The sequence below is a fragment of the Pleurodeles waltl genome, chromosome 8, assembly GCF_031143425.1.
Source record: "Pleurodeles waltl isolate 20211129_DDA chromosome 8, aPleWal1.hap1.20221129, whole genome shotgun sequence".
Classification (NCBI taxonomy): domain Eukaryota; kingdom Metazoa; phylum Chordata; class Amphibia; order Caudata; family Salamandridae; genus Pleurodeles; species Pleurodeles waltl.
The window spans coordinates 174,256,956-174,401,134 of record NC_090447.1 but is presented as its reverse complement, the minus strand read 5'-3'; positions in this window follow the sequence as shown (position 1 = coordinate 174,401,134).

Here is a 144,179-nt window from a genome sequence, read left to right as displayed (position 1 = left end):
CTGGCGTATTTGACCCAGCAGACACACCTCACATGATCTTATCAAGACTCATGACTCCATTACTTGGTGGAATGGGCCAGGTCCTGTTCAGAGAAGCACTGGTGTTTTATCAGCCAGGCAGTCACTGGCATCCATTTCTGGAAGTTGCCCTGGGTGCCTAAACCTCACAGACCTCCGGGGTGTATATTTCCCCCATTCTTAGAGCTACTACGGGTACCTGGGATGGGGTGTAGCTGCCAAAACAAATATCTACCTGCATCTGCCACCGAACCCTGATTTATGAGAACCCCGATTTTCACCAACAGTGGCAACAAGCCAACTGCAAAGGAATAGGAGACTTCTTTGACCGCGATAAGCTAATGGATTTTACCCAGATCCAGCTTAACTATGGCCACCCGCCAATCGCACATTGGCATATGTTACAATCTGCCACTGGGTTATACAATCGGCCATCCCTCCCCATGCTAGTCGACCCTTATTGTCCTTTGAAAAGTGGCTACTTACCCGACATACAGTTAATGCTTACTTTCCGACATTTATATTTATGATTTTCTCATGCTCCGCTGGCCCCCACCAAACTGGTGGCACACTAGTGTTGGGAAAAAGAATGCAAACAATCTTTTACTTCTAAAGAATGATCAGACAAACTGAGATGAGCCAATGCCTCAGCCCGCAGCACCTCAGGCAAGGAAACCCTCCTTAAGCTAGCACAATATTGGTTTTACTCACCCCAGCCCAAATGGCTCAGTGGAAGCGGGACAGGGATGCACATTGCTGGAGGGGCTGCAGAGAGGTGGGGACCCTGACACATCTACTTTGGCAGTGCCCTATGATGCAACAATAATGGGTTGAAGTCCTAGTTGCCATGGAGAAAATGTACAACACTGAACTCCCCAAGTTCCTGAGCTATATTCTGCTGGGTCTCCAGAACACTCTAACCTACCCTTTGAGGACCACAAGGGGAGCAGGCTATCACTCAAGCCCTATACACCACCAAACAAGTCATACTATTGTGCTGGGGCACCGCCAAAAATACCCACTCAGCTAGATTGGCTCTATAAAATCTGGGAACTTCTTGCCATGGAAAAAATGACAGTGGCCATAGGCCAACAGATGCTCCACTTTAATAAAACCTGGGGATCCTCTATTAATTTCAGGGAATTAACTTGCCCTGTGTACTTATGCAGACTTTGCCTTATGCACACAGACCACAATGTTGACAGAGACCACTTGGAATAGATTCCATATACACTGCTATGGTACAGCTTAGGTATAATGACTGCTTGACTTATTGGCTGCTGACTGAACTCTCTTGGTCCACCAACTTTCCCTCTCCTTTCATTAGTGTTTTCCTCCCCTCTTTCTACTGTTACCTTTCCTTTCCATACATCTCTCTCAACTGCTATTGTTCCTAGCCAGACAGTGGATGTAGGTGAGATGTTATTGCAATGTTCTCTTTTCAGAACCCAAGAAAACAGATTTTTTAAAAGATATTTTATTAGATTTTGCACAGCTAAACCAAACGTACCAACACAGCCAATAGAATCAGGAAATTTGAGTTCCAAATACAGATCAACAAAAGCAATTTGACACATCCACCCCTTCAATCTCCCTCCTCCTTCCCCACACACCCCTTCAATCATATTTGTAGACATCTTGATTAAGCCCCTAAATACCATTACCAACTGTGCTCTCCTACCCTCTTTAAATTCCCTGATTTCTCCATCCAGCAATGTGTGGATAGGATGGATTGGTTCTAGGTCTATATCCCGATAGTCAGCCAATCATTTCCAAATCTTTGGATGGTTTGGAGGGCAGCCCCTTGCCTTGAAAACATATATCTCCATCCCCATAGAGTGATCAATCCCCTTCCTCCACACTGTTAACAAAGGAGGGGCTACTGGATATGTCTTACTTAGCGACCGTGATGCCCAGATAGAGATTAAAATGGATTTAAATCTCAAAAGAACTTTCTACTTTTCTTTGTGAGTTGACCTTCATTAAATTCATGCAACAGTGAGCAACCACACCCATCACCTTTCGCTCAAGTATTATGGGGGTGTGTGATGTGTTTGAATTGTATCATCAGTACACTTCTAAGGTTCATATTGAGCTATACGAATACATAGACCTGGATAACTGATGCCCTTAAGTGTCTTATTAAAGTTATGTAAATGTTGCATAAATTGTTTGCAGCCATGGCTCACCCATCATGTTATCAAAGTCCTTAATTGGTGCCCTGCCATTGTCATTCAAGACATTAACCTGGTGTAAAACTAAATATTGTACTTAACATTAGCAGGACAGGTTGCTTAACCAGACTAATACTTTAGCCCACTGGTGAGTAAGGTATATCTAGTTTACCTGTCTTTCATTACAGAGTATGGGGTCTCGACTGCACCTGGTCAGTGCAATTGGGAGCTCAGAGCCTTTTTTTTGGGGGGATGACCCTTGGCGTCTGTGACATATGTGGTTAAACCTTTCAATCTCCATCAGAGATTAGCTTCACAACATGACAGTTACTTCCAGGACTGACAGAAACCTAGTGCGTTTGGTGAGACTTGCAAGGAAGGAGGTCCTAGTGCTGGTTCCCTCCTTCTACTTTAGTTTACACATTTGTCCTAATTATTTAACTCAGAACACATAGTAGTGTCTGGGCACAGAGAAGGCAGAAAATGAAGGCTTGTGCTATTTGGCATGAAACAAAAGGTCATCAACCATCCACATGTCAAATGAAGTGTATGTCACAATAAATGTCACAATAAATGTGGGTATTGATCAAGGAGGGGCAGACAGAACAATGTGATAATACCAAGAAAGGAAACTCCAGAAGCACAATCAGAGACCATGGTCACTAAAACCAGATATATTTTCTATAACTGTTGTTTCAGGGAGCAAAGATAATTAATTCTGCAAACTCATTTCACGTGCAAGCCTTCAGGTGGGCTTGTTTAGAATTTGCTGCTAATAAGATTGCAATTTCCGCAGCTTGACAAAACACTATTTGCCAATAATGTCTAGTCATGATGTAATGAAAGCATGCAGGATTTCAGGAGATTTTCTCCAAATCAATTAAGGATTTTCTTGAGTTCGATTCACAATGTTCCTAGTTTTAAATGTCTCCCACTTAGTTCTCCATTACAAATGTCAAAGTAATCCAGATTCTGCTATTACCTGGAGTTACCAGTTGAATCTAGTGTACTACTCCATGAGAAAACAGAATTCATGCAGTGCCACCCATCTATTTCATCAGATAAAACATGGTGAAGTCTCCAACTGGGTGTCAAGGTGAAATTGGAACATAACCAGGGAAATCTGGCCTGAAGTTCCCAATTCCCACTGTAGACCCCCATTCCTTCAGAGCACAACAAGGGTTCCATTTGTAGATGAGATCTGAGTCTGTGTTCCAGAATTAATGATGCCATGGTGTTCTTAGTTTTAGGCATGACATTTACAGTTTCTGTGTAACTGCAACACTTTTAATGATGGCCTTAGAAGTTTGCCAGACAATGGTGAATAATAGTTGTTAGACCTGTTAGCCTTAGGGTGCCCTTCCACCAAACATTTTGCCTTTCCACCTCCTGTATTGCTGAATTAATTCTTGTTGGCCTTATTACTCTGTGCACTTTACCACTGCTAACCAGAACTAAAGTGCTTGTATTCACTCCCTAAAACATGGAAAAATTGGCTTATACCCGTTCAGCATATTTAATTTACTTATAACTCCCTAGTAAAATGATCAACCATATACCCAGGACTGGTAAACTAAATGCTAATAGTGGGCTGCAGGATGTATTGCGCCACCCACTTAAGTGGCCCTGTTAAAACATGTCTCAGACCTGCAAGTGTAGCCAGTGTAATAAACCTTTTGGCAAGTCTAAAGCTCATTTTTTAATACACATACATTACCCACAGGGTAGGCCCTAAAAAGTCTACAAGTCCGGTTTCATTGTGTTTAAAATATTTTACATGTACTTTGAGAATATACATGTCCTGGGAAGTGAAAAGCTCACCAATTTGTTTTTCACTACTGTGAGGCATACCTTTATGTTAGAAATTGGCAAAGGCATACACTCTTGTCCAAGTAGGGACCACAATCCTAGTCAACCCAAATTATCCTGAGCTCACCCTCTAGTAGCTTGGCACAGAGCAGGCAGACTTAACTTAAAAGGCAATGTAAAGTATTTGTGGAATAATTCATATAGTAACAAAGTGAAAACACCACAAAAATACACCACACAAGTTTAGACAAATAGATAATATTTATCTGAATAAGATAAGGTTGAAACAATGGAAACCCAAGGTACACAAGCAGAGTTATGAATTTTTAAAGATTAATTCCCACTAAGGCCCATATTTATACTTTTTGAACGCTGCATTTGCGCCGCTTTTTTGACGCAAAAACGACGCAAACTTGCAAAATACAACTGTGTTTTGCAAGTTAGTGCCGCTTTTTTGTAAAAAAATGACAAAAGTGCGGCACTCAAAAAGTATAAATTTGGGCCTAAAGCTCTTAGAAACACAATAGCTCCAACTGGTGTTACCGCGGCATCGTTGACAGAGTTGTTCCCAATAATCCAACATCATAGATGCCTGTAACAGAGTCACATGGACCGCAAGGTACAGTAGCTTTTGAAAATGATCAAAACAAAGACGTTGCACAGAGTCGGAGAGGTAAGGTGTTGTTGGAGGCGGTGCAGCTTCAGTCCCTTACAGCATCATGGAGAGATGAGACTCCAGCTCCAAACTGCGAAGCAGATGGAGGCAAGGCGTCTGTTCCGTCCAGTTGCTGAGGGAGCTGGTGTGGCATTGGTGGTGATGCGTTGGTTCCTGGGGACCTGGTAAGGTTGATAGATCCAGTCAGTCAAGACATGATGTGCTGACTTCGTAGAGTTGCGATGAACCTGCGTGACGTCAGTGCTGTTGCGGCAACGTCGGACTTGCGTTGCAGGCCACGGTCATTGCGTACAGCGATGCACATGGAGCGGGAGCAGGCTGCGGTGTCAGTGCTGGCATCACTGAAGTCATTCCTGCGTCGCTTAAGTCAGAAAACTAGCTTAAAGCCAGTACATTCTAGAAATCTTTGCTCTCCCTGAGACTTCAGAACAGGAGACAAGCTCAATCCAAGCCCTTGGAGAGCACCTTTGGGGGAAGGCAGAGTCCTTCCAGCAAGGTCAGAGGCCAGCAGGGCAGCAGATCAACAAGCAGAGCAGCAGTCCTTCCCAGCAAGGCAGTCCAGATGAGTCCTTTGTGCAGCCAGTCAGTTCCTCTGACAGAGTGTTGGTGTAGATCCAGAAGTGTCTGATTCGGTGGGGTCAGACACCCAGTTTATTAACCTAAAATGCCTTTGAAGTGGGCAAAACTTCAAAGAGTGTTTTTGAAGTGCACAAGTTCCCCCTTCTGTCACAGTGTCCTTTCCTCGGGATCTGCACGTTGCTGAACAAAAGGCCCACCTTCCGGCGACACCAACTCAGAAAGCTATTATAGCACAGAGTTATGGTGAAGCCAGTCGGGGGGAAGGGGATAAGGGTAGGGAACAGCAGGGAGAGAGATCTGAAAAGAAAAGGTTAGAACAAATATGCACTTACTCATTCATAGAAATATAACTCATCAATAGACTTGACTAAATGCGTCTCCGATATCAGATGGAGACCCCTTTTAAAATGAGGGCAAAGCCCCTTCTTTGAATGATGGGACAAGAATAAACTACGACCTCAGAACCAAGAGATGGCAAGAGCTTTGGACTATGATCATACTCAGAATATCAATCCTGTAACATCTATGCATTCATAACATAAACCTTTGATCATGACCCAGAAAATCTCAAAGAATTAATATGCTTTTCACATATTATGCTTTCCAAAAAAACAATGAAAACTATGATTTGCCTAGCTCCAAAAATACTTTCACATTCACCACTATAAAGGCCGTAAAGTTTTTACTCATTGAACTTGAAGCGCTTTACTTATAATGCCAGGAAGCACTTTTACTTGTCTTGCCTGAAGCGTTATGCTAAGGGGGCTCTTTACTCATGTGGCCTGAATCACTTTGATTGTTGTGCCAAGAGCCTTTTACTCCTGTGGATTGAAGCGCTTTGATTGCCGTGCCAAGAATGCTTCACACCTGTGGACTGAAGCGCTTGAATTGCTGTGCCAAGAGCGCTTTACACCTGTGGACTGAAGCGCTTGAATTGCAGTGCCAAGAGCGCTTTAGACCTGTGGACTGAAGTGCTTGATTTGCCGTGCCAAGAGCACTTTACATCTGTGGACTGAAGCGCTTGAATTGCCGTGCCAAGAGTGCTTTATATTTGTGGACGGAATCACTTCAATTGCCATGCCAGGAGCGCTTTACACCTGTGGACTGAAGCGCTTGAATTGTCGTGCCAAGAGCGCTTTACATCTGTGGATTGAAGCGCTTGAATTGCTGTGTCAAGTGCGCTTTACCTCTGTGGACTGAAGCGCTTGTACCAAGAGCGCTTTACCTCTGTGGACTGAAGCGCTTGAATTGCCGTGCCTAGAGCACTTTACATCTGTGAACTGAAGCACTTGAATTGTCGTGCAAAGAGCACTTTACACCTGTGCTCTGAAATGCCCTTGATCGTCGCGCCAAGGCCGCTGTGCTCTGGAAACTGAAAACGCTTTGTTCGTTGTGCTAAGGGGCGCTTTACTTCTGGAAGTAATGACTTCCTCCAAAATTGGATTCATCAAGGCCTTACCGCTATGAGTACTACCTACTCATTTTTGAATTCACCATGGAAACAAGGATACTTCGATTGGATGTCACTCTGCCATGCAGGAACTCTGCTCTTCTTCAGAGAACCCCAAACGAGGTCTGACTGCATCGAAGTGTTCAAAATAGTGATCAACGTGCTTGGGTGTGGCTGGGGTTTATAGGCCTGCCACACCCCAATATGGCTGCTGCCTCTAAAAACATGGGAATTGTAGTCCTTTCATGGAATAGCACTGATAAGTGCATCTTGTCCACCAATGTCCTGAACCTGCAGCTCTATGAGCTTTGCCACAGGGCAGACGACGCTGATGGCCACCTTTTGAACAAGAGGGGATGACAAGTGGTGCGCATAAAGTGCTGCAGTGCCGCACAGCGGATTTTTGGGTGGGACCTGGACCACGCATGGCCTTATTCCTGACACCTTCAGACCAGTCCTATCTGCCAGGATCCCTGTGGGGCATTACCAATACTGTGAGTGAGGGTGGGCCACTGGACTTTGAAGTGTAAGAGAGTGCCCCTTAGCCCTTCCTAAGGGAGGCCCATTCAGTATGCAGATGAATGCAGATGTGACTGAGGTGGTCATTCTGACTTTGGCGGTCTTTACCAAAGACCGCTGTGTAAGCGGCTGCCGAAAGACTGCCAGTGATGGCGGTCTGAAGACCACCGCATTACGAGTCACCAACACAACACTGACTAAAATTCACCCAGAAAATTACACCGTCAGCTGAAACAATGGCATGAGGGAGGAGTCTGCGTCACCAGCACCGCCACAGCGAGAACATCCCACCCGCCAAATAAACACAGCGCTATTCCATTGGTGGTCTGAACTGCTGCGGAAAAAAATGCACCTCTACCAGAACACTGCACCACATTGGACAATACCATAACCCCACACCTGATACACATGCACACACCTGGCCACAGAACTACAAAACACAGCCCCACACATACCCAGAACCCTTTGCACCCAGAAACTTTGTGAGAGCAAGGCAAGAGCACACTGAAAGAAGGCACTGCACCTAGATATCACAGGCACCATAACACTGAACACGCATCACACAACCCACCACTGCACACAAACACCACAAACTACACGCACATCCCATTACCCTAACTCACACCAACAACCAGCAAACCCAGCATCCCTGCACAACACACACACCCCAACTACAACCTAACCACCATGGCACCACAAAAAATTCCCAGATTCACAGACGAGGAGCTGAGGGTAATGGTCAACGAAATCGTCAGAGTGGAGCTGCAACTGTTTGGAGCACTGGTCCAGCAGACATCCATTGCCCGGGAAAACGACTTCTGGCAGAGGATAGTCATCAGGGTGAACGCTGTGGGGAACCATCCACGCACAAGGGAGGACATTAGTAAGACGTGGAATGACCTACGCGGGGAAAGCATGGGTCATCGCTTCCAGGCACCAAATCGTGGTCATGAGGACTGGGGGTGGGCCCCCACTGCCTCCCCCAGAATTATCAACGTGGGAGGAGAAGGTCTTGGCCATCCTATACCCAGAAGGGCTGGGGGGAATACCTAGTGGACTGGACACTGGTAAGTCAACTACACACTCCTGCCAGCATGTACCCATGCACAGCATGTACCCCAACCACCCTATTGCCCCCTAATATTACCCTAACATGCACAAACCCACCATGGACCCAATGCCCACCCTTGCATGCCACAGCTCCCTACTGACACCATTCCCTCTAAGGCCCACCTAGTGCATGGATACCCCACACTGCAGCAAGTACTACAACTATCACAATGCCAAACTCCCTAAACTTGCATCAATGCTACAACCACTTCACAACTTCAGTACATGGCAATGACAGTAGCAAGACAAATATAAGCTATTCCCCAAAATAGGACCTTCGCAACATTCCACTGATGGAATCACGATCAGTGGTCTATAAACTGTCAATGCCATTGCTGCCCTGCAAATCCAGTCAATGATGACATACAACCATATGTATCACTTCTATAATACCATCATGTGACACAATACCTCTCATTCCACAGGTCTCCCGAGTACTGCCACACAGGAGAGGAGGCCAGAGACAAAAAAGCCCAGGCCTGAAAGCAGGTTCAATAGTGGACGAATCACCTGGATGTCTGGATATGGATGACGAACCTGGCCCATCAGTCATGAGTGGTCAGTCCACCACCAACATCAGCCTCGCCCTGCTCACAGCTGAAACAACCTCCACTGTGGCATCTATTGCACAGCAGAGCCCACCTTCCCAAACCTGTGTCCCAAGGTCACATCAATCATTAGTGTGCCCCACAGGACAGGGGCAGGAGTCAACGGTGCAAATCGAAGACAATGATGGTCCTGGTGTCAGTAGGAGAGGGCACACTAAACCAGGGGCACAGGCACAGGCACAGGCACAGGGTGCAAGCGACAGTGGGAGGGCAATCGTGGGCCAAGGGAGGAGGCAGGTACAAGACAGGACTGGCCAGGAGGCCGTCTCTAGAGTCCTGGGAGTGTACCAGCAATCCCAGGACAAGATAGCCCAGATATTCATCACCTTGCAGGACACCCAAAGGCTGCAGGGGAAATACCACCAGGAGGCCATGCAGCAGTGGCAGGCATTCAATGTCACCATGGTCTCCATATTAGGGGTGTTCAAGGAACTGAACAACATCCTGCGGACATCTTCCACTCAAAAGCAGGCCCCATCCAGTAACCAGTCAATACCACTGCCCTCAACATCAGCACCTGCTACTGGAATGGAGGCCCCACAGGCCACCAGCACCCCTACCCCTGCAGCTGAGGGACCCCCGTAAAAGAGGTCGGCCATCCAGGCATTCTGCAGGACCTGAGGCAAAGACCAATCCCCACCACCAGGAAGTGATCCATCTTTTGAACTGTCACCCTTGTGTGCCATGGTTACACCCTGTTGGCTGTCCAATAACAAGTTCCCATCATTCCAAGACCATTACTCCTCTCCTCTGGACTGTGATTTTAAACACTAAATAAACACCAATTATCACATGTCATGGTGCATGTCTCTTCATTGTATGTTATGGCAATTCTGTTTACAAGCAACAAATATATACACATGTCAACACAACAATAATGTCAAAGTGACACATGTAGTGGGATACTCCAGCAGGTGTGTAAGTACATCCATATTGTTGTAACATCCACTGTCAACAATGCCAACAGGCAATTCAGTAAGCAGATTGCCATCATAGATGTGACTTGAAGAAGGAAAATTAAATTGAATTAGGCACAATGTTGTAAGGTCTCAACAGCAGTTAAACAAAAACTCAGGATGACTGGCCAAGCAGCTATGATACCACATATGGAAGGGGCTGCTTTGCCACTCACACACATGTGTTGGACAGGAAAGATGTCACATGGGTAACATCCTCTACTGTCCACCTCCCTGAGAAGTCAGGAACAGGTGGTTGCCACACAGTAGCTGACAATGCAGCATGACATGCCTACACAGCAGGACAAGACTGATAAGTCCCCCTTACATTAACCCAAACAGGCAGACTGAGGACTCAAAACCTTTCGTACAACCATAAGCATGTTCCGTAATGGCACCAGCATTCCAGACATGTCATTAGCTGCAATGCATTTCTACTACCCCTCATGGTGAGTCAGCTAACTTTCAGGGCCGGAAAATAAGATGTTAGGCTGTAGTCCCCACACACACCTTGATGCATGCAAAATCTGGGTACAGACTGGCATTAACAATACATATTCCAAATGCAGATGACATACAAATCACACATACCTGTTCATCATTGAAAGTAGTGACGAATCAGGTCAGTCCAGTTGTCATGTGCCTCATCCTCATCTGCTTCCTCCTCAGCATCAGAGTCACCGGTCCCAAACACTGCTCCAGCATCAATGTCCCCCTTCTCCACCAGTGGGATGTGCCATTTGAGGGCCAGATTATAGAGCAAGCAGCATGCAACAAAGATCTTGTAGACTTTCCCTGGTCAGGATTGTAGGGCAACACTGGACACATGGATGCAACGAAATGTAGATTTTCCTAGTTTTAATGACGGAAAGTCTTAATTTTATTAAAGACATGGAGGCGAGTATTATGCGTTTCTTTTCTTGCTTTAATAAAACAGCAGCAAGTGAAGAAAACTACAAATCCCATGAGCGCAGAGAAAACCAGCCAATGGGAAACAAGTTGTAGTCCATATACAATAACCAATGAACATCAATGTATGGTATTATGACGTAACTGGACTGCGAACAGCCCTCTTTTCTTGCGCTTAAAATTCAGCTGGCACGAAATAAAGGGAAAATAGAAGCCAAAATGAGAACAGCCATAAGAAAAGAGAACTCGGAGCAAAATTTCATAAGTCCAGGAAACTGATGGTGGAGAGAAGCACACTGGTGATCCACCAAACAAAGAAGTGGATAAGGTGAGAGAGTAGACGTTGATGGAGCATCCACACCATGAGGCGATGACTTAGGTAGCAGGTTGAACAGACGATGTTGACACTAAAGGGATGGGAGAAGTAGAAACAAACAATAGTTACTACAATAAGGGTGGGATAATACTCACCTCCTTGTCTTTAATAAAATTAAGACTTTCCGTCATTATAACTAGGAAAATCTACATTTTATGACAAGACCAGAGGCTCCTATTATGCATGTTTAAAGCAAATTAATGACATTCGTAGAAACATTATCCACCGGTTTACAATAAAATACTCTAAATACATTGTCATTAGACCAATCTGCAGATCTAAGAATGTCCTCAAGACGGGAACCCGTCCAAAAGGCTTTGGATGCCATAGCACATCTGGAAGAGTGAGCTCCAAATTTGAAGGTGTCAATCCCGACCAAAGACATGATCCACTTAACCCAGCGGGCCAAAATAGCCTAAGACACAGGCTTGTAAGGTTTCCTGAAGGAAATAAGGGGTTGATGAGTTGAGGATGTTCTTAGATGAGCAGTCTTGTGCTCGTAAGCTTTTAAACATTGTGCTACACATAATTTGGGATGATCTGGAAAATATGGGTAAAAAACAGACTGTAAATTTGTTTTTGTTCTTCGAGACGCAGTAAATAACACACCAGAAGGAGTAAACTGTCTAGAGGAAATATCTAAAGCTTTGACATCAGAAAGGCGTTTAATAGAAATAAGACACAACAACATAGTGAGTTTGGCCGACAACATCTTCAGAGTAAGGGAAGAATTGTCGGGCCATGAGAGGAAAAAATTCAGAACTACATTAAAATCCCACAAAAATCTGTATTTAGGTAACGGTGGATTAGAAAACTTTACTCCCTTTAAAAGGCGGCAAATAAGCGGGTGTTCACCCACCGGCTTTCCATTGACGAACTGGTAATTAGAGGAGATGGCTGACCTGTACAAATTAATAGTACGAAAGGCTTTGCCCTTACTAGCCTCAGCGGCAAGAAAATTCACTATAAAAGTGACATCTGCTGAAAGGGAATCGATGTGTTTTCCCTAACACCAGCTATGCCATAAAGCCCAAGCTGACTTATAGGCTTTTCTTGTTCCAGGAGCCCAGGATTGTCTGATATATTCCGAAGCTTGTGACAAAATGAGAGGGAAATGTTGGGAATTCACATAATTTTCCATGCTGAAAGAGAAAGAAGGATGTCCAGAATGAGGTTGTGAGGACGTTGCAGAGGGTACAAAAGGAGGTCTGGCAAAGTAGGAATGAGAAAAGGAAAATCTATGGCTAGTTCTAGAAGAGTTGGAAACCAAATCTGGGATTCCCAGAATGGAGCAATAAGAATTAAAGTGGCTTTCTGACGGCGAACCTGAGCTAGCACCCTGCTGATCATAACAAAGGGGGGAAAAGTGTATGAAAGGGACTTGGACCAATCTTGAAGAAATGCATCGGAGGCCAGGGCCAAAGAATCCGGACGCCAACTGTAAAATTGAGGGAGTTACGAGTTGAGGCGAGACGCGAACAAATCGATCGTCAGGGGCCCCCATTTGTTCTGTAGAAAATAAAAAGATCGCGGGATGGAGCTTCCAATCGCTTGAGTCGTGGAGATGACGGGAGTGCCAATCAGCAATGGAGTTGAGAGTTCCCGGAAGATACTCTGCATGAACCAAAATTTGGTTTGCAAGGCAGAATTCCCAAAAGCTCTTTGCTAATTCTCCTAGAGCTTTGGATCTAGTACCCCCGAGATGGTTTATGTAGCAGAGCGCCTAAATATTGTCCATCCTTAGAAGGATAGCGCAACAGACCTTGTTGTTAGCGAGACTTCGGATTGCAAAGGAGCCTGCAAGCATCTCTAAACAATTGATATGCAATTTGGACTCCTCTAACGACCATGAACCTCCAGTCGAGATTGGACCACAACGAGCCCCCCAGCCGGTTAGGCTTGCATCTGACTCTAATACAAGATCTGGGGCTGATGGAAAGATAGTTCTTCCGTTCCAGGCATCTAAATAGTCTATCCACCATTGCAGTTCTGTACTGGAATCATGATCCAGAGGAATAGTGTCTGCATAAGAAAGCCCTTTGCGTAAATGTTGAATCTTTAAACGCTGAAGGGCCCGGTAATGCAAGGGACCTGGAGATATAGCCTGTATGGAAAAAGAAAGAAGACCGACGATGCAGGCGAGAGTTCTTAGGGAAATGGACGAATGACGTAATACTTGAAGAATCTCTGACTTTATAGATTTGATTTTTGCAGACGGGAGTATCAGGGTGGCCAAAACTGAATTTATTAGAAAACCTCAGAATTCTATACTTTGGGTAGGGAGAAGAAGAGATTTCTTATTGTTGATAATGAAACCCAAGTCTGATAGAAGAGCACAAGTTAGATTGAGGTGAGTTGTAAGTAATTGTGGTGATTGACTCATGAGGAGAATATCGTCCAGATAAATGAGAAGTCTTACACCCTGAGTCCTGAGGTGCGCCACCACTGGCTTCATGAGTTTGGTGAAACACCATGGAGCTGAAGAGAGACCGAAAGGTAGAGATGTAAAGTGAAAGAATTGGTTGAGCCATTGGAATTGGAGAAACTTCCTGTGTTCTGGGTGTATCGGGACGACCAAGTAAGCATCCTGCAAATCCAAACAAACCATCCAATCGTTCTGAAGCAGAGAGTCTCTGAGATGGAGGATGGTTTCAATCTTGAAATGGCGGTAAACAACAAACTGGTTGAAAAACTTGAGATTGATAACAGGTTGCATTTTCTTGTTCTTCTTTTGAACCAAGAAAATGGAGCTGGTGAAACCTGAAGGATCTGGATGAGTGAGAGCAATGGCTTGTTTCTGCAGAAGAGCCTGGACTTCCGGAGAAATAAGAGTGGACATATCAGTAGAGAAACGAGGAAGAGGAGGAGCAACGGTTTGCACTGGGATTGAGTAGAATTCTATCATATAGCCCTGAATGGTATTTAGAACCCAAGGATCTAAGGTGATTAAAAACCAATTCGCGAAAAATGACAAAGGCGACCGCCCACGGAGACATGAGAAAGGAAAGGATTTACCTGTCTGGTTGGCATTTCTGGCATTCCTGAAGCTTCTGGAGCGAAAACCTCTGGCCCTTTGCGGATAAAACTGTGGCCTGAATTCTTGGTATCCAGTGTTGTAGTTGCCACGGGAGCCTTGATTGTAGTAGGAGCGGCCGGCAAAGCGGCTCCTACCTCTGCCGGCCCTGGCAAAAACCCACTGGTTAAACATCTTCTTTAAAGACTGTTGAGCCTTGTCCAGCGAGGTAAAAGTGGCTACGTATTTGCCCAGTTCTTTAATAAAGTTGTCACCAAATAGAAACCCCTCTGTTTTTACCTGAGGTTGGATTGTGGCCAGGTGTACAAGTTTAGGGTCTAGTTTGAGTAGGATACCTTTGCACCTTCCTTGAGAAATAGCAGCGACAGCATTTCCCAGAAGGCAAACCGACCTCTGAACCCATAGGGAAAGTTCCCTAGGATCAATAAAAGACCCATCGATCCTGGCGGATTCAGCCATGTCAAATATACGGGTGAGAGGACCAATGATATCCAACAGTTTGTCCTGACAAGAGGACCAGGCTTTATCAATTCCTTTCCTAGGATCTTTGCCAAATTTGGTAAAGAATGTTAGGATGGGTTGGTGAATGATAGGAGTAGTGGAAGACTTATGCGCAAGAGATGGACGAGGACACTCTGATCTGAGATTGGCCCGTGTTTGTTTATCCAGTTGACAAAATAATTTGGCTGACACATAATCCCCCACATGAGCGGCTGGACACCATTCAGTCGAATTGGGGTGTAAAATAAAGGACGGATCAAACATAGGCAAACCTTCGCAATCCAGAAGCAGTTTGGGGGTGAATGCCTCAGAGGAGGAGAGTTTAGGCTTCTTGGAGATAGGAGAATCAATCAATCAATCAATCATTACATTTATAAAGCGCACTATGTACCCGTCAGGGTTTCGAGGTGCTGGGGGGGGGTGGGTAAGCTGTTAGCGGTCGAAAAGCCAGGTCTTGAGGAGTCTCCTGAAGGTGAGGAGGTCCTGGGTCTGATGTAGTGAGGTGGGGAGAGAGTTCCAGGTCTTGGCGGCGAGGAAGGAGAAGGATCTGCCGCCGGAGGTCTTGCGCTGGATCCTGGGGACGATGGCGAGGGCGAGATTGGCAGAGCGGAGTTGACGAGTGGGGGCGTAAAAGTTGAGTCTGGAGTTGAGGTAGGTAGGTCCGGTGTTGTGTAGAGCCTTGTGAGCGTGGGTGAGGAGTTTAAAGGTGATCCTCTTGTCCACGGGGAGCCAGTGGAGGTCCTTCAGGTGAGGGGAGATGTGACATCGGCGGGGTATGTCGAGGATCAGGCGGGCGGATGCATTTTGGAGACGCTGGAGTCGTTTGATGTCTTTTGTTGGGATGCCTGTGTAGAGTGCGTTGCCGTAGTCAAGTCTGCTACTGACGAGGGCTTGGGTCACCGTCTTTCTGGTTCCTGTTGGGATCCACTTGAAAATTCTGCGGAGCATTCGAAGGGTGTTGAAGCAGGAAGAGGAGACGGCGCTGACCTGTTTGGACATGGTGAGGGCGGAGTCCAGGATGAAGCCGAGGTTTCTTGCATGGCTGGCTGGGGTGGGTGGGAGACCGAAGTCGGTGGGCCACCAGGAGTCGTTCCAGGCCGAAGGGGTGCGCCCGAGGATGAGGACTTCCGTCTTGTCGGAGTTGAGCTTCAGGCGGCTGTCGTTCATCCACTCGGCGATGGCTTTTAGTCCCTCGTGGAGGTTGGTTTTGGCGGTGAGTGGGTCTTTGGTCAGGGAGAGGACGAGCTGGGTGTCATTGGCGTAGGAGATGATGCTGAGGTGATGTTGGCGGGCCAGTTTAGCGAGGGGGGCCAGGTAGACGTTGAACAACGTAGGGCTGAGGGAGGAGCCTTGGGGGACGCCGCAGATGAGGTTGGTGGCTTTGGAGCGGAAAGGGGAGAGTCGTACTCTCTGGGTTCTGTCGGAGAGGAAGGATGAGATCCAGTTGAGGGCTTTATCTTGGATGCCGGCTTCATGGAGGCGGGTCAGTAGGGTGCGGTGGCAGACTGTGTCAAAAGCGGCAGATAGGTCGAGGAGGATGAGGGCCGAGGTTTCGCCGTTGTCCATTTGAGTTCTGATGTCATCTGTGGCGGCGAGGAGTGCAGTCTCGGTGCTGTGGTTTCGTCTGAAACCGGATTGAGAGGGGTCTAGGATGGAGTTGTCTTCGAGGAAGAGGGCGAGCTGGGTGTTGACGATCTTCTCGATGACTTTTGCTGGAAAAGGGAGGAGAGAGATCGGTCGGAAGTTTTTGAGGTCGTTGGGGTCAGCCTTGGGTTTCTTGAGAAGGGGTTGGATTTCTGCGTGTTTCCAGCTGTCTGGGAAGGTGGCGGAGTCGAAGGAGAGGTTGATGATCTTGCGGAGTTTGGGGGCGATGATGGCGTTGGCTTTGTTGAACACGTGATGTGGGCATGGGTCCGTGAGGGAGCCTGAGTGGATGGTGTTCATGGTTGTCATTGTTTCAGTGTCGTCCACGTGGGTCCAGGCGGTGAGACGGCAGGCGTCTGTGGAGATGTCAGGGGTGGGGTCTGGCGGCGGAGTGGTGTTGAAGCTGTCGTGGATGGTTGTGATTTTCTGGTGGAAGAAGGTGGAGAGGTCGTCGCAGAGTTTCTGGGAGGGCGGGATGTCGTTGGAGTTGGCGTTGGGGTTTGAGAGTTCCTTTACGATGCCGAAGAGTTCTTTGCAGTCGTAGGCGTTGTTGTTGATGCGTTCAGTGAAGTGGGCGCGCTTGGCGACTCGGATCCGTTGGTGGTGTTCACGGTTGGCATCTTTGAGGGAGGCGAGGTTGTCGGGTGTGCGCTCTGAGATACACTTCTTCTTGAGCTTCTGGCAGCGGCTTTTGGAGGCGGTCAGTTCGTCTGTGAACCAGGCTGGTTTTTTCTTTCCTTGGTTGGCGTTGGGTTTCTTGAGTGGGGCTAAGGTGTTGGCGCAGTCGAGGATCCATTGATGGAGGTTGATGGCGGCAGTGCTCGGGTCGGTTGAGTCGGGTGCTGGGTTTTTGACGAGGGTGCTGGTTAGTTGGTCTTGGGTGATTTTTCCCCAGCGGCGGTGAGGAGGTAGGGGGATGCGGTGGTGTTCGTTGATTTTCGTAATGGAAAAGTGGACGCAGTGATGGTCGGTCCAGTGGAGTTCGGAGGTGTGGCTGAAAGAGATGCGGTTGCTTGAGGTGAAGAGGGGGTCAAGAGTGTGTCCGGCGATGTGGGTGGGAGTGTTGACCAGTTGACGGAGTCCGAGGTTGAGGAGGTTGGAGGTCAGTGATGCGGTGTTGACGTCGTTGTTATTTTCCAGATGGTAGTTTAGATCTCCCAGGAGGATGTAGTCTGGGGAAGCGAGGACGTGGGTGCTCGCGAGGTCGGCGATGGTGTCGCTGAAGGGGGCTCTTGGTCCTGGAGGGCGGTATATGAGAGTTCCTCTGAGGGTCGTGTTGGGGTCCGTGTGGATCTGGAAGTGGAGGTGTTCGGCTGTCTTGAGGGTGTCGTCCGTGTGGGTGTGGATTTTGAGGGTAGATTTGTGGGCGATGGCTATTCCGCCGCCGATTCCGTTGGTTCGATCTCTTCTGGTGATTTTGTATCCCTCCGGTATGGCGATTGCGATGTCCGGGGCCGAGGAGTCGTTCCACCAGGTTTCGGTCAGGAAGGCCACGTCAGGGGCGGTGGTGTCGAGTAAGTCCCAGAGTTCGATGGCGTGTTTTCGTGTGGAGCGTGTGTTGATGAGGATGCAGTTCTGGTGGTTGGTGTTGGAAGTTATTGTTGTTGGCTTCGCCGTTCTGTCGCAGGAGAAGTTGCAGGTGCGGCAGGAGAAGGGTCCTTTTGTGTGCTTCGGGGTTGCAAGGAAGCACTCTGCGGAGGGGCCGGGGTTGAGTGCGCGGAGTTCGTTGATTGAGTAGCGGACGCAGGGGCTGCGGGGGGCGCGGGGACCAGGGGGGGTGGCGCTGGGCGCGGTCCAGGCGCGGACGGGCGCAGACGGGCTTGCCTCTGGCGCGCCTCTGGCACGCCCGCCGCGCGCGTCCGCTGCGCGGACGCGCAGAGCCAGCCATTAAGAAAGGAGGGGGGAGGGGGGAGGGAGGAGCAGCTGGGAGGCGGGAGGCAGGAGGGAGCGGCGAATGGGGGCGCGAGGGTGGCGGGGCCGCAGGGAGGCAGCGGCAGGGATCGGAGAGCAGGGGGAGCGCACAAGGGGCAAAAGGCACAAAAAACGAGCGAAATTAAAGGCAGTCACAATATGAAAACACACAGTATGAAATACAGTGATGGCACAGTACACGATCGGGGAAACAGCAATCAGAGGGGCACAACGGGGGCAGAAGCGCCGGAGGCGAGGCGCAGAAAAATGAGAAAAAGAACTTACGGGACGGCGGAAAGCGGCACACGGGTCAAGTGAAGCTAGTCAGAGCCCACTAGACCCCAGGGATGAGGCGCAGGAGGATGCCTGCGGGTGGAGGAGGGCCTCGAACACGCAAACAGCAGCGTGGTCGGGGGACAGAGGCAGGAGGCAGCAGGTTGGTGCTGCGGTCGTGGGGGGCGACAAAAGAACAAAAATCATCATGGTCAGATGGATCAGCATCTGAATCTGCATCAGGTACATCATCATCAGTGTCCGGTATGGAGGAAATTATTAAAGGAGACATAGGGGGCCATTATGACCCTGGCGGAAGGCGGAGAAGCGGCGGTAAGACCGCCAACAGGCTGGCGGTCTTTTTTTTTGTATTATGACCATGGCGGTTACCGCCATGGTCATCCGCCGCTTCTCCGTTCCGCCCGCCAGGGCGGAGACGACCGCTGGGCTGGAGACCTGGGTCTCCAGCTCAGCAGCCGTCACTATATCGCTGGCGGTATTTGGGCCCGGCTGACCGCCATGGATTTCATGCGGTTTGAAACCGCCATGAAATCCATGGCATTGAACACTATCAGTGCCAGGGAATTCCTTCCCTGACACTGATAGGGGTGTCCCCCACCCCCCCACACCCACCCTGACTCCTTCCCCTACCCCCCCCCCACCACCCCTGCCACCCCCCAAAGGTGAAAGGGCCCCCCTCCCCACCCTGACCCCCAACATAACATCACCCAAACACACACAACACGCACTCAGGCACCACCAACACACATACACGCACACACACCGACATACATGCCAACATCCACACACACAGTCAGACATGCACACCCACATTCAAACATACATGCACACATCCATACAGACATACCTACAGACATACACGCACTCATTCCCAAACACACAACACCTCTGCAAGCATACACGCACTCACCCACCCCCTCTACATACACACACGCACACCCCCATGCACGCACACAGCACACAACACCCCCCAGCCCCCTCCCCTCACGGACGATCGACTTACCTGGTCCGACGATCCTCCGGGAGGGGACGGGAGCCATGGGGGCTGCTCCGCCAACACCACACCGTCAACAGAACACCGCCACGGCGAATCACAGGACGTGATTCGCTGGGCGGTGTTCTGTTGCCGTGGCGGTGGAGCAACCTCCACTTCCCCGCCTCCCGCCTGTATGGCTGTTGGCGGCTCTCCGTCCGTAAAAGGACAGAGAGCTGCCAACGGTCATAATAGGCCGAACGGCAAACCGCCACCACTGGCGGTCTTCCGCACGGTGGTCCCTCGGCGGTCTTGGAAAAAGACCACAGAGGTCAAAATGACCCCCATAATGTGTTTCGTTTTTGCCTTGCGTTTTTGAGATGCAACTTCTGGAATTTTATTCTCCTTAGTTGGAGCCTTTTGAGGAACCACGTCCTCTGCCATGGGTGAGGGAACCTCACAAATCTTTAGCGCCAATTTTTGTATATTTTTTTACATGGGAGAAGGGCGCTGTCTGCATTCCCCTGCAGACTGGGCTGATAATGACTTGTTGAGCATTTTCAAAACTGAAGATTCCAGATTTTTGGATAATTTATTTATAGAACTATTCACAGCTTGCTGTACAGAGTTCTGTATAAACACATTTATGTCCTGTTTTATGGCAGAAACTTCCTCAGGATCAACCTGAAGCGAAGTGGAACTGCCAGACTCCATATTTACTATGAAAACTGATGGAACAAGGAAAATACAGTCAAAACCAGGGGTTCAAGGGATAACTGGTAAAGGAAAACGAGGAAACCAAGAAGCCCCACCCCCGGGGGTGAACAAAAAACATCCTACTGAGAGAAGGCAGAGAATAGAGGAGCTCGTCGGTCAATAGAGCGTGTCCGGTAAGTGTGAGGCTGGCAACACGCTGTTGAAACTTGAGGCAGACGCGAGGAAGACGGCAAACACCTCGCTCCTCAAGCGCGGGCCGAAAATAATGGCGCAACGCTTGAGGAACGGTTGAAACAAAGGAACATCGCAGCGCGCGCGAAGGGGAGCGTGCGAGAAGCGGGGAAAAGAACTGAATGTGACAATTTGCCATCTATGAAGGGAAACAAAGGGCAACAATAGTACAAAGCAGCGCGAGTAAACGCGATAAATTGCATAAATTAAAAACAACGTTTACATTGAAAAATATACAATAAACGAGGACTAATGAAGAACAATGACTTAACTGGCTGTGAGCAGCAAGAAAAGAGGGCTGTTCGCAGTCCAGTTATACCATACATTGATGTTCATTGGTTATTGTATATGGACTACAACTTGTTTTCCATTGGCTGGTTTTCTCTGCGCTCATGGGATTTGTAGTTTTCTTCACTTGCTGCTCTTTCATTAAAGCAAGAAAAGAAACGCATAATAGGAGCCTCCGGTCTTGTCATAAAATCTAGCTTTCAAGAGGCCGAAAGTACTCTCAATCACTGGCCTCAGGTGTCAGGAGCCAGGGCAGGTTGGGGAATCCAGAGTCACCTGTGTAGAAAAGGGGTCATGACAATAGGTAACAATGCTAAGCAGAGTGCAGATTGTGTAGGGAGGGGTACAAATGTCTGACATGTAGAGCTGTACACATACCTGTGAGCCAGGCCTTTTTCTCCCTGTAGCTGTGACATCAATGCAGGGACACTGCTGTTCCTCAGGACGTAGGAATCATGTACTAATCCTGGGAATTTTTCATTTACATGTGTTATGTACTCGTCTGCAAGACACACCACTTGTACATTAAGTGGATATGTACTCTTCCGGTTTCTGTAGACCTGTTCATTGGCCCTAAGAGGTACGAAAGCAATGTGAGTCCGATCAATGGCTCCTATTACATGTTGGACATTTGATATATGGTAGAAGGCTGCTTTGCCAGTGGCCAATTTTGTACGTTGTGGGAACCTGATGTACATGTGCACATGCTTGGGTAGGGAATCCAGCACGTCCTGCAACACCTTACTGAACTTGGGCTGCGACATCCCTGCAGCCTATTCCACAGTCACTTGAAAAGAGCCACTTGACCGAAAATGCAAAACTGACAACACCTGGACTGTTGCAGGGATGGCATGGGGATTTCTCAATGCCGGCAGGAGGTCTGCCTTCAACTGGGCGACCAGTTCCCGGATGCACAAACGGTTAAGTCGATGGGTCAGGATGATGTGGCGCTCTTCCATAGTTTCAAGATCTATGAGTGGCTGGTAAACTGATGCATTCCTCATCACTCCATTTTGGCGATATCTAGGTAGGGAGACAAACAACAATCTGGGAACATCTCACAATGTTGAGCACCAAATATGACATAATATGACAATCACAAATAATTGGTCATGTAAGATGGATGTCATATTGTGGGAAGACACCTTACTCCACACTCCATTCCCAACCAGACAATGCCACATAATCCCTGTGACAGTAGACGTGTACAAGACATGTAAACATACACCTTCCATGTGGTCCACCAAATGGAATGTCAATACCGACAAATGTATTGACAAGTGTGGTAATGTCACCTGACACTCACCACACATGTGATTATCCACAAAATGTTACCGAAATGAATACATTTGTGACGATATGCAGATTATGACACAGTGTGAATCCAGGACAGTCATGTAACATACTAAAATAGCATCTCCCTGTCCTGCATGCATTGAACAGATGGAAGTGACCTCATTCCGTCAGCAGGAGTCATCTTGGCAGAAGGCGTTCAGAACTGCCGTGCAACTCCTCATTGGATAACACTGACGTTCATGAGAAAGTGGGACCAATGACGATCACTGCTGGCTCTGACGGTCATGACCGCTGCGGTCGTAACCGCTATTTTGTATGGGCCAGCTCACATCTCTCCTGGCATTTGGGCAAGGAAGACCTCCATTTCGTGTGCTGCTGTGTCCTGATTCTTAGAGCAACAATGGCATGCACTGCAGGAGTAGGGCCCCAGCCTTCACGAGAGAGGAGCTAGAGAAACTGGTGCAAGGGGTCCTGCCCCTGTATGAGCAGTTGTACGGTGCTCCAGGGCAATAGGTCAGTACAACGTCCTTTGTCCTGCATTTCGGGTGGTGTTTGAGGATGACTGTGAGTGCACATTGACATGTAATGACTGATTTGGGGTTTTGCATGCACATGATGTGTGTGGTATATTAGCAGTGTGCATGGTCCGTGTATGTTGTGTGTCACCAAAGGTCGCAGCTGTATTGGTATCATTTACAACATGCCCCCCATTTTCGGAATGTTTCCCATGCAGGTCAGCGCCCACCAGAAAAAAAGGTTATGGAGAGCCATTGCCGAAGAAGTGCGGACCCTGGGTGTCCAGAGCCGACAGAGCACCCACTGCAGGAAGCGGTGGGAGGACCTGAGACGCTGGGCCCAGAAGACCACAAAGGCCCAGCTGGGGATGGCCTCCCAAAGTGGAAGGGGTGCCTGTTGGACCCTGATCCCCCCTAATGGCTTGCATACTGGCTGTGGCCTACCCACAGTTGGATAGGTGCTTGAGGGCAGCACAGCAGCCACAAGGGGGTTAGTACAGACTGTTAGGTGACTTCTGCATAGTTGTGTACTGTGACCCTCACTGGACTTGGGACTTACGTGGTCAGATGAGATTTAGGGAGTGTACATTCCTGGATGTCACACTAATCATGTAGGAGTTTGACATGTTAGCTATGTAGAGCCATGCAGGAACTGAAGGGGTGGTACTGTGACACACATTCAAATGTAAGTATGAGTCGCTCAAATGTTCTATTATGCCACTGGCTGCATCCTCTATCTCTGCTTGTACTATAGTAGTGCAAGGTGATCATATTGGCACTGTCTTTGGGTAATGACAGGTATGTTTTGTTACCATTGCAATTACTTCAATTGCAACATCAATGGACCTCTGTACCACAAGTACACCACACATTCCTGTCAGCTAGTTTGTGTGCACAGTTCCTCTGAGCTCAGATTTGTTTCATCCTGTAATGGATGATATGTGGTTGGGTATGTTCTTGGGTTGAATTGTTGGTCATTTAGCCAGTTGACAGGCATGTAGTAGTTTTTTATCAGGTGTAGAGGCTGCAGGGTTGAGGTGATCTCTGATAAGTTAGCGTATTGCTTGCATGGCTCTATTGTTACTGATTGCAAAATGGTCTCTTGTTTACCCGGCAGGGGCTAATTTATGTATTGTTTGTATGTGAAGTGGATGTGTGGGTTATCACCATTTCCTCCCTTTCTGTTTCTCACACCCTCCTTCTCTCTCCACCCATGTCTATGTGGGCATTAGCATCATTTGACGAAGGAGCAAGGGCACCGGCGAGTGGGACGCAGCAGCCCGCGGGACCCACGAGGCTGGCACCAGGGAAGCTTAGCAGACCAGTGGGACAGAGGATGAAGGGAGAACCACGGGGAGACTGGAGCAACCACCACATCAGATTCGGATTCCTCCTCGGATGGCGGCTCACTGGCGGACCCATATGGGACCCCCCCAGCACCATCCTTGTCCACTAACCTACTTACCAGCACCACCCTCCCTGTAGCTCCCCACCCAGTTGCCTGTGCCTGCTCACCCAGGAGGGTGGGCATCTCCTTCACCGCAGGTAACTCTGCCCCTGCCCCAGTCAGCCCTGCTGCCCTCAATGAGGAGGCTATTGACCTCATTAGGTCCATCTCTGTGGGGCAGACAACCATCGTGAATGACATCCAGGGACTGGCATCCCAGATGCAGCAGCCCAATGCGTTCCTGGAAGGCATTCACATTGCCTTCTCTGGCCTACAGAGATCATTTCAGGCTCTGGCCTCCTCATTGACAGCAGCCAGTGTCCCTTCATCTTCCGGTGCCCCCTCCAGCTACCTGTTCCCAATCCACAACCCCTCTCCCTACATCTGTCCAGGGCACACATACAGACCAGCATAAACTCACTACAACAGACAAGGTGCGCAAAGTCAATCATGTGACCGTCCCGTGTACCTAAAAAAGTCTTCCTTGCCACCCTTGACCTCTTCCCTACTCACCTCCCACCCTGTGTTACGCCGAAACATTGTGTCCCCCTGTCCCTCCTAGGCCCTGCCACCTCCCATTCCTTGGGTGCCCCCTTTGGTCTTTCCCCTGCTCCTTCACCCAGCAAAAAATCCACCCCTCCCAGAGCCAAAGTCGTCCCTCTCAAGCCCAAACCGAGACATGCCCCTTCCAAATCAATGCCACCTCCCCCAAGCCCCTGAGGGGCCTGCCTTCCCCATTGATGCCCCTATGCCGTGGAGGCCTATTTGCTGTCAGGAGTCAAGCTGGGGCCATGATATCTGGACAATGTGTCCGGCATTACCGGAAATTGAACTTGCCATTTGGCACATTTTGCATATAGTTTATTGTATTTTTTTATTTAAAATACATCTGCCCACATTGCTGTGCTTGGCAAGTTGAGATGCTCATCCTAGTTTCCTTCTACATGGTGGTGTGACATCTGTGCGCAATGGTGTGTGTGGTCTGTGTATGTGTTGTGCCTGTGTTGTTACATGCGCTGGGTAGATAGGTTGTTCCATGTGCATGTTAATATGTGTCTGACTGCTTGTTTGTGGGATTGTATGTGGTGTTGTGTGCGTCCGTGTGTACAATGCTGCATGCGTGGATTTCTTTGTATGTTGTTTGTACGTGACATGTCACCTGTGTCATTGTTTGGATGTGTGTTCATTGTTGTTGATTTTGTGTCTTTGCTACATACAGTTTATGGTGTGTGTGTGTGTACGTGGGGCGTTTCACAACATGCCTGTCTATGCCTGCATTGAGATGTTTGTGGTCTAGTTGTCATTGTGTGATTAGAGGTGTTGTATATGGATGTGATGACTGTGTTGGTGTGCGTTGTGCTGTATGTTTGGCACGTATCTGCTTGGCTTTGTGTGTGTATTGGGTACTTGGCTTTGAATGTATTTTGTGTGTGCCTGTGTGTGTGTGTGTAGATGTGTGTGCTGTTACGGTATGTTTGTATGCGTGTGTGTGTGTGTGGCCTTCGCTGTCTGTGCCGGGAATGTGTGTTATGTGTGGGTGTGTATCACTGACATTTCCTCCACTCTGTGCTAGGCGTACTTACGGTTGTCGTCTTTGGAAGACAAGCAGTTCGATTGCCATGGGGGCACGTCTCTGTGCCTGGAGGTGAGTGTCTCCTTTTGTACTTTCTGTTTCTGCCAGGATTTTTGTCACAGCCAGTCTGGCCCGGAAATCCTGGCGGTGTGGTAACTCGAAATGTGGTGGGCGGCACACAGGTTTCCACCAGCCTGAAGTTGCCTACCGCTGCCGGATGCTGCTCGTCAGCTTGGCAGTACTGGAGGTCATTTGTCTGTGTTGCATTGGGTTCACCACCTTACTCGTTATATGGCGGTTTGCACCACCACCCTGGCAGCGGTCCCAACACCGCCGCCGCCGGGCGGTCAGGTTACCCCCACACTCGGAATGACCACCTGAGTGTCCTGTGTTTCTGGATGTCTGGGTGGAATGCACAAGGGGAGCTGTGAACCAGCACATACCAGACATGGATTGGAGACAGGGCTGTAAGGTACAAATGGCAGTAAGTGCAGAGAATGCTCACTTTCTAAAAGAGGCATTTCTAAGACAGTAATATTAAATCCAACTTCACCAGTAAGTAGGATTTTCTATTACAATTCTGGCAATACAAAACGTGAAAGGGCTACTCCTTCCAGATCAGAACCACTTAAAAGTATATGAGGGCAGTCCTAATGCTACTCTCTGAGAGGAGCAGACCTCAGAGTAGTGGAAAACGAATTTATTAGTTTTTCACTACAAGGACATGTAAATCACATAGGTATATGTCCTGTCTTTTACCTACAAAGCACCCTACTCTATGGGTTACCTAGGGCCTACCTTAGGGTGGCATATATGTATAAAATGGAGACTTTAAGGCTTGGACAGTAGGTTTAAATGCTAAGTCGAGGGTCAGTGAAACTGCACACACAGGCCTTGCAATGGCAGGCCTGAGACATGGTAAAAGGGCTACTTATGTGGGTGGCACAATCAGTGCTGCAGACCCACTAATTTCATTTAATTTACAGGCCCTGGGTAGCTGTAGTGCACTTTATGAGAGACTTACAGGTAAATTAAAGATGCCAATTGGGTAGGAACCAATGTTGCCATGTTTAGGGGAGAAAGCACATGCACTTTAGCACTGGTCAGCCATGGTAAAGTGTGCAGAGTCCTAAAATCAGCAAAAACTGGGTCAGAAAAATGGGGGGAGGCAAGCAGAAGTTGGGGGATGACCACACTAAGGCTGTCAGGTCTAACACTCTCCCATAGGGTAACACTGCATTACATTTTTACATAATTGTTCGGGAACAGGTGGAAATATCATATTTGGTGTCTAGATAATTGTAATTTAGGATCCTCTTTAATGGTAAAGTCAGTTTTTAAGTCACAATTCTGAAAATGCCACTTTTAGAATGTTGGCATTTTCTTGTTCTGGTGCCTTTAGCCTATATCCTGGGTCAAATGAGTAGGTGTAGTTGGCAGTTGGCCTTTGTGCATTTCTCCCAGACAGTAACTCAAAGGAGGCTAAGATTTGGCAGGATGGGTTATCCTGATAGGATGGGAGTGGTGTGGCTGTGCACAGGCCCAGTTTCATTTCAAAGGAGCTGCCTAAGCACACACACAAAGGATTTCACACTAGCCTTTTGTCACCCCAGACATCTTGGGACCAGGGCAGGAAGGAAGGAAGTTCCTGTTGGGGGGGACTTCAGAAGTTTCTTCTACTGCAAATCTGACACCACGTATAAAATTATGACCTTCAGATCCACAATTCAGTACACTCTTTTACCCGTGGATACTAGAGGAGCAGGACTGTCCTGCTGCCAGATGGCTGCTCTGCTGCTTTCCCTGCTGTCTGAGAAGGAATACTGGACCTGCTCCCTTCATTCCAGGGAGAGTGACTCCAAGGGTCAGCTTGCTGACTTCCTGTTTTGAGCTGCAGGGACACAATAAGCTCCAGAGGCCTCCCTGCAACTGCCAAGCTGACCTGCTGAAACTGGGCCTGTTGCAACTGGACCTGCCTGAGCCCTCCTGGACTCTGCTAGATATGCCCTGGATCCCAAAAAGGCACTGCCCCAGGTCTTGGGCCCTGGGTTGCCCTGAGAGTGCACTCCTCTGAAGAAAACAAAAGGGATCCTGAAATTTTGGACACCTCATGAGCACAAGCGGACCCATTTGTACCAAGATCTCACCTCCAATGGTGACTGTTGATACGAAGCAGTGGTGGACCCAACTGTTCATACTAACTGCAGTCCTTCAGAACCACCACTTCGCTACAGATCCTCGATGAAGGACCTCACAGCCTAGTGCAGCGACTCCTTGGAATCACCACTGCATGATACATTCTCAACACCAGACCTCGCATCACAGCCCTGCACCTCCCTAAATCACCCCTGTGGGATGCATCCTCATCGCAGGAACTTTCATTGCAGACAGCAGCCCATTGGAATTGGTGCAACCTGATGTATCCTCCACACAAATTCTTGAAGAGTCCTGCAACCCAGATTTAAGGTACTTTGTTCAGCGGGCCGAACTGGGTTCCTGTGTCTGGCTGGAGCTCCATCATGTTTGGATTCAACCTGTGACTTTGTCCCGGTCAGGCGCAATCAGATAACCACTTATAAATTCATCATTAATAATATTTCATCAGTATAAGTAAAGCGTTTCATTTAAAACTGTAAAAGCTTTGTTATTGCATTACATTAGGTGTAGCTGGGAAGTGTATTTTTCTCATTTGCACATATTTTATATGTCATTTTTCTCTCTTCTCTGTTTATAACTGAAACTTGTCACAGTCTGCTGACTTCAGTTACAAGGGAACTAGAGCTCAAATATGCACTTTATCAGTGGTTGAGGCTTGAGTAGGGTTTCTTCCCCTCAACCGGAAACCCAACTTCCTACATTGAACCATAGCTAAAAAACTGTTTTTGAATGGCAGCCTCATTGTTTTCTTTACGCAGTGCATGACCTATGTTGTGGTTTGTACAATTAAGGAAATCAAAAAGTAATGACTATGATACTTTATGTAACTCTGACGCTGTTCCCTCCCACTGGGTGAAGAGGTTCAGAAACAGATGCTGCCCTTCGAAAGGGTGTGCTTTTAATAGGCAGCAGCATGCAATAATAAATAAATACCTGAGTTATGCATTTTGGTCACTCACTATTTCCACACCTACCTATGCCTAAATGGAGGCGTTGGTACAAGCATTGCTTCAAAGCTGGATTGGAAATAGTGGAGCCACTGCTCGAAATTGTTAATGCTTTTCTAATCAAATACCTCAGGTAATTTTTTGAAAAATAGAGTGCTTGCTCATTGTGGTGTTTTGAATGTAATAGTTAATACATGCTTGATGTTCCAAACTAATATATCCCTGAATGACCTTAACTGAAAACATGGGCTCATTTAATTAACTATTTTCATTGGGATTTTCAAACATGAACATGAACTATAAACATCATTACTTTCTTTCTCTTCCCTGTCCTATTTTGGATTTGCAGATGTAACACTTTGTAATGCTGGAGGTATTTGCTTTTCTACTACAAGATCCGGAATCTTTTTTTCTGCAATTCAAATCAATGATGCAACTGTCTCACCAAAGCCCATAATGATACAGAATTGAATTTTTGTTAGTAGTTTTGTTTTTCATGTAACATGGGCCTTGTATAGCACATACAGTACTGTAAACTGATGTTCTTCTAGGTGTCAGGGAGCGCTCAGGAAGTGGATGGATGTTCATGATTCATGTGAGCATGACTAAAACTGTTCAGTTGAGAGCAAAAGTAGTGCCAGTCACTGTGTGGTTTAGGTGTTCTTCCTACATGCTCATCCAATTATTGGCCTGTGTGCAGAGCACTGAGAGCCATGGTCATATATGTGCCAACTGCAACTATGACTATATGGTAAAATGTGGGAAGGAATTACACAGTTCTGAAATATTGAAAGTGCCAGAGGAAAAAAAACATTTAAGTGGGTGGGATTAACCCCTACCAAATCCTTTTTTATAAGAAACGTTTTGCTCTCTGCAGTCTCCATACAAGCATTGGGCGGTGCCAGTAATGGAAATGGGCAGTGCCAAGGGAGAAGGCAGCAGCCTCCTGAGAAAAATAATGGGCACCTGCATTTTGTTTTTTAACTACTGGAAGTAGTTGAAGCTTACTCCTGGACTTCAGAAAGATCTAAGTGCCACAATGTCACACCTGCTCACAGAACAATATTTGTGAAACGGGTCCCATGTCTCTGCATATAACAAAGCTGGGCCACTGGAATGGAAGGAAGGGAATAATCATTTGGACAGCAGAAGGTGAAGCGAGGAAATATTAGAGAATAAAGTAGAGGGGTTAAGAAGAGGTGCAGGAAAGGGAAAAGGAGAGAATGCGTAGTAGCCAGTAGCGTAACAAAGGCCCTTGGAGCCCCTGCAGCGCAGGGGGGCCCGGGCATCACGGCCCCCCTCAGCACATAATACTGTGCACAGGCGGCAGGTCCTTGACTTAGTCTGGGGTGGGAGGGGGCCCCCTCCAGATGCTATGCAGGTGGGCCCCCTCAAGTTTCCTTACACCACTGGTAGTAGCAAAGTATTACTATCCACACGCTTCCCCAAATTACACATTGATACAAGAATAATCCTCTCTTGCTTACCACCTGTTAGCTGTACACCTCTAAAGAAGCAACCATATGCCAGTTTCTCTTAATGAGGTGTCAAACAGCATACTTTAATTTCTGATTCCGTCCATCTGTGAATTATAGATGACAGACTTCTGCAACGCGCACATTGTTTATTTTCCGAAGAAAATTATTCTTTTTGTAATTTATTGGGTTTGAATGACGACTGCTGTTACTTACATCCTTCGCTTTAATGTCCTGACATTTAGAAAGTAGACACCTGCAATGCACCCAAGGTCGCGCGATTCTGTTATCTGAGTGGGTGATTTAAAGTCGCTGGTCAGAGTTCACGGTCTAGCTTCTATTTGGCAGTAAATTCACTTTATCACTATTTCTCGAATGGTGCAGCCATTTAGAAATGTGATATCTTCACCAAGGGGAGTTCAGGTTGCTGCTGGTGGCAGTGGTGATCATATACATTCACCTCGAATTTAAATCTGGCCTTTTCCACGGTGCAGCTCAGTTTTTGAGCTGCATACATGCTCCTTTTCTACACGTCGAAAGCAGCAGAGCAGACGTCATTCTACATCGCCCCCTGCAAAACACTGCTGCTACAATTGAAAAAGTGCACTGACAGAATGAACCTCAATTTAGTTGGGTTGAGATTTACCACTGTGTGTGACCCACACCGAAACCTGTTCTTCAATAAATGTCACAATCAGTCCGTGTTATTGAAACGATGACGATTCCTCGAATATGCTTACTTTATATACTTAAGGTAGTCTCAGGCATGATTTCTAAGGGCAAAATACTCAAAGTCTATCCGACTGTCCGCAGATCTTCAAAAAACCCGGACAAGCAGCACTCTGAGGATAAACAGCCCTCCATCAACAGCTGACTTCAACATACATTGAAAGCACAGGATCAACTACACCCCTCACATCCTTCTTCAAAGGAGTTCACTTCAGAATAAATGTACAAACAGAAGGCACAGCATTGCAAATGTTAGGGGCACCAACTTTAAGCAAGACAGTGGGGGCGTTTACTGATGGGCAGAAATGGGACACCCACCATTGATAGAGCGGAACGTGGTAACAAATTTACCTACGTTTGAACGCTCTTTAGGCCGATGAATCTTTTGACTAAGTGGGAACTCTCTGTACTCTTAATCGATCAATCACATCAAATCAATAATCAATAACGAACATAAGCAACACCTTGAACAACATAACACTTAACTATTAATCCAGAATACATTTCGGCGAACCCTGACCTTTCAGTCAGGAATAACCACACCAGTTTATTGCAAAGTTAGTGAATTTATTTCCCTATATTAACAAAGCTAGCACAATGTAAATGTGTCTCAACACCAAATGATAAACATAAATGAACATTAATAGCTGTCCATATCGTCGAAACAAGTGTAATCTATGTAGCATTTGAATCACAAGGCATTCGATAATGGCAATGCAAAGCACTAATACGATAATCTGTAATGAACTAATTGCGTACATTTAGTCAGCACAACAAGATCTCAAATTGCATCGTGCAACATATGGAATCCTCGTCTAACCTCAAATTAGCATTGGCATGTGGGACTTCATGCAAAAACAATTTGGCAACATTAATTTAGAAAACTCCTAACTAGGGCTCTTACCAAAATCAGCAGTTGGTTACCTAAAAGGAACACAATGCAATTTTACAATTTCCTTTCATATTTACCAATTACGATCAGCATACAAGGAAGTCTTCGTCTCACAGGTACCGTTCTTCAGTCATCATGGGTACCGTTTCTCGATCAGCATGGGACGGGACAAAGGGGCAGGGGTGGACGGGGCAAATGCCTAACGGCGGCAAGGTAAAACTATTACTTCATGCAAAGGAATCAAATCAAAGTTACAGTCTCTAGGGCAAGAATCATTAAAGTCTCTTTCTCTCGATTAGAGAAAGCATCAAAGTCTCTCAAAATGGCGTCGCAGCAAAGTGGGCCATAATAGCTACGAAGTCAAAATGTTCGTAATCGCGGGTAAATGGCTAAAGGCTAAAGGCTACCTTCTTCTCGTGCACCCGATTTTTATAGACAACAGTTCAGGTCCAGTAGGGTCTCCATTGGAGGGTTCATAGGTTAGCTTCAAATTGACCAATCAAACACGACAGTTCTCAAGCTTTTACTTAAGCATACATTATCCTTGGAGATGGGTACGCAGATCGCAACATTGTCTCCTAATTAGCTTACTCTCAGAGCCTCCATTGTCCGCACCTGCAAGTCGACCTTGAATTAAAGAAAAAATATGCCAGGCTGGCACCAACTTTAAGATAAGCATGTGAACAGTTTCTGTGGAAAAGTACAGCTTCAAGCAAAAATACACGTTTAATAGCACAGTGGAAAAATACGAGCATCTAAACCGTGAGACCAGGCAACTAGGCCAAAGCCTCCGCTAAAGTAATGCTAAGCTAAAGCATTTCAAACAAGCAAATCGTAGCACACGTTTATGATTATGTCGGATTAGTGCAATTCTAATTCACCACGTTATATAAAGCACGCATATAAATGATGGCAAACTACTCTAAGGGCACATTTTTGTCCCCGTACAATCTTTATTCATTCGGTTAATATCACACATGATTATTTCAGCACTACGTTTAAGCGTTAATAAATCAAAACCTTCATTTTCTGCTTCATCAATCCCTCCTCTGATGACTACTAGTCATCACACAAATCTTGCCCACAAATTTTATTCCATTAAAATTCTGTCAGTTCCCTCTTCCTTTTAATTCCCCTAGTTTGCGCTTTGTATTCTTCTGCCATTCTTTTCATAATTTTCTCTTCTTTTCTTCTTTTAATTCTTTCCATGATCATTATTATTCCCCTTTTTATTCCCCAAATTCCAAATACACAAATTATTACTATTAATATTCCTTCTATTATTTTCAATAATATTCCATTCCATATTCCCCCAATCCAATGTCCCACTGAAGCTATTCCCTTTCCAACCTTCTCCCACACTCCTGGTTCTTTCAGTTCTTTCAAATCTGCACTTTCTTTTGTTAGATTAGCAAGCATAGTTTTAATCTTCACACTATTATCAGGTATATAGGTGCAACAGTGACGTGCACCAATCATTTTGCAAACGCCTCCATCCTTTGCTAAAAGAATGTCTAAAGCAAGCCTATTTTGAAGAGTCATAGCTCTTTCCGCTGCAAGCTCAGCATCTATCAGGATTATAGCACCTGAAAACTTTGTCAACATGTTATCCACTATAGTAGACAACTTTCGTATCTTGATGGAATTCAACACAACTCCCAATGAAGGAATCATGGCTCCAAATATATCACCTACCACAGCAGCTGCGGTCTCTCTCTTCTGGATACTATGAGATCCAGATGTCTTTTGAATCATCGATACGTCATCCAGTTGATAAACCTTTGGGAACACTATACCCAAATAACATCTCCCCCACCATCCTTTGGGAAGACGATAATAAGCATTATGCCCACAAATGTAATATACACCTGGAATGACAGGGTCAAGTCCGTCCATCATGAATGTCCATTTGGCCTTAAAAATAAACGTATGTTTGCATTCACTCGCTCCTACAAAAATGTTGTCATAATAAGATTCACCTCGATATATACAAAATTTCCCTACATGCCAAGCGTCTAAAGCTATTTTCCCTTGTGTCTTTATAGCAGCAAAATCATAATTATCTACTGAAGTCCTCTTATGTAACTCTTTTTCTAATTTCGCTTTCATTTGAGCCCTTCTATCATCTGTGCGATCTAAAAAGCTTATTTCTACAGCAGAGACTGAGCAAGTAAGGTTTTCCCTATGAGCATGAGCCGTTTCAAAAGGTTGCATTGGCTCGAAAAAGTCCCTCATAATTTTGTAATCCCAATATCTTGCAGTTTCGCTTAGCTGCGCTATTATAGGAACATAAGCAAAGGTAACATCATAATTCGAGTAAAAATACTGTATGTTAGTTTGACCATAAAACCTAGACATTACTATACGACACGTAATCCCATATGTAAGGGGCATGTGGTGATAAGTTATCCCTTCTTTTACTGATGTCGGTATCTGTGTACACACATAACAATCCTTCGCATCCATAGTCTCAACATACTCCGTTAGCAAGCGATAGAAAACGTTATACGAAAGCTCTTTCTTATCGTGCAAGAGCCTCTCATCCATTGCTAATCTTTTCAATGGTGTTAGTTCAGTGACAGTAACAGGAGCAATAGTAGAAGCAATAATAGTCTCATTCTCACCCTTTCCATGCATTTCAAACACAATTGCCATTATTATTATTACACATGTAATTACCAAGCCTATACACACATATTTACAAAATTTCTTTCTATTGTTTGGCGTCATGATCTGTATAGAATCAGAGAGCTAGAAGCACTTATAAATGAAACTATTTAGCAACTCAGTTGCAAAGCTGAACAAGCGCAATGTTCACACCGTCTTCTTCAAAAGGCCAGTCACTTATCGGTTAGCAGCATTTGTCTCAATTCGGCAATAACTCAGTCTTTATCAGTTTAGCAAATGTCTCATCCGGTTTGACAATGTCTCAGCTGGTTGTTTCTTTCACGTTATATTGTAGCAAGCAATATCATTTACTCTTTCAATCGACAGAGTCTATGAAACTTTTCTTTTCTATTGGTATCTCTTCTTCTTCTTCGTTCTCGATGCTTAGAGATACAAACTCATCAGTCCAATCATCATTGACTGCATATGCCCATTCAGGACCGGAATACCTCCTGTTCGGTATCCTTTTCCTTTTCAATTTAGCTTCCCTTTTCGATTCTGCTTCGCTGGTACTTTCCTCTTTTGTCAAGTCTTTTTCCTCACTTGACGATTGATCCACAACAGTCACTTCCTTTCTTTTCTCTTTCACTTTCGGCCTTCCTCCTTCGTTCAAACTTTCTTTACCCTTTTCTTTTATTGGTGAGATACTTAGTCTTCTCTTTGCACCGTGTCCATTTGATGGACCTGCAGTCTTTTCTGTAGAGGCTTGAACTCTTTCGTTCTGTTCTACCTCGTTCTTTCCTTCTGGGGAATCAATCACGTTCTCTTTTTCTTTTTCTGTATCGTCTGCTTCTGGGAAAGCCCTCCTCTGACCAGGCTCTCCTGCTTTTTCACTTTTCTCGAGCCCTTCGTCACCGTTATTTTCTTCAGGCTCTGTATCACTTTCAGCTGCTTCAGGCTCCTTGTCACCTTCAGCTGCTTCAGGCTTTTTGCTACCCTCAGCTGCTTCAGGTTCTTTGTCACCTGCAGCTTCTTCGTCACTGTCTGAACTTTCTCCTTGGTCTCCCCCAAGTGAGTTGGTGTCTTCGTTGTCGAAGAATATCTCTTTTTCTCCTGCTTCTGTCTGTTCGCTTTCAGTTTGCTTCTGTTCTGTCTCAGCACTCGGCACTGCTTTATCAGACACTGGTACTTTCAGCGCTTCAACTTCCTCATCTGTGGGACACAACACCTTCTTTGTGTGACTGGCGTGAATCCAGTTGGGAACCCCCGCACACTTCACAGCGGTAGTTGTCGTCAGGATCACTTGGAAAGGGCCTTTCCAACGGGGTTCCAGACACGACTTTCTCACGTGCTTCTTTACCACGACCCAGTCACCTGCTTTCAGTGCGTGTCCTGGACCTTGGATCGGTGGCAAGGTGGTCGCTTCCACCTGGTGAGAGAAAGAGCGAACCACGTCAGCCAGTCCTTTGCAGTAGTCTAACACCATATCATCTGTAATATTCAAAAGCATGTTTGCGGGAACTGCAGGAAGTCTCATAGCTCTGCCCATGAGAATTTCATGCGGAGACAATCCAGTCTTTCTATCGGGAGTGTTTCTCATTGACATTAGCACTAAGGGCAATGCGTCAGGCCATTTCAAATTTGTCGATGCACATATTTTTGCCATTCTCGATTTCAGCGTACCATTCATCTGCTCCACCAGTCCTGATGCTTCAGGGCGATAGCTACAGTGCACCTTTTGCTCAATGTTCAGTGCTTCGCAAAGTAACTTCATTACCTCGTTATTGAAGTGACTTCCCCTATCTGATTCTAAAGAGATCGGGAATCCGAAACGTGGTATCAACTCCCTCAGCAATAGCTTGGCAACTGTAAGGCTGTCGTTTCTACGTGTGGGGTATGCCTCAATCCAGTGACTAAAAATGCACACAATCACCAACACATATTTCAGACCCCCATGCACAGGCATCTCAATGAAGTCCATCTGCATGCGGCTAAAAGGACCGCTTGCCCTACCAATGTGACTCGCACTCACAACTGTTCCCTTTCCTGGGTTCATCTGCTGGCAAGTGACACATCGATGGCAAACTGCTTCCGCAGCTTGGCGAAATCTGGGGTTAAACCAATCAGTTTTGAACAATCTTATCATGGCATCTCTCCCTAGGTGAGCTTGCCCATGATAGAACCGCGCAAGCTGTGATAAGAGACTATTTGGCAAAACAAATTTTCCCTCATGTGAAACCCATAACTCATCTTGTCTCTTTATACACTGTGATTTAATCCAGGAATCTCTTTCATCCTCCCTGACATTGTTCTGTAGTGCTTTCAGTTCCTCTATTGTATCTACAACCTTCAAGGCAAATGCTTCAGCTGGTTCGAGTTCTGGCTCGTTTATCGTATTCCAATCATCCCTTAGTAATATACAGTTCAAGGCACAAAATCTTGCGACTTGATCCGCATATGCATTTCCCAGAGACACATAGTCCTGTCCTTTCGTGTGAGCACTGCACTTTACCACTGCAACTTCGGCTGGCACTTGAATGGCATGTAACAATTCCCTTATTCTTTCCCCGTTTTTCACTGGGGACCCTGAAGAAGTCAGGAAACCTCTCTGTGACCATAGTTGTCCAAAGTCATGCACAATCCCAAACCCGTATTGACTATCAGTGTAAATGGTGACTTTCATCAATGCAGACAGTTGACATGCTCTGGTAAGGGCAACAAGTTCTGCTACTTGGGCAGAATAGACTCCTTGAAGCCATCCCGCTTCCAAGACCCCTGTTACAGTACATACAGCATATCCTGCTTTCAAAATCCCCATCCCATCTCTTAGACATGAACCATCAACAAAAAGAATTTGGTCATTTACATCAAGCTTAGTATCCTTGATGTCCGGTCGGGGTTTTGTGCAAAATTCAGTCACCTGAAGGCAGTCATGCTCGACGTCTTCAGCGTTCTCAATTTCAGCATTTTCTCCAGGAAGCAAGGTAGCTGGATTCAACGTAGTGCACCTTTTCAGCTGCACATTCGGTGAGCCCAGAATTATCGTTTCATACCTCGTGAGTCTTGCTCCAGTCATATGTTGCGTTCGGGAGCGGGTCAAAAGTATCTCGACTGAGTGAGGGACCATGACTGTTACTGGGTGTCCCATCACTATTCCTTCACTCTGAGTGAGGCTGATACCAACTGCTGCTACGGCGCGCAAACACCCTGGGAGTGCTGCTGCAACCGGATCCAAAGTAGCTGAAAAATACGCTACTGGTCTGTTCACGCCACCATGGGCTTGTGTCAAGACAGACAAAGAACATGCATCACGTTCATGGCAGAACAATGTGAAAGGCTTCGTATAGTCAGGCATACCTAAAGCTGGAACCCTGCACATGCATTCTTTCAGTTCAACAAAAGCATCCATCTCGTCTCCTTTCAGCTCAATTTCATCCAAAGCATCCTTTTGGGTCAATTTCAGTAGGGGCTTCGCTAGAGACGAAAAGTTGGGGATCCACTGGCGACAATATCCCACCATTCCCAAAAACTTCCTCACCTCCTTCCTTGTCTTTGGTGGACTCATCTGAAGTATGCTTGTGACTCTTTCCTTCATTATTCTCCGTGACCCTTTCTCTATTTGGTGACCCAAATATTTCACTTTCTTCTGACAGAACTGTAATTTGGAAGGAGACACCTTATGTCCATTCCTTCCCAAATGATTCAACAGAGCAATGGTATCGGCTGTGCAGTTGCTTTCTGTCTTTGATGCAACCAGTAGGTCATCAATGTACTGTACTAGGGTTGACTCGAATGCCAATTCTAATGCTTCCAGGTCTTTCTTTAGAATCTGATTGAAGATTGACGGTGACTCAGAGAACCCTTGAGGAATTCGACACAAACTATAAACTCTGTCTAGGAATTTGAAACAAAAGAGGAATTGGCTGTCCTCATGAAGAGGCACAGAAAAGAATGCTTGTGACAAATCGATGACTGAGAACCATTCAGCATCGCAAGGAACTTGAAACATTATCACAGCTGGATTCGGTACGACAGGGCAGCACTTTATTATGATGTCATTTATTTTCCTCAAATCCTGTATGAGTCGGACCTTTCCACTTCCTTTATCAGTCCCATTATTGGTGAGTTACATGGACTGCTTAGCACTTCTTTCAGTACCCCCTGCTTTACAAATTCGTCAATGAGTTGGGCAACTTTCATGAGGGTGTCTTGTGGCATATGGTATTGTGGGGTCTGGGGAAAGATCGCATTGGGTTTTACCATCACTTTTACTGGTTCCACTCCTTTCATCAATCCCACCTCTTTCCCTGTCATGTCCCACACTTCCTTTCCGACTGTTCCCCGTAATTCTGCTGGGATATCTTCTTCAGTTATCATCGGGAAGAGACAAATCAGAGGATACTCTTCGTCGACTGTTTCCATCTCATCCCCCTCTACACTGTCCTCTTCTTCCCCATCATTGCTCGTTTCTATTGTTATTCCTTCGTTTGAACACATTATTGAACAACCCAATTTACACAGTAGGTCTCTTCCTAACAGTGCTATCGGGCTTGAGTCACACACCACAAACTGATGTACCCCTTGATAGTTACCAATGTTGACTGGAACCGGATCTGTAATTGGGTTCGTCAGGTGTCTGTTTGCTACTCCCACCACTTGAACTGTCCTCCCTGAGAGAGGCAAATTTGGAACTTCACTGCTCTTAACTGTTGAACGTGTGGCTCCCGTGTCAACCAAGAATGAAACACGATGACCCATTACTCTTCCCTCTACGTACGGACCCCTTTGATCAACTTCCAAGGATGCTGCAAGCACACAGTCTCCTTCTTCCCCTGAACTTTCACTCTCCCATACGTTGTTTATTCCACTCTCACTGTGTAAGGGGAACTGTTGTACGGTGCCATTTGTACTCATTACCTGACCCGTTACCTGCGGAGGAACCATCACTTGCTGCTGACTCATTGGTGCCAAGGGTATTTGCATTTGCTGATTAGGTACCATAGGTAACTGCTGTTGCATCGGCTGCATTTGCGTCATCTGCATACGAGGCATCTGCATCTGCTGCGGCTGCATAGGTTGCAATCCCTGCAATTGATTTACAGTCTGAAAATTTGGGTTTGGACCTCTCATTTTTGGTCCTCTCATTGTCTGAAATGCATTGACATCATTGTTTTGCTGACCAACACCTATACCTGCACCTGTACCTGCACCTACACCTGCACCATCCTGCGCCACCATCGGGCACTTGCGTTTCCAATGACCTACAATTCCGCACACGTGACACGGCATCACCTTCTTCATTGCCTGCACACCCGTCACAACAGTGTTCAAATCCGGACCATTATTCACAAAACCTCCTCTGCCTCTGCCTCTGGCCTGTGGCTGAAACGCCATGTTTCCCTGCAATTGCAACTGCTGTTGCGGTACCTGCTGTTGGAACCCTTGCATCCCTTGCAAACCTTGCAGACCTTGCAAACCTTGGAGACCTGTTTGAGCTGCCTTAAGCTGCATCATCATCACCTTCTCTTTCAGCCTTTTCTGTTTTACCTCAATTTCGTCGCTACAGTATTTCGCATAAGTCAAGACTTCGTCAATCGGTTTCGATTGCCAACAGATCAAATGCGACTTTATCATTTGGCTTATCTCTGGCCTCAGCCCTTCCACAAATCTGAAGACAAAGTGGAGCATGTCCTTCGCCTCAATTGTTTCCGTGCCACTGTAATTCTTGAACGCCTTCAACAATCTCTCATAGTAACTATGAATCGATTCTTTAGTCTCTTGGGCAGTTCGGTCAATCTTTTGCCAGTCCACGTTTTTCGCGGGTACCTTTGTTTTCAAATGCTCAATCACCTTGTAGTACAAGCTCATCACCATAGGTGATGGTGCGCCCGTTTCCCTGTGTCTCTCCGGTTCACTGGTCGGCCAACCTTCAGCTCTTTTGCAATCCTCCCACAAATCTGCCGGAACCACAATCTCAAACAGAGTATTCAGGTCTTCCCAGAGACATTTTGCAAGTTTCACAAACCTATCAGTCTGCTGGTACCATTCAATTGGTTTCTCTCTTAGTTTGGGAAAATCGTCCGTAAAGGACTGAATGTCGCTTCTGTGCCATGGTACATGTACTAATTTTCCTCCTGCTGTCTCCCTCATTGGTAGCATTGTTACTGTATCACTACTCTGTGGTCTTTTCTCATTGTGCTCTGTAGCACTGTCCCTCCTCTTGTCCTTCCTCTTTACCCACCTGCTTTCCCATTTGTCTAAGCACCTCCACACTTGTGCACTCTGCAGCAATTCTCTAAGGTGTGTCTTCATACCTGCTGACCTCATGTGTTCAAAATCTGTGGTCCCAAAATCTAACCTGTAGCTCCTGCTCAAGTGCTTCGTCTTGTCTATGTCAACCCCGTTTCTGTCAGCTGCTTCCTGCAAGCCCTTATGTATCTTGTTCACTTCCTTCGTAATCCTGGGACATAGATACCTCAGCTCTTCTTCTGTGTAGGACTCTAACCTGTTCACACCCATAGTCCCTTCCACCAATTCTTGTGCTTCCATATTCAACCTGACCCTATTCATATAGTCTTCTCCTTTCCCACTAGCTGGACTTTGTGTGGAATTCAGACTGTTGAACCACTGTGTCAGCTGTTGCGCATTCACCCCCATCAGGGTAGCGTTTACATCGACTGCCATCGATGGCTGCGGCAGTTTTTCAGTGTTCGATGTGAGAGGTATTATCAGTGGGGGGCTCGACCTCACCAGTGTTGACTGAGCACATACGGGACTAAACTCCATCAAGGATCCAGACCCAGTTGGCTGAGCCGGTATCGGAGTTATCCCTGGAGTGTTTTCTATGCACCTTCTTTCTGTCCCATTCTGCAGCATTGATCCCTGACTGTTCAGACCCGAACTAGGCTGACTATACAGAGGTACCACTGGACCTACAGTAATGGGTAACGATATCGCGTCTGGGTTCTGTCCGTTCCCCATGTTCTGTGGCATGTTCATTCCCACACCATGGGTCATCATTGCTGGCATGCCCATCTGGCTCCCCGTCATTTGAACGTGTGCGTTTCCTCCCTGCATCTGCTTTTGAGGCATCATAAACTGAGTTGAGTCAGCTTGTGCCATTGTTGGGTTGTAACCATTCTGTACTCCCCTTACTGTTGGATCTAGAATCATTCCTGCACTGTTGTCACTGTTGTAGTACCCTGGCATCTGCGGCTGATAATTTTCTGCTGGTTTCAACACGGGCACATCTGGATATATTCTCCTAACCTGTGGTATCTGCGGGGTGAGCAGCAGACTCGGGTCCTTAGATCCCGATGATGCTCCTGAACTCTGTGTTTCACTGTTCTGTACCGGTGCCGGAGGGGCAGAACTGGTACTTGGACCTTGTCCATTCTCTGCATAAGGCGGTGGACGGTCGTTCAGCAATTGCATTATCAACTCCTCATCCTCTAACTCCTCTTCTCTTCTCAACTTTTCCTCGTCCTCTCTATCCTTAGAACACTTTCTGTCTGTCTTACAGGTAGCTTTCTTCCCTGTCTCTTCTCCTTCCTTAGTAATTGCTGGGAACAATTTTATCCCTTGCAATACATCTGACCTCCACACCTTCTGTGCATTATCCCACCTAGCATCCGCTAGTGTCTTTTCTACCTTCCTCATTCTGGTCTCGAACTTCTTTTGCTGTTGCTGTCTGGCCATTAGTTCCCAAATTGCTAGAGCCTCAAACTGTGCTGGCCTTGGAGGCACCTTCATGTCGTACATCGTGAATCTCAAATTTTCTAAAATCTTTATATTGAATGTCCCGTATATCGGAAACGCTACGCTCCCATGTTTCTCTGTCAACTTGTGCCACTGCTTTAGCCAAAGGCACGGAGCTACCCCCTTTTCTTCCATCACAATGTAAGCTGGTGTACCCTCGGGCGGCGTCTCCTCTCCTACGTTCGCTTTAATGTAAGACTCCCCCTTCATTGCGCTCCTAAATGCTTTAAGGAATTTCATTTTCTCGTCTTCTATTTTCACAAAGTTTATAACCAATATTTGACTTCAATTCCACAAAACTTTAACCAATAGGTAACTTTAATTGCACAAATTTGTAATCAATAGGTGACTTTAATTCCCGGAATACTCTTCACCTGCCTTTCCCCTTCCAATCGAGTCCCACGGACTGCGTCCAATCCGTGCGCGACCCTTCTCTGCAACCAACCTATCCCAGCGCGGCTCTTAGTGACGTCACACTCACACACACTGCGGCTGACAAAGCCTCGCGGCTAGTCTTCCTTCACTCACCCCTTTTCGTAACAACTTCTGCATATATTGCGAGCTACCAAAAAATAAAACAGATCTGTCGGTTTACTACAGGAAGGGTAACACAGTCGCTTTAGGACCTTAGGGACTTTTCACCAACCGTGGCCACTATTCGATCTCTTTCATCAGCCTCGGCCGCTATTCGGTCTTTCTCAGTCCCCACATTCGCAAGCAAATCTGACCCGCAGACCTACTCTCAACTTGTCAATGATCTGTTCTAGTGCACTTAGAATCTTGTCAAAGCCCGAAGTCGAAGTTTCTTTCACTCCCTAACACACGTACCCAACTTGTTGACCACGCCCGATCAACCTACTAAACCGCCCAGACCACAACATGGATCAACATACTCCGGAGTCTCTTGACCTCGCAGGGCCCGTCTCAACAACAACAACCACGTGGACCTTTTTATGCACGAAGCGCCACACGCACATGAAGTTCGACGACTTCCCTACTCTCACACTCGGAGCCGCACCTCCGCTATCTCTGTGAAGTTCGACGACTTCTCTACTTCTACACTCGGAGTCGCACCTCCGCTATCCTTAAAAGAAAACCCTCGCAACCTTTTCACACACCCTGCGGCATTAAGCTGTGCAAGCGCAAAACCCTAACTTCACTCATACCATCACTAGTACCGCCAGCGCTGATTCCACACCTCCGTTCTTTCCATTCGCAAGCTCCGAGATCCCGGGAAAGTCGCGGTGGACCTAGCCCATCATCATTTTGTCAATCGTTTTATCCAAGAAAAATCTAATTCAACCTTTCGAATGGGGTCTCAAAATGCGTAACCGTTAATTCGACACCATGTACTTTAGGAGTACAGGGTCCCAAAAGACGAAACCATCCTCTGCTACCATCTACTGATAGAGCGGAACGTGGTAACAAATTTACCTACGTTTGATCGCTCTTTAGGCCGATGAATCTTTTGACTAAGTGGGAACTCTCTGTACTCTTAATCGATCAATCACATCAAATCAATAATCAATAACGAACATAAGCAACACCTTGAACAACATAACACTTAACTATTAATCCAGAATACATTTCGGCGAACCCTGACCTTTCAGTCAGGAATAACCACACCAGTTTATTGCAAAGTTAGTGAATTTATTTCCATATATTAACAAAGCTAGCACAATGTAAATGTGTCTCAACACCAAATGATAAACATAAATGAACATTAATAGCTGTCCATATAGTCGAAACAAGTGTAATCTATGTAGCATTTGAATCACAAGGCATTCGATAATGGCAATGCAAAGCACTAATACGATAATCTGTAATGAACTAATTGCGTACATTTAGTCAGCACAACAAGATCTCAAATTGCATCGTGCAACATATGGAATCCTCGTCTAACCTCAAATTAGCATTGGCATGTGGGACTTCATGCAAAAACAATTTGGCAACATTAATTTAGAAAACTCCTAACTAGGGCTCTTACCAAAATCAGCAGTTGGTTACCTAAAAGGAACACAATGCAATTTTACAATTTCCTTTCATATTTACCAATTACGATCAGCATACAAGGAAGTCTTCGTCTCACAGGTACCGTTCTTCAGTCATCATGGGTACCGTTTCTCGATCAGCATGGGACGGGACAAAGGGGCAGGGGTGGACGGGGCAAATGCCTCACGGCGGCAAGGTAAAACTATTACTTCATGCAAAGGAATCAAATCAAAGTTACAGTCTCTAGGGCAAGAATCATTAAAGTCTCTTTCTCTCGATTAGAGAAAGCATCAAAGTCTCTCAAAATGGCGTCGCAGCAAAGTGGGCCATAATAGCTACGAAGTCAAAATGTTCGTAATCGCGGGTAAATGGCTAAAGGCTAAAGGCTACCTTCTTTTCGTGCACCCGATTTTTATAGACAACAGTTCAGGTCCAGTAGGGTCTCCATTGGAGGGTTCATAGGTTAGCTTCAAATTGACCAATCAAACACGACAGTTCTCAAGCTTTTACTTAAGCATACATTATCCTTGGAGATGGGTACGCAGATCGCAACATTGTCTCCTAATTAGCTTACTCTCAGAGCCTCCATTGTCCGCACCTGCAAGTCGACCTTGAATTAAAGAGAAAATATGCCAGGCTGGCACCAACTTTAAGATAAGCATGTGAACAGTTTCTGTGGAAAAGTACAGCTTCAAGCAAAAATACACGTTTAATAGCACAGTGGAAAAATACGAGCATCTAAACCGTGAGACCAGGCAACTAGGCCAAAGCCTCCGCTAAAGTAATGCTAAGCTAAAGCATTTCAAACAAGCAAATCGTAGCACACGTTTATGATTATGTCGGATTAGTGCAATTCTAATTCACCACGTTATATAAAGCACGCATATAAATGATGGCAAACTACTCTAAGGGCACATTTTTGTCCCCGTACAATCTTTATTAATTCGGTTAATATCACACATGATTATTTCAGCACTACGTTTAAGCGTTAATAAATCAAAACCTTCATTTTCTGCTTCATCACCATTAATGGAAAATCTCACTGTTTCCTCATCTCATTTAGATTTGGGGAACTGCTTTATCTTAAACAGCAGAGCTCCAGGTGACTCTTTTGTAGTAAATGACCTGCCAATGTCCCATCCACCACAATACTACCAGCTTGACTCTATCAGAAGGCCAATCGTGACTGGCCTGTCAGCATTGACATTTCCGGCCCAGGTCTGCCATGCCAAGTATGACAATGACAGTCACGAAATAATGTGAAATGTCACAAATGCACTAAGTGAAAACACTCTGGGTCCGATTCACACACTCTGTAATAATTAGGAAGGACTGCAGTAGTAATACTTTTGTACTACATAATGCAATTCAGAAACCTGCAGGTGGAAAACTCCACCTCCGCCTTGCCTATCTTTGCTATGGGGGATTGCCACACATTTAAGTTTACTACTTAATAGTAAATGTGGGAGGGACTGGTAGAGGGTTGGAAAATGCGGATTACTTACTACAAAATAGGAGGGGTTTAGGAATAGGTAAAGTGGGATTCTGCACTTTAATACAGCACCCATCAATATAAAAGTAAGACCATTATTAATCATAAACTACACTTGTAAGGTTATTGCAGCCCAAAAGGCCACAAAACAGTCATAAATATACTCCAGCAGAGCTTTGGAGTAAGTCTAACACCATACATGGCCACTCATAGGTACTGCAACACACTCCCAGAGAAAACATGGAGGTAGGGCTTAAAATGACAACGCATAGGAATTATTGTTAAGATAATTGCATTAATTGACTTTTACAATAAATATCAATATAATATCAATATAATTATAGTACAAAAACATTGTCTAATTTTAAAAAATCGTAATTAAATTCATAAAACAAAATTTTAATACAAATTCTAAAGTCTTTTTTAATATTTAAAAGCAAAACAACTTACTTAAATACAATAACTATATATTTATGAAATCCTAAAGAATTGGATCTTTAATAATTTAGATTAGAAAATAACATTTATATATTAAATGAATAGTTTATTAACTTCTGTAATGTACATTTAAATTGATGCGATAAAGTGCTGTAGCATCTTATTTTATATTATTTTTGTAATATTTTTAAATTTAATTTACGTATTTATTTTACATTAAAATATTTATTTTTTTATAATAATTATTACACTTTTTCCTTATAATTTAATATAGGGAGATCTCCACTCAGATGATAAAGATATCTGCCTACAAGTGAAAGGTTAATGCTAATAAGTGTACATTATCATATTAAGTCTTAGATGCCACCCCCAAGTTTCAGGGAGACATTGAAGTCTATACTTAGGTTTGAATTTGCAGTCAGATCAGGTGAATAGCCAAAAAGTGTAGATTTAAACTTAGGTGCAAAAGTAAATTTAAATGTGAGTAAATGTATATGTGTAATTTTCCATTTGCTAATAGGGCCCAACGAGTGTTAAGGGCATGTTTTTTTTTGCTTTTTGCTTTTCCACCACTAGCCCTAAGTGGGGGTTTGTCATCAGAAAAAAATTGTGACTGGGTCACCATGTCATGAAGACAGACGCCACTGTCACTTAAATTTTCAATAAATTGCGCTTGCTGGCTCAGCATGTTCAGAAAAAAAGTCCCTGCAAGCGTGATGGAGAAGTCTAAATTTGGCAGGTGGCAGCTGCAGTGTGGAGCAAGGGGGGGTTCTGGCAACTTACTGGTTTGGCAGCCGATCCACCAAAGTGACTCACTTTGTGTTGAGTTTACAAACTCCTCTTTAACTTCAAACTGCCTTTATGTAATTATAATCTCATCAGCATTTGTTTCGAACATTTAAAAAAAAATGTAAATGCTCCTCGTTGATTATTTGCATTCCTTCAGAATCTGCTGGTCCTTTTTATTCTTTTGTCCTGTTACCTGTATGTAGAGTTGCCAGACCACACCAGATTTATTAGGTGGTTGTACAATGTAGCATCATCAGACCAGCACAATTATGTAAATTGTAGAGTGACCCGTTCACTCTTTCCAAATATCAGCACAAAGGTGCTGCTGCACTGATGCAATTTTCGTAATAAGGGAATGTTGGTTCAAAATCGAAGTGGAGCTGGTGTAATTGATGCATTTCAGCCACAAGTCAATAGAACTTCAGGGGCCCCGTCTAAGAACTGCCATTCCTGGGGTACTCTGCTAGATTTGCATATCAGAATGCTAGGGAAAGCTAAGCCTTTTGTCCAGTGCCTGATGTGCTGTTCTGGTGCGAGCCAAGAGCTGAATGCAATGAGTTAAAGTTCACTTCTTGAGGAAGAAATAGGTTTCAACTATGCACTACATTACACATAGAAGTGAATACAGGGCTAAACGCCTGCAATGGGCATCACATCTTGGTCTTAGCATTCTAAATCACATTATGATGGAAATCTGGCCCTTGTCTCTCAGAGGCATGTTTGTAAGGGCCATCTAGGCGAGGCTACAGCGCTCCCCTGGACTTCTGTCCGATTCTTTCAATCCCAGCAGCCTTTACATGAACAGTGGAAATTGACAGCACGCATTTAAAAAATATATAATATTTATTTATCGAATTGTCCTTATGTGGCTCTGAAAGTGACATTTTGGTTACTTCAAAACTTGTGATGAGGAATGCAGAAATGTAATCAAACGAGATGATAGTAAAAAGAAAAGGTGATGTAAGAGAACGACATGTTCAAAGAGGTAATGTTTGCAAATAATTGATATTATGTGAGCTTAACCCCTGAAAGGTGGATCCATTGAGAGTTTGAAGACTTCTGTGTTCTGGAGTTTCTTCGAAAGCGAGTTGTGTTTGTATATCAAGGTAACGGTTTCTTGCCGGTGTGTAGTGTGTAGTGGGGAGCTGAATAGTTCATGCATGTTGGGACTTTTCCCCAGAAGGCCTTATAAATCATGCAATATTCTTTAAATTAGTCCTGTTTTTTGTCTGGTAGTCAGTAAAGCACTTTCAGTGCAGGTTTGCTGTGGCCCCTTTTACAAACGTGAAGGGACATTCTGCATGCCTGGTTTTGTCCTTGTAATGTCTAAGGACATTTTAAAAATGATTTGGGGAGCCCAAATGATGTTATAATAATCTTGATGAGACATGACAAAAGTTTGTGTCATTTTCAGTCGATAGTTAGGGTGACTCGTCGGGTGACTGACTGTTATGAATCAAAGAGTATCCACAGGTTTCTGGTTTTGAGGGTGTTTGAAGGGGTTCTCAAGGCACGGATCAGCCAAAGGGAAATGTGACTGGTTCACTTTCTCTCATTATGATGATCACGTTCGTGCAAAGAAAGGTCACGGTCATCTAAATGAGGATATGATCCAGGCAAGTGGTAATGCTGCTGGTGGTGTTTGGATTGTTGTTTGAGTGGACGTGGATTTCCATGTCATCTGTGCACATTTAAAAATAGATCTGGCACTGTTCTGGAAGCTGAGGCAGGTGTTATACCTAGATGCTGTGCAAGAGGCAAGACATATGATCACTGAGTGACACCTCAGGGACCAGATATGTGGATGGTTCCACTGATCTAATTTAGATTTTATAGCTGTGGTTAAAGTGGTAGTATTGAATTGAGGATACAGCAGAACCCATTATTCCTGTCCAATTGTCTTATCTGTTTAGCAGTATTGTCGTTAGAGAGGTGGTTTAGTTCCACATATTCTTGAAGTCTATTTGTCACCCTCTTTTAAAGGGTCTTTCTGAGGACGGGGACTTCCCTTAATTTATGGGTCTGCATTTGGCTTGTTTAGAAATGAAATAGTGCAAGTTTGTTCCAGGGGATCTGACAAAAGAGGGACAATAGAGCCTTAAACGTCTGAGAGTCACAATGTGTGCATTTTCACTCCCAAGCACAATTGATAATTGCAATGCACTTTTGTACATCGAGAATTGTCCCTTTCATTTGCAAAGGCAGTTGCAGTGTGCAGCAGTGCCTAGTAAATTCAGAGCCTGTTCATACCTATGGCTCTATGCTTCCAACACTGGACATTCCCTTAATGAATTGATGTTTTCTGAGAAGTTTAATCTTTCCTTTCTTCAATTTAGCCAAATTGCCAAACACACATGATAACACCAGTTTTAAATGTAAAGCCCATGACTGGTAGCATGGACCTGCCCACAAAAAGAGATCTGCCAGACTGCCACCCCGACATACAAGGAAAATTCCTGTGTCGGAGAGGACACACTTTTTGATCGCCACGGAATGAGACGATCACAGATAGATGGAAGGATGGAAACAATCAGTCGTTTAGTCATGAAAACACGTGAAAATTGCATTTTTCCATGAGGCACATTAGTACGAGACATCACCCATTTGTCTTCTTACTAGTTTTCTATGGTTCTACCTCTTAGTTCATCCATTTCTCTTTCTCTCCATCAATAATAAACCCACCAAGGAAATGCAACTGCACTTCTTTCTTTACAGAGAGGTATTTAAGCATGAAAAGGGCATTTTTCTTTAAAATGAGGTACAAGTGCAAATACAAGTGCCTTCTGGCAGGATTTATTATGGCATAGCACCAATGTTTCCATTATGAGCTCTTTCAAAGATAAATAGCTCTCTAAAATCACAGTGGGCCGGCACTTGGTATATCATGTGTCAGTTCAGAAGACCGTTTCTTAAATAAAGTGAGTTAAAATCTCTTTAGAATTGTTTTTTCACAGAGCGAAAAGGAAATATGTCCGTCTTTACGGGGGCACTTTTTATCAAGTCGTTCAGAAATTACTCTTTGGGAATGTATAATATAAACATCACTTGCTATTTGGCAAAAAAAAGAAAACACAACACCAGAGAAAAGCGCAGTGTAATACACAGTGTCGTGTTAAGACCTAAACAACGTGTAGTTCAGTCACGTGCAGCATGCCACCAAGGCTCTCATTATGAGTGTCTCAGGGGTTACAGGCCCAGTCAGGATAACAGCGTCTGTAGGTGTGCTGAGTTGTGATTTTTTACTTGGAAATTTCTCCTGCTCAAGGTAGGCAAAGGTCAGTCGATAAACCTCATTGAAATAGCAAAAGAACATGCAGAAATTAGTGTAGGAACAAGGTACCCTTGTGCTATTCCCAATTATATTGTACTCAGTATTAATCCCCCATTCTAGAACTATAGATGTTGGTATCAGTTATCCTGAGGATGGGTGGTGCCGGCTGACTTCCTGTCCATGTAAAGGACATGGATACCAGGGTGTAGGTTACTTAACTGGCCTCAAGCACGTGCACTTGGGTTCTTTTATTAGCAGGGTCACTTGACCAGTGAAGCCTGTGTTGGATGGGTGTGGGGTGGGTATAAGAGACAGCCCTCAAGGAGTGACTGTGTAGCAAAACACTAAACTGTGTACAGCAGGACACTACATTCCTCCCAAACTTTATTGAAAAAAAAAAAACAAGTCCAACCTGTAAAAGAAAACAAAATAACTAAACACCACCATCAGTTTCTCAAACTCCAGAGACAGGCTGCAGGATTGCAGTGGACAGGTGCAGCTGGGAGCACCCTGAAATCTCCGCACGAGTCCATGATTTATCAGGTGCTGCTGAGCATGAACACTGTGTGGGTGAAGTCCAGATTCGATGACAGCCAGATGGTTGGTTCAGTGTCCACTCACACACTGTGTCTCAGTCCTGCGGGCGCTCGTGGTGAGGCTGTTGGTGTAAACAGTTCAACTTGTTCCAACTTGGTGCATTAGGAGCGTTGGTGCAGTCCACTGCAAAGATAGTTTGTGTGCTAGAAATGGGGTCTTTGGTTGACAGTCAGGTTGCCCCCGTCCGAGCAAGGACCCTCACTTTAGTCAGGGTAAAGGAGAAACACACTTGGTTAACCTCTGCTCACCACCTTGGTAGCTTGGTACAAGCAGAGAGGCTTAACCCAGAGGCAATGTGTAAAGTATTTATGCAAAAACACACAATAATACAGAGAAACACTACAAAATGGACACCACACAGGTTTCGAAAAATAGGAAAATAGGATAAAAATCCACAATTCACAATAAAAAATATGACCTGAGCAATTAAAAACACAAAAAATAGTGCCTGGAGGCACAAATCCTACATTCTCTTTTAAAACGGCATTTCGACGGAATCGTCTCCCACAATGCGATGCCACTGGCACTTTTTACAGAGTCACAAGGACCACCAGGTACAGTACCTTAGCAAAACGTGTGGAAAACAGGCCAGTCCATGGAGACAGGGAGACAGGCGTCTCTGGATCCGATGCAGCATCGGTTCCGGTGATGGGGGACGAAGGAGTGGAAGCGTCACGAAGCAGCATCAGGTCCTTGCTGCAGAGCGGTGGAGGTGTGGCAGCATCGGTTGCGAGGAGTCAATCCCTTGGCACCTCTGGCAAAGTTGATGTCCAGGGACATCACAATGCCGAAGGGCGACCTCATGGGGTCATGATCACGTCACAAGCTCTGAGACGGAGTCGGGTGTCACGAACGTTGGGGGTATGACACTCCAATTTGCGAGTTCGTGTAGATGTCAGCAGCTGCAGAGACGTTGGGCCTATGTTGATGGTGTGTTCTTGGCACCTTTGCAAGGTCCACAGATCCAGGTATAGGCAGCGCCACGGGCTTTGTGCAGCGGTGTCCTTAGCGAAGTTGCACGAAGTTGCCCAGTGTTGTTTCACAGGATTTCACCAGAAATTCACTTCCAGCGGCCCAGGAACTGGCATGTCACCCTCTGGCTAGCTAGAGCCCACAGCATGCAGACTCAGAGACTGGTTGGTGAGCCTTTTGCTGTCCCCGAGGCTTCAAAACCAGGAGGGAAGTTCAGTCCAAGCCCTCTCAAGCAGGAATGCACAACAAAGTCCAGTCTTTGTCCCCTTTCACAGGCAGAAGCAGCAACTGCAGGATAGCCCAACAAAGCACAGTCACAGGCAGGGACAGCTATTCTCCTTCAGCTCTTCTGCTGGCAGAGGTTCCTCTTGAATCTTTAAAGTAATCTAAAGTCTTGGGTTTTGGGTCCAATACTTATATCCGTTACTGCCTTTGAAGTTGCCCAACTTCAAAGAACAGTCTCTGTTTACATGATTCTGCCTTGCCCAGGCCTCACTCCAGACACACACCAGGGTGTTGGACACTGAACTGTGTGAGGGCAGGCAAAGCCCTTCCAGGTGTAGGTAACCATTCCTCCCTCCACTCCAGCCCAGATGGCCAATAAGGATATGCAGGCTGCACCCCAGCTCCCTTTGTGTCACTGTCTAGTGGAGATGCACAAACAGCTCAACTGTCAGTCTGACCCAGACAAGAAATTCATAAACAGGCAGAGGCACAGAAAGGTTTAAGCAAGAAAACGGCCACTTTCTAAAAGTGGCATTTTCAAACTAACAATCTAAAAAAACAACTTTACTAAATGATGTGTTTTTAAATTGTGAGCTCAGAGACCCCACACTCCACATTTCTATCTGTTCTCAAAGGGAAACTGCACGGTAAGGGTATTTAAAGGCAGCCCCCATGTTAACCTTGAGAGATAGACAGGGCTTGCAACAGTGAAAAGCAAATTTGGCAGTATTTCACTGTTAGGACATGTAAAAACATACCAGTGCATGGTCCCCCTTTAAAATACACTGCACCCTGCCCTTGGGGCTACCTAGGGCCTACCTTAGGGGTGCCTTACGTGTGTAAAAAGGGATGGTTTAGGCACTTGCCAGGTCGAATTGGCAGTTTAGAATTGCACACACTGCAATGGCATGTCTGAGCCATGTTTACGGGGCTACTCATGTGGGTTTCACAATCTGTGCTGCAGGCCTACTAGTAGCATTTGATTTAGAGGCCCTAGGCACCTCTAGTGCACTTTTCTAGGGACTTACTAGCAAATCAAATATACCAATTATGGAAAAGCCAATTACACATTCAATTTCACACAGGGAGCACTTGCACTTTAGCACTGGTCAGCAGTGGTAAAGTACCCAGAGTAACAAAAACAGCAAAAACAGAGTTCAGCACACAGCAACAACCTGGGAAGTAGAGGCAAAAAGTCAGGGGAGACCACACCAGGGATGCCAGGTCTAACTTGTGTTCCCCCAGCTGAAAGTGGAGAGAACTACCCATTGCCCTGGGAGTTCTCTTGACTAAGGTGGAAGAATATAGACAGGCTATCAGCACTGGCGTGTTCTGTGCCAGGACGGTATTCCACCATAAAGTCCATCCCCTGTAGGGAAATGGATCACCGTAACAGTTTTGGTTTCTCACCCCTCATCTGCATTACCCATCTGAGGGGCCTGTGGTCGGTCTGAACCCAGAAGTGAGTCCCAAACAAGTAGGGTCTTAGTTTCTTCAGTGCCCAGACCACAGCAAAAGCTTTAAGCTCAATTGCACTCCACCTACGTTCCCAGGGAAGTAACCTCTTACTGATGAAGGTCCCAGGTTGATCTAGGCCCTCTTCATTTAGCTGTGATAACACTGCTCCTACACCATGCTCTGAAGCATCAGTCTGCACGACAAATTCTTGAGAGAAGTCAGGTGCCATCAACACTGTGCCGTGGACATGGCTGCCATCAGGGCATCAAAAGCTGTCTGGCAAGACTTAGCCCGATCACTTTCCTTGGTTGTTTCTTGGAAGTTAACTCTGTTAAGGGAGCAACAATGGTGCCATACCTCTTAACAAACCTGCTATAGTAACCTGTGAGACCTAAAAAGGCTCTCTCCGCAGTCTGGGTCTTGGGAGGCTTCCAAGCCAGAACTGTGTCAATCTTGGGCTGTAGGGGTGCCACCTGGCCACTCCCGACCTGGTGTCCAAAGTACACCACAAACCCTGCCCTATTTGGCACTTGCTTACCTTAATAGTGAGGGCTTCCTTCTGCAGGGCCTCCAACACTTTGTAGAGGTGCTAGTGTTAGTGCTAGTGCTGCAAGTGTTCCTCCCAACTTGAGCTGAACAAAGCATTGTCATCCAAGTAGGCTGCACTGAAATCCTCCTCCAATCCAGCCAACACCTGGTTAACCAGCCTCTTAAAGGTGGCAGGGGCATTTTTCATCCCAAAGGACATCACCCTAAACTGGTAGTGCCCTTCTGGGGTAGAAAATGCAGTCCGCTCCTTAGCCCCCTCAGTCAGAGCAATCTGCCAATATCCAGAGATCAGATCAAAAGTACTTAGATATTTGGTAGCTCCTAACCGATCAATGAGCTCATCAGCTTGGGGGATGGGGTGCGGGTCAGTCTTTGTGAACGCATTGAGTCCCCAGTAATCCACACAGAACCTGAGTTCTGGAGTGGCACCAGGAGCAGCAGCTTTTGGGGCCAAGACCACAGGGCTGACCCAAGGGCTACTGGAAAACTCAATAACCCCAAAAGCTAACATTTCAGCTACCTCATCCTTAATGCTGACTCTAACCTTATCAGTCACCCTGTAAATTTTATGTTTCACAGTGGACTGTCCGCAGTATCCACATCATGTGTGCACAAGTGCGTGGCCCCTGGGATCAAGAAAAAGAGTGAGGCAAACTGTCCCAACACTTGTCAACAGTCCCTCTGTTGTTCTAGAGTCAGTGAGGGGGAGAGGTTCACACACTCCACTGAACCATCTTTCTCCTTGGCAGACAGGAGGTCAGGAAGAGGCTCACTCCTTGCCTTGCTGCTTTGGGTGAGATCACGGGGCACTGCAGGCTGGATAGAATACTTGGATGCTGCCTGCCATGTGGGCGCTGTGGGAATTCTTCTCTTTTCCCTGTGCTGGTGGCAGGTAGGTGAACTGCCAGACAGAGAGAGGTATACTGCACTCTGTAAGAAGTCGCCAGGGCCAGGTGAGTCATGAAAAGGTGCCCGACAGGTGGTGTGGCAACTACTCTTAATGTGCTTCGCTGGTGTTGCTGGCCACACTGGCGCTGGAGATATTAGTGCGAGAGGTCAGTCAGAGTAATGCAGCCTTGCGTTGTGCTCTTCTCTCTTGTTGGCAGGGTGACACAGTTAATCTGTTATCAGCTTATTTACAGGCCTCACTGGGGTTTTAACATATGCTGCACTCACTTTGTTGAGAATGCGCTCCCCCTTTCTTTTCTCATCAGGATGGATGGAGGCAGCTGGGGCAACTTGCTGGTGCCTCTACATTAGGGGTATGAGATGGAGTAGGTTCCATCAGTCCTTGATGAACCAAGGTGTATCGGACATTGGCACCCTGCCGATCGCACTGCTCTTGTTTTCTTATGCTGCGTGTTGATTCCTACTGTCTCACTGCAGGCGGACCACAGTGGTTGCAGTGAGGTGTTGGAGATGGACAGTTTCCGCTCTCTCATCCTTCTGATGAGCTGCGAGGCTGCATAACGGGGGGGTCAGGCCCCTCATTGCCAATGTAAATTTGTGGGCCCAAGGCCCTCATGCTATGTAAATAAAGGACACGGACCCTAGGATGTTGCTTACTTAGCTTGCCTCAAACATGTACACTCAAACTCTTTTATTAGCAGTGTTGGATGCGTGTGGCTTGGGTATAAGGTACAGACCTCAAGGAGTGGCTGTGCAGCAAAACACTAGACTGTGTCCAGCAGGACACTACAGTCCATTCGTCTAAGGCTCCCATGAGTTAAATTCGAGCCAGGATTGGATGCAATAATGTCCAGATTCACTGCCAACAGAGTTATTGACCTTGCTATTTCTCTGCCTTGCATATTACCTACACTTAGGCTTGGGAGCCCTGCAGCAGGCAAATCTAAATAGTAAGTAAGCCAGAGCTGCCGGCTTGGGAACTGGGAAACCAGGTTCAAGTCTGGCCACTGCACAATATACTGTGATTCTGGGTCAATCACTTTTTTTCCCTTTGTCTACAAATTTGTAATGTCATATGATGCTCAAGTAAAGCGCTTCAATGTCCTTGGCACTGTAAAAAAAAATTCAACTGTATACATTAACAAAGGTGGCAAAATGACCTTAGATGTGACTTATGTGAGAGGAAAAAAATGAAGCAGTTATATAATGGACAGTGAGCTAGTATTTTGTGTGGATGTCAATATTGTCTTGAAAGTTAAGACCATGAAAACTGGCAGATTGCCTTTGTTATTTTAAGTGTGGTTTTTGGAAGCCATGTCACAGAAAGAGCCAGGATGTGAACATATTACTGAACACAGTTTTTTCTCTGCATGGTCATGGAGACGGCATATACTCTACACTCCATCGTGACAGTCTGATCACCATCCATACACCTAAACACCCTCTCTCTGGCCGATCTATGGCCACAAGGGGAAAACAGTCGGGAACAAACATTGAAGTAAAATAAATGTTTAACACAACAGAGAGCCTCCACTTTGCAGAAAAAAATAGGAAACCTCAAGGGTTGTAAGAATAGGAATGATAGGACTTTTCCTAAAGAACCTCTCTCCAGGAACGGACTATGTCAACGCTGAATTTTTACTTATAACTAGTCATATATTCTGAATGTTGAATTTGCATAGAAAATGAATTAATATAGAAAATGACACACAACTTAGGAAATGTGCCTACTTGAGTGTCCGTCAGTAATCAAGAAGTGTCCTTATTAATTGCTTATTAATATGGAATGAGTTGCTCATGTTTAGGTTAATATAGTAGTATGTTATATTAATGATTAAGCATTGTGTATTTAACTTTATTAATCGTAGGCCTTAAGTTAACGAGGTCTTAGGCCTAGTTGCACAGCCTCATGTTAAGCTGCACTGTTTAGATAATTCACATGAAATGGCTGTTTAGAAAAATGAATACTTTTTTTATTCCACTGCGTTGACCAAACACTACTAAATGCTTTCTTTCCCATGAGAACTGCTTGCAAGAATATGCTGTATTAGCTATGATACGTTGTAGAGTTTAGTGTGTGTGGAAGCATTGTTCCCAGGAACTAACAATGGGAAACACCTGGAACAATGACTCCTAAACCACAAAGTCATGGAAAACGAAAGCGAAACAACGGTTTCATTTTCCACAACTTCCTGGTTTTCGTGCCTTATCTACACATGTGTGAACTACGTACATGCGTGGTTAAAGCACAGAAGAAGGGAGTTGATGCATTGAAGGAGGAGGTAAGATGGGCTGGGACTGGGGCTGCTTTTTTGGGGGTGGGGTGGGGGGCTCGGAGTGATTAGGGTTTGGGGGGGTCAGGGTTTAGGTTTTAGGTCTGGGTTGGGGTGCTTAGGTTTTAGGGGTAGGGGTGGGGACTCAGGGCATTTTTAGTTTTTGGGGGTGAGGTGGGGGGCTCTGGGTGATTAGGGTTTAGGGGGAAGGGGAGGTCAGGGTTTAGGTTTTAGGGGTGGGTTGGGTTGGGGTGCTTAGGTTTTAGGGGCGGGGTGGGGACTCAGGGTATTTTTAGTTTTTCGGGTGGGGGGCTTGAGGTGATTAGGGTTTGGGGGGGTCAGGGTTTAGGTTTAAGGGGTGGGTTAGGGCGCTGGGGTGCTTTAGGTTTTAGGGGAGGGGATTGAGGTTGTGGTAATTTTGGGGGTGGAGGGTCACTGTAATTTTTAGGGGTGGGGGGCTAGGGGGAAAGCATGCTGGAACCGTGCATGCTGATCATTAATGCCTTTACCAGGAATGCCTTTACAACGAAAAATCATTGCAAAGGCATTCGTGGTAAAAGCATTAGTGATACCAACGATTTTGTTGTTCTGAACTTGTTGTTGAGCCATGGGTGCTTGAAGCACTTGTGGTTTGACATATAACCACTAACAATGGATGCACTGACTGGAGGACAGAAAGATACAAAATTGTTGCCTGACGAGTCCGACGATGGGAACAGAAGAAGAGGAGCCAATCATCAACATGTGAAAGACAATTTAGTTATATCTTAGATTTAAAATTCTGCTTTCATTGGACTAAACGTAAACGTACGATTCTTTGACCAATGGCAACATGTTCTGGATGATTTTAACTTAGCCTGACTGCACTGAGAAGAGAGAGGCTTTTTCCCACTTTGATATCCTCCTGAGAGGAGCTTGTTTATTCGGTCTGAGGAGTTGAACATGTCCTGAGGACTTTAATTTCTATCTTTAACTTTATTACTTAGACAGATGCTGAATGTTGATGCTTAGTCTTTGCTTTTGTAAATGGTTCGGATAGTTAGAGTCCCCTGTTCTGAACCATTTCTTTTCATAGTCAGATGCTGATGCTGACCGAACAGATGTCCAATTGACGAAGACAGTCGCAACTTACTAATCCATACCGAGGAGAGGTAGTAGCCAAATAGTATTGTTGGTGTAATTTGTCTTTTGTTCTAAGGTACCAACTGCTAATTTTGAGAGAGCCATAGCTAGATGTTTTCAAAATCTGTGTTGACTAAATTGTTTTGTATGAAACCCAAACATGCTGTTCTAATCAGAAGGTTAGCTAGGAGACTCACAGGAGTTGTTTGCTAATTAACAGCAGTTGATGTCATTTCATTGCTGAATCTAAATGTATGCTATTTCTATTGTGCAGTTAGTTGTACTGTAACTCTAGAATGTGTAACCATACAAGCTTTGATTAAATTGAGATTCTTTAGGAGATTTGGTCAACCAGTATTGTTTCTGTGTGAGTATCATCTGATTTTGAGATTAAGTTACATGATATTAGCATTGTGAATATAGGAAAATAAACATTCCAACTTTTACATAAGGGTGTGGTTATTCATGGCCAAAGGGGTCCTGGTGCGTGGAAATTATAGACTCCCAAGATTATTGATTCTATTGATTGATATTGTAATTGATTAGTGTTGAAATTGAGTCTTATGGTGGGATTTTCTCTAAGCGCAGTTGAAAGGTCCATCGAACCTCTAACACGTCCCCTTATAAATCAAAGATAAGAATGCTACATAATGTCAGTTGCGCTAACGACTATCACCTTCCTGGTCACTGGAGCAACAACTGCCCCCCCTTAGGATACGAGTTCACCTACGAGATGGGAGGATGACCAAGATTAACATTCGGAATGAATAAAGCTTTTGTAACTTCGTAACTATTCCCCTAGGAATTGAACCTAATTGGAAGTGAAAAACCCTTATGATGATCACTCAAGCACTTTCTAAAGAGAATGAACATGAAAAAACATCTTACTTCAAAGATATAGTGTGAGGTTTTTTTAAGTAAGCTGTAATTTACATTTCCTTGCAGTTCTTAAATGAAGTTCACATATGCAAAGTCTAGTCTTGTTTGCACTGCACTGCAAGATAAGGGTGCTTTAAGTTGTATCACTCAGTTCAGTTCATAATCTTTATTCAGCTATACCAAAAGTAAGCCATAAACGCTCATAAAAGTATACAATAACACAATAAGACATAAAACAGTGAGCTCATAAAAGTTGGAAATAAAGGAAATTTAAGAAGTTAAAATACAACTGATGCGTAAAACAAAATTTAGAGTATAATAAGACTTTTTGTGGCATGATAACTTTTAGAATATAGTTTGCCACCCTGTGACATACATTCGGAGAGTCTAAGGTTAATAGGAGTTTCAATGCTTCCTGATGAGTTCTTATATTAAGTACATGGAAAAGTGGTTTAAGATAGATGACTCTAATGTGTTCATAGAATTTGCAGAATCGGACGAAGTGCAGGGTGCTTTGTTTGCTAACTGCATCACAGGGGTATCTGTCTGACTCTAAAGGGCAATGCCTAGTATGGGCAAATGCTACTAAGTGGTGAGCTATACCCAGTCTAAGTCTGGTTAACATGAACCTGTGCTGCATGTTAGTGACCATGGAAAGATGGCCAAATCTAATTACATCCAAAGAGAATGAAAAGTAAGAACCAACAATGGTTTTAGTAGATTCAGTTAGCTTCCTTGCATCCGCCTTAAATTTCATAAAAGTGTCCTTGATAGATTTATTTGAAAATTACAGCATGGACTCTGGATTATGTTTTACAGATATGTTAAAAACAGATTTAAAGGAGGATTCAATAAAAGCTATCCAAGATATACAAATGGCATTATCCAGTTTCATACAGTCTAGTATAAGATCTTTAGTAAAACCAGTGGCTTCCTTAGACCATATACTATGCCATAAAAGCAGGGGTCTCACGTGTAGCACATCTTCCAAATATTGTAAACCCATTTCTTGGTGCGTAATCCAATTAGAGGCTGATGTGGGTAGACATAACATATGTTTTAGGAAACAATGCTCTTCTAATTCTAGGAGAGCACTTTTGGTATGGCCCCACACTTCAGCACCATACTCAACCGTAGAGTCAACTCTGGCCCTGTAAATATCCAACATGGTGCCTATGGGGCGACTCTCTAGTTTGCGAGCAAATTTGAATATAGCATTTGATTTTTTCTAAGTTTGATCCTACCCGAGCAAACCAGCTGGTCCCACTTACCCTTGCTAGAGAATAATACCCCCAGGTAGTTAAAACAGTTACCTGTACTAATCTCCATATTCTGATAGTAAAAGCTTCTACATTTCTTTACCTTCTTGCCACAAGCCATAGTAAATGTTTTGGATTTATTGATTATCTTATCCTTAGATGAAATAAATTGTTCAAATCCACACATTAACATTTGGAGCCCCATGGGTGTTCTAGAGATCAGGACAACATTGTCTGCATAAAGTAGGGCAGGTACCGGGCGACCGTCCACATACAGGGGATCGGCCTGTATACCCTGCAAATATTTATCTACCCCATTAATTTATAGGGAAAACAGTAACGGGGCAAGGACGCAACCTTAGTGGATACCTCTACCTATCTTGAAAAGCGTGGTGCATTCTTCAAGTTGGCTGAATCAGACTTTGCATGTCAAATCGCTACACAGGTCAGCCAAGAAGTTGATGATATACCTGGGGGCGCCTATCTCAATTAGGATGGACCATAAAAGAACATGTTTAACTAGGTCTAAAGCACTACTGAGGTATGCAAAGCATAAATATAGAGCAACTTTCTTTGCCTCAGTATATTTTCCTACAATTAGGTCTAGGTCAACACATTGCTCTATGGTTCCTAGGCTTTTCCTAAAACCAAACTGAACCGGTGATAAGATGTTATTTTCTATGACCCAGTCATTTAATGTGAGAAACTGGGGCTGATTGCAGAGGCCCCCTAACTTTTTGCCCCCATTTTCCACTTTATGCTGGTGTTTTCCTGACTCTGATGGTGCCCTGGGTACTGCTAACCAGTCCCAGGGCCTGTGCTCTGTGTAAAATGGATATGCAAATTAGGCTAATTATAATTGGCTAAGTTAACCTACCTATAAGTCCCTAGTATATGGTAGGGCATGTAGGTTTAGGGACCACAGCATAGGTGGTGCACACCTAGGTGCATTGCTGAGGTGCCCAGTGTCATTTTAAAAGCAAGCCTGCCTTGCTGGCTGCTTTTAAATTAAAGTTATATGCAAATTCGACTTTGGAATTAAAGGTACTTCCAAAGTCTTAAACTACCTTATTTTTACATATAAGTCACCCCTAAGGTGTGCCCTATGTGCCCCTAGGGCTGGGTGCCATGTAACTATAAGCAGGGACTTTATAAAAATAGATTTATAAGCCCTGGTGAGGTAAAAACAGCCAAATTCGTTTTTCCCTCATTGAAGTAAATGGCCTTCATAGGCTAGAATGGGCAGACTTTATTTTAAATTTTAAAGTCTCCTTAAATGTTACATACCAAGAATTTGGTATCAAATTGATTGTTATAATAAATCCCACAACTTCCAGTTGTTGGATTTAATATAACTAGTGCAGGTAAAAAGTTTAGACTTTACCTAAAAAGTTGCCAATTTCAGCTCTGCATTGTTTTTGCTGCTGTGCTCTGATTGGCCAGCCTGCAGCAGCTTCTGCCAGGCTACTTAAATGAGGTGTGAAGTGGCCTGACTTTACACAAAGGAATGTGCTTGGGGGAGAGAATCTCCCCTCAGCAGATGGGGAAGCAGGAAGGGGGAGGGCTGCCAAACTGGTCTTCAAAGGCAGAGAAGGACATCTGGAGCACCCAGCAACACCCCCACATCCTGCAACCCCAGACAGCTAGGTGCCCCCTTGATTAGATTAGGAGAGGGCAGGAGAGAGGTGTGTTTATGATTTTTAGCCACACCAGTGGGTGGGCTCAGCCAGATCTCTCCTCCAAAAATCAGATTCATCCATTTTGGATTTTTAGAGACTATTGCCTTCTGGGATGGATTTTTGCCACACTTCCCAGGAAGTGGTCATCACAGGGGGACGACCCTGTCCCTGATTGGAGGACCAGGGCCCCCCTGCTTTTCACCCAGGAGCAAGGATAAAACTGGCAGACCTGCACCCACGCCTCAGATCCCCACCAAATTTCAAGAAGAAAGAACTACAAGGAGAAGAAGGACTGCCCTGCTGGACCCCTGGCCTGCACCTGGACCCTGCACTCAGAAAGACTGCACCAGCTGCACACTTGGGCTTCACCACAAGAAGGACTTTGCCTGGCTTCCACTGGTTCAAGGAGGGACTCCCTGTTTGCTACAGGTGAAAAATTGCTAACCAGAGTCCCCTGCACCAACTCCTGAAAAAGTGACCAGCTGACCACTGTCCAGTGGCCAAAAAGGAGTTTGCGCCAGGTGCATTCTGGGAGTTGAAGTCCGCACTTCCCAAGGACCATCACAGAACTTCTGGACCCTTGGGGTGAGCTGTGGACCCCAAAAGAACCTTAAAAGAACATCTGGGTGAAGCCCCAGAAGTTTGGAAAAGATTGGAGAAATTTTGGAAAAAAGCTCCATAAAGTGACCGACCCGACGTGGAAATTCTAGCCGGCTTGCCTCAACCGCGACCCGGCCTGACTTCGTGGTTCGTCCCGGTAAAGAAAAACATCCGAAAAAAAGACTAAGTCCGAACGTAAAAAGTTGACCGGGACCTTCCAGCCATCGTATCCGAGAAGGGCTCCACGGACGTCGGATCAAGATCCAGGTTTACCCCGGTCGAAGGATTTTCATCTCGAAAAAACGACTAAGTCCGAAGGTAGAAATCACCACCGAGGAAACCGACTTCGCGTATCCGGACAAGGGCTCCAGGAGGTCGGATCCAACTGGCAGGTTCGTCCCGGTGAAGAAAAACTTCAAAATAAAGACTAAGACAGAAGGTAACTTTTTAACCGAGGCTTCCCGCGACTTGTAGCCGAGCAGGGCTCCATCGCGGTCGGCCTGAAAGTTTGACTTTGCCCCGGTCCTGGTGCAACCAGATGACCCGATTGGCGCTTTTCGTTTCTGAGCGCTAGAAAATAATAATACTTTAAAAATTCATATCTCCGGTTCCCCTGAACCGATTTTAATCGTTTTTGTGTCATTTTAAAGATAAAAATATAAGCTATTTTTATAAATTGGTTTTGGATTTTTAAACTGTTTCCTGTGTTTTATTTAATTACTGTTTTGTGATATTTGAATGCTTTACACTTTGTCTCCTAAGTTAAGCCTTGACGCTCGATGCTAAGCTACCAAGGGTAGAGCTGGGATTAATTTACTGAGACTTAACTGTACTTTTGTGGAGGTTTGTGGCTTGTTGCTAGGTGTAGGTACCTACCTGCCCTATCAATAACCCATTTTCCAGCATAATTGGAAGCAGCGACGGGATCCTGTACTTGTGTTCAATATCACGTTACAGTTTTAGGTAAAACAAATTAAAAATCCTTTAAATTGTCCTAGTGCAAAAATTGTTTTTAATTTTTAAATTTGGATTAATTTCAATTATTGAATTTTTGTAATTTTTCTAAATTATTGTTTCCAATTTTTGCAAAAAGTTTTTGTGACACAAAACTAGGGAACCATGGAGCTTGATCTGGCTAGCCTACCCACACTGACAGTAGTCCAGCTTAGGGGGTTGTGTACTGAAAGAGGGTTGCCTGCAACCACAGACCTCAGGAAGCAAATCCTGATCACATCCCTGACAGCATGGGCTGAGGCCCAAGAGGTAGAGTCAGAAGAAGCTCCAGAGGAGGGAGAAAGAAGGGAGGATGCTAGCTCTAACCACTCAGGGGAGGGAAGGCATCTGAGCCCAAGTGAGGATGAGGAAGAACGGTTCTCAGTAAATACAGTCACTAGGGGCAGACCCAAAGCTAGTGGTAGGAAGAGGGTCCTTTCAGGAGGAGAGAACCCATCCATCAGGGAAAGAGAGCTGGAAGCCCAGCTAGCCTACATAGCTTTGGAAGCAGAGAAGCTGGCCCTAGAGAAGAAAAAGTGGGCATACAAAGAAAAAAGAGATGGAAGCAGCGATAAAGAAGCTGAGCTGTCCATGGGTGGGGGAGTTTGCCCCAGATTACCCAAGGGGGTAGTTCCTGCTTATATAGAGGGGGATGACATAGATAAGTGGCTAGGGGCCTTTGAGAGGGCACTCCAAATGAGAAGGGTTAAGCCTCAATACTGGGGTTCCCTTTTGTGGGAGTTGGTCCCCAACTCAGGGAGGGATAGGCTTCTGACCTTAAGGGGGGAGGAGGCAGATTCATACCCTAGTATGAAGAGGTGCTTAGTCAAGAAGTTTGGTCTGACCCCAGAGCAATATAGAATGAAGTTCAGGGACACCCAGAAGGTCAGTACCCAGTCTTGGGTTGACTTTGTGGACACCTCACTAAAGGCACTAGAGGGCTGGATTATTGGCAACAAAGTAAATACTTATGAGGGGTTATACAATCTGATCATGAGAGAGCACATCTTGACCAATTGTATCCAAGAAAGGTTACGCCAGCATCTAGTGGACTCTAAGCTGACCAACCCTAGAGAGCTAGGGGAGGCAGCTGATGAGTGGTTGAGAACCAGGGTGGTTGTCAAGTCCCAGGGGGGAGACTCCAAGAAGGGGGGGACAGGTCCCCAAAAACCTAAGGAGGGAGGTGGTAAGCCCACCACAGAGACTCCCTCTGTACCCCAGAACCCTAAGAAGGAGGAGAGTAAATCCCACTCCCACTCTGACAATCAGAGACAGGGAGACCCAGGGTTAAAAAAGCTCTTGGACAGTAGGGCTTGCTTTGACTGTCAGCAGACAGGTCACTTCAGAGGAGATGCAGCCTGTCCAAAGAAGGTGGTTAGCACTGGGCTGTCCAGTGTAGCCATAGAGGAGGATTCCTCAGATGATGAAGTCCTCCTAGCATTGTGCTGGGAGACAGGACCAGCTGGTAAGCTGGTGATCCCTGAGGGTGGGAGTAGGCACTTCCACCACATTCAAGTGAATGGGATCCCTACCACTGGCCTGAGAGACACCTGTGCCAGTCACACTGTAGTGAGTGACCGGTTAGTGACCCCAGACATGTATGTCCCAGGAAAGACAAAGAAAGTCAGGATAGCCACAGGGGAGGTCACCTCCAAACCTGTAGCCATAGTGCCCCTAGAGAGGGAGGGTATCCTTGACTGGAGTAGGGTGGTAGTCAGTGCTGACCTTCCCCTAGATTGTATCCTGGGCAATGACCTCCCAGAGGTGAGTCTGGTCACAGATGGGGTGGTCGCCCAGGGCGCCCCCCCAACCCAAAGTCCTGGGGAGTCAGTCCCTACAGTTAGGAGACAGGGGTCCCCAAGAAAAGGAAAGAAGAAAAGGAAGGGTAGGCCACTCTTAAAGAGAGTTCCAGGGAGCCAAAGGCCTTCTGCCCCAGTAGGGGGGGAGCCCAGAGTTGGCACTGGTGAGGCCTCACCTGACCCCAAGGAAGTCCTGAGTAGTCAGGCAGCTGTCCAGATGCAAGGTGTTGCCCCTGCACTGACAGAAGGGAGAGTGGAAGGAGGGTGTCTGCCACAGGAGGTGGTAGCCCCCCACTCTAGACAGCAAGAGGGGTGCCAGGACCCCAAAGTTGCCCCTAAAGCAGCTCAGCCACCTGTCAGTGGAGAGCTTAGGGTGTGGTTCTGGGTACTGACAGCTGTCAGTAGCCTCTGCTGGGTGCTAGCCTTCCTGGCAGCACTGTACTTGGCCTGGGAAGCAGACCCCAGGGCCAAAAGCAAAGTAGGCCCCCTGACCCTGTTGGTCATGGTGGGGTTGCTCAAGTGTTGGGTGACCTCTTTGGGTAAGCTAGGTGTTGCCCTAGCAAAGTTAGGAGTAGGGGAGGTGGGCACCTCACTACCCAAGTTGGCAGAGAGAGAGGAGGAAGACCCCCCTAGAGGGAAGTTTCAGTTTGGGTTGGGTCCTTTTACTGTTGAGATGGCTTCACTACCCAGAGGGAGTGACCCTGACAGGAGGATATAAGGCAGAGTAGGCCCTGCAAAGGGACAGCCAGTTTTCTTCACTGTCTTCCTCGCCTAACAAGCCAGGAAGACTCTCCCAGGGTTGGGCTGAGTCTCCTGGGCGTGTGGGCTGGGGGGGGGTTGTGTGAGAAACTGGGGCTGATTGCAGAGGCCCCCTAACTTTTTGCCCCCATTTTCCACTTTATGCTGGTGTTTTCCTGACTCTGATGGTGCCCTGGGTACTGCTAACCAGTCCCAGGGCCTGTGCTCTGTGTAAAATGGATATGCAAATTAGGCTAATTATAATTGGCTAAGTTAACCTACCTATAAGTCCCTAGTATATGGTAGGGCATGTAGGTTTAGGGACCACAGCATAGGTGGTGCACACCTAGGTGCATTGCTGAGGTGCCCAGTGTCATTTTAAAAGCAAGCCTGCCTTGCTGGCTGCTTTTAAATTAAAGTTATATGCAAATTCGACTTTGGAATTAAAGGTACTTCCAAAGTCTTAAACTACCTTATTTTTACATATAAGTCACCCCTAAGGTGTGCCCTATGTGCCCCTAGGGCTGGGTGCCATGTAACTATAAGCAGGGACTTTATAAAAATAGATTTATAAGCCCTGGTGAGGTAAAAACAGCCAAATTCGTTTTTCCCTCATTGAAGTAAATGGCCTTCATAGGCTAGAATGGGCAGACTTTATTTTAAATTTTAAAGTCTCCTTAAATGTTACATACCAAGAATTTGGTATCAAATTGATTGTTATAATAAATCCCACAACTTCCAGTTGTTGGATTTAATATAACTAGTGCAGGTAAAAAGTTTAGACTTTACCTAAAAAGTTGCCAATTTCAGCTCTGCATTGTTTTTGCTGCTGTGCTCTGATTGGCCAGCCTGCAGCAGCTTCTGCCAGGCTACTTAAATGAGGTGTGAAGTGGCCTGACTTTACACAAAGGAATGTGCTTGGGGGAGAGAATCTCCCCTCAGCAGATGGGGAAGCAGGAAGGGGGAGGGCTGCCAAACTGGTCTTCAAAGGCAGAGAAGGACATCTGGAGCACCCAGCAACACCCCCACATCCTGCAACCCCAGACAGCTAGGTGCCCCCTTGATTAGATTAGGAGAGGGCAGGAGAGGGGTGTGTTTATGATTTTTAGCCACACCAGTGGGTGGGCTCAGCCAGATCTCTCCTCCAAAAATCAGATTCATCCATTTTGGATTTTTAGAGACTATTGCCTTCTGGGATGGATTTTTGCCACACTTCCCAGGAAGTGGTCATCACAGGGGGACGACCCTGTCCCTGATTGGAGGACCAGGGCCCCCCTGCTTTTCACCCAGGAGCAAGGATAAAACTGGCAGACCTGCACCCACGCCTCAGATCCCCACCAAATTTCAAGAAGAAAGAACTACAAGGAGAAGAAGGACTGCCCTGCTGGACCCCTGGCCTGCACCTGGACCCTGCACTCAGAAAGACTGCACCAGCTGCACACTTGGGCTTCACCACAAGAAGGACTTTGCCTGGCTTCCACTGGTTCAAGGAGGGACTCCCTGTTTGCTACAGGTGAAAAATTGCTAACCAGAGTCCCCTGCACCAACTCCTGAAAAAGTGACCAGCTGACCACTGTCCAGTGGCCAAAAAGGAGTTTGCGCCAGGTGCATTCTGGGAGTTGAAGTCCGCACTTCCCAAGGACCATCACAGAACTTCTGGACCCTTGGGGTGAGCTGTGGACCCCAAAAGAACCTTAAAAGAACATCTGGGTGAAGCCCCAGAAGTTTGGAAAAGATTGGAGAAATTTTGGAAAAAAGCTCCATAAAGTGACCGACCCGACGCGGAAATTCTAGCCGGCTTGCCTCAACCGCGACCCGGCCTGACTTCGTGGTTCGTCCCGGTAAAGAAAAACATCCGAAAAAAAGACTAAGTCCGAATGTAAAAAGTTGACCGGGACCTTCCAGCCATCGTATCCGAGAAGGGCTCCACGGACGTCGGATCAAGATCCAGGTTTACCCCGGTCGAAGGATTTTCATCTCGAAAAAACGACTAAGTCCGAAGGTAGAAATCACCACCGAGGAAACCGACTTCGCGTATCCGGACAAGGGCTCCAGGAGGTCGGATCCAACTGGCAGGTTCGTCCCGGTGAAGAAAAACTTCAAAATAAAGACTAAGACAGAAGGTAACTTTTTAACCGAGGCTTCCCGCGACTTGTAGCCGAGCAGGGCTCCATCGCGGTCGGCCTGAAAGTTTGACTTTGCCCCGGTCCTGGTGCAACCAGATGACCCGATTGGCGCTTTTCGTTTCTGAGCGCTAGAAAATAATAATACTTTAAAAATTCATATCTCCGGTTCCCCTGAACCGATTTTAATCGTTTTTGTGTCATTTTAAAGATAAAAATATAAGCTATTTTTATAAATTGGTTTTGGATTTTTAAACTGTTTCCTGTGTTTTATTTAATTACTGTTTTGTGATATTTGAATGCTTTACACTTTGTCTCCTAAGTTAAGCCTTGACGCTCGATGCTAAGCTACCAAGGGTAGAGCTGGGATTAATTTACTGAGACTTAACTGTACTTTTGTGGAGGTTTGTGGCTTGTTGCTAGGTGTAGGTACCTACCTGCCCTATCAATAACCCATTTTCCAACATAATTGGAAGCAGCGACGGGATCCTGTACTTGTGTTCAATATCACGTTACAGTTTTAGGTAAAACAAATTAAAAATCCTTTAAATTGTCCTAGTGCAAAAATTGTTTTTAATTTTTAAATTTGGATTAATTTCAATTATTGAATTTTTGTAATTTTTCTAAATTATTGTTTCCAATTTTTGCAAAAAGTTTTTGTGACACAAAACTAGGGAACCATGGAGCTTGATCTGGCTAGCCTACCCACACTGACAGTAGTCCAGCTTAGGGGGTTGTGTACTGAAAGAGGGTTGCCTGCAACCACAGACCTCAGGAAGCAAATCCTGATCACATCCCTGACAGCATGGGCTGAGGCCCAAGAGGTAGAGTCAGGAGAAGCTCCAGAGGAGGGAGAAAGAAGGGAGGATGCTAGCTCTAACCACTCAGGGGAGGGAAGGCATCTGAGCCCAAGTGAGGATGAGGAAGAACGGTTCTCAGTAAATACAGTCACTAGGGGCAGACCCAAAGCTAGTGGTAGGAAGAGGGTCCTTTCAGGAGGAGAGAACCCATCCATCAGGGAAAGAGAGCTGGAAGCCCAGCTAGCCTACATAGCTTTGGAAGCAGAGAAGCTGGCCCTAGAGAAGAAAAAGTGGGCATACAAAGAAAAAAGAGATGGAAGCAGCGATAAAGAAGCTGAGCTGTCCATGGGTGGGGGAGTTTGCCCCAGATTACCCAAGGGGGTAGTTCCTGCTTATATAGAGGGGGATGACATAGATAAGTGGCTAGGGGCCTTTGAGAGGGCACTCCAAATGAGAAGGGTTAAGCCTCAATACTGGGGTTCCCTTTTGTGGGAGTTGGTCCCCAACTCAGGGAGGGATAGGCTTCTGACCTTAAGGGGGGAGGAGGCAGATTCATACCCTAGTATGAAGAGGTGCTTAGTCAAGAAGTTTGGTCTGACCCCAGAGCAATATAGAATGAAGTTCAGGGACACCCAGAAGGTCAGTACCCAGTCTTGGGTTGACTTTGTGGACACCTCACTAAAGGCACTAGAGGGCTGGATTATTGGCAACAAAGTAAATACTTATGAGGGGTTATACAATCTGATCATGAGAGAGCACATCTTGACCAATTGTATCCAAGAAAGGTTACGCCAGCATCTAGTGGACTCTAAGCTGACCAACCCTAGAGAGCTAGGGGAGGCAGCTGATGAGTGGTTGAGAACCAGGGTGGTTGTCAAGTCCCAGGGGGGAGACTCCAAGAAGGGGGGGACAGGTCCCCAAAAACCTAAGGAGGGAGGTGGTAAGCCCACCACAGAGACTCCCTCTGTACCCCAGAACCCTAAGAAGGAGGAGAGTAAATCCCACTCCCACTCTGACAATCAGAGACAGGGAGACCCAGGGTTAAAAAAGCTCTTGGACAGTAGGGCTTGCTTTGACTGTCAGCAGACAGGTCACTTCAGAGGAGATGCAGCCTGTCCAAAGAAGGTGGTTAGCACTGGGCTGTCCAGTGTAGCCATAGAGGAGGATTCCTCAGATGATGAAGTCCTCCTAGCATTGTGCTGGGAGACAGGACCAGATGGTAAGCTGGTGATCCCTGAGGGTGGGAGTAGGCACTTCCACCACATTCAAGTGAATGGGATCCCTACCACTGGCCTGAGAGACACCTGTGCCAGTCACACTGTAGTGAGTGACCGGTTAGTGACCCCAGACATGTATGTCCCAGGAAAGACAAAGAAAGTCAGGATAGCCACAGGGGAGGTCACCTCCAAACCTGTAGCCATAGTGCCCCTAGAGAGGGAGGGTATCCTTGACTGGAGTAGGGTGGTAGTCAGTGCTGACCTTCCCCTAGATTGTATCCTGGGCAATGACCTCCCAGAGGTGAGTCTGGTCACAGATGGGGTGGTCGCCCAGGGCGCCCCCCCAACCCAAAGTCCTGGGGAGTCAGTCCCTACAGTTAGGAGACAGGGGTCCCCAAGAAAAGGAAAGAAGAAAAGGAAGGGTAGGCCACTCTTAAAGAGAGTTCCAGGGAGCCAAAGGCCTTCTGCCCCAGTAGGGGGGGAGCCCAGAGTTGGCACTGGTGAGGCCTCACCTGACCCCAAGGAAGTCCTGAGTAGTCAGGCAGCTGTCCAGATGCAAGGTGTTGCCCCTGCACTGACAGAAGGGAGAGTGGAAGGAGGGTGTCTGCCACAGGAGGTGGTAGCCCCCCACTCTAGACAGCAAGAGGGGTGCCAGGACCCCAAAGTTGCCCCTAAAGCAGCTCAGCCACCTGTCAGTGGAGAGCTTAGGGTGTGGTTCTGGGTACTGACAGCTGTCAGTAGCCTCTGCTGGGTGCTAGCCTTCCTGGCAGCACTGTACTTGGCCTGGGAAGCAGACCCCAGGGCCAAAAGCAAAGTAGGCCCCCTGACCCTGTTGGTCATGGTGGGGTTGCTCAAGTGTTGGGTGACCTCTTTGGGTAAGCTAGGTGTTGCCCTAGCAAAGTTAGGAGTAGGGGAGGTGGGCACCTCACTACCCAAGTTGGCAGAGAGAGAGGAGGAAGACCCCCCTAGAGGGAAGTTTCAGTTTGGGTTGGGTCCTTTTACTGTTGAGATGGCTTCACTACCCAGAGGGAGTGACCCTGACAGGAGGATATAAGGCAGAGTAGGCCCTGCAAAGGGACAGCCAGTTTTCTTCACTGTCTTCCTCGCCTAACAAGCCAGGAAGACTCTCCCAGGGTTGGGCTGAGTCTCCTGGGCGTGTGGGCTGGGGGGGGTTGTGTGAGAAACTGGGGCTGATTGCAGAGGCCCCCTAACTTTTTGCCCCCATTTTCCACTTTATGCTGGTGTTTTCCTGACTCTGATGGTGCCCTGGGTACTGCTAACCAGTCCCAGGGCCTGTGCTCTGTGTAAAATGGATATGCAAATTAGGCTAATTATAATTGGCTAAGTTAACCTACCTATAAGTCCCTAGTATATGGTAGGGCATGTAGGTTTAGGGACCACAGCATAGGTGGTGCACACCTAGGTGCATTGCTGAGGTGCCCAGTGTCATTTTAAAAGCAAGCCTGCCTTGCTGGCTGCTTTTAAATTAAAGTTATATGCAAATTCGACTTTGGAATTAAAGGTACTTCCAAAGTCTTAAACTACCTTATTTTTACATATAAGTCACCCCTAAGGTGTGCCCTATGTGCCCCTAGGGCTGGGTGCCATGTAACTATAAGCAGGGACTTTATAAAAATAGATTTATAAGCCCTGGTGAGGTAAAAACAGCCAAATTCGTTTTTCCCTCATTGAAGTAAATGGCCTTCATAGGCTAGAATGGGCAGACTTTATTTTAAATTTTAAAGTCTCCTTAAATGTTACATACCAAGAATTTGGTATCAAATTGATTGTTATAATAAATCCCACAACTTCCAGTTGTTGGATTTAATATAACTAGTGCAGGTAAAAAGTTTAGACTTTACCTAAAAAGTTGCCAATTTCAGCTCTGCATTGTTTTTGCTGCTGTGCTCTGATTGGCCAGCCTGCAGCAGCTTCTGCCAGGCTACTTAAATGAGGTGTGAAGTGGCCTGACTTTACACAAAGGAATGTGCTTGGGGGAGAGAATCTCCCCTCAGCAGATGGGGAAGCAGGAAGGGGGAGGGCTGCCAAACTGGTCTTCAAAGGCAGAGAAGGACATCTGGAGCACCCAGCAACACCCCCACATCCTGCAACCCCAGACAGCTAGGTGCCCCCTTGATTAGATTAGGAGAGGGCAGGAGAGAGGTGTGTTTATGATTTTTAGCCACACCAGTGGGTGGGCTCAGCCAGATCTCTCCTCCAAAAATCAGATTCATCCATTTTGGATTTTTAGAGACTATTGCCTTCTGGGATGGATTTTTGCCACACTTCCCAGGAAGTGGTCATCACAGGGGGACGACCCTGTCCCTGATTGGAGGACCAGGGCCCCCCTGCTTTTCACCCAGGAGCAAGGATAAAACTGGCAGACCTGCACCCACGCCTCAGATCCCCACCAAATTTCAAGAAGAAAGAACTACAAGGAGAAGAAGGACTGCCCTGCTGGACCCCTGGCCTGCACCTGGACCCTGCACTCAGAAAGACTGCACCAGCTGCACACTTGGGCTTCACCACAAGAAGGACTTTGCCTGGCTTCCACTGGTTCAAGGAGGGACTCCCTGTTTGCTACAGGTGAAAAATTGCTAACCAGAGTCCCCTGCACCAACTCCTGAAAAAGTGACCAGCTGACCACTGTCCAGTGGCCAAAAAGGAGTTTGCGCCAGGTGCATTCTGGGAGTTGAAGTCCGCACTTCCCAAGGACCATCACAGAACTTCTGGACCCTTGGGGTGAGCTGTGGACCCCAAAAGAACCTTAAAAGAACATCTGGGTGAAGCCCCAGAAGTTTGGAAAAGATTGGAGAAATTTTGGAAAAAAGCTCCATAAAGTGACCGACCCGACGCGGAAATTCTAGCCGGCTTGCCTCAACCGCGACCCGGCCTGACTTCGTGGTTCGTCCCGGTAAAGAAAAACATCCGAAAAAAAGACTAAGTCCGAACGTAAAAAGTTGACCGGGACCTTCCAGCCATCGTATCCGAGAAGGGCTCCACGGACGTCGGATCAAGATCCAGGTTTACCCCGGTCGAAGGATTTTCATCTCGAAAAAATGACTAAGTCCGAAGGTAGAAATCACCACCGAGGAAACCGACTTCGCGTATCCGGACAAGGGCTCCAGGAGGTCGGATCCAACTGGCAGGTTCGTCCCGGTGAAGAAAAACTTCAAAATAAAGACTAAGACAGAAGGTAACTTTTTAACCGAGGCTTCCCGCGACTTGTAGCCGAGCAGGGCTCCATCGCGGTCGGCCTGAAAGTTTGACTTTGCCCCGGTCCTGGTGCAACCAGATGACCCGATTGGCGCTTTTCGTTTCTGAGCGCTAGAAAATAATAATACTTTAAAAATTCATATCTCCGGTTCCCCTGAACCGATTTTAATCGTTTTTGTGTCATTTTAAAGATAAAAATATAAGCTATTTTTATAAATTGGTTTTGGATTTTTAAACTGTTTCCTGTGTTTTATTTAATTACTGTTTTGTGATATTTGAATGCTTTACACTTTGTCTCCTAAGTTAAGCCTTGACGCTCGATGCTAAGCTACCAAGGGTAGAGCTGGGATTAATTTACTGAGACCTAACTGTACTTTTGTGGAGGTTTGTGGCTTGTTGCTAGGTGTAGGTACCTACCTGCCCTATCAATAACCCATTTTCCAACATTTAATCTTTCCAATATTATTCTACTACATGTTTTGAAAGAGGAGTCCAGCAGAGAAATTGGTCAATAGTTTTTAGGGTCGGTCTTCTCTCCCTTCTTATAAATTGGTATGATGATGGATATATACCATGTCAGCGGGATATCGCTGGATACGGCCAAGTTGAATATTCTAGTCATTATAGGTACCCAAAATGAGATGTTATATTTAAAAACATCCAGTGGAACACCATCTGGTACTGGGGCCTTGCCTTCAGCTCCGGCTAGGATAGCAGAGTGAACCTCATCTGTAGTGATCTCTAAAATGTTAGGTTGGCCCTGTTTGCTCTGCCCGATTAAATCTACCGACCTAGTCCCTTCCCTGAAGACCTCTGAGTAATGGGCCACCCATGTTGCGCAGTCTATGCTGGATCCCAGATCTGATGGCATCCATTCTGAAAGAAAGAGGGCATGAATGGTTTCCCAGAACAGTTTGGTATTATTAGTCTCTGTCGTCAGGGCTAATTTGGACCATGCCTCTTCCCTTAGTTCCTGTTTCCTTCGTTCCTGTGTCTTCTTATATTTTATTCTAAGGGACTTAATTACTACCAGGTCTCTAGGGGATGATTGCAGGGCTAGTTTAAGATTCCTCCTAGCTTTCGTGTAAGCCTGGTTGAACCACCCTTTTTTATGCAGAGGTCATCTATGTTGTGGAGTGTAGGTCAGCAGCCCCTGTATATAGGCGGTAATAGTCCCAAAACATTTTAACAACTTAGGGACCTCAAACTCCTCCTATAGATAATACCCAACTTCATTCTTGCAGCCACATATAACATCCTGCAGAATATCTGCAGGCACAATGTCCTCCCATTTCCGTCTCACCCCCGTGGTTCTATGTACTTTGATCTGATTCGGGGTAACATAAAACACATCCCTTGACCCCCAGAAGGACGTAGGGAGAATAATCGGGTCATGATCACTAAGAAGGGTCAGCACAGTATTAGGTGTGTTGCTTCCATTTAGTGTGAAGGATAACTGAATAATGTGGTCTATCACGGAGGTGGATTTAGAATAATTTTGTCGGAAATACTGTGCTTACGTTCCATAAGCGTTAGGTCATAAGTGGACAACATCAGATTAAGGGCTTCTCCATACTTGTTGTGAGAAAAATGATCATACACTGTCCCGTAGGGGGTAGTAAATCCACGGGACTAAGGGGAGGTGCATGTGCATGGCTGGATATTAAAGTCCCGGGCCAAATAATAATGGAATTGGAGCTGATGGATTTTAGGAACTTGGTCAGGCTTTGGTTCAGGGCATGGGCAACCCTACTTCGGATGGTTTCAAAGATGTTATTATAGAAATTAATTATGACCATATCTACCTTATTCTTGTGTTTAAGCCACAAGAGTTGAAAGTGTGTGGTCTCCATAGAGATCTTTTTAACCACTACAGGGAGTTTATTAGAAATAAGCACCAGGTGCCCCCACTTGGCCGTCCCAGATGGTGAGGATGTGGTCTATCACGGAGCTGGAGTTGGAATAATTTCGTCGGAAATACCGGTCTTACGCTCCATAAGTGTTTGGTCATAAGTGAGGTAAATCCATGCACATAGGCAGGTGAGGTACACCAGGTTTCTTGGACGCATAGCACATCTAGCTTACTGATCAATGAACCCCACTCTTCAGTCACGGTTTTGCCACGTAGGCCCTGCACATTCCAAGTAGCAAGATAATGGCACCCGATTGTTTATTGTCAGTTTCCTGACTCCATGATTGTTCCCTGCTGTAACTTACTGCAGTTGGTGCTACCTCAGTTGGTTCCCCATCCTCATTGTGTATTATATCCCTAATGTCCATATCATCCTTGTCCTGTAGGACTAATGGTAGCCTATTAGGGCTCAGATCCATTTTATGGTTGGTTATTTCTTTTACCCTTAGCCTCCTCCTCTCACAGACTACAGACCCCTCGCTTAACAGTCAGTCATTATCTGACAATGAACTTAATATCTGATATTTCTTGCTTCGTAGTAACAGGGTGATAGGGTGTGCATTATTTGAGAGATTGGGGCCTGGGTGTGTCAATATATACCTTGGCAGCATGCAGGGCATGGATCTACGTCCTGACTGGCCTGGTTGCAAATGCCTATAAAATACACTTAGCGGGAACAGTTCCGGGGAGCTTCTATCTTGGGGGCAAAAAGAGGCCCTGCACAGGATATCCCTAACTATCCGGGGGTTTCTGAAATTAATAATTACACAATACCCCCCTTGATCTTTCCCTAGGGGGCCCGCCCATCCTACTCTCAGAGGTAGGATTATCTGGTGGCCATCATTCATTGAGAAAAGATTGTTCTGCGCTAACCAATGCATAATCTTGTTCTTCAGGTCACCTTGTTGCTCAGTCTGGTCAGCCCGTAGAGGGGGGACTTTGGTCATGATAATTACATAAGGACATGACTGAGAGGGTAAATTAACAATAGGCAGTTCTTCACTTGCATGTAGGTGGGTGGAGCTATTTATCAGGGGGTTCGAGAAAATGTGTCCTGGAGCTGCATGTTTTGGTATCAATTGAGGGTCATCTGGAACAGAACCTGGTGCTCTGTTCTTAGAGGCTGTATTCCACGCACTAGTATGATCAGTGTTTTGGGTCACCCTTGGTTGCCTAAGATGAACTGTATTTAAGGCTTCCCTTACCTGCCCTTGTATAGGGGCCCCAAGGTTAGTGCTCATTACAGTTCCTTGCAAGTCTAATGTATCTGTGCCCTGTGAAACATATGAGTGGCCTGGCACACTAGGAATAGTATTCTGTACCACAGGGTTCTTATGGTTAGGGGACAGTGTTGCGGGGGGGAGTTTCTGGCAGATGTCCAGAATTTTTCCCACCTCCTCCTCCAATTTATCCAGTTTCATAAGGATAGGTTTAAGCAAATTATCAAGGAGGAGTGTGAGATCTTTCCAATCAGTAGGTACCATATTTTCACCCATGATAGGGCCCGGTGGCTATCAGCCTCCCTTCTGCATCGTTTCTTTCTTTTTATAATGGGTGACTGACTTGGAGATGTGGGATTATTACATGTAGGGGTCATTGGCTCTATCAAGGAATCTCCATTCATCACAGTCACAGGGTCAGCTGTGGGGTGGATAACTGGTGTATATTCATGTGGTGCTGGAGTTCCCACTATCGCATCTCCCAATCCTGCTGTCCCCAGGGATAAGCGTCTTTCCGCGAGGCCAATTTTTTTTTAGATGACCCCTACCGCTCTAACTAGGAAGGAGTCAATTGTTGTGCGGCCGGGTTCCGTGTCTATCTTCTGCCCCGCCACCTTTCTCTTACCCATGATATGGTTATAGATTTACCACCTCCTTAAGTAGTCGTATGCTATCTATGGCTTTGTTACCAAGATCCTGAGATTATGGTGTTAATTCTGGCCTAATTGGAGTTCAGTCCCTGTCACGCTGTAAGCTAGATAATAGGAACGTTTAAAAGGTCAGTGTGTATATATAAGTATAAAACATAGGTAAAAAGCTTAAAAAAAAACAACAAGGGGGGCCCCAGCCCAGCCTTTGTCAGCCACTGACGGGTGCAGACGGGCCCGCTCTTGGCCTGGTCTTTGCCCGGGCATGTGCTCGGGTGCGTCCCACGCGCATTCCGTGCAGCAGAAGCGCAGGTCCCAATTATGGCGCCTTTGGCACGTCAGAGCATTGTGGGCTGCCTCCTCCCTCTGGTTGAGCTGGGAGCTATGGTTCAGCCCAGCCTTCCGCCCCGTGTCCAAGTGCATAGTGATGATGGTATCTCTCAAATGTAATTGATACAAACAGAAACTATGCTTGCACCATGGATATGCAGCATTTGCAAATTAAGGTACCAGGGATGGGTTTGTAACACTAGAGATATGGAGTACCGTGAGGATAAATTCATGTGTAAAATAGTACATCACAATGAAGCAGTTCATTTTCACTGGAAATATTTAATCAAATATGTCTCACTTAATCATAAATTGCTTAAACCTGTCTGTACTTCTGTCTGTGCTCCATGATCATAAAGGTCAAAGGGGGTCATTTTGACCTTGGCGGACGGCGGAGGCCGTCCGCCAAGGTACCGCCGCTGAATGACCGCACCGCGGTCAAAAGACCGCGGCGGCCATTCAGACATTTCCTCTGGGCCGGCGGGCGCTCTCCAAAAGAGCGCCCGCCGGCCCAGAGGAAATGCCCCTGCAACGAGGACGCCGGCTCAGAATTGAGCCGGCGTAGTTGCAGGGGTGCGACGGGTGCAGTTGCACCCGTCGCGTATTTCAGTGTCTGCTTAGCAGACACTGAAATACTTTGCGGGGCCCTCTTACGGGGGCCCCTGCAGTGCCCATGCCATGGGCACTGCAGGGGCCCCCAGGGGCCCCGCGGCACCCCCTACCGCCATCCTGTTCCTGGCGGGAGACCCGCCAGGAACAGGATGGCGGTAGGGGGTGTCAGAATCCCCATGGCTGCGGAGCACGCTCCGCAGTCATGGAGGATTCACAAGGGCAGTGGTAAACCGGCGGGAGACCGCCGGCTTACCCTTTCTGGCCGCGGCTGAACCGCCGCGGTCAGAATGCCCTCGGGAGCACCGCCAGCCTGTTGGCGGTGCTCCCGTGGTCGGTGACCCTGGCGGTCACCGGCCGCCAGGGTCAGAATGACCCCCAAAATGTTTAAGCCTATAGACATTCAAGGTCACCTCAGGACAAGGAATACAAGAGAACTGAAGCCCGAAAAATGATCGATTCAGAACTAGTGCCTTTAATCAAAGGACAATTTCAAGATACTTTCTCTTAGAGAGCAAATCAAGGTTTCGGGGGGGTGCATAAGTCAAAACTACTGGAAACTGTTCAGCATGGAGTGATCATCGCGACTGCCTGTGCTGCCCTCAATACAGTGAGTCTACCGTTATCACTTCATGTCAGTCTGTGACGGTCGCAGTGATCTCCACTGACGTGACTATACCTGCAGGGTGGGCCTACTTGGCAGCCCATCTCGGTAGCTGGTACAGGGTTTGAGAGGTTCAACAGATGTTTCTCAACTTTTGTATCCCTTATGGAGGGGTAATCTTCATAAAAGCATTTCTATACTGCAAAAACGGTCCAGCCCAGCTGCCCTGCTTCTTGGCTCACAGCTGAGACACCAAGTTACTTCTAACACATTTCCTGAACAGTAGGAACCCTTGCCTTTTCATTCTCCTTTACCAATTTACAGTGATTGGCAGGGTCAACCATAACATCGTATAAAAGGCCCTTGAAGAAAGAATGGGCCTAAATAGTCTTGTTCTAACATGTGTCTCCTCTTACCTGAACATGCATGCACAACAAATTAAAATGCCTCCAAGTCTGATACTGTTCCCTACCTTTTTCAATTTGTACTTTGAACTTTTGCCGATATTCCTCAAACTCTCTAGCCCCTCTTATCAGCTATAGGGTAATGGTATGAAACTTCATCTTAAAGAATCCTGTCAGGTAGACATCTTTCTCCTTGTTCAAACCCTGAAAAACATACACACCTGTCACTTGTCCAACCACCTGAATTTGAACCCATTAAAGACCAAAACCCTCCTTTCCATTCCACCCCCTAAAAGCAAGCCCCCATTCTAAACTGGCTTGACCAAATCAACTTTGTAAACGCAACCTCAAACCCATTGATTGCACAAAGTATTTAATCTTAATTGTTGACAAAAATCTAAACCCCTAAGCACATACCAATGCAGCTACAAATAGGGTACAGCACGAACATCTGATTCATATCAGGGCACGACTACAGCAATGCCTTAGTGATTGGAATCTTAAAAATACATATAGCGCCTGGTGACGCCCTGTCATTTTATGCTTCGCACAATGTGCCTTCATTTGCACTGCACACATTTATATTTCAAGATGTGTTTTCATGCTAACCTTAACCATAGTTGATATAGGCCTCAGTGTAAATTCACACTGACATGAAATGTTCCTCTGGCTACTGTGCATTCCAACCTTCCTCTTGTTTCAGGAGTCGAGTTGTAACTGCCAAGTTTTACTTAAATGTATTCTCTTTTTTAAAGTTTCTGTGTGATTGTTTAGCGCAATATGTTTCATGGAAATCTGAATAATGAACCACTGCTCCTGTGCTGAGAACACACCCACTGCAATTATTCTTTGTACTACCGGATATCTCTTAAAGGTCGTGCAGCAGAGACATCCATTGTGTAATGACTGGGGAAAAGACTAGCACCAAGATATTGTGCTTAATATCTTAAGGTTAAGCATGGATAATATAGCCTCAGTTTAAATTCACACAGACATGAAATATTCCTCTGGCTGCTATGTATTTTTGACTTCCTCTTGTTTCAACAGCCAAGCTGTAACTGCAAGTTTTAATTAAATGTATTCTCCTGTTAAAATTTTCTTTGTGACAGTTTTTTTAATGAGTTTCTGTTAGGGTTTGTGCACAGCAAAGAGCATGTCCCCTCTCACTGCACTAGTGGGTTCTGTAATAGCTCCCTTTTAAACTTACTATTGAAAGCCTTTCTTGTTATCTCACCTTCCCCCCCCCCCCCCCTAGGCTTCTGTGTATGTTGTTTAATGTGCTGTTTTGTTTACACATTGGGCCTTGCTTTTACCAAGGCTTCTTTAAAACACTCCTCTCTAGGCCATATGTTAATTTAACTCATTTGCATAATAACTGAAACTCTGCACACCTTTCAAGAACATGTGCAGCATGTGAGGACCACACCCAGCTCTTCACACCACACCCAGCTCTGCACACCTTTCAAGAACATGTGCAGCATGTGAGGACCACACCCAGCCCTGTCTATAAAAGGCAGCCCCCGAGCCTCACCCAGTGCTTGTGCTCGTCTACCTCCCGCTTACCTGAGGACAGATCCCTCGGCGCTGGCACTCCTGCTCTCTACAGACTTTCATTGGCTTCAATGGGCGCAGCTGCTGGCTCTTCCTTCTTCCGGTTTCCGGTTCCTCCTTGCCTTAGCCTCTCTCCTACAAGCAACCTGCAAAAGAGAAAGAAGACAAGGTTAGACTGATCAGTATCTCTTGCCAGCAACAAGTAAGTGCAAAACTTTTATTACCTGAAAGAACTTTGACAACAATTTCTGGATTCGTGTATAGACAATTTGAAACAAGATACCTTCCACGAACATTGTGATTCAAACTCTTTGTTACAAGAATACTTTGCGGAACTTTGTGAAGCAAACATATCTTTTTTTTTTTATGGAACTTTTAAGAATCGAACCGTGGAAACCATTAACAGCAAGGCAAACAGTAAATCAAGGACTTGCACAAATTACATGCTGTATTTTGACGTAAAAGTACAGTATTTGTTTTATAAAAGATTCTGGAAATATGGGAATTTAGGCTTTAGTTATTTTAAGATGAATGTTTGATATTGGTAATTCTGATAACGGTATTTGTTTAATGTTTTAGAAGCTTTAGAGTAATAGAAAGCACATCCCAGAGCAGTAACACATTCCAAACCTGGAAACTAGAGACCAGGATCCAAGAGGTACTTTTAGAAGAAAATTTCTAATAAATAAAGGGATAGTCAGGAACCCAGTTAGGAATAGGTTGTACTTATCTGTTCTTTGTTTATGTTTCATTAGGCACCAGTTTCTACAAAAGTCAGAGAGGGCCGCAGATTTGTGCAGCACTTCAACAGTGGAAACGCAAGAACGGTGTTGTCTCTTTATTTTATTTTATCCACTTCCCCCCTTCCCTTGAGCTTCTGTTCTTAGTGCACTGTTTTAAAAACTAGTGTGCTGGAACAAGCAGTTTCAGAATGGGGTCGGATTGTCTTCAACCTCCATCAGAACTGAACAAGGACTCAGGTGAGCTGGGCTTTGACAGAAGCACAAGCCCTCAAAAAAAAAAAAAATTCAGTTCTGGTGGACGATGAATATCGGGGAAGAAATAGAGGGCATTGACGTCACGGATATGGCGCAGGCCCTAAATGAGGACTTGGCTCATAATGAATCAGTGTCTGGCATCTTGCAACATATGCAAGAGGAAATAGAGAGATTAAAGATGGAGAATACCTCTTTAAAACAGGATTTAAGCAGGTATACATTTAGGGTATCTCAGTGGAACACAGCTTTTACGCCTTTGTTTAAAACCTCCTCAGAGACAGGGGCGCCATCAAAACATACAACTTTGCCTCCCCCAGTTGAGGTCACTTTTAATGTTCCTAATGCTGTGCCCTTAGCAGCACCTGAACGTTTTCATGGAGATAGTAACAAATTCCATGTTTTTATCAATCAATGTCAATTACACTTCGTTTGTAAGCCACAACAGTTCCCTACTGATGCTACGAAAGTGGCATTCGTCTTGTCTTATTTGGGTGGCACAGCAGCCAATTGGTCAATTCCTTTCGTGGAGAGATATGATCCCATCCTCCATAATTGGAATCAATTTAAACGTACCATGACCAGCCTTTTTGCAAAACACACTTTCATGCAGGCAAGTGATAATGAGCTTTTAAATCTTAAACAAGGTAACAAGGATTTATTGACCTATCTCACTAGTTTTAATCGTTTACTCACCGAGACACAGTGGCCAGAAGAAAAGCGTGTCTCCCTTTTCTATAAAGGTTTGAGAGACGAGTTAAAAGACGCGCTGGCTCATATCGTTGATTTGCCAGAAGACTATTCGGACTTTGTAGATTTAGTTGTGAAATTAGAACATAGACTAGGAGAAAGAAGGGGAGATAAATACAAACTGGAATCACGGTTAACTTTTATTAGACACGAGAAGAAAGACCCAGATAATAAACTCCCTGAACCTGAGCCTATGCAAATAGGGACACTCAGAGGTCCACTCACATCAGAGGAAAAAGAAAGAAGGAGAAAACTTCAATTATGTTTATATTGTGGAAGGGCAGGTCACTTTGCCAGAGAATGTCCAGTAAAGCCTAAAAATCCACGAAAGGGTGCTGTTTCCTCCACCTCCTCAACTGAATCGGGAAACGATTAAGCTCGACAAGGGGAGAGGTTACTTGTTCGAGAAAACATCTTAATCAAACCTCTAATGCTGCAGCCTTCATGGTACCGCATACCTAGACATTTCATAATTAAGGTCGTTTTAATTGTTACTACCCAAGTGAGGCATTCTCTCCCTGTCCTACTGGACTCAGGCGCGACAGGAAATTTTGTGGATAATAAGTTAGCTGAAAACTTAGGACTTCCTATGTGCCTAAAGCCTTGTCCAGAAGCAGTATGTGCAGTGGATGGGTCAGAATTGACCTCTGGATTAATCACAAAACAAACAAGTCCACTTGTTATGGTCTGTCAGAACGGGCACACAGAGGTGATTATTTTTGATCTGATAGATACTCCTAATTTTGGTTTGATTCTCGGGGTACCCTGGTTAACAACTCATAACCCAAAAATTGATTGGGTGAATAGAACTGTTACTTTGGATTCCTCTTTCTGTAGAACCAATTGCTATCAAGAAGCAGGTACAGAACAGAGCACAGTATTACACTGTGCTAGTGTTACACAAGATGAACCAAGTCTCCCTCCTGAATATTCTGACTTTAAAGACGTCTTTGATCCAGTAAAGGCTAGTGTGCTGCCCCCACATAGGTCTTATGACTGTCGTATAGATCTTATCCCAGGGGCCCCTTTACCTAATAACAGAGTATATGCTTTGACTGACGAAGAAACCAAATACTTAAGAAACTACCTAGATGACCTACTACAGTCTGGGTTCATCCGTCATTCCACATCTCCGGTGTCATCTCCACTCTTTTTTATCCCGAAGCCGGATAAATCCCTGCGCGCGTGTATCGCTTATAGAGGACTAAATAAGGCTACAATAAAGAATAAATATCCTCTTCCTCTAATACCTGTGTTGTTGGAACAATTAAGACATTCTACTGTATACACTAAACTAGATCTGCGGGGAGCTTACCACCTGGTCCGAGTAAAAGAGGGGGATGAGTGGAAGACAGCTTTCAAGACAAAGTTTGGTTTATTTGAGTACACAGTAATGCCCTTTGGGTTATGTAATGCCCCTGCGGCCTTTCAGTTCTTTATAAATGAGGTCCTACACGAATTCCTGGACGTTTGTGTCATAGTATACATAGAGGACATCCTCATTTACTCTAAGAACTCAGAAGAACATACCCAACATGTTCGTGCAGTATTATCAAAGTTAAAAGAAAATCATCTTTTTGCTAAGTTAGAAAAGTGTACTTTTAATGTCAGCAAGGTGGACTTTTTAGGATACTGCCTGTCACCTCAAGGAATAACTATGGATGTAAATAAAATCAGTGCTATTGCTGATTGGCCAGAACCATCCTCTGTAAAAGATATTCAGAAATTTCTGGGTTTCGCCAATTTTTATAGGAGGTTTATTGCACATTTTGCAGACATTGCGGCCCCAATAACTACCTTGTTGCGGAAAGGGCAACGATTTCTTTGGACTGATGAGGCGGCACACGCCTTTCAACTCCTAAAACAAAAGTTCACTTCAGCCCCAATTCTGAAACATCCTGATCCTGACTTGCCTTTTTTCGTTGAAGCGGATGCTTCACAAGTAGCTTTAGGAGGAGTTCTCTCTCAACGAGATGCAGTAGATGGCCAGTTACATCCTATAGCCTTCTATTCCAAAAAGTTATTACCAGCTGAACAAAATTACACTGTGGCTGAAAGGGAACTACTAGCTATCAAAGTAGCCTTTTCAGAATGGAGGCACCATTTAATGGGAGCCAAGTACCCAGTTACAATCTTTTCTGACCATAGGAACCTACAGTTTTTTGGATCACTTAAAGCACTAACACCACGTCAGATGCGCTGGTTAATTTTTTTTAGCACATTTGACTTTGTAATAACCTATAGACCAGGTGCACAACAAATTCAATCTGATGTGTTATCTAGATACGGACATACTTCAGACATGAAACAAGATAAAATAGGAGAACCCATTATTCCTCCCCAAAAGTTTTTGGCACCAGTACAACAGAAGGATTTCAGCACAGATCTATATAATGCACACATGCAAATAGCACCTCAGGATTGGTTAAAGGATTCCCATAACACAATACAACGAGGTTTATTGTATCACGACAACATGCTGTTAGTGCCCACCTCTGAATTACAAACACAGGTGATAATTTGGCATCACGCCTCACCGTTGGCAGGTCATCCTGGTTGGGTAAAAACCCTGGAAAATGTGCAAAAACACTTTTGGTGGGACACTATAAGAAAGGACATTAAGCAATTTGTCACTACCTGTCCAATTTGTGCAAGACATAAATCTTCTCATAAGGCCCCTGACGGCTTGTTAATACCAATGCCAACACCCAAACAACCTTGGCACACTGTGAGCGTAGACTTTATTGTAGGTTTACCACCTGTAAAATCTTTCACAACAGTGTTGGTTATCGTGGATTTTTTATCTAAAATGGCACATTTTGTACCATTACGGAAATTACCCACGGCGGCAGAATTTGCCGATATTTTTATAAGGGAAATTGTGCGTTTACATGGTTTGCCAAGCAAAGTGGTGTCAGACCGAGGGAGCCAGTTCAACTCTATATTTTGGAAAAAATTATGTAAAAAACTGAAAATAGATGTGGCATTATCCACTGCTTTCCACCCAGAGACAGATGGACAGACTGAACGACTGAACCAAACCTTACTTCAAACGCTACGTTGTTTATTGGCTGATTATTCTAGTGAATGGTTGGAAGCTCTCCCTGTAGCGGAGTTTGTTTATAATAATACTGAGCATTCAGCTCTACTTTGCTCACCATTCTATTTCTTGCAGGGGTATCATCCAAGAGCTATACCCATTTTGTTAGAAGATTCTCTGTTACCTACAGTAACGGATAGACTAACGAGGTTAGGTGACATACAAGACAAAGCCAGGAAACATTTATTAAAGTACAAGGAAAGCATGAAAAGACAAGCAGACAAACACAGATCTGAGGCCCCAATGTATAAAATCGGTGACAAGGTATGGCTCTCCACAAAGAACCTAAACATAGAGGGATCCCGAAAGCTGCAACCACGTTTCATTGGACCCTTTAGTATAACTGCCATAGTAAACCCGGTAACAGTAAAATTAGATTTACCAAAAGAATATCCAGTACATACTACATTCCATGTGTCCTTGCTTAAGCCGTACAATCCAAAAACCCGACCTGAACCACCACCTCCACCCATACCAATTAAGGGAAATCTAGAATATGAAGTGAAAAGCATAAAAGACTCAAAAAGAATTAGTGGACGTCTGTTTTATTTAGTAGAATGGAAAGGATATGATGAATCTGAGAATTCATGGGAACCAGCATCATATGTACATGCCCCACAGCTGATTAGATGGTTTTATTTAAAAAATACAGGAAAACCCCGTCCTGTAGGAGGGCCTTTGAGGGGGGCAACTGTTAGGGTTTGTGCACAGCAAAGAGCATGTCCCCTCTCACTGCACTAGTGGGTTCTGTAATAGCTCCCTTTTAAACTTACTATTGAAAGCCTTTCTTGTTATCTCACCTTCCCCCCCCCTAGGCTTCTGTGTATGTTGTTTAATGTGCTGTTTTGTTTACACATTGGGCCTTGCTTTTACCAAGGCTTCTTTAAAACACTCCTCTCTAGGCCATGTGTTAATTTAACTCATTTGCATAATAACTGAAACTCTGCACACCTTTAAAGAACATGTGCAGCATGTGAGGACCACACCCAGCTCTTCAAACCACACCCAGCTCTGCACACCTTTCAAGAACATGTGCAGCATGTGAGGACCACACCCAGCCCTGTCTATAAAAGGCAGCCCCCGAGCCTCACCCAGTGCTTGTGCTCGTCTACCTCCCGCTTACCTGAGGACAGATCCCTCGGCGCTGGCACTCCTGCTCTCTACAGACTTTCATTGGCTTCAATGGGCGCAGCTGCTGGCTCTTCCTTCTTCCGGTTTCCGGTTCCTCCTTGCCTTAGCCTCTCTCCTACAAGCAACCTGCAAAAGAGAAAGAAGACAAGGTTAGACTGATCAGTATCTCTTGCCAGCAACAAGTAAGTGCAAAACTTTTATTACCTGAAAGAACTTTGACAACAATTTCTGGATTCGTGTATAGACAATTTGAAACAAGATACCTTCCACGAACATTGTGATTCAAACTCTTTGTTTCAAGAATACTTTGCGGAACTTTGTGAAGCACATTCCAAACCTGGAAACTAGAGACCAGGATCCAAGAGGTACTTTTAGAAGAAAATTTCTAATAAATAAAGGGATAGTCAGGAACCCAGTTAGGAATAGGTTGTACTTATCTGTTCTTTGTTTATGTTTCATTAGGCACCAGTTTCTACAAAAGTCAGAGAGGGCCGCAGATTTGTGCAGCACTTCAACAGTGGAAACGCAAGAACGGTGTTGTCTCTTTATTTTATTTTATCCACTTCCCCCCTTCCCTTGAGCTTCTGTTCTTAGTGCACTGTTTTAAAAACTAGTGTGCTGGAGCAAGCAGTTTCAGAGTGGGGTCGGATTGTCTTCAACCTCCATCAGAACTGAACAAGGACTCAGGTGAGCTGGGCTTTGACAGTTTCATAGCTAGTCGACAAATGAATTGCTGCACCTGTGCTAAGAAAATCTCAACTGCAATGATTCATTCTACTACAAGATAGCTCTTAACCCCTTAGCTGCTGGGCCTTCCACCCCTCCCCCAGTGCTGAGCAGTTTTTTGGCTATTTGGGCCAGTTCGCGCAGGACCACCACAACCAGCATGCACTGCTCACTTGAGAGGCCCACTGGGGTGGCCTAGTATTTAAAGAGACTAATCAGGTGCCTGTAATTAGACAAGCTTAAGCCATGCCGGTCTTTTCAGTAAGAAAGAGATGCCTGGAACACCTCCAGCACTGGCTGCACCTACGAGGGTGAAACACTTTTATAATTTTCTCTGCTGAAGAAAGGATTGACCTTGAAACACGTGTCCAGAGATGATTTTATAACTTAAGGCCTGGAATAATGAAAGTGTTTAAAGAATTCACTGTGAGTTGCTGGCTTTGCTTTTTCTTCCCGTTTATATAACCTGTTGGGAGTGCGCTTTCACATGAGGACAACTTCGTTTTTGATATATTGATATATATATATATATATATATATATATATATATATATATATATATATATATATATATTTTTAATAGCTGTATGGTTTCCTTGGGGGCCACTAACCATGCAACTATTAAAAAAATTATTGACCCCACAGGGAGTCGGCCCCTGTCAATTTCCTTTTTTTAAATTACATTAATTTTATTTTATTTTTTTTCAAACCCCTGGGGGCGATTGAACCCCCCCACCCCCCCCCCCCACGGGGTAAATCAAATTTTTATTTTATACAAATGCCCACGGGTGGGGCATTTTCCGAGGGGGCCGACCCCCCCAAAGCAAATTTCCTGGTGTCTAGTGGTGTTACGGGAAGCCCTTGTTTTAAAGGGGAGAATCCCCCCCCTTTCAAGCGAGGCCTTCCCAAACACCGTTTGGGCCCGTTTTCCCCACTGGAGCAAGAAGCGGCCTTGTGACCACTTCCTGCTCTGATCGGGAAAACAGATAGGTATGTCAGCACGCCACAAGGCACACTCCTGTCACAAAGGGGCTGGTGGGGGGGTCAGGTGGAGAGACACAGAATATCTTCTGTGTCTCCTGGGGTTTTATTCATTTTTTAAAAATCGACGCATCAGAGGATTTTTGAACCCCCCTCCCGGGTGTCAGCCACTAGTTGTGATTCGCACCAGGGAGGTAGCGTGGCCATCGGCCAGTGGCCGACATCCGCACTAATGAGGTTAAAGGTGGTGAAGCAGACACATCCATTGTGTGATAGCTGCAAAGAGAGCCAGCACCAAGATATTGTCAAATGTTTGATTCTGATTTTTTCTCCATGGAAATCATAGGGAATATTGCTTACTGTAGAAACGCGTGATTGAATTTTGCCTTGCTGAACTAGCTAGATTCAGATGCCCTTTCCACTCTCTTTAGAAGATACATACTCTCTGCTCCTGATCAAAGAGTTAGACTCCTGAACAATCCATTTTCACTTTCCTAATTGAATCTTCATTTGATTTAGCATTTTAGAGGCTTTAATTGCTCTCTTTTTCAGCCTGGCTTCACTCAAAAAGTTTCTGATTTACTCTGGTTTAGCATGTTAGGTAATCTTTGCTTCCTTGAAAGCTAAATTAGCCTGATTTAGCTCTAGGACAACTCTTAGATTTTGCTTTGTATTTTCTAAGTTTGAATCAATTGTAGTTATATAACAGATATATTAATGTACTGGCCAGTGACATTTGAATGCTTTAAATAATATGAATTGTAGCTTTCCTAATCTGTTAATAAACATTCATGCTTTATAAATCTATAGTTCTATGTCATTATTGTGTGGCCAAATGAGCTTCACTGTCTTTGATGCACTGTTGATTAGTTGATGTCACACCTACCTCAGTTAGAGGCTAAAAGCTCCACCCCAGCGTGCCAGATTGCACTTGGGTTTGCACCAATGATCTGCATGGTGCAAATTCCATCAACAAAGCAACATAATTCTGGTAGTATAGAGGATGCTTCTTATTGAGGCTTAAAGAGTTAGAATTTTCCCCAGAGTCAGTAAGAATCTGCTCCAGTCCAGCCTTGTGCCGTCGTTTCCATGGTCCGGCTTGGTGAATTGGTGATTTTTGGCCATTCTTGCAGTGATTGCAGTGTCCTAGAAGTGTAAGAATAAGTAGGATTATGCATCTTTGATTGTGTGCTTTTGAGCACTGCGGCGTTTGTGGGTTTTATACAATAGTATGTTTCACAGCGTGGTGTCCATGTGGGTCCAAAATGGCTATGTGTTGAAGTTGAGGTTTGTAATGCTGTTTTGTGCATATTGCTTGTGTTTGTGAAAAGAGATGTTCTTGCTGCAAAGAGTTGAGGTTTGGGTTGATTATCAGATTGGTCAGAATCCAAAATGCCAGAATAGAAATTGAGGTAAATTAAGTTGTGACTTGTCTGTTAGGTTTGTGGTGTCAGACTGTGAAGCGCTATCCCCTTCATTAAAATAGAGATTTATTGCATTTCTAATGTGAGGGTGTACTAATTGGTATTGGTGTTCAGGTTCATTATTTGCACATAAAAGTAGATTGTACTAGTCAGGGTGATGTCCAGCTAGTCGAGAATTCCCTTTGCGTAAGTGATAGCGGCAGGAGGGTGTTATTCCCTATTTCCCCCTATAATTTTTTTAGTGATAATAACAATAAAGATAATAATAATAATAATAATAATACTAATAATAATAATTTATTTGCCTGATTAGTAAAATACATGGCAAACTTATATAAAGCAAATACCTCACAAAACCTCTATTACTTCAATAAAATATTTTCCAGAACAATACAATACAACCTGTTACAGACATAGGAAGAAGACATGGTGCCTCTCTAAGCATGGTTATGCTTTTTCTTGCCCAAGCCTGGAAAAAGTAAATTAATATCTAGTTTATTCTTAAAAGTAGTTACACTGGCCTCATACAATTCAATGGTCAAAGTGTTTTGGTGCATAATGTCCTTCTGGCATAACCATTCATGTGAGGATGAAAAAAGTTTTGTGCCAGCTGTCTATCTGGCACAGACCATTCAAGTGCATTCTGAACATTAGAGCTCATGATTTATAAGGAGTGCTTTACCTGAAGAAAGAAGAACCTTACGATATTACCTTGTCTTGGCCCATTATACTTGTCTATGCATCATTACGCCGGTCCTTACCCTCAGATGGAGAAATAGAAATTTTTTAATTTTCTTCTTAGTAGTAGCAACGCTGGCCACATGCAGTTCATAATGATAAATTATTTGATGGCATTGTCTATCTGGCATAAACCCTTCAAGCATCATTGAAAAGCAGAACTATGCCACTTTTACAACATAAACTCATTTTGCACCTAGTCTCAGTCTAATTTGAGTCAGCAGACACATTCTGAAAGTTCATTGTGCCTCGTGCTAGTCTCCTAGTTTGACCTTCATTCTTACAGAATTAGTTCTGATTTAAAGTTCCTTTGTCTCCAACTTTTAGTTTCTAATTCCTGAGTCAATACCTTCTTCTTCACCCTCTGGAGGTATTTTAACACTGTACAGTTGAGACGAGGATCTTCAGGATTGAAACAGGCTACTGTCACCTCTCTATATGACCTAATTCCTCATTCATTGAATTTCCTTCTTAGAATTTCCCTCCAGTCTACCAAGGTGGCTTTACACAAAATCAGGGCATGACAATACCTTGACCCTCACCACATAGCCTGCAATTGTCCTGCCCTTCTATTCTTCTTCATGGGGGAGTATTCTTCAATACAGGCAAGACTTCCAACCTGTATTCTTTTAACTTTTCTTTTATAGAGTAATTTTAAAACTCTCCTAGGTAACACCGGGGCTTAGGCATTGTATAGTTGCTGAGGGTCAGCCATCAGTGGCTACACCTGGCTGGAGCTGTAATATCCTCCAGGAATAACAGATTTTTTTTTCTTAATTTTTTAATACTTTTTCATGCGGCCGGCTTAAAGCTAAATCCCATGATGAGGAGAGGCCTAAATTAGTCATGGCTCTATTTAATTAAGCTCATGTTTTAGATCGATCCCTCCCTTGTATTTCAAGTGAGAAATGATGACTTGAAGTATCCTTGCCTGCTGTGTTGAAATTATTGCAACAAATAACAAAGACTACCTGCCAGCCAGGGATTGCTTCACAAGTCCAAATTCCAATCTGATATAGGCAGGTGATGCATATAACAGTAATTTTAAAATACTACTAAATTATTTGGTTATTGTTTCCTCCAGGATGGTGATAGTCCAGCCTCTCAGGGCCTCGCTCCTATAGGTTAAGCTGGGAAGGATCCTTGCTTGGGCACCTTATAGTTGTGCGACAAACGTTGGGACTTTCAGCTTTGTACACAAGGCTCCCACGCCTATGTAAAGGATTTTGCTCTTCCTTTTGATGTCTTTCATTTGATTGGTGAACCTTCAATTGAATTTGAAGAACACTCCAAATTGATTGCGAAGTCGAAAGCAACTTAGTAGTCTATAAATCATAGTTAAAATGATTGCTTGTACATCACTGCAAAATCATACAGCAGGGAGAGAGCCATGATGTTAGTAATTGTCCCTGTGTTCTTGGTGAAGCCTGTTTGGTTTAGCTGGATTATGGCATTATCTCCAGAACAAGATGAAAGGTCTTCTAATAGGGCCTCTGCAACATAGTTGGCTTCCTTTTCCACTAAGGCCACCAGGTGAGAGTTTCCAGGCTTACTTTTATCTCCTCCTTTGAATTTTGGTGAGATTTGTAAAACTTTCTAAGATTCAAGGATGCTGTTACTACCTAAGATGTAATTAAGGAGCAGAGATAGTTCTTCTGCCTAGAGAAATGGATCTCCGTAGAAGATCGCACTGGGAACCTGCGTGGTCCTGGGGCCCCTTCTCGTCGCCCCTTAAATATTTGCCTTTGGATAGCACCCCTAGGTGATGGGTAGTTTCCAATTGCTTGATTCCTCCAGACTAAGCAATGTTATTCTGATTGCACCCGATGGGCTAATGTCCTGCACTGATGTCTTAGTCTTCAAGGATTTTGTTTTGACAGCCCTCATCTGGAGTTTTTAGCTTCTGCTTTACCCTAACTGAGTGTGTGAGCTCGAGATCAGCATTCCTGATTCAGTTATTATTCTCATATTAAAATACTGTGATAGTGTACAAAGTTATTTCGGGGATGTTTGGATCTAATGCTCTGGGTAGAGACCTACTGATACTATTTACCATCCTCAGAAAAGGGGCTGAGTTCTTCCTCTTGACCTCCTATAGTTACTTCACTCAAAAGGAGTCATTTTTTATTTCTCGCCAGTTCCCACTTTTTCTTTTTTAAGCTGTTCTTTGCTTTCCTCAGTTCGCCAGTTATAGCACTGTCACTTGAGTTTGTTGATATATTTTTTTAGTTCCTTAATGAGCATGTTTCCAGGCCCTGTTGTCTGCTGGATTCCCCCTAGTGCCGGTGTCCTACCTTCGATGATTTACTAATTTAGCATGTCTTCCTGTTAGTTGGGCGACAAAGTCTTCCCAATTACTAAAGGGATTTTGTCCCTCTTTCACAACATCCTGTACTGTTTGCTTGGCATCATTGGCTTGGGCTTCCAGGTAGGCAGGTGTACATTTTATTAGTGTAAACATCAGGGCAGTGCGCGCTCTACGGGCGACTGGAATGCAAAAACCCAGAACTTCCAAGATAACGTAATTCATGCATTATGCTGATGTGCTGTTGTTTAAACTTTTGCATTGCAGAGTTTAATCCTGAAGACTTATGTTCAAGGTGCTTATAAATACTGTTCATTTGCAGTGTATTGCTGCAGGCTTTCAGAGTGTGTCAGGGTGTGGTCCCTTTCCAGGGCCTTCTAGAAGCTTCCTCTGCAGCATGACTGGGTTGGTTGTGGGCCGGGCCAAGACTGTATATAAGGGAGCCAGCCCAGCTCCACATGATCACTATTCAGAGGTCCCGGTGCAGAGCAGCAGCAACTTCCTGAGCTCCTGTTCCAGACGCCTACTTTGATCTTCCAGGCCTTGCCCTTCACTTTGTTGGTGATTCTTGATCAGGGCGGTAAGACGGAGGTCGGGATGGGCCCCCAATCCCGTTCTCGAAGGCTTTCGAGTTCTTGGGCCTAATTTGCATGATAAAAGATTTTACCTTGTGCGTGTGAATGTGCCCTTGGCTTCCTCTGGCATTTGCATGCTAGCATTCGAATCGGCAAGACGCGCAATTCATTTCTTGTGCTAAATCCATGTTATTCATTATGCTCTACCATTTCATGGCATTTACAAGGTAGCACTCGAATAGGCAAGACGCGCAATTCATTTCTTGTGCTTACTTCATGAGCATATTCATTGTGTGCTAACATTTCATGGCATTTACATGGTGGCATTCGAATCAGCAAGAAGCGAGATTCATTTCTTGTGTTTAACTCATGATATTCATTGTGTGCAACCATTTCATGGCGATTACATATTCTTGTGGAAATCAGCATTGTGCACAATTCATGTTTCTGCATTTAAAAACTAAGGGGGTCAATATGACCCTGGCGGTATTATGACTGCCAGGGCCAAAACGACGGGAGCACCGCCAACAGGCTGGCGGGGCCTCCCTGTGTATTTGGACCGCGGCGGTAGAGCCGCAGTCACACCGCCGGGGCCGGCCGTATACTGCCATTTTAGCCCTGCGGTGCTAATCCACCAAGGCAGCGCTGCAAGCAGCGCTGCCCTGGGGATTATGACTCCCCTACCGCCAGCCTGTTTCTGGCGGTTTGCACTGCCAGGAAGAGGCTGCCAGTAAGGGGACTCAGGGGGCCCCTGGAGGCCCCTGCACTGCCCATGCACTTGGCCCCAGACAGAGCCCCGTCGCGCATTTCATTGCCCGAATTTTGGGCAGTGAAATGCGCGACGGGTGCTACTGCACCCGCTGCACATCAGCATTGCCGCTGGCTCAATTACAAGCCGGCAGCAATGTTGATGTGACATTTCCGCTGGCCCAGCGGAATTGTCAAAATAGGGAGCCAGCCATACCGCCAGCAATGGCGGTATTCTGGCGCCCGGAACCTCGGCGGTCTGCCATGCATACCGCCAAGGTTGTAATGACTCCCTAAGTGTTAGAATTCTAGATGTTACATTATATGTGCATAATAAGCCCCTTCATACAACTCCTATGGTGTTCCAGAAAATGTTCAAATTATTTCCTTGTCCTCATGCAAAAAGACTGTGTTTGATTCTGAAGACATAATTCTAGAGGGTGCTTATGTTTCTAGTCAATGTGTAACAATTCATTAAGAGGTTTTATTGAGAAGCTGTATTAATCATTCTTAATTTCTTACCAGGTAACCAGACGTCTTGAGGCCTAGTTAATTAGTCCATGCTTAAGATATCCATGGTTACAATATGACAATGCTTAGAATCATAGTCTAGTAAAGATTAATATGATATCATTTTGATATTGTATGTTTTAACCTTTTGCTTCCTACAGGTCTCCTTCCCAGCTGTTCCCTACCTAATCCCCTTTTCTCCACTTGGACTCTCTTAGACTCTGTGACATTCTAATCAGAGTATTGGAGCTGTGTTGTGGTGGACATGTTGGGAACGTGCGCAGACCCGAGGATCTGGTGACTCTGACAATTAGCTTGTTTTTGATGGTATACACTGATACTGCATGGTCGGCCGAGATATTGTGATCACTATTCCAGACTGACAATCCTAACTCCTGAGAAAAATGGTCGCTGTCTGGCCTGTATGCTAACCGAATGAATGTGCATGTTACATTAGTGGAAGACTCAGCAGGGTATAATCAAACAGTGAGACTCGGCTCTCACGATGGCGTGAAAAAGCCGGTGGTTTACCTGGGCTGAAGCACCATTTAGCACTTGGAGGCCAAAGTTCTCTGAATTCCCAAGCAGTGACAGACCTTTCTTGTCAGCTTTACGATGAATCATTTTTCCTGCTGTGGAATATTCCAACATTGTCCTTGTGCCAACAGAATGTAATTTAATTCTGGTGTGCGCATTAGCCACATAATAAAGTTCCCTGAGACTATTAGAATGGCCCTGGCATTTTCAGTTTGTACTCTCATCAATTTTGTCTACCAGGCTTTCTGATAATTCAATTATTGCCTTCTTCTTTGGGTGCATATAAAAGTTCACTATAGTGCTACTGATGGTGGAGACTTCTGGCAAATCTAAGACTTGAAGGCTTCTTTAATGGCTCTATACTTTCCATTGCGAGAGGTAGTGAAATATAAATTGCAAGGACCCCCTTTTAGTGTCCATATTTATGAGCTTTGGTCCTGGAACAAAATAGTTTGTGAAGCCTTTTACTGCCACCGAATCAATGGCCCGTGTTTCTTGAAGTAGCACACCACTTGGAAAATTTGGAGCTGCTTAAATGTCTCCTGATCAGTCATTTCACCATTTATAATAATGTTCCAGGAGCACAGCAGGAGCGTCTTAGCCTCTCTGGGCCCTTTGCCTTGTCAATTCAATTCAACTCATTGCCACTTACCAGTTGTACCCAGAGCTCCAGATAGCCAGCCCCATTTTCTTTCTGCATCATTCTAAGGTTGAGATTTGGAGACATTTGCTCCTGCCTTTTTACTGTTGGTTCTTGGAGGCTTGCTTTAGGCATTCATCAGGACAGAGTATGGCCTTCTTGACTGGCTAGACTGTTCATAATTTTTCCTGGAGCATGCAAGTGAAGGGGATATCCTATGTTCACTGGAACGGTGAGTGATATTCCCCACTTTTTGGAAGTGTTTGCTTCTTTTAAGACTTTCATAGTTACGTCAGCTCTGCCCCATGTTACTATAGTGATTTTATTTAAAAATCCTGGGCCAGGCTCAAGAAACTCTGTCAAGTCTATGTCCTTAGTTGTAACTCTGGCAAGTGAGGGCATCAGACATATGAGTTTCAGTATATTGCCCCTGTTTAGGATATCAAAGGGTCCTTTACAAATATAATTTGAATGAAAAAGATTGCATTTCCTTTTACTAGTTCTTCTTACTTGCGCCTCTAGGCTGACTCCCATAGCAGCCATTTCTCGGGCCAAATTTTTAGAAAGATGTTTGGGTGAGGTTTTGAGCCGGCAAGTCACAGGGCTTATGGTGCTTGGTTTTTCCCTGTATACTCAGGTAATTCCTGCATCAATTGGCTGACCGTCGGGCTTGTTGACTTTGTTTTTATCTAACAGCTAATCTGGGGTGGTGCCTGGAACCACAAGAGTGCTGTCAACATCCGATTCTGAGTTACATGATGTGCCCTTTCTTCCAGTGTTGAAGATTGCATATTCTGCTATCCAGTTAATGGTTTGGAGTTTTTTTGTTCCATCTTTTTGCTTTTTTTCCCTCTATTTGCTTTAGGAATTGCTTTAGGATTTCTTTTGGAATTTTTCCCTCAGTAAAGAACTCACTATTAGGATCAAATGTGTTTCCTCCTTCAGCTCTTCTGGATCAAAATTTGTGTTTAATTTTCCATTTGATTTTATGTGTGAATGTAGGTCCTTGCCTTCGGCATCTCCTGTAATACTGCTCTCAGCCAGTTGCCCCACACTGAATTATCTGGGAGTCTACTTTGGTCAGTAGAGTTTCCAGGCAAGGTGCCTGGCATATGCCCTGAGTTGAGAAGTGTCAGTTGACCAAAGGTTCCTCTAGCTCAGTGAAGAGCAGGGTTAGGGTCTAAGGAAGGGTAGCTAGTTTATCCAGAATTGGCAAGTCATTACATGTTGGCCCAGTGCTGAATGCTTGTTATTGTGCTAATTTTATCAAGCTGTTCAGACTGGCTATCTTCTCATTGATCCCGGATACATATATTACCAGGGTGTTAAGAAGGCTGATCTGAATATCCATTTTGTTTTCTTGATAATTCATCACATCCACTGATTGTTGGAGAGTTTTAAGTAAGGTTAACCAATAAAGCCCCATCAGATAGCTCTGAGTTATATTCTCGGATGCATTGACACTGCTGAGCAGTGGGGCATTTTTACCACTCTTCCTTGAATATGTGGCTATCATATTTTCCCTCTTGTGTGCTTAGAAAGAGGGATCTTTTGCCTGATCAGAAATATTGCTAGCAGGCTCTGCACCCCCTCTTGAGCTGCTTGCTTTATATGGCAGTCGATTAATTTTCCAGTCAAGCAATCTGTCCTCCACTTCCAACCGGTTTATCAAATGTGACAGATCATCCATTCCCAGTAAGCAGTTTGTGGAGATTGTTGACGTTACATTGTCATCCCCGTTTACGCCCTCTGTTGTTTGGTTACAGATTGCCTGAAGCTCCCAGCCTGATGGGTACTCATTAAGTTGCTAGCCTAGCTTTTGTGTTGTTAATAATGAGGGCTGTGTTCAGCTGCTCAACTGTGCTGAAACAGCTCTCTTTTGCTTCTGTTTTCAGTACCCCCATGTTAGATATAGAGACCTCTAAGTTGGTCAATTCTGTTACCTATTCATTAAATGGCAGGACCTTCTGTGCATTCCTCTGATGTACAATCACGATTGAGCTGATTGACAAGGGGAGGCCAGCAATGCATTTATTGCTTGAGAAGATTGCTGCTCCCACATCCTTCAAAAATGTAAACTTTCCTGTAAATTTGGGCCGTGAGGGGCTGGATTCTAGGTTGAGATGTGACTTTTCTGGAATATCCACTATGCTAGATTATTGGAAGTCTTTTGTTGTATCTGCAAATAATGATGTTAAGCTGCTTTTCAATCCTGATGCTCTTTTTCAAATCCGTTACAGGACCCCTAATTTTCCTGGGATGCATGTTGCTGTAATATGTGGCAGGGAGGCTTGTTTTTGTGTTTGTATGAGCCGCCACGCCAGCTAGCTTGGATGCTTGCCCCTTTCAAAGCAGTGACTTGTTACAACAGTTTTTCAATGTTTTTTACAGGTATTTCTTGAGGTGAATATTCCAAGTACCGAATAGTCACGTGCGATAGTCCTGATCTTGGTCATCAGCCTAGCCCTCCTCAGCCAGTATCCTTTGCCCCTGCCAGGAGGCCAGCTAGCCAATAGATTCGGGTAGTGAGCAGACAAGCTGACCACCATATGAGCAGTCAAGTCAGACAAGACAGGCAAACAGGGGTGCACCCCTCTCCAGGCACGGTGATGGGAAGGGCAACACTGACCCATGCAGTGCCCGCCAATCAGGTAAGCCCCCTCTGGAATGAGAGCATGCAGGCATGTTCTGGCATGTGCTGGCACTAGCTCTGAAGATGGATCTGAGGTGGGCAAGCTCACACTGGGTGGTGAAGCAAAGGAAGTTTAAGCACAGTAAGTAGGGTAGGCTCGTGTAGTATAGGCCAGATGAGCGGGTACGCGTGCAGCATGCAGACTCCTCTGAGGGAAACAAGCTGCATCAACCTAACGCTGGTCACCTTTATGTCACGCAGGGATCCACAGCCTAGCACCTTAATGTCACGCTGCTCCTCTGCTACTCTGCTCTAGCACGTTGCAGTCCACTATGGCTGTTCTGGCAGATTTAGCTCCCTGCGCTGCTTTGCTCCAAGGTGACAGGTGGAGCTGGGGGAGGCTAGAAAGGGCCCTAGAGTAGCCGAGTTGTTGGGTCCAGGCCTGGCTGCCTGCTGAGCTATATGCCGCCGAACCTGTCTCACTCGCTTCTGTGTCCACACCCCGTGTCAGCTCAATTGTCTGCTAGATTTCAGTTCCAGAATCACACACTGATTTTGTATGCCTGTGGAACTCCACTTCGAGATTCGACAGACATGTAAAATGCAGGATAGGTTCAAGACAAGGACGCATCTTTTTTTTAGTGGAACAGACATGAGTTCTTCTTTTGATTATGGTTTTTTGGTAATCTATTTGTTCAATGTTGATTGCTTTTGCATGGGATCTGCAGTGAGGTGCTATGAGCTATGCCATAAGATGTTGCACTGCTATTGGTTAGCTGGTGTAAGTACCATGCTGTGATTGGTCATTATGTCAGGGAGTGATGTGCTGTGAGTGCTCGATAGAGAGGCGTTGCGCTGAGCTTGGATGCTAGTGTTATTGTGTATTACATTGTCATTTGCTGAAAACTGATAGTTATTTTAATTTTAGTTATTCATTTTGTGTTGCTTTGCAGAGTGAAGTGACATTTTTCAAGAAATTGAGAGTTTTTTTTGTGATGATGTAAGAATACCTGTCTGTGAGGGCAAAGAGTATCTTCCAGAGGGCACGCCCATACATTATCTGACAACCAGGGTAGGTTAAGACATACTCCAGTTCAAACAGTGGAATAAGATCACAGAGAATGAAGAGCCCTTGCAGTTTCCCCCACATGGTATCTTTAATCTGAGAATAATTGATGATTTGAGGTGAGTGTTGGATGATATGAAACCCCCACCTAGACCTGTTCTATATGAGGCTTTGAATGCTTTGGAGCATGCCACACATGCAAAAGAGAAAGAGAAATCTCAGACCCAAACAAAGAATAAGGCCTGTAGTTGGATGGAAGCGAGGTTAGATGCTGCACAGCAGGAATGGAGAGAAAATGTAATCAGAGATATAAGGACATAACCTGCATTATCAAGAGGGAGAAATTATGAGGAGGGGTGGAACAGATGAAAAGAAAGATGAGACTACTGCGAGTGACTCCAATGAAGACTTTTTGGATGATCTATTGGCTTCATGGCCACCTCTGTATAACACTGTTCATTAAGTTGTAGGGAATCAATAGCCTGGAGGGTCCATGCAGCCCGTTGTCACTGGTGTGAATGCACCTGTTGATCAGGGTTTCCCTGGGGGAGACTTAACCCTTGTTACACCAGGCCCGTCACAGGGAGCACCAAACATGACTGCCATTATCACAGCCACTGGTACCTCCACACTTAAAACAGAGCCCAGTACACCACATGTTGGTACTACCTCAGCTCTAAGAGCACAAACCCAAAAAGGGGAGCTTTGATTGTGAATGTGCTTTTCCTTAGAGGTTGACGAAGGTTCTGTGCCACTTTTCTATCTGCCCTCAGGAACAAACCAGAGACCAGCCAGCCTTAAGGTACAAGCAGAAATATTTAATAATACGTGCACGGAGACTGTGGCTTGAAAGGCCAAGGCCAAGCAGTCTGAATTGCGGAACTCCAATACAATCTTTTACGCATGAAAACCACAAAAGGGTGAAAATACATCATCAAATCAGAACAACTGAAAGATAATTTCTTCATCAAGTACATGGTGTGATGTTGATCAGGAGATGCATGGTATTACACATTTACTAGGCATCTATCCAATCACAGTAGAATAACATTTCATGGTGGCAGCGTGATACAAGATGACCACAAGCGTGACCTTCACATTTCTCAGACGGTTGGGACTTTCCAAGGCGTCACCAATCCAGCTTCCTCATAACCTCTCCTCAGACCTATGTGGACATCGAGATGTCTGTCTGTTGCTCGGCGAATTAAGCAATGCATGTCGCATGAGCTTTCTCTTTTAAGCAATCCTTGCTTTACAAGCTGCCTGTCAGGGTTAATGTACTTAAGGTCCTCCAACCTTCTGTATATGGTTTTCAGGCCTGTACATCATTGAGTATCATAGGATGAGGTCAGGTCTGGGGGGATAATAAAATGGATTCCTTAGCCAGTTTCCACAGGACGCTCTGACAAGAGTGGTGGATGTTTTGAGACCAGTGGAAGCAGTTGAGGAAATTATCAAAAGAAACCATGAGTTGGGGTTCACAGGTGGGTACAACAAAAAGGAACTTCTGTTCTTGAGAAAGGAAGTCATCAGGCGTGCTTGTGAAACACATTCAATTTTAGAAGGCATAGTTACTAATTTTGGGGTTGAATTTTATAAGAGTCAGAATCTAAAGAAAAATTTTAAGATGTTCATGATGGAGGGAACCATACAAAACAGATGGCAAGGGTAGAAAAAGTGATACAGTAGTCTAGACTTATCCACTGAGAGAGGTACATGGAAGTGGCTATGTGCATGTACCTTGGAGTCGGGGCGATCTTTTCTCATTTACAAATCATCTTCCAAAACTGAGAGAAATTCCTGACTGTGGTACAGTCAAGTAAAGCAGTTTCTGAAAATGTAAAAAGTGCTTTGGGAGGATTTGAATACTTTCTTTGATATTGTCGTCCTTAGCGAATTGTGGTATGAGTGTAAGGTATCTGTGCACTTGCTGATTAGTAAACCGCCAAGTGATGCCCAAAAAACTGCCCCTTGTCCTATTGTCATGGTCAAATATAATCAGGTGATTACTTTTTTTAACACTAAGGTTCTGTAGGAAGTTGGCTCTGTATGCACTATTTCAAAGTAAGGAATAGTATGCACAGAGTCCAAGGGTACCCCTTAGAGGTAAGATAGTGGCAAAAAGAGATAATACTAATGCTCTATTTTGTGGTAGTGTGGTCGAGCAGTAGGCTTATCAAAGGAGTAGTGCTAAGCATTTGTTGTACACACACAGGCAATAAATGAGGAACACACACTCAGAGACAATTCCAGGCCAATAGGTTTTTGTATAGAAAAATATATTTTCTTAGTTTATTTTAAGAACCACAGGTTCAAGATTTACATGTAATACTTCAAATGAAAGGTATTGCAGGTAGGTACTTTAGGAACTTTGAATTATCAAAATAGCATATACAGTTTTCACATAAATCACATATAGCTATTTTAAAACTAGACAGTGCAATTTTCAACAGTTCCTGGGGGGAGTAAGAGTTTGTTAGTTTTTGCAGGTAAGTAAACCACCTACGGGGTTCAAGTTTGGGTCCAAGGTAGCCCACCGTTGGGGGTTCAGAGCAACCCCAAAGTTACCACACCAGCAGCTCAGGGCCGGTCAGGTGCAGAGGTCAAATTGGTGCCCAAAACGCATAGGCTTCAATGGAGAAGGGGGTGCCCCGGTTCCAGTCTGCCAGCAGGTAAGTACCCGCGTCTTCGGAGGGCAGACCAGGGGGGTTTTGTAGGGCACCGTGGGGGACACAAGTCAGCACAGAAAGTACACCCATAGCAGCACGGGGGCGGCCGGGTGCAGTGTGCAATCACACGTCGGGTTTTCAATAGGTTTCAAAGGGAGACCAAGGGGTCTCTTCAGCGATGCAGGCAGGCAAGGGGGGGCTCCTCGGGGTAGCCACCACCTGGGCAAGGGAGAGGGCCTCCTGGGGGTCACTCCTGCACTGGAGTTCGGATCCTTCAGGTCCTGGGGGCTGCGGGTGCAGAGTCTTTACCAGGCGTCAGGATCTGAGGAGCAGGCAGTCGCTGTCAGGGGGAGCCTCGGGATTCCCTCTGCAGGCGTAGCTGTGGAGGCTCAGGGGGGGCAACTCTGGCTACTCACGGTCTCGCAGTCGCCGGGGAGTCCTCCCTGAAGTGATTGTTCTCCACAAGTCGAGCCGGGGGCGTCGGGTGCAGAGTGTCAAGTCTCACGCTTCCGGCGGGAAACGCAAGTTGTTTCAAAGTTGCAGTCTTTGGTGAACAGGGCCGCTGTCCTCAGGAGTTCTTGGTCCTTCTAGATGCAGGGCAGTCCTCTGAGGATTCAGAGGTCGCTGGTCCCTGGGGAGAGCGTCGCTGGAGCAGTGTCTTTAGAAGTGGGGTGACAGGCCGGTAGAGCTGGGACCAAAGCAGTTGGTGTCTCCGTCTTCTCTGCAGGGTTTTTCAGCTTAGCAGTCCTCTTCTTCTTAGGTTGCAGGAATCTGAGTTCCTGGGTTCTGGGGAGCCCTTAAATACTAAATTTAAGGGCGTGTTTAGGTCTGGGGGGTTAGTAGCCAATGGCTACTAGCCCTGAGGGTGGGTACACCCTCTTTGTGCCTCCTCCCGTGGGGAGGGGGGCACATTCCTATCCCTATTGTGGTTCTAAAAATTCTGGACCCATGTAATTTACTTTGCCACAGCAGTACGATTTTAGTATCAAAAGACCGATAATGACTAGTACACTAAGCATGAGCATTTTCGCTCAATTCCAGCAGCGTTTTCACCTCGAAATCGCCATTTTCGTCCTGCACTCGTGGCTCCCATTTTATACACAGCAGCCATTTTTAAAAGTTGCCCTCACATAGGCTTATAATACAGTCAGATTTGATTCCAAGGACACGTACACCTTGATTGACTTCTCTATGGCCTGGGCAAGCTGGAACCATTGCCTCAGGCCAAACCTGTTTGGTCAGTCCCTCTCCCAGTGGCCGAATCAGATAGCATCAAGGCACACCATGCCATAAAACCCTTATTATCGCTCACACACCCTGCCTAATCTTGCTCACACCTGCACCTGCTCTTTTCTTCTTCTTACTTTACGAGGGGGAGGTGCCCGTTTTTATTGGGGGTCCACACTTATCTGATGTATAATACTAGGCCTTGCCGGGTAATTTATTATGGGTTGGATGACATGAAATATAAGGTTTCATCATGACACTGTTTTTTCCTTTGTAGTGAAAACATGTGAATGACCAACCAAAATGTCAAGAATGTTTGCCTGAAGCTTAAAAAACTGTATATAAGGAAACCTGACTTTGCATTGAAACACAGTCTCCTGAGAACATACAAATCGTGCTGTTGTACTTCTAGGACACTTGTCAATTGGTTGCAGCCAATAAATTCGATCTTTGACTTCACCTAGAAGACTCTGAGTTTCTGTAGTCTGAATCAGGAAAGTACCCGAGGTCTTTGGGTGTACCCTGGCACCGCTGGGTTACCGGATCAGTACCGGTTCTGAAAAACCCAGTACCTCACTATTGGGGGAATCCTCCATCTGCAAGATGGAGGATTTCTAAAAGTCAGAGTCACCTCAGCTCAGGACACCTTAGGGGCTGTCCTGACTGGCCAGTGACTCCTCCTTGTTTTTCTCATTATCTCCTCCGGCCTTGCTGCCAAAAGTGGGGCCTTGGCCGGAGGGGGCGGGCAACTCCACTAGCTGGAGTGCCCTGGGGTGCTGTAACAAAGGGGGAGAGCCTTTGAGGCTCACCGCCAGGTGTTACAGTTCCAGCCGGGGGAGGTGATAAGCATCTCCACCCAGTACAGGCTTTGTTACTAGCCACAGAGTGACAAAGGCACTCTCCCCATGTGGCCAGCAACATGTCTCGAGTGTGGCAGGCTGCTAAAACCAGTCAGCCTACACGGGTAGTTGGTTAAGGTTTTGGGGTGTCTGTTACAATAAAATGTACACTGGTATCAGTGTGCATTTATTGTGCTGAGAAGTTTGATACCAAACTTCCCAGTTTTCAGTGTAGCCATTATGGTGCTGTGGAGTTCGTGTATTACAGACTCCCAGACCATATACTCTTATGGCTACCCTGCACTTACAATGTCTAAGGTTTTGCTTAGACACTGTAGGGGCACAGTGCTCATGCACTTGTGCCCTCACCTATGGTATAGTGCACCCTGCCTTAGGGCTGTAAGGCCTGCTAGAGGGGTCACCAATCTATACTGCATAGGCAGTGTGAGGTTGGCATGGCACCCTGAGCGGAGTGCCATGTCGACTTACACGTTTTGTCCTCACTAGCACACACAAGCTGGCAAGCAGTGTGTCTGTGCTGAGTGAGGGATCCCCAGGGTGGCATAAGATATGCTGCATCCCTTAGAGACCTTCCCTGGCATCAGGGCCCTTGGTACCAGGGGTACCAGTTACAAGTGACTTACCTGGATGCCAGGGTGTACCAATTGTGGAAACAAAAGTACAGGTTAGGGAAAGAACACTGGTGCTGGGGCCTGGTTAGCAAAGGCAAAAAGTCAGTGGGTAGCCATGCCAAGGAGGCATTTCCTTACACAACCCCCACCCCCCCAAACGAAAGAGGATGAGACTAACCTTTCCCAAAAGAGTCTTCATTTTCTAAGTGGAAGAACCTGGAAAGTCCATCTGCATTGGCATGGGCAGTCCCAGGTCAGTGTTCCACTATAAAGTCCATTCCCTGTGGGGAGATGGACTACCTCAACAGTTTTGGATTCTCACCTTTCATTTGCATCAGCCATCTGAGAGGTCTGTGGTCAGTTTGAACTACAAAGTGAGTACCAAAGAGGTATTGTCTCAGCTTCTTCAGGGACCAAACCACAGCAAAGGCCTCCCTCTCAATGGCACTCCAACGCTGCTCCCTGGGGAGTAACCTCCTGCTAATGAAAGCAACAGGCTGGTCAAGGCCATCTTCATTTGTTTGGGACAAAACTGTCCCTATCCCATGTTCAGAGGCATCTGTCTGAACAATGAACTGCTTGGAGTAATCTGGAGCTTTTAGAACTGGTGCTGTGCACATTGCTTGTTTCAGGGTGTCAAAGGCCTGTTGGCATTCTACAGTCCAGTTTACCTTCTTGGGCATTTTCTTGGAGGTAAGCTCTGTGAGGGCTGTCACTATGGATCCATATCCTTTCACAAACCTCCTGTAATACCCAGTCAAGCCAAGGAATGCCCTGACTTGAGTCTGGGTTTTTGGAGCTGCCCAGTCCAGAATAGTCTGGATCTTAGGCTGGAGTGGCTGAACTTGGCCTCCACCTACAAGGTGTCCCAAGTAAACCACAGTTCCCTGCCCTATCTGGCATTTGGATGCCTTGATAGAGAGGCCTGCTGATTGCAGAGCCTTCAAACCCTTCTTCAGGTGGACCAGGTGATACTGCCAGCTGGAGCTAAAGACAGCAATATCGTCTAGATAAGCTGCACTAAAGGACTCCAAACCAGCAAGGACTTGATTCACCAACCTTTGGAAGGTGGCAGGGGCATTCTTTAAACCAAAGGGCATAACAGTAAACTTATAATGCCCATCAAGTGTGGAGAATGCTGTCTTTTCTTTTGCTCCTGGTGCCATTTTGATTTGCCAGTACCCTGCAGTTAAGTCAAAGGTACTTAAGAATTTGGCAGCACCCAATTTGTCAATCAGTTCATCAGCCCTTGGAATGGGATGGGCATCTGTCTTGGTGACAGAATTAAGTCCTCTGTAGTCCACACAAAACCTCATCTCTCTCTTTCCATCTTTGGTGTGAGGTTTGGGGACTAAGACCACTGGGCTAGCCCAGGGGCTGTCAGAGTGCTCAATGACTCCCAATTCCAGCATCTTGTGGACTTCCACTTTGATGCTTTCCTTAACTTGGTCAGACTGTCTGAAAATGTTGTTTTTGACAGGCATGCTGTCTCCTGTATCCACATCATGGGTACACAGGTGTGTCTGAGCAGGGGTTAGGGAAAAGAGCTCAGCAAACTGTTGTAAGACTTTCCTACAGTCAGATTGCTGTTGGCTAGAGAGGGTGTCTAAATAGATCACTCCATCAACTGAGCCATCTTTAGGGTCTGTGGAGAGGAGATCAGGGAGAGGTTCACTCTCAGCTTCCTGGTCCTCATCTGTTACCATTAACAGATTCACATCAGCCCTATCATGGAAGAGCTTAAGGCGGTTCACATGGATCACCCTCTTGGGGCTCCTGCTAGTGCCTAGGTCCACCAGGTAGGTGACCTGACTCTTCTTTTCTAGTACTGGGTAAGGGCCACTCCATCTGTCCTGAAGTGCCCTGGGAGCCACAGGCTCCAAAACCCAGACTTTCTGCCCTGGTTGAAATTCAACCATTGCAGCCTTTTGGTCATACCAAAACTTCTGGAGCTGTTGGTTGGCCTCAAGGTTTTTGCTTGCCTTTTCCATGTACTATGCCATCCTTGAACGTAGGCCAAGTACATAGTCCACTATATCTTGCTTAGGCTCATGAAGAGGTCTCTCCCAGCCTTCTTTCACAAGAGCTAGTGGTCCCCTTACAGGGTGGCCAAACAGAAGTTCAAAGGGTGAAAACCCTACTCCCTTCTGAGGCACCTCTCTGTAAGCGAAGAGCAGACATGGCAAGAGGACATCCCATCTCCGTTTGAGTTTTTCAGGGAGCCCCATGATCATGCCTTTCAATGTTTTGTTGAATCTCTCAACAAGACCATTGGTTTGTGGATGGTATGATGTGGTGAATTTGTATGTCACCCCACACCCATTCCACATGTGTTTCAGGCATGCTGACATGAAGTTGGTACCTCTGTCAGACACCACCTCCTTAGGAAAACCCACTCTGGTAAAGATACCAATGAGTGCCTTGGCTACTGCAGGGGCAGTAGTCGACCTAAGGGGAATTGCTTCAGGGTATCTAGTAGCATAATCCACTACTACTAGTATGTATAGGTTCCCTGAGGCTGTGGGAGGTTCAAGTGGACCCACTATGTCCACACCCACTCTTTCAAAGGGGACCCCCACCACTGGAAGTGGAATGAGGGGGGCCTTTGGGTGTCCACCTGTCTTACCACTGGCTTGACAGGTGGCACAGGAGACACAAAACTCCTTGACCTTCTGGGACATGTTGGGCCAATAGAAGTGGTTGACTAGTCTCTCCCACGTCTTGGTCTGTCCCAAATGCCCAGCAAGAGGAATATCATGGGCTAAGGTCAGTATGAACTCCCTAAACTCCTGAGGCACTACCACTTTCCTAGTGGCACCAGGTTTGGGATCTCTTACCTCAGTGTAAAGCAGTCCATCTTCCCAATAGACCCTATGTGTTCCTGTTTTCTTTCCATTGGACTCTTCAGCAGCTTGCTGCCTAAGGCCTTCACGAGAGGGACAGGTTTCTTGCCCCTTACACAACTGCTCCCTTGAGGGTCCCCCTGGGCCTAAGAGCTCAACCTGATAAGGTCCTAACTCCGTAGGCTCAGTTCCCTCAGAGGGCAGAACTTCTTCCTGAGAAGAGAGGTTTTCTTTTTGTTGTTGTGTTGCAACTGGTTCCCCAGTTGTCTTTCCTTTTCTCTTGGTAGGCTGGGCCCTTTTTCCAGGCTCCAACACTACTTTTTCACCCTGAGCCTTGCACTGTGCCCTTGTCTTGACACACACCAGTTCAGGGATAGCCAGCATGGCTGCATGGGTTTTCAGTTCTACCTCAGCCCATGCTGAGGACTCCAGGTAATCTCCAAGCAAACAGTCTACTGGGATATTTGAGGAGACCACCACCTGTTTCAGGCCATTGACCCCTCCCCACTCTAAAGTTACCATAGCCATGGGATGTACTTTAGTCTGATTGTCAGCGTTGGTGACTGGATAAGTTTGTCCAGCCAGGTATTGACCAGGGGAAAACAGTTTCTCTGTCACCATGGTGACACTCACACCTGTATCCCTCAGGCCTTCTACACTTGTCCCATTAATTAAGAGCTGCTGTCTGTATTTTTGCATGTTAGGAGGCAGGCAGCCAGTGTGGCAAAATCCACCCCACCCTAAGAGACTAATGTAGCTTCAGTGTGAGACCTGATTTGCTCTGGGCACATAGTTGATCCCACTTGGGGACTAGCCATTCCAGTGTTAGCTGGAGTGGAGTTAGAAGTGGTACTTTTCTTGGGACAGGCCTTGTCTCCAGTTTGGTGGCCAGGCTGATTACAGCTACGACACCAGGCCTTTTTGGGATCAAAGTTTTTACCCTTGTACCCAAAATTGGTTTGTGAAGAGGCTCTGGGCCCACCCTCCTGTGCAGGTTTTTGGGGGCCTGTAGAAGACTCTTTACTATTTTTACCTTTGGATGTCTCAACACTCTTCCCCTGGGGAGGCTTTGTGACCCCTTTCTTTTGGTCACCCCCTGTGGAAGTCTTGGTCACCCTAGTCTTGACCCAATGGTCCGCCTTCTTTCCCAATTCTTGGGGAGAAATTGGTCCTAGGTCTACCAGATGCTGAGGCAGTTTATAATTTGAACAATTACTCAATAGGTGTTCTTTCACAAATAAATTGTACAGCCCATCATAATCATTTACACCACTGCCTTGAATCCAACCATCCAGTGTTTTCACTGAGTAGTCCACAAAATCAACCCAGGTCTGGCTCGAGGATTTTTGAGCCCCCCTGAACCTAATTCTATACTCCTCAGTGGAGAATCCAAAGCCCTCAATCAGGGTAGCCTTCATGAGGTCATGGGATTCTGCATCTTTTCCAGAGAGTGTGAAGAGTCTATCCCTACACTTTCCAGTGAACATTTCCCAAAGGAGAGCACCCCAGTGAGATCTGTTTACTTTTCTGGTTGCACAAGTCCTCTCAAAAGCTGTGAACCATTTGGTGATGTCATCACCCTCTTCATATTTAGTTACAATCCCTTTTGGGATTTTCAACATGTCAGGAGAATCTCTGACCATATTTATGTTGCTGCCACCATGGATGGGACCAAAACCCATCTCTTGTCTTTCCCTTTCTATGGCTATGAGCTGTCTCTCTAAAGCCAATCTTTTGGCCATCCTGGCTAGCAGGAGGTCATCTTCACTGAGGCTATCCTCAGTGATTACAGAGGTGCTGGACCCTCCTGTGAGGGAAGCAGCATCTCTGACTATCACAGTTGGAGTCAGGGCTTGAGGGGCCCTGATCTCCCTAATTAGGACTGGAGGGGGGGAATTCTCCTCCAAGTCACTAGCTTCATCCTCTGGGAGGTCATCTTCAGAGGGGTTGGCTTTGTCAAACTCTGCCAGCAGCTCCTGGAGCTGTGCTTTGGAAGGGCTTATGCCAACTTTTATCTTTTTTATTTTGCAGAGAGACCTTAGCTCCCTCATTCTAAGATGGAGGTAAGGTGTGAGGTCGAGTCCCATCACACTCTCTTCTGCATTAGACATTATGTTTCTAAAAGTTGGAATACTTTTTAAGAATCTAAAACTATCTCTAAAATTTAATTCAAACTTTCACAAAACTTTTAAACTGTAAAAGAAATGCTAACAGGGACTAACACAAGGCCCTAGCAGGACTTTTAAAAATTTAGAAAAATAGCTCAAATTGCAAAAATCAGTTTCTAATTACAATTTTTGGAATGTAGTTGTGTGATCAGGTATTGGCTGAGTAGTCCAGCAAATGCAAAGTCTTGTACCCCACCACTGATCCACCAATGTAGGAAGTTGGCTCTGTATGCACTATTTCAAAGTAAGCAATAGTATGCACAGAGTCCAAGGGTTCCCCTTAGATGTAAGATAGTGGCAAAAAGAGATAATACTAATGCTCTCTTTTGTGGTAGTGTGGTCGAGCAGTAGTCTTATCAAAGGAGTAGTGTTAAGCATTTGTTGTACACACGCAGGCAATAAATGAGGAACACACACTCAGAGACAATTCCAGGCCAATAGGTTTTTGTATAGAAAAATATATTTTCTTAGTTTATTTTAAGAACCACAGGTTAAAGATTTACATGTAATACTTCAAATGAAAGGTATTGCAGGTAGGTACGTTAGGAACTTTGAATTATCAAAATAGCATATACAGTTTTCACATAAATCACATATAGCTATTTTAAAACTAGACAGTGCAATTTTCAACAGTTCCTGGGGGGAGTAAGAGTTTGTTAGTTTTTGCAGGTAAGTAAACCACCTACGGGGTTCACGTTTGGGTCCAAGGTAGCCCACCGTTGGGGGTTCAGAGCAACCCCAAAGTTACCACACCAGCAGCTCAGGGCCGGTCAGGTGCAGAGGTCAAAGTGGTGCCAAAAACGCATAGGCTTCAATGGAGAAGGGAGTGCCCCGGTTCCAGTCTGCCAGCAGGTAAGTACCCGCGTCTTCGGAGGGCAGACCAGAGGGGTTTTGTAGGGCACCGTGGGGGACACAAGTCAGCACAGAAAGTACACCCTCAGCAGCACGGGGGCGGCCGGGTGCAGTGTGCAATCACACGTCGGGTTTTCAATAGGTTTCAAGGGGTCTCTTCAGCGATGCAGGCAGGCAAGGGGGGGCTTCTCGGGGTAGCCACCACCTGGGCAAGGGAGAGGGCCTCCTAGGGGTCACTCCTGCACTGGAGTTCGAATCCTTCAGGTCCTGGGGGCTGCGGGTGCAGAGTCTTTACCAGGCGTCAGGATCTGAGGAGCAGGCAGTCGCGGTCAGGGGGAGCCTCGGGATTCCCTCTGCAGTCGTAGCTGTGGAGGCTCAGGGGGGGCAACTCTGGCTACTCACGGTCTGGCAGTCACCGGGGAGTCCTCCCTGAAGTGATTGTTCTCCACAAGTCGGGCTGGGGGCGTCGGGTGCAGAGTGTCAAGTCTCACACTTCCGGCGGGAAACGCAAGTTGTTTCAAAGTTGCTTCTTTGTTTCAAAGTTGCAGTCTTTGGTGAACAGGGCCGCTGTCCTCTGGAGTTCTTGGTCCTTCTAGATGCAGGGCAGTCCTCTGAGGATTCAGAGGTCGCTGGTCCCTGGGGAGAGCGTCGCTGGAGCAGTGTCTTTAGAAGTGGGGAGACAGGCCGGTAGAGCTGGGGCCAAAGCAGTTGGTGTCTCCGTCTTCTCTGCAGGGTTTTTCAGCTTAGCAGTCCTCTTCTTCTTAGGTTGCAGGAATCTGAGTTTCTATGTTCTGGGGAGCCCTTAAATACTAAATTTAAGGGCGTGTTTAGGTCTGGGGGGTTAGTAGCCAATGGCTACTAGCCCTGAGGGTGGGTACACCCTCTTTGTGCCTCCTCCCGTGGGGAGGGGGGCACATTCCTATCCCTATTGGGGGAATACTCCATCTGCAAGATGGAGGATTTCTAAAAGTCAGAGTCACCTCAGCTCAGGACACCTTAGGGGCTGTCCTGACTGGCCAGTGACTCCTCCTTGTTTTTCTCATTATCTCCTCCAGCCTTGCCACCAAAAGTGGGGCCTAGGCCGGAGGGGGCGGGCAACTCCACTTGCTGGAGTGCCCTGGGGTGCTGTAACAAAGGGGGAGAGCCTTTGAGGCTCACCACCAGGTGTTACAGTTCCTGCAGGGGGAGGTGATAAGCATCTCCACCCAGTACAGGCTTTGTTACTAGCTACAGAGTGACAAAGGCACTCTCCCCATGTGGCCAGCAACATGTCTCGAGTGTGGCAGGCTGCTAAAACCAGTCAGCCTACACGGGTAGTACGTTAAGGTTTTGGGGGGCACCTCTAAGGTGCCCTCTGGGGTGTCTGTTACAATACAATTTACACTGGCATCAGTGTGCATTTATTGTGCTGAGAAGTTTGATACCAAACTTCCCAGTTTTCAGTGTAGCCATTATGGTGCTGTGGAGTTCGTGTATGACAGACTCCCAGACCATATACTCTTATGGCTACCCTGCACTTACAATGTCTACGGTTTTGCTTAGGCACTGTAGGGGCACAGTGCTCATGCACTTGTGCCCTCACATATGGTATAGTGCTCCCTGCCTTAGGGCTGTAAGGCCTGCTAGAGGGGTGACCTATCTATACCGCATGGGCAGTGTGAGGTTGGCATGGCACCCTGAGCGGAGTGCCATGTCGACTTACTCGTTTTGTCCTCACTAGCACACACAAGCTAGCAAGCAGTGTGTCTGTGCTGAGTGAGGGGTCCCCAGGGTGGCATAAGATATGCTGCATCCCTTAGAGACCTTCCCTGGCATCAGGGCCCTTGGTACCAGGGGTACCAGTTACAAGAGACTTACCTGGATGCCAGGGTGTGCCAATTGTGGAAACAAAAATACAGGTTAGGGAAAGAACACTGGTGCTGGGGCCTGGTTAGCAGGCCTCAGCACACTTTCAAATCAAAACTTAGCATCAGCAAAGGCAAAAAGTCAGGGGGTAACCATGCCAAGGAGGCATTTCCTTACAGGTTCCAAAGAAAGAGAATGATTGGTTGAAAATATCCATAACTACTCTAGAGACAAAGGAGTTTCTGTATGCTTAATACAACTGGCTGATGGAGGTTTTCTGGCAGCATACTGGTGTTGTGAATCCATACATGGAAATCTTCATAATTTTGTGTCTAAGTTTGTTCTTAGTTTGCACAGTACAAATCAGAAATGTTGGGAGAGAGATCGTACTTCTCTACATGGCCTGCAGAAGTGAAAATGTTCCCTTCCTTGAAAATCTTAAGGGGAAGTGTCCATAAATCCTTGAGAGTCATTATTGATGAAGTGTCCTAAGAGGCATTCATTTGGGCCAAGTGTTTTTTGTGGTCGATCAGGGTGATATAAGACTGATGCCCTATGGAAAAGTCTGCAACCTGACACAGTCAACACAGTGTGACCTGTGACAGCCATAAATGGACACCATAAAGGAGGACAAGAGGGCATTGTACATATACTCTACTACCGAACATACAACACTGGTCACGCCAGGAAGCCCGAGTCAAGAGAGGCTGCAATAGTATGCTGACTACACAGGCTTGCTCTTAGCCATCTTGATGCCTTCATGACATGGATACAACACTACAATTCTGTAGTCCTCTTCACCTCTCCCGAGTATGCAACACTGCCTAAAGGATCACAATATCTAAACTTCACAATCTGTAGGGATTTGTAAACAAGTACATTTTTCATCCTCGCAAATTCACATAAAAAGTGTTGGCACATGTCAAACTTTCTCTGTGTGCACACATGCATTTGCTCCCTTCCCACATTTACGTTTAATAGCAAGCCACGGGGTCTGAAAGAGACATGCTTTGATCCCTCTCGAATGCACAGTCTCTATGTTTTTCCCTTTCTTCTGGTCCCCTTTGTGAGTCCTGACCTAGAGCAAATCTGCCAGAGAGCAGAATGCAAACAGGGAGCATTTATGTCATCTGCATGTTTCAGCAAACCAAGTGTACCAATGATGGTGATCAGCTTGATCAATATGTGGAAGTTCACATTCCCACTCCTACTTTAGAGTAAAAAATGTAACCTTGAAAATGTACCTTTCAAACGATGCTCAAACCTTATCTTCAACATTCCTAGGACTATGCTTTAATTGCCACATGGGTATTTGGGACAATGGCAGAGTGAGAGACTAGATGTGAAAAAGAACCTGCTGGAGTGAGTTAAAGATGCAGGGAACTAAAGAGACATCGGAGATAAGCGCCCTTGGGATTTTGGAGGGGGGCTGACAAAAGGCGGGCTGTAACCCGGCGGTGTAGGCAGGAGTGCTCTGACCTCACCCTACAGAAAACAGCGACACAGTGCCCCTGTTTCTTCATGGAAACCACGTCTCTAGCTTGAACGACCCGGAATCTAAATAGGCTTGGAAACATTGACTGTTACTCTGGTTATACTTATGATGTGCATAGGGGAACATCCAAGGTGGTTGGCAGAGATGAATATGTACTGTGATGAGTATACCTTTACGAAACTCGCTGCTGTACATGTCTACGCAGCCTTGGTATTCGGCCTTAGAAAGAGCCAGCCGCGGGCTTCTGAGGAGAAAAGACTTTAGGCCCCTATACTTATTCTTTTACAAATTAAGCACTGCCCACACCGATCATTTTCTTCCACATTTAAGACTCTGCAGTGGTCTAAATTCAAAAATCTGAGAAGGGCCTCTGACCTTCAGCACCTGCTAACTTCAAGGTTTATATTTGTGGTGCTGAGCTTTCCAAGGATTGCAGCAGTTAATGCGCTAGAAATTAAATACGGGCCTGGTGGTATCTGGTAAAATTTGCATTGTATTATCCTTCAGAATGGAAGGTTTGTGATTGCAGGCGCGCCTCATAAATCTGAGAGGAAAGCTCGGCGCCCCTTTGTTCTTTGTGAATGGTATAGGCTGAAGCCCGTCTTTCCTTTCAGCGGCTGCACCTTGGACTAAACCACTGTAGGTAAAATGTTAACATCTGCAGTGAAATGGAACTAGCCAACCGATCAAATGCCCTCACAAAACCTGATTATACACGAAACACATTGGCATAAAGGTGTACACGGTGGATAGTGTTACTCGATATCCGACTTGCTTTCAGCTCGGTTAGTCATCAGCTGTGGGAGTACAATAACTCTGACATTGCTGGCTTGCATTAATGTTAAGGGCACTGATCAGGTTTCAGCTGTTTTGCTTTAATGTTGTTTGCTCCTGGTCGCTTTTGTGCAGCAGCTGGTACACGTTAGCGTGTTGTAAAGAGGCCTTATTGTACTGTACTGCATATTTGAGCCTCAAAAGTTGTCTGCACTTTTATGCGGTTCGTTCTATGGCTCCGATAGAAATGTGGAAGTTTTGAAGGAGAGGTGGTATAGAAATGAGGAAAAGAAAGGCGCCGGAAATAAGGCTGTCATTGAGAGAAGGGAGGGACGAGATGAGAGAAACGAGAGAGGAGGTGAGCGACAGAAGAAAGGCAGGGGGAGGAGAGCGTGACATGGAAGAACGACATGATGCTAAAAGGATTGAGATAGAGAGAGGGAAGGACATACCTGTAAGCAGTGCTTAATTTGTGGTTGTTGTTTTCTGTGCGGGGCACCAGCACTTATTTTTTATGGCAGTTCTTTTTCTGCCTCAAGCATTTAATGCGAGCAAAAGACACATATGGGAAAGACGGAGGAAGAGAAAAACGAAGAAACATCACTATGGGAGAAAGCAGAAAGCTGCAAGAGTGATCTGAAGGGGCAGGGAGTGCTGTAAATGGACTGAAGAGGTCCGAGATGGCTTCAGGATTACGTTGCCTCAGTATATCCTGCTCGCACATTTAATGCAGTAGCCGCGTGTTTAAGAGGAAGGATTTGGGCACCTGCACGTTTTTATTTACAAATTAAGCACTGCTTGTAAGCTGGGCTGGCCCTTGGCATGGGTGAGCTGGAATCATACCCTGAGCACCGACATTCAGAGGGGCGCAGGGGGCGCCTGCAGCAGTCTACGTTCATCCTGGTTCTATAGACAAGTGTAGTCAACTTTGTTCTCTGCCCCCCCTCACGTTTCACCCAGTGGCATAGCCAGTGTGTCATGGGCCCTAATGCAAAGAAAGAAATGACCTTCAGTTGCTGTTTGATTTGTAATATGCATCAATAACGTTCAGAGGGATCCCCAGACTGCTGGCAGCCAGCACCACTCACCTACTGCATCAATGATAGATATGCTGCTTCCCACTCACCCTCCCATTTTCCCAACATGTTGACAATTGAAGATGACAATAGGGAGGGGGACCACACCATGGTTCGCCCAGGGCTCTTTTAGGGCAAAGGACAGCTCTGCCAGTAAAGCAGGGTACAGCTATCATTAGTGTAGCAGCTGCAGTGACACAGGGGTCCAGGTTTGTGACAGACTCACTCACAGTATAGCAATTATATCTGTATTTTAATACTGATCTAAGGACCCCCTTGTCTTGTGTGTATTAGGGCCCTTGCCAGCCTGCCATCTTTGAGTATCTAAGCAGCTGCTGCGGTATGTATTACCTTTCTGGAGGCATCTGGGACTAGAGACAGTGGACAACGTTCCTGTCAGAAGGTCTCCACCTCTTCCCTCCCACACCGCATTAGAGTTAGCTAGCTCAATTCATTAGTTGGACGTTGCATTCTATAAACTAACGTTCATAGCTTGCATGTGCTTTGGAATACATGAAGTGCTTTTTACTCGTATCACGCCTTCCCCACTTGCAGTACTGCACCATATCAGGCACTGACGAAGGAGAAAGAAAGATAGGGGACATTGATGTGTTTATTGCAGCCCTCTGCAACTGAAAGATGTGCCTGGGCAAATGCATAGCCCTATTAAACCACAGGACCTCCCCAACAGATCATATCGTGAACAGCCAAATTAGGAGGCATATTTATACTCGGTTTGTGCTGAATTAGCATCATTTTTTTATGCTAATTCAGTGCAAACTTAACTCCATATTTATAGTGCTAGACACGTCTAGTGCCAAAGTTATGGAGTTAACCTCGTTTTCTGAAGGGGAGAACCTACCATGCATCAATGAGATGCAAGGTAGGCATTCCCGTCCAGAAAAGGAAGATATGGCCTTTGCGCCATATTTATCCCCCCATGCTAAAATCCAGCACGGGGATGGGGGCCTTAAATAATGGCGCTAAGCTTGATTAGCGCCATTATTTGATGCCTGGGTCTGGGCAGGCGTAAGGGGACCTGTAGGCATATTTCTGTGTTCGGAGACCATGGAAATTGCCCACAGGTGCCCTTCCCTGGCTCCAGGGACACCCCCAGACACCCCCACCCACAACAAGAGGACACCTAAGGATGGGGGATCCATCCCAGGTAAGTATGGGTTAGTATTTTTTTTTTTTTTTACACAACACCGCTCGGGGGCCCTGACTTGAAGCCCCCTGTACGGCGCTGGCCCCAATGGCCTTCGTCCCCTGGGCATGGCCATTGGGGTGGTGGGCATGGCTCCTGTCTTTACGAAGACAGGAGCCATGTCCATGGGGTTGTGCGCCAGAAAATGGCACTACACTGCTTAGAGACATTTTGTTTTGCCACTAAACAGTGTAGTGCCATAATTTGGCGCACAAGCCCCAGTTCCCCCTACGCCTCCCCCGCCCTGCTAGCATCGTTTCCAAGGACGCTAACAGGGCATTAGTGCCAGCTAGCACCATTCCATTAATATGGAGTCCGGACGGTGTCTTGGAATGGCGCAAGCTGGCGCTATACTTTTTGATGAAAACCTGGACAAACGCAGGTTTGTGTCAAAAAGTATAAATATGGGCTTACACGTCTAGAACTCCTTTTGTGCACACATAGAAATTCATTTTGTGTAAAGTTTGTTTTTTCCCAATCTGCAGTTTTGCAGATTTGGAAAAAAATGTGCAGTGGTATTTCAGGTAATAATCCCAGCTTCAGCCCTTTACCTAAAAATCCTACAGTTCTGGGCAGAAAAGTTTTTCTCCTAATGTCTCGAACTCTAAACACAAGTGTGATGTTAAAGAAAATCACTGTATATTGTACAGTATAACACTGTGCCCCTTATTTAAAGTTTGGCTGATGTCCTGTCTACCATATCAAGAATGTAGGGTAGTTGATGGCACTCTAGGGGCCTCATTTACGAGACTCTTGGACCACTGGAGCGTAATTTTTTATGACTCTTCGATGGTGCAATGCCTTGCACCATTTTTTCAAGGCATCTGTAAGCCACTTTTTGTGGCTTAACGCAGTCTTGTAAATACGGCCCCTTCACATGCATCACTTAGAGTGGAAGGGGCCTGCAATGGGTGTTGCTGTGGATGTTTCCCTGCAACACCCATTACATTTTGATGCTTCCCCAGATTTACAAGGAATCGTAAACCTGAGGCAGCACCAAAAATTAATGCTACCCAACGAGTGGTGTTAGCATGGCGCAATGAGGAGAAATACTTTTATTTCTCCTTGTTTTTGCTTTTTCTATGTGTGCTAAACGTCATGAATAATTGTTTATGTGTGGGAAGGTGTCCCTTACTGCACATAAACAATCATTAAATAATGAGGATTTTCTACTACTATGTGTGCTGCAGAATTTAGTACACATAGAACTAGCAAATCACCATTATTGATGATTCCAAGCAATCATTCCCTGAGATGCAGGCACCCTAGCACTATGGTGCAAGGGTCCATGCTTTGGTGCTAGGAAGCTAATTTAGCACCAGTGCCAGGGGAAACACAGGGGTGTGTCGTATTCTTGTACATATGGTGCATTTCTGCGCTTCTGAAGTGACTCAGTGTGGCGCTGCCCATTTTAGCGCAACACTGCCTCACTTTCTCATAAATGAGGCCCTAAATATGGCAGATTGGCTATCCACCACTTTTTGGCAGATGGATCTGCAAAATTTCAAATAAGGTCCATCGTCTCTTACATGTGACAGACCTGTGACAGACCTTCTAATGCCAATTCACCCAGTGCCACCATGTGTCACACACTATCAGCTATGACCACGAGTAGTAGATATTCACAAGATGGGAGGAAAAACAAACTGGAAACCACTGCAGAGAGTGGACTTCAAGCTCACCTTTCGTGGGTTGGAACAGCTGATATCCATTAACCCCTTCTGTGCCTTGGACGAGATCATCTCGTCCAAGGCTACAGTTCCCCTGTGCCTTGGACGAGATCATCTCATCCATGGCACAGGGGAACTTGGGGGCGCGCTAGCGCGCCGCCCGTGCACCCCCCTTCCCCCCCCCAAGTCGGGATGGAAGGGGAAGGCCTATTTTGATAAGGCCAATCTGCCCCCAGGGGGGGCAGAAACCTCTAGGCGCCAGGGCAATTTTTTTTTTTTTTTTTGTTTGTTTGTTTTTTTCGAGATGGGGAGCGACTAATCAGGCAAGGGTCGCTCCCCTGGGGGGCAAATTGTATTTAGGCCATTTCTGCCCCCCTTGGGGGCAGATTGGCAGATTTTAGGTCAATCTGCCCCCAAGGGGGCAGAAACCACTAGGCACCGGGGATTTGTTTTTTGGCGCTAATGTCATGCAGGGGGAGCGACCCCGTAGGCAAGGGTCGCTCCCGGGGGGGGTGGGGGCTGGGGGGGGAATTTATTTTAGGCCATTTCTGCCCCCGGGGGGCAGATCGGCCTATTATTAGGCCGAACTGCCCCCGGGGGGGGCAGAACCCTCAGGGAACCAGGGCAAATTTTTTTGTTGTGTTTTTTTTTTTGTTGTTGTTTTTTTCGAGATGGGGAGCGACCCATCAGGCAAGGGTCGCTCCCCTGGGGGGCAAATTGTATTTAGGCCATTTCTGCCCCCCTTGGGGGCAGATTGGCCGATTTTAGGTCAATCTGCCCCCAAGGGGGCAGAAACCACTAGGCACCGGGGATTTGTTTTTTGGCGCCAATGTCACGCAGGGGGAGCGACCCCGTAGGCAAGGGTCGCTCCCAGGGGGGGTGGGGGCTGGGGGGGGGGGGATTTATTTTAGGCCATTTCTGCCCCCCCTGGGGGCAGATCGGCCTATTATTAGGCCGAACTGCCCCCAGGGGGGGGCAGAACCCTCAGGGCACCAGGGCAATTTTTTTTGTTGTGTTTTTTTTTTTTTGTTTGTTTTTTTCGAGATGGGGAGCGACCCATCAGGCAAGGGTCGCTCCCCTGGGGGGCAAATTGTATTTAGGCCATTCCTGCCCCCGTTGGGGGCAGATTGGCCGATTTTAGGTCAATCTGCCCCCAAGGGGGCAGAAACCACTAGGCACCGGGGATTTGTTTTTTGGCGCCAATGTCACGCAGGGGGAGCGACCCCTTAGGCAAGGGTCGCTCCCGGGGGGGGCAAATTTATTTTAGGGCATTTCTGCCCCCCCCCTCCCGGGGCCGGCTGAGCTAGAGGCCAAACTCCACAGGTAGGCACTTTGCAAAAAACACCTCTGTTTTCTGTGAAAAAATATGTTCTGTCCACGTTGTGTTTTCAGCCATTTCCTTTCGTGGGCGCTAGGCCTACCCACAGAAGTGAGGTACCATTTTTATTGAGAGACTTAGGGGAACGCTGGGTGGAAGGAAATTTGTGGCTCCGATCAGATTCCAGAACTTTCTGCCACAGAAATGTGAGGAACATGTGTTTTTTTAGCCACATTTTGAGGTTTGCAAAGGATTCTGGGTAACAGAACCTGGTCCGAGCCCCGCAAGTCACCCCATCTTGGATTCCCCTAGGTCTCTAGTTTTCAGAAATGCACAGGTTTGGTAGGTTTCCCTAGGTGCCGGGTGAGCTACAGGCCAAAATCCACAGGTAGGCACTGTTTTCTTTCAAAAAATGGGATGTGTCCACGTTGCGTTTTGGGGCGTTTCCTGTTGCGGGCGCTAGGCCTACCCACGCAAGTGAGGTATCATTTTTATCGGGAGACTTGGAGGAACGCTGGGTGGAAGGAAATTTGTAGCTCCTCTCAGATTCCAGAACTTTCTGCCACAGAAATGTGAGGAACATGTGTTTTTTTAGCCAAATTTTGAGGTTTGCAAAGGATTCTGGGTAACAGAACCTGGTCCGAGCCCCGCAAGGCACCCCTCCTTGGATTCCCCTAGGTCTCTAGTTTTCAGAACTGCACAGGTTTGGTAGGTTTCCCTAGGTGCCTACCTGTAGATTTTGGCCTCTAGCTCAGCCGGCACCTAGGGAAACCTACCAAACCTGTGCATTTTTGAAAACTAGAGACCTAGGGGAATCCAAGATGGGGTGACTTGTGGGGCTCTGACCAGGTTCTGTTACCCAGAATCCTTTGCAAACCTCAAAATGTGGCTAAAAAAACACGTTCTTCTCACATTTCGGTGACAGAAAGTTCTGGAATCTGAGAGGAGCCAGAAATTTCCTTCCACCCAGCGTTCCCCCAAGTCTCCTGATAAAAATTATACCCCACTTGTGTGGGTAGGCCTAGCGCCCGCGACAGGAAATGCCCCAAAACACAACATGGACACATCCCATTTTTTGACAGAAAACAGAGCTGTTTTTTGCAAAGTGCCTACCTGTAGATTTTGGCCTCTAGCTCAGCCGGCACCTAGGGAAACCTACCAAACCTGTGCAGTTTTGAAATCTAGAGACCTAGCGGAATCCAAGATGGGATTTCTTGTGGGGCTCTGACCAGGTTCTGTTACCCAGAATCCTTAGCAAACCTCAAAATGTGGCTAAAATAACACGTTTTCCTCACATTTGGGTGACAGAAAGTTCTGGAATCTGAGAGGAGCCACAAATTTCCTTCCACCCAGCGTTCCCCCAAGTCTCCCGATAAAAATGATACCTCACTTGTGTGGGTAGGCCTAGCGCCCGCGACAGGACATGCCCCAAAACACAACATGGACACATCCCATTTTTTGACAGAAAACAGAGCTGTTTTTTGCAAAGTGCCTGCCTGTATATTTTGGCCTCTAGCTCAGCTGGCACCTAGGGAAACCTAACAAACCTCTGCATTTTTGAAAACTAGAGACCTAGGGGAATCCAAGATGGGGTGACTTGTGGGGCTCTGACCAGGTTTTGTTACCCAGAATCCTTTGCAAACCTCAAAATGTGGCTAAAATAACACATTTTCCTCACATTTCGGTGACAGAAAGTTCTGGAATCTCAGAGGAGCCACAAATTTCCTTCCACCCAGCATTCCCCCAAGTCTCCCAATAAAAATGATACCTCACTTGTGTGGGTAGGCCTAGCGCCCGCGACAGGAAATGCCCCAAAACACAACATGGACACATCACATTTTTTCACAGAAAACAGTGCCTACCTGTGGATTTTGGCCTCTAGCTCAGCCGGAACCTGGGGAAACCTAGCAAACCAGCGCATTTTTGAAAACTAGAAACCCAGGGGAATAAAAGATGGGGTGACTTGTGGGGCTCTGACCAGGTTCTGTTACCCAGAATCCTTTGCAAACATCAACATTTGACCAAAAAAACACTTTTTCCTCTCATTTCGGTGACAGAAAGTTCTGGAATCTGAGAGGAGCCACAAATTTCCTTCCACCCAGCATTCCCCCAAGTCTCCCGATAAAAATGGTACCTCACTTGTGTGGGTAGGCCTGGTGCCCGCGACAGGAATAGATCACACAACGGTCAATGTTGGTCCTTACATGAGGAAGCTGTTGACCCTGGGGTGATCCATTCCTGAAGCAGGCACTAGGTGTAGGCACTCAAGTGGGGTAGTGTTTTTATCAGGACAGGTGAGGAATCACTTGGTGGTAGGAAGTTTGTGGATCCCAGCATATTCCTGTAGTTTGTGTGACAGAAATGCAAGAAAAATTGAGTTTTTATTCAACATTTCAGCTTTGCAGGGTATTCTGGGTAAGAAAACTTTGGGTAATCCACAGAAGTCACACCTCTGTGGACTCCCCTGAATGTCTAGTTTCCAGAAATGTTTGGGTTTAGTGTGTTTCTCTATATGGCCGCCGAACCCAAGACCAAAAACACAGGTGCCTGCCTTACAAAACCAGTTTGTTTTGCGATAGATAATTTTGATGTCTCCACAATACGATTTGGGCGGTGGAATTTGGGGCTGAACTAAATTGGGGAGTTCCCAAGAGAGCACTCTCTCTCTGCTTGCCGCCGCATTCACCTGCTCTCTGGGTTGGGCTAACCCACTATTACCCAGTTGCGCAGACTGCTTGTGAAGGGACAGCAGGACTGTCCTCATCACCTCCCTCATAATGTACTGGAATAGGGGTTATCGAATGGGACTCCTCCGACTGAAAAATCACTCCCAGAGTCTGCGCCATAGTCCTATCCTTCCGATGCTGTCTCAGTATCTGATGTCTCAGTCTCTGATCCTATGTCAGAGCTGTCCTCTATAACCAGAGTGACGGCAGCAGTCATCCATCAAGATGCCATCTCTGCTATTGGCTAAACTGTTGCTCTAAAACACTAGCCTACGTAGACAGTCACAAAATCGATGGTGTGTGTGAGATACGTGCAACAGTAGAGGCCACCTTACCTGCGCTTCTTCCCTCAATCAGCGCGTTCTTTCAAGACACTCAAAAAACACCTTGTCACATACCATTCGTCACAGTCTTTTAGCACCTCCTGCGCCCAGTCCAACAATCATTATTGGTGCTCCCACTCCCTCCTCCTCGGATTCCCTCATTACCACCCAGCAAAAGTGCCCTTCATCTCTCCATAGACGACCTCCACCCCGCACATACATTTCATTTGTATTATAGCGCAGGTAATGGCTGACTTTACTAATGTACTCAGCTATTTACATAAAATACAGATTTGCTCTTTGCAGTAGGCATATAAACCTTCTGCGCTTCTTTATGGCACTAAAACTGCCATTAGACAAGTCTGACCCTTTTGTAGCAGAAACATAATCACAATACTTACTTGACTGTTTTATTGCTGCCTAAAAGCTACAGTTGAAAAGCGTCAGTTGAAGTATGTGCATTGCTTTGAAGACGCAAGCTGCAACTGCAAGACAACTGGTGGCAAATATATATATATATATATATATATATATATATATATATCACTTTTATATGTGGGTCTGGTTTTCCTGGGGGCCGATCGCAGCCCCGAGGGAAACCACAGACGTATTGACAAAAGTGACATATATATATATATATATAGATCTATCTCTATAGATATATCTATCTACATGGATATATCTATAGATAGATCTATATATATGAATATATGAATAATATATTCATATATATAGATCTATCTATAGATATATCCATGTAGATAGATATATCTACATAGATATATCTATATAGATCTATATATATATATATATATATATATATATATATATATATATATATATATTTTATTTAGTTGTTGTATAGTTTCCTTGGGGGCCAGAATGGCCCCCAGGGAAACCCTACAACAAAAAAAAAAATATTACCCCCTGTCCATTTATTTTCTTTTTGTTTAAAAAAAAAAAAAACATTTAGTCCCGGGGGGGGGGGGGGGGCCTCGATCGCGCCCCCCCCCCCAAAGGGGCACCTACCTTTAAAAAAAATATATATATGGCCCCGGGGGGGCGGCCCGTTTTCCGAGGGGGCCCACCCCCCCAAGTGAAATCCCTGGCGTCTAGTGGTGTTTCCTGGCCCCAAACCCAGCTGTGCTGCGATCGGGGGCCAGGAAACACTTTTAGAAGGCCTCGTAAGAAAGGGGAGACTCTCCCCTTTCTTACGAGCAGCTGTGCTGCGATTGGGGGCCAGGAAACACTTTCAGGAAGGCCTCGTAAGAAAGGGGAGAGTCTCCCCTTTGTTACGAGGCCTTCCCGAACGTGGGGAAGGCCGTTTTCCCCATCGGAGCAGGAAGCGGCCGCAAAGCTGCTTCCTGCTCCGATGGGGATATCAACATTGTTATGTCAGCGCGCCTCGCGGCGCGCTGACGTCACAAAGGGGTGGGTGGGGGCTGGGGGGAGACACAGAAGAGCTTCCGTGTCTCCCTGGGACCAAAATAAAAAATAAAAATCCTCGGGTGTGACGCACCCGAGGATTTATTAACCCCCTCCCCGGTGTCGGCCACTGGTCGTGACCCGCACCAGGGAGGTAGTGCGGGCGTCGGCCAGTGGCTGACACACGCATTGAAAGGGTTAAGGGTGGGTCCTAGGGGATGGGGCCCCATGGAGCCAAAAGCAGCCAGGGGAGACAGGCTGTGTAGTACTCCTTCTCCATTTAATGAAGGCCGGGCCCTGGAGGCGATGGGATCCCTGGAGCTGAGATCGGCCTGAGAAGGGGGGCCACGTTGCTCCCCCTCATGGAATAGTAGTGGACTTGGGAATGGGGGATGGGAGATGGGGTCCTGGGGCTGAAATGAGCCAGGGGAGGAGGGCTGTGTGGCCCCCCTTCCCCACACTTGACATTCAACCAATGAGGTAGCGCTTGCTAACTAACCAGTAGAAAGTGTTACATTTGGATAGACATTTTGTGTAAAACTCTGCATTCTTGGTGGATAACAGGTGAGCTTCCGTTCTGGCCATGATGCTCATTTCACAGAAATTAAACCTCAACAGGAAGCACTTACAAATATAAACGTAGCAGGTGTCCCAGTTAAAGCTCCACTTCTGAAAAGGACAAATGATCCTAACGCCAGGGCTTGGAAAAGCAAAGCAAGTATGTTTACTCCGCGATTCTATGTTGGTAAACAATCTGAAATCCTTTGTGGTGGTGAATGCATCTTTCATCTATTGCGCATAGACCCTCTCACATACACTTTCAAACTTAGACAGACACTCTCACACCCAGAGACACTCTTTCACCTATTATCGCACCCAGAAAGACAGGCCCTGCTGCCAACTCTGGCTGTGCATGGCCAAAGGCTGTGCACAGTGTGGAGTTAGATAGTTGGGAGGTTTGGATGCAGGGCCTGCCCACAGGCCAAGCCCTGCAGCTAACCTCGTTCTGGTTTGGGTGTTAAATGGAGTTGGCAACAAAGCCTGGCACTGCAGCCAACCCTTGCCACCCATCGCCAAAGGCTGTGTGTGACAGTGGTTGGATTAATGTATAGTAATGAAAATTACTTTACGTTAAAACATCGAAATTCACTGAAAAATCTAATGGTTACAGGGATGTTATAGTTAGGAAATAGAATTTAAAGAAACTCAGAAAATCACTTAAAAAACCGAAGGTTAAGGGAACATTATAGTTCCCTTTGAATTTACCCACACAAAACCAGAGAGATTCAGCAGTTTTAGTTAGAGTTATTTCAAGTAACTTTAACTTGCGGCCTAAGGTAACTATAACTCATGCCCTCACTATGCACTGCTAATTAACACAAATATTACAGCACACATGCCAACTTCCACTAAGTCATTAAAAATATAAATGAAACATTAGCAGTCAAATTATTGAAGAAAAAATCTGTGCATGGCGGTGTGCGAGTTACAGTTTTGTGCAAGTAAATTCAGAACCTAACTACAACGTCCCTGTAACCTTTTGTTGTTTTTTAGTGAATTTCTAAGGTTTTTTTAATTCTATTTTCTAGCTATAACATCCCTTCAAACTTTGTTTTTTTAGTGAATATATATATATATAAGACATTGATAAACTCCACAATGAACAGCATAAGATCTAGGAACTTCACTCCAAAAGTTTGGAAGGATCTCAGTGCACTCAAAAACAGCAATTCCATCATTATCAAGCCAAAAGGGGGGAGGAGCCAAGATGGCGACCGGGATGGACGGCTAGTGCGAGAGCTCCGTCCCGGACTCGCTGAAAACATCCTGAAGGGCGCCTCCGGAGCCTAATCGGCGCTCGGGGGCGAGGGACCTGCCAACGGCGGACCAGCGCGAACCCGGAGGAGCCCAGCACCGGCGGAATCGGTGCTGTGACCTCGGGGCCCACCCCGCAGTCGGGTGACGGCACACGAGGCATCTGAATCGGCAGCGCCCGGAGAGACGCGACCGGAAGACCCGATCGTGAGCCCCCGAACTATCTGGACGGTGCGTTGCCTCGAAGTTGCCCACATCGGTGGACGATAGGTGATTTCGGCGTACCCGGAACAAGTGAGGCCCTCTCTCTGAGTCCACCGACTGGTGCCCCACCGCGCTGGGCGAAGGACCGGAGCGGCTCTCGGCGCGCCCGTGAGGTGAAGCAGCGCCTGGAGCTGGTGTATGCGAGCCCCCCTCAACAAGAGCCGGTACGTTCGTTGGTCCCCCGGGGGACGAGGCAGGCCTGTGCCTCGACAAGAAGGGTCGCCTGCCTGGAGCGCCGCGCTGGAACGGGCGCCCGAGGGCTCGCGCCCCCCGGACCGCACTGGAGAAGGACACGAGTGGAGGCAGAATTTCATTATACTGAGGTGCAAATAGCATGGAACAAGGTGGTGAAGGAGATCTCAGATTTGACAAGACTCGCGTTGGCAGTGGTCTTGCTTACTGGGGTTGAGGACAAGAGTAAAAAAACATAGGCATCTACACAAATTTGTGGACCTAGCCTGTGTGATGTATAAAAGATTGATTGCAATGCATTGGAAAGCGCCCAACGCCCCTGATCAGAGATCCTGGCATACCCTTACATTGCGCTGGGCCCGCACAGAACATCAGGGCCCATATTTATACTTTTTGACGCTAAACTGCGCTAACGCAGTTTAGCGTCAAAAATTTTTGCGCCGTCTAACGCCATTCTGAAGCGCCATTCGGGCGCCGTATTTATGGAATGGCGTTAGCCGGCGCAAGCAGACCGGCGCTGCCTGGTTTGCGTGGAAAAAAACCACGTACACCAGACAGCGCCGGCGTAGGGGGAAAATGGCGTATGGGCGTCTTAAAATGGGGCAAGTCAGGTTACGTCGAAAAAATCGTCGTAACTCGACTTGCGCCATTTTTTTTCGACGCCCATCCCCCATCAACATGACTCCTATCATTGTAAAGATAGGAGTCATGCCCCCTTGCCCAATGGCCATGCCCAGGGGACTTATGTCCCCTGGGCATGGTCATTGGGCATAGTGGCATGTAGGGGGGCACAAATAAGGCCCCCCTATGCCACAAAAAAAAATTGAAAAATAACAAAAAATATACTTACCTGAACTTACCTGTACTTCACTGGGATGGGTCCCTCCATCCTTGGGTGTCCTCCTGGGGTGGGCAGGGGTGGCAGGGGGGGTCCCTGAGGGCAGGGGAGGGCACTGTGGGCTCATTTTGAGCCCACTTGTCCCTTAACGCCATCCCTGACCCAGGCGTTAAAAAGCGGCGCAAATGCGCCGTTTTTGGCCACGCCCACTCCCGGGCGTCATTTTTGCCCGGGAGTATAAATACCACGTAAAGGCCTGGGAGTCATTTTTTAAGACGGGAACGCCTCCCTTGCATCTCATTAACGCAAGGAAGGTGTTCACGCTAAAAAATGACGCTCACTCCGGGCACTTTGGCGCCCGAAGCGTCTAACGCCATAGTATAAATATGGCGTTAGTTGGCGTTAGTTTAGCGTCGAATTTGCGTCGAAAAAAACGACGCAAATTCGGCGCAACCAGAGTATAAATACGGCCCCAGGTGCTAAAAAAACTGGCACATGATGGTCAACAACATACAGGGTGCAACACTTGGAAAACACTGGTAACCAAACTCGAGGCTAAAAACGATGATAAACCTCCATGAAGGGGGGTATACATCAAACAAATTGCACTCAGCAGAAACCTACCCAGACATAACACGACAGGGCGTCACCCGGACACGTAACTCACTGACAGGGCGAAAGCTCCCACACCCCCCCACCTGGCTAACACTGGCTCGCACATTAGCACATGTGCATTAGTCATTGTATTGGGCAAACACTCAAGCATGGCCATCGTCTCTTATCACTGAACCCACGATAGGGTATCACTAGCCATTGCAGGGGGTAGGTGGACCACCCTAGTAAGCGCACGAGGGGCCCCTCAGCGCTGCAGCATAAGCACATAAACCTAGCCATTACAGCAGGAAATAATATTGAATGTTATAAATGGATTTGTATGTGTGAAAATAGGGGGGTTTAGTTGTTTGAACGTAATTCTAATCAGATAAATGTGATCCTGTAGCAGTCATGTTCAAAAGCTTGCATTATGTATCTTTATTATAAAACCAATAAAATATTTAAAAAATTAAAATAAAAAAAATTATGAAGCTATCAGATAAAGGTGGCAACATTGTCATTATGGACATAGATAAGTACATTAAGGAAGGCCATCGTCAACTGAATAAAGATGATCATTATGAAAGATTGCGAGAAAATCCCATGGCACGTCACCAGAAGAACTATTATGAGATGCTGGATGAATGGCTGGAATGTCTACTCATCGAATATGAAGAATATAAATACTTGAGAGTAGACTTTCCCAGAATTCAATGTATTTACTTTTTGTTCAAAATTCATAAAAACAAATGTTACCCTCCTGGGAGACCCATTGTGAGCATGATAACTTCTCTTTTGGAAAATACATCTAGATATTTAGATTTCTTTCTATGCCCTTACGTTACTGAACTTCCATCTTACCTACAACACATCACAGTCTTTCTGTCCTAAATTGAGAATATTCCCTGGCAAAACAGCTATCTTCTAGTTACAATGGATGTTTCATCTTTATATATGTCAATTAAACATCACTATGGCGTGGAAGCTTGAAGGTACTTCTTAAAAACATGTTGCATAGAATTCCTTCAATACACTGAGATGTTAATGACAATGCTATCGTTCTGCTTAACACTTAGGCCCATATTTATACTTTTTGACGCTAAACTGCGCTAACGCAGTTTAGCGTCAAAAATTTTTGCGCCGTCTAACGCCATTCTGAAGCGCCATTCGGGCGCCGTATTTATGGAATGGCGTTAGCCGGCGCAAGCAGACCGGCGCTGCCTGGTTTGCGTGGAAAAAAACCACGTACACCAGACAGCGCCGGCGTAGGGGGAAAATGGCGTATGGGCGTCTTAAAATGGGGCAAGTCAGGTTACGTCGAAAAAATCGTCGTAACTCGACTTGCGCCATTTTTTTTCGACGCCCATCCCCCATCAACATGACTCCTATCATTGTAAAGATAGGAGTCATGCCCCCTTGCCCAATGGCCATGCCCAGGGGACTTATGTCCCCTGGGCATGGTCATTGGGCATAGTGGCATGTAGGGGGGCACAAATAAGGCCCCCCTATGCCACAAAAAAAAATTGAAAAATAACAAAAAATATACTTACCTGAACTTACCTGTACTTCACTGGGATGGGTCCCTCCATCCTTGGGTGTCCTCCTGGGGTGGGCAGGGGTGGCAGGGGGGGTCCCTGAGGGCAGGGGAGGGCACTGTGGGCTCATTTTGAGCCCACTTGTCCCTTAACGCCATCCCTGACCCAGGCGTTAAAAAGCGGCGCAAATGCGCCGTTTTTGGCCACGCCCACTCCCGGGCGTCATTTTTGCCCGGGAGTATAAATACCACGTAAAGGCCTGGGAGTCATTTTTTAAGACGGGAACGCCTCCCTTGCATCTCATTAACGCAAGGAAGGTGTTCACGCTAAAAAATGACGCTCACTCCGGGCACTTTGGCGCCCGAAGCGTCTAACGCCATAGTATAAATATGGCGTTAGTTGGCGTTAGTTTAGCGTCGAATTTGCGTCGAAAAAAACGACGCAAATTCGGCGCAACCAGAGTATAAATACGGCCCCAGGTGCTAAAAAAACTGGCACATGATGGTCAACAACATACAGGGTGCAACACTTGGAAAACACTGGTAACCAAACTCGAGGCTAAAAACGATGATAAACCTCCATGAAGGGGGGTATACATCAAACAAATTGCACTCAGCAGAAACCTACCCAGACATAACACGACAGGGCGTCACCCGGACACGTAACTCACTGACAGGGCGAAAGCTCCCACACCCCCCCACCTGGCTAACACTGGCTCGCACATTAGCACATGTGCATTAGTCATTGTATTGGGCAAACACTCAAGCATGGCCATCGTCTCTTATCACTGAACCCACGATAGGGTATCACTAGCCATTGCAGGGGGTAGGTGGACCACCCTAGTAAGCGCACGAGGGGCCCCTCAGCGCTGCAGCATAAGCACATAAACCTAGCCATTACAGCAGGAAATAATATTGAATGTTATAAATGGATTTGTATGTGTGAAAATAGGGGGGTTTAGTTGTTTGAACGTAATTCTAATCAGATAAATGTGATCCTGTAGCAGTCATGTTCAAAAGCTTGCATTATGTATCTTTATTATAAAACCAATAAAATATTTAAAAAATTAAAATAAAAAAAATTATGAAGCTATCAGATAAAGGTGGCAACATTGTCATTATGGACATAGATAAGTACATTAAGGAAGGCCATCGTCAACTGAATAAAGATGATCATTATGAAAGATTGCGAGAAAATCCCATGGCACGTCACCAGAAGAACTATTATGAGATGCTGGATGAATGGCTGGAATGTCTACTCATCGAATATGAAGAATATAAATACTTGAGAGTAGACTTTCCCAGAATTCAATGTATTTACTTTTTGTTCAAAATTCATAAAAACAAATGTTACCCTCCTGGGAGACCCATTGTGAGCATGATAACTTCTCTTTTGGAAAATACATCTAGATATTTAGATTTCTTTCTATGCCCTTACGTTACTGAACTTCCATCTTACCTACAACACATCACAGTCTTTCTGTCCTAAATTGAGAATATTCCCTGGCAAAACAGCTATCTTCTAGTTACAATGGATGTTTCATCTTTATATATGTCAATTAAACATCACTATGGCGTGGAAGCTTGAAGGTACTTCTTAAAAACATGTTGCATAGAATTCCTTCAATACACTGAGATGTTAATGACAATGCTATCGTTCTGCTTAACACTTAGGCCCATATTTATACTTTTTGACGCTAAACTGCGCTAACGCAGTTTAGCGTCAAAAATTTTTGCGCCGTCTAACGCCATTCTGAAGCGCCATTCGGGCGCCGTATTTATGGAATGGCGTTAGCCGGCGCAAGCAGACCGGCGCTGCCTGGTTTGCGTGGAAAAAAACCACGTACACCAGACAGCGCCGGCGTAGGGGGAAAATGGCGTATGGGCGTCTTAAAATGGGGCAAGTCAGGTTACGTCGAAAAAATCGTCGTAACTCGACTTGCGCCATTTTTTTTCGACGCCCATCCCCCATCAACATGACTCCTATCATTGTAAAGATAGGAGTCATGCCCCCTTGCCCAATGGCCATGCCCAGGGGACTTATGTCCCCTGGGCATGGTCATTGGGCATAGTGGCATGTAGGGGGGCACAAATAAGGCCCCCCTATGCCACAAAAAAAAATTGAAAAATAACAAAAAATATACTTACCTGAACTTACCTGTACTTCACTGGGATGGGTCCCTCCATCCTTGGGTGTCCTCCTGGGGTGGGCAGGGGTGGCAGGGGGGGTCCCTGAGGGCAGGGGAGGGCACTGTGGGCTCATTTTGAGCCCACTTGTCCCTTAACGCCATCCCTGACCCAGGCGTTAAAAAGCGGCGCAAATGCGCCGTTTTTGGCCACGCCCACTCCCGGGCGTCATTTTTGCCCGGGAGTATAAATACCACGTAAAGGCCTGGGAGTCATTTTTTAAGACGGGAACGCCTCCCTTGCATCTCATTAACGCAAGGAAGGTGTTCACGCTAAAAAATGACGCTCACTCCGGGCACTTTGGCGCCCGAAGCGTCTAACGCCATAGTATAAATATGGCGTTAGTTTAGCGTCGAATTTGCGTCGAAAAAAACGACGCAAATTCGGCGCAACCAGAGTATAAATACGGCCCCAGGTGCTAAAAAAACTGGCACATGATGGTCAACAACATACAGGGTGCAACACTTGGAAAACACTGGTAACCAAACTCGAGGCTAAAAACGATGATAAACCTCCATGAAGGGGGGTATACATCAAACAAATTGCACTCAGCAGAAACCTACCCAGACATAACACGACAGGGCGTCACCCGGACACGTAACTCACTGACAGGGCGAAAGCTCCCACACCCCCCCACCTGGCTAACACTGGCTCGCACATTAGCACATGTGCATTAGTCATTGTATTGGGCAAACACTCAAGCATGGCCATCGTCTCTTATCACTGAACCCACGATAGGGTATCACTAGCCATTGCAGGGGGTAGGTGGACCACCCTAGTAAGCGCACGAGGGGCCCCTCAGCGCTGCAGCATAAGCACATAAACCTAGCCATTACAGCAGGAAATAATATTGAATGTTATAAATGGATTTGTATGTGTGAAAATAGGGGGGTTTAGTTGTTTGAACGTAATTCTAATCAGATAAATGTGATCCTGTAGCAGTCATGTTCAAAAGCTTGCATTATGTATCTTTATTATAAAACCAATAAAATATTAAAAAAATTAAAATAAAAAAAATTATGAAGCTATCAGATAAAGGTGGCAACATTGTCATTATGGACATAGATAAGTACATTAAGGAAGGCCATCGTCAACTGAATAAAGATGATCATTATGAAAGATTGCGAGAAAATCCCATGGCACGTCACCAGAAGAACTATTATGAGATGCTGGATGAATGGCTGGAATGTCTACTCATCGAATATGAAGAATATAAATACTTGAGAGTAGACTTTCCCAGAATTCAATGTATTTACTTTTTGTTCAAAATTCATAAAAACAAATGTTACCCTCCTGGGAGACCCATTGTGAGCATGATAACTTCTCTTTTGGAAAATACATCTAGATATTTAGATTTTTTTCTATGCCCTTACGTTACTGAACTTCCATCTTACCTACAACACATCACAGTCTTTCTGTCCTAAATTGAGAATATTCCCTGGCAAAACAGCTATCTTCTAGTTACAATGGATGTTTCATCTTTATATATGTCAATTAAACATCACTATGGCGTGGAAGCTTGAAGGTACTTCTTAAAAACATGTTGCATAGAATTCCTTCAATACACTGAGATGTTAATGACAATGCTATCGTTCTGCTTAACACTTAGGCCCATATTTATACTTTTTGACGCTAAACTGCGCTAACGCAGTTTAGCGTCAAAAATTTTTGCGCCGTCTAACGCCATTCTGAAGCGCCATTCGGGCGCCGTATTTATGGAATGGCGTTAGCCGGCGCAAGCAGACCGGCGCTGCCTGGTTTGCGTGGAAAAAAACCACGTACACCAGACAGCGCCGGCGTAGGGGGAAAATGGCGTATGGGCGTCTTAAAATGGGGCAAGTCAGGTTACGTCGAAAAAATCGTCGTAACTCGACTTGCGCCATTTTTTTTCGACGCCCATCCCCCATCAACATGACTCCTATCATTGTAAAGATAGGAGTCATGCCCCCTTGCCCAATGGCCATGCCCAGGGGACTTATGTCCCCTGGGCATGGTCATTGGGCATAGTGGCATGTAGGGGGGCACAAATAAGGCCCCCCTATGCCACAAAAAAAAATTGAAAAATAACAAAAAATATACTTACCTGAACTTACCTGTACTTCACTGGGATGGGTCCCTCCATCCTTGGGTGTCCTCCTGGGGTGGGCAGGGGTGGCAGGGGGGGTCCCTGAGGGCAGGGGAGGGCACTGTGGGCTCATTTTGAGCCCACTTGTCCCTTAACGCCATCCCTGACCCAGGCGTTAAAAAGCGGCGCAAATGCGCCGTTTTTGGCCACGCCCACTCCCGGGCGTCATTTTTGCCCGGGAGTATAAATACCACGTAAAGGCCTGGGAGTCATTTTTTAAGACGGGAACGCCTCCCTTGCATCTCATTAACGCAAGGAAGGTGTTCACGCTAAAAAATGACGCTCACTCCGGGCACTTTGGCGCCCGAAGCGTCTAACGCCATAGTATAAATATGGCGTTAGTTGGCGTTAGTTTAGCGTCGAATTTGCGTCGAAAAAAACGACGCAAATTCGGCGCAACCAGAGTATAAATACGGCCCCAGGTGCTAAAAAAACTGGCACATGATGGTCAACAACATACAGGGTGCAACACTTGGAAAACACTGGTAACCAAACTCGAGGCTAAAAACGATGATAAACCTCCATGAAGGGGGGTATACATCAAACAAATTGCACTCAGCAGAAACCTACCCAGACATAACACGACAGGGCGTCACCCGGACACGTAACTCACTGACAGGGCGAAAGCTCCCACACCCCCCCACCTGGCTAACACTGGCTCGCACATTAGCACATGTGCATTAGTCATTGTATTGGGCAAACACTCAAGCATGGCCATCGTCTCTTATCACTGAACCCACGATAGGGTATCACTAGCCATTGCAGGGGGTAGGTGGACCACCCTAGTAAGCGCACGAGGGGCCCCTCAGCGCTGCAGCATAAGCACATAAACCTAGCCATTACAGCAGGAAATAATATTGAATGTTATAAATGGATTTGTATGTGTGAAAATAGGGGGGTTTAGTTGTTTGAACGTAATTCTAATCAGATAAATGTGATCCTGTAGCAGTCATGTTCAAAAGCTTGCATTATGTATCTTTATTATAAAACCAATAAAATATTAAAAAAATTAAAATAAAAAAAATTATGAAGCTATCAGATAAAGGTGGCAACATTGTCATTATGGACATAGATAAGTACATTAAGGAAGGCCATCGTCAACTGAATAAAGATGATCATTATGAAAGATTGCGAGAAAATCCCATGGCACGTCACCAGAAGAACTATTATGAGATGCTGGATGAATGGCTGGAATGTCTACTCATCGAATATGAAGAATATAAATACTTGAGAGTAGACTTTCCCAGAATTCAATGTATTTACTTTTTGTTCAAAATTCATAAAAACAAATGTTACCCTCCTGGGAGACCCATTGTGAGCATGATAACTTCTCTTTTGGAAAATACATCTAGATATTTAGATTTCTTTCTATGCCCTTACGTTACTGAACTTCCATCTTACCTACAACACATCACAGTCTTTCTGTCCTAAATTGAGAATATTCCCTGGCAAAACAGCTATCTTCTAGTTACAATGGATGTTTCATCTTTATATATGTCAATTAAACATCACTATGGCGTGGAAGCTTGAAGGTACTTCTTAAAAACATGTTGCATAGAATTCCTTCAATACACTGAGATGTTAATGACAATGCTATCGTTCTGCTTAACACTTAGGCCCATATTTATACTTTTTGACGCTAAACTGCGCTAACGCAGTTTAGCGTCAAAAAGTTTTGCGCCGGCTAACGCCATTCTGAAGCGCCATGCGGGCGCCGTATTTATTGAATGGCGTTAGCCGGCGCAAGCAGACCGGCGCTGCCTGGTGTGCGCGAGAAAAACCACGTACACCAGGCAGCGCCGGCGTAGGGGGAAAATGGCGCATGGGCGTCTTAAAATGGGGCAAGTCAGGTTACGTCGAAAAAATCATCGTAACCCGACTTGCGCCATTTATTTTCGACGCCCATCCCCCATCAACATGACTCCTATCATTGTAAAGATAGGAGTCATGCCCCCTTGCCCAATGGCCATGCCCAGGGGACTTCTGTCCCCTGGGCATGGTCATTGGGCATAGTGGCATGTAGGGGGGCACAAATCAGGCCCCCCTATGCCACAAAAAATAAAATAAAAATACTTACCTGAACTTACCTGAATGTCCCTGGGGTGGGTCCCTCCGTCCTTGGCTGTCCTCCTGGGGTGGGCAAGGGTGGCAGGGGGGGTCCCTGGGGGCAGGGGAGGGCACTCTGGGCTCATTTTGAGCCCACTTCTCCCTTAACGCCATGCCTGACCCAGGCGTTAAAAAGCGGCACAAATGCGCCGTTTTTAGCCACGCCCACTCCCGGGCGTCTCTTTTGCCCGGGAGTATAAATACCACGTAAATGCCTGGGAGTCATTTTTTAGACGGGAACGCCTCCCTTGCATATCATTAACGCAAGGAAGGGGTTCACGCTAAAAAATGACGCACATTCCGGGAACTTTGGCGCTAGACGCCTCTAACGCCATAGTATAAATATGGCGTTAGTTGGCGTTAGTTTAGCGTCGAATTTGCGTCGAAAAAAACGACGCAAATTCGGCGCAAACGGAGTATAAATACGGCCCTTAATATCTTTTTATTTGACAATGAACATTATCTCCAGAAACAGGGTACAGTAATGGAGGCATAATTCGCTCCCCCTTACGCTAACCTCTACATGGGATGGTGGGAGAAAGAAGTAGCATGGTCAGATGCCTTAAGTGTTCATATGGAGAAAGTAGTGTTGTGGGTGCAATATATAGACAATCTCTTCCTCATATGGGATGGTCAAGAAAATGCTTTACAAGAAGATATTGACATACTCAACAACAATGATCTGAACATCCAGCTTGTAACAACATGGAGTAGCAGTAAAATTTATTTTTTGGATGTTCTACTTGATGTGAATAATGATAAACGAGAAACCTCTGTGTTTCGTAAACCAACAGTGTGTAACTCTATATTACATGGCAATAGTGGGCATCCGAAAGCTCTAAAATAGAGTATTCCCTACAGTCAATTCCTGCGGGCCCGCAGGATTTGTTCTGACAATCTTGTATTCGAGAAGGAGATAGCAGCTATGATGCAGAGATTGTTAGAGGGAGGATATCCACACAACAGAGTCAAATGCAAGAAAAGGGAAGATCTACTCTTTAAAAATCAGTACCCCAATGAACATACAGGAGATGGTGCGACCCCACCAAGACTCTTTTTGGAATACAGTCTTCAACATCAGGCACTCAAAAATATTTTGAAAAGTAACTGGAATGTTCTGCAACAAGACAGGCACATCAAAGTGAAGATTGGCCAACACCCCCAAAATTACATACCGAAAGGCCAGTTCATTGGGGCATCAATTAACCAAGAAGCTATTTGTGAGAAAAGAGAATACATATTGGTTGACAAAAAAGAGCATGGGGTTTTGGAATTGTGGCCACTGTAAAGCCTGCAAATATGCAGTGAACATGCAAAGCTTTGAAACATTTGAAGGAAGAAAGTGCCCAATCAAAGATAGAATCACATGTGAAACTGAATATGTGATTTATGTCATTTAATGCACTTTTCAGAAAAAATATGCAGGCAGCACTAATCATGTTTCTGCAACACCTCAAGGCAATCAAGAACCAAGATAGATCCTACCCACTAGATAAACAGTTCTGGGACACCCATGGAGGAGACTATAGCACATTAACCTTCTATGGGATTAGACTGATAAAATTAGGTCCCAGGATGGGTGATAGGACATTGGAACTAAGGAGGATGGAATCCAAGATGATTTTATTATTGGGCTCAGAAAAACCATGGGGACACAACTTAGATGCTGAATTACATGTGCATTTATAAAAGATGGTTGGTTTATAATGTGCTCAGAAAAAGTGTGGGGACACAACTCAGACATTGAACTATATGTGCATTTACAAAAAATGGTGGGTTCAACTAGAGAGGACATCAGTATGATAGCAACAAATATAGGACTGACATGAGTCTGTACATTTACATCTCTATCATACAGACCTGCCTCTTTCATTCATTGGTGCACTTTATGTTCGATGTCCAAAGCCTCATGTAGATAGCTATCTTGTGGTAATATCACACTCAATTATAGTTACATACTGCTAGCATGAACTATGACCACTGAGACTTGCTATGATTTTAGATTTACACTTTTTAGATTGGGAATAGTTCTTCACATCACAGGGCACACAACATGTATGGGTGTTTTTTTTATATAAAAGTCCAATGTCTATTAACTAGATTTACTGCTACAATTAGTACAGTGAGCTATTGACAGCAGTTTCTATTGCTCCATAGTCTATATGCCCGATTACACATTATGGCATTTCATGAGTGTGCCATAATTCTTACATGGAACAATCTTATGTCCAGAAAATTGATTCCAATTGTTTGATATCGACTGTCACTGCAGAGATGTGAAACTATGAAAATAGCAGGTTCCTCTAGGCACATCACTTCAACATTATATGAAAGCATAATGGCATTATCGTCCATATTGATCAGTCACTATATTATGGTCGTGTCACATAGTATAGGTCTTTAGATTTATAACTAGGATACCATGCATAATTATATTGATTGGTGTCTCAATTACACACATATAGGAGTCTCAATACTAATGTGACTGGGTTTAACAGTTAGAATTATGAACAGATGCAGAAGGTCACTTAACTCATATGTCTCACATAGCAGTCAATTGGGACGTATACATTTTTAAGGAAATCATGCCGTACACTATTTATTTATTTACTGACTATGGCCCTCATTCTAACCCTGGCGGTGTAACACCGCCAGGGCAGAGGGCAGAGGAAGCACCGCCAACAGGCTGGCGGTGCTTCCAGGGCCATTCTGACCGCAGAGGTAACGCCGCGGTCAGAAAAGGGGAACCGGCGGTTTCCCGCTGGTTTTCCCCTGGCCCAGGGAATCCCCATGGCGGCGCTGCAAGCAGCGCCGCCATGGGGATTCCGACCCCCTTACCGCCAGCCTGTTCCTGGCGGTTTTCACCGCCAGGAATAGGTTGGCGGTAATGGGTGTCGTGGGGCCCCTGGGGGCCCCTGCACTGCCCATGCCACTGGCATGGGCAGTGCAGGGGCCCCCTAACAGGGCCCCACCATGATTTTCACTGTCTGCTGAGCAGACAGTGAAAATCGCGACGGGTGCCACTGCACCCGTCGCACCTCTGCAACTCCGCCGGCTCCATTCGGAGCCGGCATCCTCGTTGCAGGGGCATTTCCGCTGGGCCGGCGGGCGCTCTTTTGGAGAGCGCCCGCCGGCCCAGCGGAAATGTAAGAATGGCCGCTGCGGTCTTTTGACCGCGGTGCGGTCATTTGTCGGCGGGACTTTGGCGGGCGGCCTCGGCCGCCTGCCAAAGTCTGAAATAGGCCCTATGTGTTCCGGAGTATTAGCTGTGAGAGCTACAAATTGAACACCTATCAATGAGTTGCCATATACATGTTTTATTCATTGGTAGTTCACATGGTCTCAGCTAGAATATTTAAAGGTTTAAAGATCTATGGACCAATTGAATTGGTCATAATATTTTAAACTCACAAGATTACATGCATGCACACGTCAACTTATTTCAACATGATACACAATGTAAGCATATATATCATGCAGAACAAATGAATTCATATGTGTGCATATATCTGATTATATGTGTTACTGATCGATGAAAGTCTGCTGGGTTCATTATTATCATTTTTATTGTTATTTGTATCCCTACATTTGGTCTGTATGATCATTATCCAATGTTATGTATGCATGTAAAATAATGGGACCACTGTGAATACCAGAGGATGTGAAATGCAATGATTGTCAATTTGATACCTTTCACACCATAAGAAGGCGGCACCTGTAGCCTTCAGTGTGTAACTGTAACAACAGACAGAGAACTTATATAGTATTTGAAGTAGCTCTGTTGATGGGGGGAGTGTCCAGTAGAAGGTCTCAGCTGAAATGCATTGACACTTTATTCTGTTTGGGAGCAGCACGTTATTTGTAGTAAAAAACACGATGATTGACAAATACGAACATCGGCTATTCTTACTGTTGCATGACAGAAGCTGTGGATTTTAGCTGGTGTGCAGCCGTATGACGATTGGAACCTCATCATTTTGAAGATATATATATATATATATATATATATATATATATATATATATATATATATACATATACATATATGTATATATATATTCAATAAAAAAACTAAGGTTACAGGGATGTTATAGTTAGGAAATAGAATTAAAAAACTTGGAAATTCACTGAAAAAAACAAAGGTTACATGGACGTTATAGTTAGGTTCTGAATTTATTCATATAACGCCGTAGAAGTTCAGCAGTTTCAGTTACCTGAGCTAACTATAACTGGCGCTCCCGTAATGCATTGCTTCTGACCTCACATATTACATCACTCATGACTTGGATGACATGGTCAATGTCATCACTGATGACATCACTGATGACATCTCATATGAAAAAAAGGAAAATGAGTCCAGCTGCAACCTTCACACTGAGCAATGAGGATTTCCCATTTTTTTTTAGCTCTTTGTGGGCTTTGAAGTGAGAGAAAAATATATAAAATGTAGGGACCACGGTGGGGGGGCCCTTAAGGTCTCTCCCACGTCCCTACTTTAAAATTTTGTTTTTTTAATGTATTAAATTTGTATCATAAAGCCCTTTATGGGTGATGTGGGACAAGCAGGGGCTGAGAGAAGGGGGTGGGGTAAAAAAATATGTGTTTCACATGGTAATTCACCTAGGAGTTTAAACACAACTACTAGATATTACTCATCTCTGAGATATGCTGTAGGTCCATGGGGACCCCTTCCCGTTTGCGAATGAGTTACCATCCACTTCAAGTGGATGGTAACTGCGAGTTCATTTGCGACCGCTTTCGCGGCCGCAAATCAACTTGCATCGCGTTGCAAGTCGCAAATAGGAAGGGAACACCCCTTCCTATTTGCGAGTCGGAAACGCATTTTGCGAGTCGGTTCCGACTTGCAAAATGCGTTTCTGCATTGCGTAGAGGCTTTTGCTCCTCGCAAACGGCGTTTTTCGCCGTGTGCCAGGAGCAAAAGCCTTGCTACATCTGGCCTAAGAAATGTACTTTTCAGTTTTAGAAACTTACTCATACACTTGCAGACCCCTATGCCAATCACTACATAGAGTATACCACTCACCAATGAACTGATATTCATGTTTCCAAAGCATGGATCCTGTGCCTCAGCCATTGACAGAGTAACAGAGAGACTACTACATTCACTCACATACTGAGAAAGTACTTATATATGCAGCACTATCAAAGGCAATTGCAGACACACTTGCTTACCCTTGAATTTCCTAACACAGGCACTGAGGTATTTGTCAGCCACTTATGTACACGTTTACGGAGTCATACAGGTACTAAAACAGGCAGCACATACTGCCAGATGTACTAAAATATCTCATGGTGCTACTAAAGGTGGACACCTTCATTCACTCAGATATATAGGCAAGTGCTGACACAATCTTTTCATGTATCCAGGCAAATACTAGTTTAGTCAAGGGTGAGGCCTACTAGTGCAGGGGCCTTCTGTGCCATTGGCCACTTAAATTGGCCTGTAAAACCCCTTTGTGAAGTCTCAATCTCATGTTGCAGTGCAAATATCTCACCTCTGTGAGATGCTGTAGGTATATGCTATTAAGCATGGGGGGATGTGCTTAAGCGATTAAGAAACATATTTTTCAGGTTTACACATTTACTCATGAACTTGTAGACCTCTAAGTCAAGCACTTCATAGAGTATACCACTCACCAAGGAACTGACATTAATGTTTCCACAACATAGATTCTGTGTCTCAGCCACTGACAGAGAGAAAGAGAAACTTCTACAATCACTCACATACTCAGGAAGTACTTATATGTGCAGCACTATGAAAGGCAATTAGAGACACAGACAAATACCTGTACATTTTTTAATACGAGCACTGAGGTATATCTTTAGCCACTTACACACATATTTACAGAGCCATATACATACTACAAGAGGCACTTGCATCCTGGCAGATGAACTAAAACATCTCCTGGCGCTACTGCAGATTGACACTTGGATTCACTCAAATGTATAGTCAATTAGTGACACAATCTACTCATGTATGCAAGAAATACTGCTTTAATCATGGGTGAGGCCTAGTAGTGCAGTGTTTGTATGTGCTCTGTCACTGGTGACTAAAATTGGTCTGTAAAATCCCTTTATAAAGTCTCAAACTCACGTTTTAGTGCAAGTATGTCACCTCTGTGATATGCTGTAGGTATGCCATCCAGCATGCTGCAATGTGTTTAAGTGATTAAGAAGCATACTTTCCAATTTTAGAATCTTACTAATGTGCTTGCAGAGCCCTAAGACAAGAACTACATAGAGTATAGCACTCACCAACTGTTAGACCTGACAACCTAAGGGTGGTCACCCCCAACTTTTTGCCTGCCTCCCTCCACTTTTGTGACACTGTTTTTGCTGGTTTTAAGACTTTACCACTGATAACCAGCGCTAATGTGCATATGGTCTCTCCCTTAAAACATGGTAACATTGTTTCATGCCCAATTGGCATATTTGATCTACTTGTAAGTCCCTAGTAACGTGCACTACATGTGCCCAGGGCCTTTAGATTGAATGCTACTAATGGGCCTGCAGCACTGGTTGTGCAACCCACATAAGTAGCCCCTTAACCATGTCTCAGGCCTGCCATTGCAAGGCCTGTGTGTGCAGTTTCACTGCCACTTTGACTTGCCATTTCAAAGTACCTGCCAAGCCTTAAACTCCCCTTTTTCTACATATAAGTCACCCCAAGGTAGGCTCTAGGTAACCCATAGGGCAGGGTACTGTGTAGGTGAAAGGCAGGACATGACTCTATGTGTTTTATATATCCTGGTATTGGAAAACTCCTAAATTTGTTTTCCACTACTGTGAGGCCTGCTCCTTTCATAGGCTAACATTACGGCTATCCTCACATACTGCTTGAGTGGTAGATTCTGATCATCAGAAAGGGGTAAACAGGTCATGATTAGTATGGCCAGAATGGTAATACAACATCCTGCTAATTAGTGAGGTCAGATTTTTTATCACTATTTTTGAAATGCCACTTTTAGAAAGTGATAATTTCTCTGCACTTAAAATCCATCTGTGCCTTACAGCCTGTCTCCACTCCACATTATGGGTTGGGCTGGTTGACAGCTCCCTTGTGCATTTCACCCAGACAACCACAAACACAGGATACTTAGTCACACCTGCACTCATCTGCGAACTGAATGGGTCGTCCTGGGCGGGAAGGGTGGAGGGGCTTGACACTTTCATTTCAAAGGCTTGTGGCCTGTCTTCACACAATGGACTGCCAAACCCCCTACTGGGACCCTGGCAGACACACCTGGACTGAAAGGGGACCTTGAGCACATCAAAACCCTTCTTTGAAGCCTCCCCCACTTCAAAGGCACTTTTAGGGATATAAACTGGGTCCCTGACCCCACCAACTTAGACACTTCCAGGGACAGACATTCTGAACCATAACCTGCTACCTGCCAAGAGGAACCGCCTGCCTGCCTAAAGGACTCACCTGGACTACTTTGTTGTGAGTGACTGTTGCCTTGCTGTTGGCCTGCTGCTTTGCTAGCCTCTGGCCCTGCTGAGAAGTGCTCTCCAAGTGATTGGGCTTGCTTCCTGTTCCTGAAGTCTCAGGGCCAAAAAAACTTCTCCTCTTCAAGGAAACTCCTTGCGCAGCAAAAATCGACATATAGCCTGCTGGAATCACTGCATCGCTGAGCCAGAACGACATATTCTGGCTCCCGAGTGGAGATCGACACAGCACCTGTGTTGTGATCGGAAGTTCCATGCACAGCCATAC